The sequence below is a fragment of the Primulina eburnea genome, chromosome 14 (assembly GCF_022965805.1).
Source record: "Primulina eburnea isolate SZY01 chromosome 14, ASM2296580v1, whole genome shotgun sequence".
Classification (NCBI taxonomy): domain Eukaryota; kingdom Viridiplantae; phylum Streptophyta; class Magnoliopsida; order Lamiales; family Gesneriaceae; genus Primulina; species Primulina eburnea.
In genome coordinates this window covers 7,964,747-8,108,925 of record NC_133114.1, presented here as the reverse complement: position 1 = coordinate 8,108,925, position 144,179 = coordinate 7,964,747, and the positions used below count along the sequence as shown (strand labels likewise).

General features: G+C 39.7%; 4 protein-coding genes and 1 long non-coding RNA gene across 5 annotated transcripts; 2 read left to right on the top strand and 3 right to left on the bottom strand.

Annotated features, from left to right (window-relative positions):
* Nucleotides 1–10,463: 10,463 nt before the first annotated feature.
* LOC140811137 (uncharacterized mitochondrial protein AtMg00860-like) lies at nt 10,464–11,337 on the bottom strand. Its single transcript, XM_073169010.1, has 2 exons — nt 11,239–11,337; nt 10,464–11,012 (listed from the first exon to the last, which is right to left on the bottom strand). Exons 1-2 carry the CDS (start codon nt 11,335–11,337, stop codon nt 10,464–10,466), a joined length of 648 nt encoding a protein of 215 aa, XP_073025111.1.
* A 6,345-nt stretch (nt 11,338–17,682) lies between these two features.
* On the bottom strand, nt 17,683–23,843 carry LOC140811928 (phenylacetaldehyde reductase-like). Its single transcript, XM_073170055.1, has 6 exons — nt 23,652–23,843; nt 22,688–22,857; nt 19,428–19,619; nt 18,978–19,140; nt 18,727–18,907; nt 17,683–17,940 (listed from the first exon to the last, which is right to left on the bottom strand). The coding sequence occupies exons 1-6, from the start codon at nt 23,767–23,769 to the stop codon at nt 17,811–17,813; spliced, it is 954 nt and encodes a 317-aa protein (XP_073026156.1). The 5' UTR covers nt 23,770–23,843; the 3' UTR covers nt 17,683–17,810.
* Nucleotides 23,844–64,686: 40,843 nt separating this feature from the next.
* Nucleotides 64,687–103,604, bottom strand: LOC140812118 (phenylacetaldehyde reductase-like). The gene is made up of 6 exons (XM_073170321.1): nt 103,477–103,604; nt 66,559–66,728; nt 66,030–66,221; nt 65,604–65,766; nt 65,353–65,533; nt 64,687–65,098 (listed from the first exon to the last, which is right to left on the bottom strand). The coding sequence occupies exons 1-6, from the start codon at nt 103,592–103,594 to the stop codon at nt 64,966–64,968; spliced, it is 957 nt and encodes a 318-aa protein (XP_073026422.1). The 5' UTR covers nt 103,595–103,604; the 3' UTR covers nt 64,687–64,965.
* Nucleotides 77,275–103,751, top strand: LOC140812120 (uncharacterized). Its single transcript, XR_012113609.1, has 3 exons — nt 77,275–77,382; nt 103,314–103,686; nt 103,737–103,751. It is a non-coding gene; the product is annotated as an uncharacterized lncRNA (long non-coding RNA).
* Nucleotides 103,752–105,454: 1,703 nt separating this feature from the next.
* LOC140811136 (uncharacterized) lies at nt 105,455–106,051 on the top strand. The gene is made up of 2 exons (XM_073169008.1): nt 105,455–105,773; nt 105,861–106,051. Exons 1-2 carry the CDS (start codon nt 105,455–105,457, stop codon nt 106,049–106,051), a joined length of 510 nt encoding a protein of 169 aa, XP_073025109.1.
* The last annotated feature ends 38,128 nt before the right edge of the window (nt 106,052–144,179 follow it).

Below are 144,179 nucleotides of genomic sequence, written 5' to 3'. Positions count from 1 at the left end.
TGTCCATATCTGATCTGAAATGACAATAACCAATACACTGTATCAATGTGTAGTTCAAATCACAATCTGTTCTGAACAATACCCAATTCAATACATAATCTGATCAATATCTGAACAAAATACTATCTGATCACATCAACAATATCACGAGATAACAGAAACCAATACTGAATCTGATCAATCTGTACCAACTGATGTTTAGACGGCATAACAATACAACCTGAATAACCCCGTCAGTTCTGAACATCACAATTACACTACCAGAATTCCTAATAAATCTCAGTACAATCTATAACTTCAGTATCTGTACACTTCAACATAAATAACAGCATAATTCTGATAGCAATCTCAATCAAATCAATTCTAAAATTCATAACAATTCCATAACCAATCTGTTTCTAAATCTGACTTCGATTCTACAATATCTACGGTAGTAAAAACACCATATCTGAATCATATTCAATTCTGACAATATCATAAATTCAAATCTTGTCTAAACGTAACAAAACTTACGTCCAGTTGTAGCCTGCGTGGCTAGAAATACGATACCGAAGTCGGATTTCAATTCGGATAGACGGTTTACTCGCAAATCAATTTCGAAGAAAAAGAACAAAGCTTTCCTCCTAAACCATCGATTTCCTTTGCTTATTCTGAATAAGAGACGCTTGTTATATGTATATATATATATACTCCATGCATGAACAAAACGTGGCACATTCCTTTGTGTTGCACGTCGCTCGCTCGGGCGGACAAAAGTTGCCGCCCGGGCGAGTCATTCTCGGCCTCGCCCATTCCAGCAGCCTCGCTCGGGCGGTCAAAAACATCCGCCCGGGCGAGTAATTCTCGGCCCTCTTCTCCTAGGCACTCTCGCTCGGGCGATCAAAAACGTCCGCCCGGGCGAGTCACTTTCGCCCAAATTGTCTAATTTCATATACTTGCTCAAATCTTATCTCGAACTGGCCCGGCTATAATTACATCAATTCATAATCAGTAAATCATATCAGATTACAATAATTAAATTCTCGGGCATTACAAATTTTATTTTAAAAGCTCGCCATGTTTGATCGTATGTTTGCCGGATTCATGCAACTTTGTTATTATCATAATAATAACGCACATACTCATTATTTATAACATATCATGCATATATTATAAACAGTAAACAAACAAGGATGATCAATCGCCCCAATACTAATGGACCGTGTGAGCTAAACACGGGCCTAGGTCCAATCCTAGGGTAAATGCACGGGATGCAAATGCAACTATTACATTAGCTTCCAATATTTACATGTCTTCGATCTTCATAATCATCATGGCCACCATCTTCCAATCTTGATCATCCACTATACTAATATTTACAAATAAATATCCATGGCAAATAGGGATACATCTCATAGGGGTGGGAACGGGCCTATAAACCAAGCCCACTTTATAAATTGATAATTATTACAATCATTCAACACAAAATATCCTCGCATACACCTAGCAAATTGGGCTTGGGCTTTTGATCATCCTTCATGCATAATATCACATATCATACACCATCAATTAATTATCACAATAATTAATTGATCCAATATTATATATCTTGATCCAATCACTAACCGCCACGATTATAAACTAAATTAACAAAGTATACAAACACCTTTGTCTACTTTCAAATTAATTTATTTATAACCGAATTTCTTGTAAATCACCATTTACTATAAATATTTAAAGTCCAACTTAAAATATTTATTTCATGAGAAAACATTTGCAACTTTTGTAATTTTAAATTTAAGGGCCCAAAAACTTATTTTTCACCAAAAACATTTTGGCCCATTTAAAATCACAAATATGTTAGCCATCCAATGGCCCAACAACTCAAGGCTCATGACACTTTGATATTCCAAAACACTTTTGGAAACCCTAGCCGTCATCACCGTCGCCGGAGCTCCGTCGCCAGATTCCGGTAACAAAAAAATTTTTTTTTTATTTAAAAAGTAGGGGCTGTTCGGGCAGCCCCTCGGGCTGCCCTAGCTGCCCGAAATGGGCAGCCCCTCGGGCAGCCCGAGCTGCCCGAAATGGGCAGCAACATGCTGCCCGAAACACCCCACAAAATGCCTCGGTTTTTTGTTGCAAAAATTACATTCATGCGGTTAGAAATCGATCTCAATATAATATCTTGTAGTTGCTACACAAAATTGTAACCATAGCTCGGATACCACTTGAAAGGGGATCGGTTACGGTGACCGGAAGCGCAACGGAAGTTCAAAATTTTAGATTTTCATACAATATTTCGGCCACCCCATGATTTGTGTAGCAAATACAATAAAACACAAAAATGACATTCATAGTGTGTTTAGAAATTGTTACCTATCAATCTTAAAAGATTGATGATGGCTCCAACTTAGTTGATATACAACTAAGCTCTTCAATGGCAAGACAATTTTCAAGCTTCCTTTGAGCCCACCTTGCTCAAATATTAAGCCCATCACCAACTAGCTAGATCCACTCTAATTTTGCACTAGAAAAGTTAGAGCATTTTCTTTGAGAAGTGTTTTCTTTCCTCAACTCTTGAAGAAGAAAAATTGGAGAAAAACTTGAGAGAATAATAAGCAAGTTTCGGCCATGAGCATGCATAAAATGTGGGAAGGGAGACTTGTCTTGGATGTGGGAAAAGGTGGTGAGAATTCCAATGCCAAGCCTTGATATTTGAAAAAGTTGTCTCCAACTCTTCACCTCCCATGCACGCATATATTATATGGTTTTTAACAAATTAAAAACCATGGACTAAATTTAATTATCTCAAACATATTTGAGACTAATTAAACATTACTTGAATTTACCCAAGTCCCACTAGTTAAATAATTAATTTAAATTGAGTTCTACAAGACTCAATATGATTTAATTAATCCAACACTTGAATTAATTTAATTATTTGGACTCTACTAGGTCCACTAGTGTTTAATTAATTCAACACTTGAATTAATTTAATTTAGTCCATAATAATTTTTATGAAAATCACAATTTTCAAATACATTATTTATTTGGCCAACTTTTAATTTAAGAACATATTCATAAATTAAAAATTACATTTCTCTCATAGAAGTCATACTTCTATTTTTCCTTACACTTATAAACTCATTTATAAGTCGTTCAACACATTGAACTAGTTTCTCCTTTATAGAAGTCATACTTCTAATTTTCCTTACGCTTATAAACTCCTTTATAAGCCGTTCAACACATTGAACTATTTTTACTTCTCAACGGGATCTAGAAAGCCAGCACTTGTGTGGCCCTCAATGATTCATTGATACAACTAGCCGTGGGTTCACATCTCCATGTGATTCGGACTAAACATGTTCTTTTATGAGCATACCCCAATTGCTCCATTCTTACTTATCAACCCCTTGATAACAAGAACGTCAGAACTCAAGTCTGATAGTACCCAACCAACCATGTTAAACGCCTAGCAGCATCGCTTACATGATTCCCTAGGTATCAAATGATAGTGCCTGCAAGAACCATTCAATTATGGTTAGCGTACAGTACGGTCCCTTCAACTCATATATCCCGACCGATTCGACAACCATTGGTTTATCGAGAGTTGTCAATGAATCGATACTATGTGTCATGTCGTAGTTGCATCGATGGTGTAATCTATGAAACCCCTTTCATAATTACTACCATACTATGGCCAGAGATTTCAACCTACATACACATGATAACACATAGGATATCCATACCCGAAGGTAAGCGGTGAATCCCCGACTACAATGCATCGACTACTATGTGTTTCGACAGAACACCCAACCTTGCCACCTGATGACCCCATAAGAGTCGGTAAACAAGTCAAAGTGTAAATTCTAGCACATAGAGTCTCAATGTTGTCCCGAGTCATAAGGACTAATGGTGTACAACCATAAAATAGGACACTTCCACTCGATAAGTGAGAACAACTTGGAAAGTCCTTTAATGGAGGGTTGTTCAGTGCACTCTACCAGGAGCACCTATCTGCATGCTCGGACATCACAATGTCCCCTACCAATGAAACATGGTACTCACATCGCAGATACTAGTCTCTAACTCGAGCGGCCTATATCCTTCTTAGTGGCGGCTGAATCGACTAGGAACCGTTTAGAATATACAGTATTACAAATATGAGTTTCATGATACTCATCATATGAGCATCTCATATTCTTTCTACTATTTGTATATTCAAGGGCTTTATCTATGCAACTAGCATGGGTATACAGATAAAGATGTGCCAAAATAATAATTTCAAATATTACTAAAATAAAGATTTCTTATACATAGAGTTTCATTGTGAACACTCGGCCAACACTTGTCTCGACGGACACCTACTCCAACAGCAACTTGGGAGCTCGAGGAGAAGATGCGGTCACAATACCATCACCTATTTGAATGATCAAGCTAATGCAAGTTTCGGGGATGAAACTTTTAATAAGGAGGGAGGGATGTGAGAACCCGAGTAAGAAATATACGAGCTTAAAACTTAGCTTAATCTAAGATCAAAATACTTTCATTCTAATTATAAACTTAATTATGAACTTAGATTTTCAGCTAGTAACTCGTGGAAGTAACTTCAAAGCTCGGGAATGAGCTCAACCGGAAGCCGAGCTGCAAATAACCGCATCCATCGAGGAGTTGTCACGGGAGGAGTAAAACCTCAGCTCAAGGACTCGATCCTTCAGCTCGAAGAAGCTCAACCAAGCTTGTCCTAACAAGACCAAAAAGGGAGCTATAAGTTGAGCTAAGGTTTGGACAAATTAAGTATGAAAGAAATAATCAATAATGGATCTAAGGGATTAAGCTAAGGGTTAGGACAAACTTAATATGCATTGGAGTTTGGATTATAATAATGATTAATCTAGAACTTGAAGAATGCATGGGATTTTGGATTTTTATGCATGAAACTTTGTACCAACATGAAGATCACATTTAAAACCTTTCTTGGAGCCCAAGTGGTCGACCAAGGGGCTAGATGGAAGGTCTTTGTCTTGCCTATAAATACTACTCACTTGGTTGAGAGAAAACACACCACAAAAAGCTCTCAAATTTCGGCTCTCTCTTTCCCCCTCACTCTCCAAATTTTCGGACCTCCCTCCCCCACCACAAAAGCATTCGGCCGAACCCAAGGAAAGGAAGGGAAGATTTTGTGACGTCCATAGTTGCTAACCCGTGCCGAAGTGCTCCCCGATCGAAGACAGTAATTGTTGGAATTGCGCCGAAGTACTGCCGAAATTTTAAGAAAGAGCTTTGTATAAAAATCAAGTAAGTGAGCTTTTGTTATGTACTTCGTTTGTATTTTTAAACCTTGATATCAATAACATGACATCAAATCTGCATGTTTTATTTTAAAATTTGATCGATTATGTGTTCTCTTCTGTGCTTCGAATTTCTTGATTCCGCTATGTCAGTATGGAAACTCTGAAATCTGAATATCTGAAAAGTTCTGTCTGTGACTTCCGAATTATGTTTGCACTGTTACGATTCGAATTTGAAATGGGACGAGAATTGTGATTCTGTCTGGCCCCCCAATTTTGGGTATAAAACCATTTCTGTCTGGCCCCTATCGGTGGGTACAAAATCGTGTTCTGGCCTCACCCCTTAGAGGACTAACATATTGGGGACAATTTGACCATGTAAATGAGATGAGTAACAGTGTTCCGTCTGTTTTGATATGTTCTGTTCTGAATTGAGTAATCGGTTTCTTAATTGTTCTGAATCATCTGCTGAATTCTGTCATTTATTCAATTTGTCTCTGTTCTGATAAGTTAAGAATATTATGTTTTGAAAATCTGTTAAAAGAACGTTTTAAGAAAACTAAGTTCTATATGTATCTTTGGAATCGATCGACCCCCACTTGCTGAGTGTTTCCCAAAACACTCACCCCCTTACAATTTCAGATAAAAATGAGGAACAAATCAATGAGGAAAAGCAGGAAGCTTTCTGGGGTTGGTGATCGATGGCCAAAAGCAAGAATCAATGTATCCATTTTGTTTCAGTTTTCCGCATTTCTCAAATCTGATGTATTTTATTTCATTGTCATTGTAAGACAATACTCTATTTATGAAAAAGACCGGTTTGATTTGATACGAGGCTTTATTGTTTTCAATATAATTGTTAAAAAATGTCGGATGTCACTGATGCTTCGGACTCGGGGCGTGACAGGAGCGAACATCCGTCCTTAATTGAGTTCGATTACAATAATAGTTATCACATCTGTATTGGAATGATATCGTAAAAAGCTATGTATGGGCGAAAATGTCGATCACCCTACATTGGGATGAGGTAGGGGAAAAACCATTAACAGACCCAAACTAATCCAATAAACAATGGATAAAGTTACTATGATCAAGGAGAGACTAAAGACTGTACGAGATCGACAGAAAAGCTGGGCTGATTTAAAGAGAAGATGTGGAATTTGAAGTGGGCAAAAAAGAATATGTGAAAGTGTCACCCATGAAAAGTGTGATCCGATTCAATAAGGCTAGGAAAATGAACCCTAGATATGTTCGACCTTTTGAAATTCTAGAGAAATTGGGAACACTTGCTTATAGATTAGCACTCTCACTCGACATGTTAATAATTCCCAATGCCTCGCATGTTTTGCAACTAAGAAGATATATTCCAGATTCAAGTCATATTCTTGAAGCGGGACCATTCCTAATAGAAGGAAACCCGAATGTGGAACTAAAATATGAGAAACTTTCTATCCGAATTGTGGATAAAAATGACCCAAGTACGAAGACGACGATATTCCATATGTCAAAGTACAATGGTCCAATCACACCGAAAAAAAAGCTACCGGGGAGTTGGAAGAAAATATGTGAGAGCAATACCCTCGTCTCTTCGAAGATCGGAATAGCCAAGTTTCGAGGACGAAACTCCTCATAAAGTAGGAAGTTTCCTTTCTTTTTATTTGTAAAATATCATATCCTCCAAAAATCGTAAAATAAGCATTTTTGGAAAAATCGCTCAACTGTATTTAAAAATACCATAAATTCACCATAATTATTTTTGAAATCATTTAACATGTATTATGACCCCTCGGCACATTGCGAGGACATTCGAACTACCCGAGGACATAAAATGAACATTCTACCCTTGGAACCCGAACTTCTAGGTTTTGACTCGAGCCTGTCCCGAACCATCATAAAACCTAATTTTTAACTTAAAATAATTTTCTTAAACGTAAACTCATGCCCTTTGATTTATTTAATTTGATCGCTAAACTGTAATTCCGTTTCGTAATCCGATTTAACTCAAAACTTAATAATTTTTTCCCAAATTCGAACCACGACTTACTAGACCCTAGTCCACCCTCATTAGCCACGGTCCAGCCCATATGAGACGACAGTTCAGCCTCTTCCCTCAGCCATAGCCAAAACGAACGGTTTCCCCACAATCGCGCGTCGCGACCCTCTTTTCCCATAAGCCACCTTCGACCAGCCACTAGCTAGACCAACTCCAGCCCATTACCCACCCTCCTAGGACCCTACTGGACCGCTCATGCACCAGATCCCGTGCATAGCCCACCATGAGCCATCTTTCCGCTTTTCTTTCCCCAAAACCGAACCCAACACATGCTATACAGCCTGAGAAAGACTCGATGCTTTTCCCTCCTGTTCCATCCATTTTCTAACCTACATGGGAATCACTTTAGGACTTCTAAACATCATCGCCCATCCCCTTAGTGGCAGCGAGTCCCTAGGAATCATAATGCGACTGAAACGTGCATTAAAAACTACGAAATTTTAAAATAAATTATTCAAAACGTTAATAAAACTTGATTATCTTGTTTTTCATTCAAAACATCATAAACATGGATAATATGGTTTGAATGATCCAAAAGAAAGGTTTAGAGCATGTATTTATGTTTAAAACACTAAAAATATGAATATCAAAGCAGTGAAACAACGGTGACGAACGGATGACGATTTCTACCCTTTTTTCTCGACATAAATCCACTAAAAACCCACCTTAGGATGCAAGAGAGTCGAGTGATTGTTGTTGGAAGGAGGAATGATGAAGAAAATTGAAAAACAAAGGAGAAAAAAAATTAAAAACGATGAAGAAAATTGAAAAACGAAGGAGAAAAAACATCAAAAACTCCCTTGCCAAAGATTCCAAGTTTCGGCCGTTTCTTCACCCCTCTCGATTCACGTAACTTGGTGTGTGTGTGTGTGTCTATGGCTAGGACCTTTTTAAAAAAATAATAATAAAAGGCTTCTTAATCACTTAATTAATGGGCTTAATCAATCTTAGTTTTTAATTAATAAATTAGACCCAATACGATTAATAAAATCATTAGGTCTCAAATTTAAAAGATTTAAAAACACTTATTTCCAAAACCTCATATAAATTACATTAAATTCCTTGTTCCCACTAATTAATTTAAATTTGACATTAAAAATGCTAACATTATTAAATTATTAAAAATAAATATTTTCTTAACTAAAAATAAAAATATAAATTTTAAATCTTAACACCTTAATCGTATCCGGTTCTCCGTCCCCGGCCAACCACCGATATTCGTCTGAAAATCTTTATTTAAGAAAAATAACATAATTAATCATTTAGTCAATCAAAATATATCATTCATGTATCCAAAATCATTTAATTAAATTAATTTAGCAATTTAATAATTTTCACGCATGCGGTTTACGTAACCGGATTTTTGGACGTTACAATTCCTCCCCCTTAACTGAAATTTCATCCTCGAAATTAAGACTCACCGAACAAATTCGGATAATGACTCCTCATGTCAGTCTCGGTATCCCAAGTAGCTTATTCCTCTGAGTGATTCAGCCACTTGACCTTGACCACTTTATTACTTTATTCCGAGCCTCCTCTCTTAACTGCCTAAGATTTGAGTCGGCCTCTCCTCGTATGACAAATTTGGTGTAAGCTGAAGTGGTTAAAAATTTAGTACATGTGAGGGATTCGACATGTACTTGCGAAGCATAGACACGTGGAAAACATTGTGAACTCCAACAAGAGTAAGTGGCAACGCCACTCGATACGCTAATGCTCCCATTCTGTATAAGATCTCTAATAGTCCAATGAACCTTGGACTGAGTTTGCCTTTCTTGCTAAATCTCATAATACCCTTCATAAGTGCTATTTTCACAAACACAGTCTCTGACTGTAAACTCGAGATCCCGTCTTCTTTTGTCAGCATAACTTTTATTTCGACTCTGTGCAGTCTTCATCCTGTCCTGGATTCTGACAACTCAATTTTTTGTATGCTGAACAGTTTCTGGTCCTATCGCAGCTCTCTCTACTACCTCTTCCCAATGAATAGGGGATATGCATTTCCTTCCATTGAGTGCCTCATACGGAGCCATTCATATAGACGACTAAAAATTGTTGTTATAGGTGAACTCCACTAGATGTAGCTTCGGCTCCCAACTTCCCTAGGAATCAATCACACAAGCTCGGAGTAGATCCTTTAAAATCTGTATCACCCTCTCTGACTGACTATCTGTCTGAGGATGAAATGTTGTACTGGACAGTAGCTTCTTTCCCATAGCAGAATGCAAGCTCTTCCAGAAAGATGAAGTAAATCTCGTTTCTCTATCAGACACTATAGAAACTGGGATTCCATGTAGCCTGAAAATCTCTTAAATATATAGCTCCGCATACTGCATCATGGAGAAATTCGTCTTTACTGGCAGAAAATGTGCTGATTTGGTGAGACAGTCAACAATCACCCAAATAGCATTGAAGCCTTTCATTGTCTTCGGTAAGCCTACTACAAAATCCATGATAATGTTTTCCCACTTCCATTCAGGAATAGGAAGTGGTCTGAGCATCCTTGCCGGCCTCTTGTGTTCCGCCATTACTTTTTGAAAAGTTATGCATTCAGATAGAAAAAATGTCTTGTTTCATACACGGCCACCAATACAGTAACTACAAGTCTTTATACATCTTTGTACTCCCCGGGTGTATGGAATATGGAGTATTATGGGATTCTGTCATGATTTCAATCCTAATTGACTCTCCACTAGGAACCCAAAGTCAGCCTTGATATCTAACAAAGCCATCCTCCGCTGAATATAGCATCCGACCCTTAGATTCATCCCGCTGTCTCCATTTAAAGATTACGTGCCTTGCCCTTAGTATACATATCAAGATTGAACCTTTGAATCTCCATCTAAAGATGTTCTTGTACTGATAGTTGGGCTAAGACTATGGTTTTTCTGATCAATGCGTCTGCAACTACATTAGCTTTCCCGGGATGGTAGCTAATATCACATTCACAATCCTTCAAAAGCTTTGATCATCTTCTCTGCCTCATATTCAGCTCCTTCTGGGTGAATAAATACTTGAGACTCTTGTGATTGGTAAAGATTTTGCACTTCTCATCATACAAGTAATGTCTCCAAATCTTCAAGAAAAAACAACTACTGCTAGTTCTATATCATGAGTCTGATAGTTCTTTTCATGTACTTTCAATTTTTTAGATGCGTATGCAATAACTTGATCATGCTGCATAAGAAATGCGCCAAACCTATCGTTGAAGCATTTGTATACAGCACATAATCTCCTTGACTTGATGGCATAGCTAAAACAGGTGCCGTAGTAAGAGTTTGCTTCAACCAATCAAAGATGTCCTGACAATCAGCTCCCCATATGAACTTGACATTCTTCTTTGTCAGAGCTGTCAAGGGCACTGCAATGGAGGAAAAGACCTTGATGAATTTGCGATAATAGTTGGCTAAGCCTAAGAAACCACATATCTCGGTTGCTTTTCTAGGCACTGACCACTCCTTGACTGCCTCGACCTTAGTTGGATCGACCTCCACTCCATGATTCGAGATAATGTGGTCTAAGAACACCACCCTTTCCAACCAAAACTCGCACTTGCTGAACTTTGCATATAATTTTTGGTCTGGAAGTGTTTGTAATGCTATTTTCAGGTTCTGACTATGCTCCTCTCTGCTATTCGAATATATCAAAATATCGTCTATGAATACGATAATGAACTGATCAAAATACGGCTGAAATACGCGATTCATGAAATCCATGAAGATCGTTGGGGCATTCGTTAATTTGAAGAGCATCACTAGGAATTCATAATGTCTATAATGAGTCTTGAAAATCGTCTTTTGCACATCTGCTTCTTTTACCCTCAACTGATGGTATCTTGATCAAAGATCTATCTTCGAGAATATTGAAGCTCTTTGCAATTGGTCAAATAGATCTTCAGTTCTTCGCAAGAGATACTTGTTCTTCACTGTCACCCTGTTTAGCTCTCCATAATCGATACAGAGTCTTATATTCCCATCCTTCTTCTTCTTCACAAACAATATTGGTGAGCCCCATGGGAGAAACTAAAGTGAATAAATCCCTTGTCTAGCAGCTTCTAAATTTGATCATTCATCTCCTTCATCTCTACAGGTGCTAAACGATAATGTGCCTTAGAGATTGGCAATGTACCTCACAACAACTCGATCGAGAATTCCACATCTCTCTCGGGTGGGATGCCATCAACATCATCAGGGAATACGTCCTGAAATTCCCCGACAACCTCTACATCTTCAATCGACTTACTTACAGTATCAGGCACATAGATGACACTGGCGAGAAAACCCTGGTAGCCTCTTCGCATAAGCTTCGTTGCATAAAATTTATTTAAAAAACTAGAAACAAATTTTACGTTTGGGTTAATGTTAAAGAGTGTTTTGTTTTTATTCTTAAATAAATATAAAAGCACACAAGCCAGAAAATATAGCTTCTAAAAATACACTTAAATAAGTGACAACGATACTCTCGTTGCAAGTCAATGTAGTAGAAAAGACGACTTAGAAAAGAACTACAAATACAAGAAATGATGTACGAAATTTGTCTGTTCTTTACTACCTCGGAGATAAATGATTTCCCGTTGGGTGTTCCGATAGACACCGACCTCTGCTGGAAATCAATCGAAGCTCCATTCAGCGTTAACCAATCCATTCCCAAAATAATATCGAATTCATGCATCGCCAACACAATAAGATCTGATCGAATGGCATTCTTCTGCAATTTAAGATCCACATCCTTCACCATGCTGGTAGATATCATATGTTCCCTCAAAGGCACTGTAACTCTAAATCTCGATTCCACGTCCTCCGGTAAGATTCCCAACCATTTCACGAAAGATTCAAATACGAATGAATGTGTAGCTCCAGAATCTAGCAAATTGTAGGTGGCTACACCAACTATAAATATCCCGCCGGTAATAAGTGTCGTGTCTAGCTACGCCTTCTCAGCATGCAAAAAAAAGCTCGTCCAGCCATGGGCTGCCTCAACTTCGGGCAATCAGTAGCTTTATGCACATCTCCTCTACATTTGAAGCACTTGTCGGCACCCCCACATACACTTGCCATAGTTCTAGAGATTACATTCCTTGTAGAGCGGATTTTCATCAGTCTTCGGGGCACCTGATCTATGTGGTTTTTATCGTCCCTGGCATCTTGGTGGTCTCGGAAACGACTTCTTACTTTGTTATTGATGCTACTGTGGAGGGGGCTCTTCCTCTGCATTTCCCTCTCAATATCCTTCAGTGACTGCTCTGCTCTAAAGGCTCTCGTGATAGTATCATTATAGTTCGTCGGATATCCCAGCAGCACATCCCAACGAACAGTATGCTTGAGACCATCCAGGAAGTGTCTCAATTTCTCAAAAGCATCATTGGAGATCAAGGGCACGAAGTGACAATCCCTACTGAATTTCTTTACGAATTCAACAACAGACATGTCTCCTTGTTGGAGATTCATAAACTCTCGCTTCAGCCTCGACCTCACGTCAGCAATGAAGTACTTATCATATAATATCCTCTTAAAGTCTTCCTAAGTCAGGCTATTCAGATTCACCCATCGTTCGGCACCCTCCCACCATAACGACGCATCATCTTTCAGTGGATAAATGGTGCATCGGACACTGTCAGCATCAGCCATATTCATGTAGCGATAAATCACCTCCAGCGATCGGATCCATCCCTCATCCACGAATAGATCAGTAGTGCCAGAAAAATCCTTTGGGTCCATCCTTCTAAACTGTTTATACACATCCTCCTGTCGTCCCCGAACAACATTGCCAACATGCTACTCCAATAATCGAGCCATCCCCTCTATAACCCATGTAGTAGCATCCGGGGGTGGTCGAGGTATCTCCTCACGTCTATCCTCCTCTATATGCATGGGGACAGTACGTCTCGGAGGCATTGTTGTACACACCGTCTAGACCACGTAACTAACATGCATTTAAATTTGAAAGAACGTCTAACATCCTAATATCCATATCATAGAAGCATTTAAATCTAATATGAAAAAAATAAAGCAGTAAAAACTCGCATACTTGAGGCTTGACTTCTTGAGCTTCTCGGAATGGCAGTAAACACAACTCTTACAAGATCTTTGCCTCTGATACCAACTGCAACATCTTTTACCTCTTATTTTAAATAAATAATACTAGATTTATTTTTCAATAACTTCATAAAGATCGAACCATACCAAAAGATAAATCCATATTTAAAGAAAATTTGATTTGCGATAAAAATCCATAAATCGTCAATCATAAAAGCATACATCAATCATAAGAAATCCAGCGTCTAAACTTTTGAAAACGAAACATAATTCTCTCTTTAAAATAACCCTCAAAATCTTAATAAAAAATTTTATTATCATAATATTGCGGAAAACGTAAGGTCTTCGGAAGTGTACTGCCATGTCCGATCCACTCAAGTGTCCGAACCTCCCTAAACATCATCCTCACTTGCGACCATTCAAACCTATTGAATCTAACGACTCAGTACTTACCAACCGTGATAACAAATACTACATATACAAGCACATGCATTTAAAAGAATATTTTTAATAAAATACTTCTGAAAAAATCGTTAGCATACACATTTCATAAATCATTCAAAATCCTCAACATTATATATAGCATTTCCTCATCCTTTATCATAAATCATTTTCGGTGAAGTCTGATAATTGAAAGTGACTATCTTTTATCATTTATCATCTGTTCGATTGATCAATCTATAAACCACGGTACCTGGTGGCAGGGCGTGAGAAACTCTCGTCACTGGGCCGTGGCCTAAAATAAAGTAAGTTAACCGCCCCTTCTTAAGACGAATCCTCCACAAATCCTCTGTATCACATTCAATTCACATCCTTCAAAATTTTTTTTCTTTCTTATAAAATATAATACCCTCCGAAAATCGTGAAATAAGAATTTTCTGAAAAATCGCTCAACTGTAGCGTTTATCGTAAAAATATCTTAAATTCACCATAATCATTTTAAAAATCATTTAACATATATTATGACCTCTCAAGACACTGCCAGAAAACATACGAACTCCTCGAGATGTAAAATGACCATTTTACCCCTGGAACCCGAATTTCACGTTTTTGACTTTTTACTACGTTTCTTGACTTGAGCCTATCTCGAACCATCATATAACCTTGTTTTTTTACTTCTACTAATTTTCTTAAACATAAACTCACTCCCTTCGATTTATTCAACTTAATCGCTAAACCGTAATTCTGTTTCATAACCCGATTTAACTCAAAACTTAATAAATTTTTCCAAAATTTGAACCACGAATTACTAGACCCTAGTCCACCCTCATGAGCCACATTCTAGTCCACACAAGAACACGGTCCAGCCTCTTCCCTCAGCCCTAGCCAAAACACATGGTTTCCCCATAATTGTGCGTCGCGGCCCCCTTTTCCCGTGAACCACCTCCGACCAGCCACTAGCTAGACCAACTCCAGCCCCTTAGCCACCATTAGGACCTTACTGGATAGCTCACCCACCAGCTCCACCGCAAATCCCACCATACGCCGTCTTTCGCCAAAACCGAACCCAACACATGCAATAAACCCTGACCAAGGCTCGGTGCTTTCCCCTCCCATTCCAGCCCTTTTCTAACCTACATGGAACTCTCTTTAGGACTTCTAAACATCATATCCCTTCCCTAAGTGGCAACGGGTCCCTAGGAATCATAATGTGGCTCAAACGTGTATTAAAAACTTCGAAACTTTAAAATAAATTATTCAAAGCGTTAATAAAACTTGATTATCATATTTTTCTTTCAAAATATCATGGTTTGAATGATGCAAAAAAAAAAGTTTAAAACGTGTCTTTGCGTTTAAAATGCTCGAAATACGAATATCGAAGTGGTGTAACGTCGGTGACGAACGTGAGACGATTTCTACCTTTTTTATTGACAAAAACCCATAGAAAACCCACAATAGGATGCAAGAGAGTCGAGTGATCATTGTTGGAAGGAATAATGATAAAGAAATTCGAAAAACGAAGGAGAAAAAAATAGAAAATTTCATTGCCAAGGACCCCAAGTTTCAGCTGTTTCTTCGCCCCTTTCAATTCAAGTAACTTTGTGTGTGTGTGTTTCGGGCGGGGAGGGGGGAGTGTATTTATGGCTATGACTCTTTTTTTTTAAAAAAAAAAAAGTAATAACAAAAGGCTTTTTATTCAATTAATTAATGAGCTTACTCAACCCTAATTTTTAATTAATAAATTAGGCCCATTAAGATTGATAAATCATTAGGTCTCAAAAAAAGATTTAAAAACAATTATGTCCAAAATCTCATATAAATTACTTAAAATTATTTGCTCCCACTAATTAATTTAAATTTGACATTAAAAAATTTAAAATTCTTAAATTATTTAAAATAAATATTTTCTTAACTAAAAATAAAAATTTAGCTTTGAAATCTTTAACAACTTAATTGTCTCGAGTCCTAGATCTCTGGCCAATCACCGATATTCGTCTAAAATCTTTAAATTAAGAAAAATTGCACAATTAATCATTTATTCAATCAAAATATATCATTTATGCATCCAAAATCATTTAATTAAATTAATTTAGCAATTTAATAATTTTTATGCATGCGATTTATGTAACTGAATTTTTGGACGTACACGGTAACCGTACACTACTCATTTCACGTCCTCTGATTTCATATATGTTTCTTCCACATTATTCTTTTGTTACGCTATAAAATCTTGGAAATTCACTATTACGATTCAAATTTAAAGTGATAAGAAAATTTCTGAAACATGATAAAATAAGATAAGATAAGACCTGGTGTGTTGGGTTATAATACCGATATATGGTCCACCCCTTTGAGAAATAACATTTAGGGACTGATTATTATACCATGGATAAAAAGATGAATAACAAAGTCTTCTATAAGTTTATGCTTCATTTACGATATGTTTTGATGGCTTGTTTCGAATTTTGTTTTTCTAATGTCATGATTAATGTTGCGACATGTTCTGAGACATGTGACATTTGAACTCAGATTATATATATTCGATATTCTTGTATATGATTGATCCCCACATACTAAGTGTTTTCCCAAACACTCACTCATTTACTTCCCTCCTCAGACAAGCTCGAAAATCAATTGGAAGATGTTGAACAACACGTGTTTTGGAGTTGGTAAGCAAGTTCGAGACACCAGTTTTAAGCATCAATTTTAGTTACGTCATCGTTTCCACAATTATGTTATGTACTGTAAAAAATAGTCCTGATTTATGTAATAAACTGACTTTAGACTATTTTATGTAATATGTGGCTTGTTTCACGATTTAAATTGTCAAACAACGTCGATGACATGTCTCGGTCTCGGAGCGTGATATTTGTTTCACCTGAAGTATTCATTATAAAATTCAAGTAAACGAAATTGCTATAACCATGCATTATATAATGCTAATGATCACAATTAATATTTGAAATATAACAAATCATGTAGTATATAAATCATGTTAATCACTTATGCAGCATTACACATGTAAATATGACACAAAACCCAAACTGTAAGTAAACAAAATGATATAAAACAATACAAATTTTGAATTTGGTTTCTATTTACAAGAATGAATTTCATGTATTGCCTTTAATCTCAATCGAAAATTGATATAATAAACTATTCATTATATATCTATACTATTATATTAAGTATGAGGCCCTAATAATAACCGCTCTATGAGGACACCACCTTTTTTTTCCTGTTTTACCCTTTTTAATTTTTTATATTTACTATTTTATTATAGTTGAGTCCCTAATAATAACCGCTTTATGAGGACATCAACTTTTTTTTCCTATTTTACCTTTTCTCATTTTTATATTATATTTTTTCTTAACAAATAATATTATATTCACCGTCATAAGGAAACTGCTTACGTGAAAAGTAATATTATTTTTTCTCCAAACTAGCCACCGTGAAAAATAAACTCTTTTCCTTATGTTGTGACGTCATTATTTTGTAATATTATGAATATTTAATATATTAGCCACGTGTATTCACGACACACGCAATGCGTGTGCCACGGTTACTAGTTTACTGTTAAGCATTTAATGCATAATGCAGATATATAATTATTTTCATTTTTAGCAAACTCATTTTGACGAGATTTTATTAAATTTAGCAGACAACTCTCTTTTACCACACACATAAAAGCAAATAAAATAAGATAAAAGTCACAAAATTTTGAACTCCTAATTTACTATTATATGTTTTAATTGATATTTTCTTAATTTGTCACCACTGTGAATTTCTTAATTTCAACCTCTCGAATTTCCTACATATATATGACTATTTATTTGATATGATTTTTTTAAAATAATCCTTCAACGAGTTTTTTTTTTCCCCCATATTAAGCTTCAAGCTAATAAATTCGATATGCTCTTTTAAGAGTCTGACTAAAATGACTGGATAACTTGCTACATTCGATGGATTATGAGATACAATCGGCCCCCAAGGTGAGAGCTATTTGCAGATTCAACTAAGCAAAATTCTCTCTTTCAAGCTTTCAATCATATCCTTGAGGCTCACCTCGAAAGGCGTGAAGATGATGCCCAAATCTTGTGCTCTTTTGTTGCATACCTTGTATGTTGGATCTCCTGCAGGACTGCATGCAAAACTAGTTAGCATTTGTAGCATAAGTGCATTAAACCATTGGATAGTCAAGAGGGAAATGAACTGTATACAGAAATATCTTGTTCTTGAGTAAGAGATCCAAGCGAATAGATCTCAACATATTTTCTTGTCTCAGGTAAAGGTAAGGATAGGGTGGTACATAAATGGTTTGTATGATGTTTGAACAAGAAGCAATCCCGGAAATCATACATCTTTTATACTGTAGAATAACACAATCACCGTACGCTACACGGTTTGTAGATTTCATTGCCGGATCAAAGCTGGAAACTTATTGGCCATGAAACTAACTATACAGAAATTCATACCGATGGTTGTGTGTGTCTAACTACAATATGGATCGGCGGAGAAACAAAGGGAATTTCGTATCAAATTTTACCTGGTTGGAACCTTGATCCATGATGAAACTTAAGCATTTGGTAGCGATTCGGGATACATAGGAGGCAAATTTAAACAATAAATTGCTAGGGGAGAAAATCATATGTATCTTATTTGGAAAAAAACATGTAAGCACGGATGAAGAAGTTAGGAGAATGGATGGCGACCGTCCAGGCTGATGCGCGCTCGCTCAATTCCTTGCAAAGTGAAGGTGAGAATAGCTAAGGCCTAAGCTTTGGATAAGAAACCTGAGTTTGCATTTGGACATCCACTTTTCAAACAGTAGTTAAATAAACTTCATCTCAAGCTGCATGGCAAAGGGTATTCCCCATTTGGCAGTAATGCATTAACAGAAGTTGATTATCTTCAAAGAAAGACCTACATTTTAGGAACGTCCATGGAAGGATAAATCTTCTGTAAAATCTCCAAAGCTTCCGAACAAGTTAAAGATCTTTCAACCAAAAGGTATCTGCCACTAGCTGAAGGTTTCTCGAACCCCAAAATATGTGCTTGAGCAACATCTCTAACATCAACAAATCGATAAGATGGGAATCCTCCTTTTCCTATAATGGAACATTAGTTTTATGCTAAAAATACCGAATCACGAAAAGACATACAAACCATTTGACACACCTTTGATCAAGTTCAAGAAAGCCTCAGAAGTGTAATTAAGCGTTGGCTGAAGGAGGGGGCCGATCGTGTATCCAGGATTTATTACTACCAAGTCTATTCCATTTTCTTCAGAGAATTTCCATGCAGCTTCCTCTGCCAATGTTTTTGAGAGACAATACCACGACTGCGCGCATGAGATATGATGTTTGGATCAAAAAATTTCTCAAACTTTTCATGTTACATTAATCTCAGTTTATTTTTCAACAGACCGTCTATTGCATTCAAATTTGTGGGGTATTTTAATAGAAACAAACCTCAACAGAATCATAATCATCAACATCAGGTGCCTAGAGGATCCTTTAAATTTTCAATCTCATAGTTGGAAATAATTCTGGATCATGATGAATCCATGAAGGATAAGAATATAGAGTAGAAAAGGATAAAATCCATGGTACTCTAATGGCTACAAACCTTGATTTCTTCACAGAATACTGGATCAGAAAACCATGTCTCATCAACTATAACTTCAGGGCCTTTGGAACGGAAATTGAATGTAACTGCAGCGACAGAGGATGTTAGCACTACTCTTCTAACAGATGATTCTTTGCTGCATGATTTTAGGACATTTAGAGTTCCCTTCACTGCCGGTTCTATTAGTTCTGCCTAAACCGATAGCATAAATGAATCAAAATTAGTTTGAGAAAAGATTCGAAAAAAAAAAGATGTGTAAAGCCAAGGACAATAAGGAAATTAATCTAAACAATGTCGTGAAAACTTCCAAATGCATTCATATGTGTAAATTTTGAACTTCGGCCTTCCTCACTCCCTGCCATGAATTTACTTACAGTCAAGGTTTTAGCACTGTGTGAAAATATTTAGAGATAAAATATTGTTGGAGCTCAAGTACTAGATTTCAAATATATTTTCACCCCCTGGAATCGAGATGCGACATCGGCGTTGCTTTCAAATAAAAATTGAGAAAACAACAAGCTTCGTAGTACATAATTTAATTAAAACCATTATATTATTTCATTGCGAAATTTGTGCTTATATCCCAAAATACAAAACATAAATCAAATACCTCAGCGGAGTTAAAATTTATCGAAATAACGGCAGCGAAAATCAATTAATAACAATTTTAAATTTCTTCTTTTCACCGGACCCAAAACTAAGTATGCTCTTCCTCGTTGAGTTCTTGCTTTTATTTGAGGACGGAGTATAAGGGGCGAGTTTTTTGCGAAATATTTTGTAAGTAAGAGTCGTTCGAACACATAAACAACAGAATATACATATATATAACCGTGAAAATTAGAAAGTGACATGTTGCAATAGGATCGAAACAAGGAATAGATAGAGTGCAAAACATAGCTTATACTTGTCACAGGAATATCATAAACATCTCATATACATATCATATTCTTATTGCCTACTATTTCATGTCATTTTCGTTACAGATCAATCCTATGTAATTCCTCAATGGGGTAAGATCATATATCGGTTATTATTACCCACTGCATCAGGACTATAAACTTATTGTGTTTCATTTCTAATTCCAATCTTAACAGTGCCTTTGACATATAACAATAAAATTCATCTAATTTTTCATGGTTACTGATCAATCTAATTCTTTTAAGAGGTGAGCTCATATATCAATTATTCTTACCAACCGCATCAGGACAATAAACTTGCCAGAACTTATCATGTTTCGGAAAATTCTTTTACCATTTCTAATTCAAATCATAATAGTCTCTTTGAATTTATAAAAATTCTTGATATGAAAATGAACATACTGTGAAAGATTGATTTAGAACAAATCATATTGTGAAAGATTGATTTGAAACATATTAATTATTTTAAAACATAAGTCTACTTCCAAAAAAAAAGTATGCAAACTATTATGAAAATATATATATACATATAAAAGTCCACTTACAAAGTATTTTGGTATCCTCAAATCCATAGTGTAAAAAATAGAGGGGATCATCCTCTATCATCAACTATAGGGCAGAGCTCAAAAATTTCTAAAATATCTATAATTCAAAATATTCGATGTTTCTACTAAAAAGGCGTGTATCTTCGGTGGCCTTTGTCATTTCTGCCGCTAATTCAATTAAAAAGGAATAGCTATATACGAATATGAAAGGGAGAGTTTATGAGATGGTTGGCAATGTTGGGTTTCAACACTCGAAACAAAAACAAATATGTATATCAAGAAATATAATTTCTAGTATACAAGTGGACAAACAAAATGAAGACAAAATTGTACCGAATATGAATTGACTCTAAATCTTGAGTGTCAACCTTTTGGCTAGTGAAGGTTTTAAATTGAGTAGATCTCTTGTGAGACGGTCTCACGAATCTTTATCTGTGAGACGGGTCAACCCTAACCATATTCACAATAAAAAATAATACTCTTAGCATAAAAAGTAATACTTTATCATGGATAACCAAAATAAGAGATCTGTCTCACAAAATACGACCCATAAAACCGTCTCATACAAATTTTTGCTCTTTATATATTGATGATGAGTACACGATAAGTCACCACTTAAATAGGGGACATTATGATATTAAAAGAAATGGATGAAAATCGGTTACAACTGGTTAAACACTAGTAATTTCAAATTAAATATAGAAATTAAAACTCAATCTGAATATTAAACTAATAACCTCATTTGGAAACAAGATCATTCGGCTGAAAGGAAGAATCAAATGGTATTTTATAGACAAGGGGAGGAAACGTGTGTAGGGATTTGATAGGCTATGGTGGTTCATGACTAATAATAATTGAGTGGGTCTCTTGTCAGACCGTCTCACGGATTTAATCTGTGAGACGGGTTAACCCGACCCATATTCACAATAAAAAGTAATACTCTTAGCATAAAAAGTAATACTTTTTCATGGATGACCCAAATAAAAGACCCGTCTCACAAATACAACCCGTGAGACCGTCTCACACAAGTTTTTGTCATAATAATTAGGGTGTAAAGATTGATTTTATGACTAATCAATAAATATAATATAAATGGGTAATTGATTATCTTATCTTAATTGATAAAATAATTGACGTAAAAATTAAAATTGGAGGAATTGATATCACAATTAAAATGAATTTAAAATGCCAGTTAAAAATTTTAACTACTAATAATTGCACAATAATAAGGAAATAAAAATAATTAATTTGAAAATTATACTAGCAAAATATTAATTAATTTGAAAATAATTGTCTTTCTTTGAATATATATTGTAAAAATCCGTACTATATTTACAAGGCGTGAAGCAAAATATAGCCCAAAAATGGAAATCAAAATTCTGAATTTTGTTTCATAATATAAAAATAAATCTATAAATATTTTTTTATTTTTATATTGTAAATTTCGTCAAGGGTATCACATGTTCAACAAATCAATGACAAAAACTTGTGTGAGACGGTCTCCCGGGTTTATTTTGTGAGACAGGTCTGTTATTTGGGTCATCCATGAAAAAGTATTACTTTTTATGCTAAGATTATTATTTTTTAGTGTGAATATCGGTAGAATTGACCTGTCTCACAGATAAAGATTCGTGATACCGTCTCACAAGAGACCTATTCCAAATCAAAACATGACAAGTGAATCTGACAAGTGTTCAAGTTCATCACAATGAACAATGAGAATGATCAAAACAAGGCTCCAGAGAAATATAATAATTCACCTAGTTATTATTAAAAAAAGTAAAGGATAACAAAGAACCTGTGGGTTGGTTGTTTCAAGGAAAGCTGGCGAGGCTGTGTGAAAGACCCCTTCACAACCATGAACCGCAGAATCAAAAGATCCATCTTCTATTAAGTTGGCTTCAAACAAGTGTAATCTCTCCTCAGCTCCCTCAAATTCTTTCAAGTGGGCTACTTTATTTAGATCATCTGCGTTTCAAAGTGCTTAGACAAATGTTGCTAGCAGATATATCTTGAAGAATATCACTCACTGAAGTCATGGACACAACCCAAAACAGCAGAAACATTAATAATTTCTTACTAAAACTATATCGCACCTCAATGGTCGAGCGGAGGAGGGAGGAGGGGGTATGTACATTTTTATGTACTACAGAAAAATCTGAATATGAATTTAGTGTAGTTCCCCGATTTCTTATGTAAGAAGGGGTGAACGTCAAGACTCAAGATATCATAATTATTCATGGAACACCAACATTCATTTGATGAGAGGTCTGAAGAATTATAATTGTAAGGCCAATCAACAGAAAACTAAGTAGCTGCTCCATAGTTTCTATTCATGAGAATTTTAAAAAAATAGCCATAAAGATAGCAACAAAAGTTCCCACTAGGCCATACGCCGGATCCTTCCTCCTTAGTTCTGTTTTTGTTGCATTTTATTTTTTATTTATTTTGAGGTCAGTGATCAAGAACATCAGGACATCACATCAAAATCTTGCAAAACAAAACGACAAGATAACTTTCTGAAGGTAAAATCGTGATAAAAAAATTGTAAATATATTGTTACATTCAACAAGATAAAAACCCAGAAAGCAAAAAACAAGAACCTAACTATCCAATATGAATACACAAAATAGTAATGAAATTACCTGGTTTTATGACCAACCCATGATTTCAAACTACCAACACATAAGTTCATCAAGAAATTGATAATTCCAAACCCACAAAAAAAAATTGCAAGAAACATATAAATAGAGATTACTGACTGAGGTTTCTAACTGTGGCTTTGACAGTGTAACCCCGCTGAAGCAGAAGCTTAACCAGCCATGAGGCTATGTAGCCCGATGCTCCAGTCACGCACACAACTTTTCCCGCTCCACTCATCCTCTAATCTCGATCGAGTTTCAGCCCCAATTTTGTAGTTTTCTTTATCCTGTTTGCAGGCCTCACAAATTGGTCCAACTAAAAATATAATCTTGACATCGTTCTCAACCACAAAATCTATCTATTTTGACGTAAATTTTACATATAAATTTGGCGATTTTTACATCAAATACAACATTCATCTTCAACCTATTATTTCAAATATTACCCCAAAAAATAATATTCTCGAAATATTCCTTAATTATTAATAATTAACATAAATAAATAAGTATTAAAAAAATAAATAACTAACCATTTATTTGTAAAATTAATAAATAATTATAATTACTTTTTTATGTTATATATATAATTATTATTCATTTTCTTCAATGAAAACATCCATGGGAGTAGGTTTATTATAGTAATATTTGGATGTAGTAGGTCTATCAGCTCATTTGATTTTATTAATTTCATTATCAGAATGATTATTAATCTTATCTAATTCTTCAAACTCTTCATTAAGAGTATTTAAATTAAGATTTCTAAATTTTTCTTCTAATAATTTTTCTATATCAGAAACAGAAGATTTAAATTTAAAATCCTTAATATCAGGAGGTGATTGTATAGATGAAGTAGCAACAGAAACAATATTATTTTCTGGTTCTTCTATATGAACATCTGGTTTAATTTTATTAATAGCTAAAATAATTTTATCAATACGATCTTTAAGATAATTAATCTCTTCTCATATAATCGTGAGATATAAATTTATATAATTTTGTTTTTCAATTATCTGATTAATATGTTTAACAGTAATTTGTAACATATCATTCTCAAATAATTTTGAAAAAGCAGTAAAATTTAAAATTTTATTATTTTTTTCTATAATAAAAGATTGTTGAGGAGGATAAACAGATTTTTGAATCTGTCCTGAAGAAAGTTTATAATTTCTTTCAAGAATAGAAATATAATCTATAATAAATGTTTTAAAAAACCAAGGAACAAAATGTATTAATTTATTCTGGTTTTCACAATATTTATAAAATGTTGAAACTATATATTCAAACTCTTCTTCAGAAAAACTTTTAAAGTACCAATTTCTGAAAGATTCCCATTTGGGTAAATAAAATTCTGCATTGATCTTTGCTCTAGCAGAAGATCCTTTAGTAAAATCAATCTTTGATTTACTATCCATTAAATACTAAAATTCATTTCTGAAACTGTATCAGTTTCTCTAACTTTTTGAAAGTTACTTTTATGAACAATATTGTTTTGATTTATGATTGTTTCAAGAATTCTTGAAATTCATTGTATAACTCATTCTGCTCAGTATTACTGGCTGATGAACTTGATAAGTTTTGGGCTATTAGCCTCTGTTTTCCATGTTGTGCTATAATATTAGGGGGTTTTCCCCTACCACCTCGCCCTCTATAAGAGGACTCTCCTCTGCCTCGAGAGTACATATCTGTAGATGAAAACATTAAGATAAATATTCTCGAGTTAAGAAATCTGGTAGATGATTATCTTCACCTTTTTTATAAATGATCTCAAAATCAAAAGGAGCTAAATAAGCCTGCCATCTAGCAAACATTTGCTTAGAAACATCATGTTTAAAATCTTTATTAAACATAAATTTTGCAGATTTGCAGTCAGTTTTTATAATAAACTTTTGATTATATAAATCATCTTGAAATTTTAAAATACATCTAACAATAGCTAAGATTTCTTTTGCTACTGTGGAGTAATTTTTCTGAGCATTATTCCACTTTCCAGAATAAAATCTTATAAGATATTCTTGTTTTGTTTGAGGATCTTTTTGTTTTAAAATTCCTCCAAAACCTATATCCGAAGCATCAGTTTCTACAATTTTATCCCATAAAGGATTTGCCAGCATAAGACAAGGAAGATTTTTAACTTTATCTTTAATAATTTGAACAGCTTTAGTATGCTTATCTGTCCAAGGTAAAGGATTTTTCTTTAGTCTATCATATAAGATAGCAGAATCTTTAGTAAGATTTTGAATATAAGGAGAAATATAATTTAAACTTCCTAAAAATCTTTGCAACTGAGTTTTATCAGTAATTATATCAGGAAATTTTGAACCAAATTCAATACTTCTTTGAATAGGAATTATTTTCCCTTTTTCAATCATATGACCAAGAAATCTAATATTAGTTTGAAATAAAATCATTTTAGATTTTGAAATAACAAGACCATTTTGAATAACAATATTTTTAAACATTTCTAAATGTTTTAAATGTGTTTCAATATCATTTGAAAACACTAAGATATCATCTATATAAACAATTATAAAATTGCTATAGTTATAAAAAATATCATTCATAATTTGTTGAAATTCTGAAGGGCATTTTTAAGGCCAAATGGCATTACTGTCCATTCATAATGTCCTATAGGAACATTAAAAGCAGTTTTATACCTATCAGATTCTTTTACTTGAATCTGCCAAAATCCTGATTTTAAATCAAATTTTGAAAATATAATTACATGCACTAATCTATCTAACCTGTTCATAGAATCTTAAATGAACTACAAGAACAAATTGAAAGAAAAACCTTTCAAATAAATTCTTTAAAAGAAGAAATAAAATTTCTTACAATTGATGAAAAATTACAGAATCCTAAATTACAGGAAAAAATAAAAATTATTTATAATAAATTTTCATTAGAAATATGTAATGATTTACCAAATGCTTTTTGGAATCGTAAGAAGCATATTATTTCTCTTCCATATGAAGAGAATTTTGATGAAAAAAATATTCCAACCAAGGCTCGTCCTTGTCAATCAAATAAATTCTTTAAAAGAAGAAATAAAATTTCTTACAATTGATGAAAAATTACAGAATCCTAAATTACAGGAAAAAATAAAAATTATTTATAATAAATTTTCATTAGAAATATGTAATGATTTACCAAATGCTTTTTGGAATCGTAAGAAGCATATTATTTCTCTTCCATATGAAGAGAATTTTGATGAAAAAAATATTCCAACCAAGGCTCGTCCTTGTCAAATGAATTCTGAATATTTAGAATTATGTAAGAATGAAATTCATTCTTTGTTAGATAAAGGTTTAATAAAACCTTCTCAATCTCCTTGGTCTTGTACTGCTTTTTATGTTAATAAACATTCAGAGCAGGAAAGAGGAGTTCCTAGATTAGTTATAAATTATAAACCCCTTAATAAGGTTTTAATGGCTTCAAATTCCAGTAATAATCAATTCATACATCTAATGAAGATGCATGATGCACAGGATCCAGATGAGGATATTCCTCAATTATCTCAAATTGAGGATATATTTGAAAGTTTGAAGAAATCTCTCAAAGATAATACCAAAGATGATTAGAATCGTTGAAAGTGGAATCTCACTATTCAAGAGTTGGTGGAATAACACATCATCATGGCATATCATGACAAAAAGTGGGTGGCATATCACTATTTACTTTTTGAATTTTGTAACCATGTTACTTTTGCTTTAATAAAGCATTTACTATTTTTATGTTATATATATAATTATTAGATTAATAAAATAAGTATTAAATTATTATTTATACATTTTTAATAATTATTAAAAATAAATAATTTTATTAAAATAATGAAAATTATTGCACCAAATTTGACGCAGAGAAGCAACCCATTGGAGCAATCAACCTGACTTCAACAAGTCATTTTGGTGCAATTTTATAATTAGGTCTTTACAATTGAAAATTTGACAAATGACCTTCACTAAAAAAAATAAATAAATAAAGTGGCCTTAAATAAAACCCATTAAAAAACAAAACAAAAACGAGGAAAATCTCTACTTTTTTGTTAAATATTTTAAATCAACGCAAAAACTTGTGTGTGACGGTCTCACGGGTCATATTTGTGAGACGGATCTCCTATTTGGATTATCCATGAAAAAGTATTACATTTTATGCTAAGAGTATTACTTTTTATTGTAAATATGGGTAGGGTTGACCCGTCTCACAGATTAAAATCCGTGAGACAGGTCTCACATGAGACTCACTCTTAAATCAGGTATAATTTTTATGCTTCTCAAAATCTATTATTTTTTAATCAATCTACTGGTTTGTATTATTGTCTTTATATTGTAAATATAAAATTTCATATATCTACATCCTTAATTAATTGTTTAGTCGTCCAACATTATAAGTTAAGTCGTCCAATTCTTTTTTAGTCTCCCACCTTAGATGTTATTCATCTGATTATACATTAAGTCTTTCAACTTTTATGACACATTTCTTGTTTATTTTGTATAGGAATGACGAATATCCATATTTTGATTAAATCAAATGAAAAGTGGAAGAATGATGAACGATAAACTTATACATGGTTAAGCGAACCTAAAGAATGAACAATTATTTCCATGGATGGTGGTAATTTGACTACAAAATGTGATATTAATGAAATGTATGAGACACTTGGTTTGGCTCAATTGAAGATCGAATTAAAATTGAGCTATTTACCGGAAGTAGATATTTTCAGACCATGTCCAATCTATGTATGAAAATAACGATAATTGATAACATATCTATCATTTTGTAATTCGCGTACTATACCTGTTTTGCATGTGGAAGTCACTAAGATTTTTCATATTCGAGTTCATAAAGAAAACAATAATGACATCGATGTGCATTTTCTAGATGTGGAGGGTAGTGCTATGAATTTTGATATAAATGTAAAAGATATGATAAGAGAATGTGATCTTGATGTAAATATAAAATGTGGAAGAAAGTAAATTGATTTGTATATGAATTCTTTTAATCGTAATCTATATGATGGATATTTTGGTTGTACTTTTATCCAAGATGGTTATGAATTGACTACAACAATGAACGAAGTCATTGTTGAAGAAGATAATGTCAATAACTTGAACCAGAATGATGTCTTCGACCTACCAAGTACACAAAGTTCACATGTTGATTACTATCATTCTGATTTAGTGGAGCAAAAACACAAATGTTTTTGGCAATTAACGATGGTGATAGTGAATATTCATTCATCGATGGATCGAATTTATCAGTTGGTCAAAATTTCAACAATAAAAATGAACTTAAGAAAGATTTGACTATGATTTCTCTGAATGTTTCACTTGAAATGAATGTCAAAAGGTCGACAAAGAAACTTTATGTAGTAGGGATGTATTAAAAAAAATGCAGTTGGAGAGTGCGAGCAAAACAAAGAGAATTCAACTCAGTTTGAAATTCGAATTTATTGTAATATAGACACTTGTGAACTTTCTGATAGACGACGAAAGCACGGACAAGTAATTTCTATTGTAGTTGCAGATTTATTATTAGAATATTTTAAAAGGCAACAAATAACCCCTGTACCGAAAACAATAATGAAGATGATGAAAAATAAAGGGCTTGGTGTTAGCTATTACAAAAAACTTGCTCTTAATCATTTGAGAGGAGATCTAAAAGAGAGTTATAGAACTTTACCAGCTTATTTATTTGTTGTTAAGAAAGTGAACAAAGATATTGTAACTCACAGTCACTTGGAGACCAACTCTATTAGAAGATTTAAATATATGTTCCTAGCTTATGGAGTATGCATATCTAGGTTTCAAGAACGAGAAAAGTTATAACAATTGATGAGACTTTTTTTAAGGCAAAATATAGAGAGATGTTTTGCTTCTTGCAACAACCCAAGATGAAGATTTACATCAATACCTCCTTGCATGGGTTGTCCTTGACTCAGAAAATAAAATGTCATGGACTTGTTTTTTGCAGAAATTGCAAAAAAATATTCCATATGATCCTGATTTGGTAATAATCTCTGATAGACATGCTACCATTATTAACTCAGTCACATCATCTACATTGCACATGACATCTTTTGCAAAATATCGCTACCCATTGTGGTAAAAATGGTGCTAGGGTTGAGTTGTTCATGCAAACTATATATGCTTGCAAAATTTCTAACTTTAACATGTATGAGAAATTGAAAAATTCAATACCCAAATGTGGCTGAATATCTCGAGAAAAGTAGTTCACTAGACAAATGGTCAAGTGCTTTATACCAAGGTAACCCATACGATATTATGAAAACTACTAGGGACGAGTCAATAAATTTTGGATTGTCTGACGAAAGAAATTTTTTCCAACCATAGCGTTGTTGAATGCACTTCAAAACATGGTTCGGGTTGGTTCGACAAACACCGCACAACAACAAAGCTAGCTTCAAGCATAACGAAGTTAACTCCATCAACATAGTTGATTTTGCAAATTAGGGTTACTCAATCACAATGTGTAAAGGTAACTCATTTGAAATATTCTGAATATCATGTAGTTGGCGATAATATAGATGAAGTTGTAGATTTGTCCACCTACTCATGTAGTTGTTGTGTGTTTCAATGTGATAAGATTCCATACAAATACACATTAGCAGCTTGTCATCTAGAAAAATTTGGTATCAATGATTTGTGCTCACCTTATTACCTTGTGGATATGTGGCGTCAAGCCTACTCGGGTACCATTTACCCTTTGCCTCATTCTAGAGATTGATGATTCCCAAATATATTTCTAATCTGGAAGTGCTAAATCATAATTTCAAGACAAAGCGGGGGAGATCAAATAAATGAAGAAGGCCATTGGTGATGCCCTAGAAAAGCCCAGGTCATCCTTGGACTTGGGCAAGCAAGGAGGACCAAAGAAGGACTAGATGCCAAGTTGCTTCCGGGAAACAAATTAGAGACCAGATACAAGTTATCCAGGGGTCATTGCGTTTGACCAGGATAATCTCCCCCGACCAAGGTCATCCCGACCGACCAGGGTCCAGGTCACCAGACCAGGTTCATCTCGTCTGACCAGGTTCATCTCACCCTACCAGGGTCATTTCACTTAATCACCAGCGAATATATTTCTATATCAGGTTCTTTCTCACTTGGGCCGATTGTAAGGTAATGGGCCCACCAGTATGGGTCATCATGCCTATTGACAAAGAACATGGCATTGATAGTTGTTAGAAGACTGGGCATGGCAGTTGATAGAGGACAAGACATGGGCAGATGTCTAATCATGAACAGTGTCTAAGCACTATAATCGAGGTCATCATCTCCCCTATAAATACCCAGGGTTTCTCACTGCATTTGGAAAATGAGATATTACATTCTACAGCATATAACATTCAATAAATTATCTCTCTACTTAGTGAACCATGTCCTAACTTGAACATCAGAGTGGCCATGTCAGAAACTCAGACGCCACTGACATTTTCTCTTTGAGTGTGTGCAGATCATCTGAGCCAGGCTCATCCCATCAGGCCATGCCACCCAGACTCAACCCTTTAGACCAAGCCACCCAGGATCATCTCATCAGGCCAGGCTAGGTCAGACTCGTCCCATCAAGTCAAAAATATTTATAGGGGAAGAATGCCTCTTGCCCTGAAAGATTGTTCACCCAGGTCACATAATCTACCTGAGCATAATCATTGACACCGTCTGTGGATATCCGATAACAGACGTAGATACGGTTTTTATTCAAAAGCCTGACTAGCTCAGCACTCAGATTTTATCTATGGCTCTTTATTTGGCTCGAATTTCAGTAGTTATTTCTGGATTGGCATTAAAGGAAATTTGGCTATGCACTCAGTAGCGTACAACTATATTGGTCACTTAATTCGGCTCAAATAAGAAATCTCACTCTACTGTAAATAAATTCGGATTCAGTATTTCAAGGTTAGTGATTTGGTTTTTAAAAAAACTAACCCAGGAGGATATGTAGGAAAGTTAGAAGTCCGGGAAGCATGAGACCCCGACACCTTATCTAAAGTCCAGGAGGCACGAGGCTCCGACGCCTTATTTAAGTTCAGGGATACATGAGGCCCCCACAACTTATCTATGTCCGGGAGACACGAAGCCGTGGAACCTATTCAAAGTCCGGGAGTCATGAGGCCCTGGCACCTTATCTAAATTCCGAGATGCATGAGGCACCAGCACCTTATTCTAATCCCGGGAGAGGTGAGATCTGTAGTATCCCGATGCCTAATTTGAGTTAATTATTGGATTAATTATATTTCGGTGAGATCGGAAGGATCGAACAGGGTTCGGATCGTCCGATCAGGGTTCGGATCGTCCGATCAGGGTTCGGATCGTCCGAGACAGGTGGCTGGACACGTGGAAGACATGCAAGGTTCGGATTGTCCGATCAGGGTTCGGATCGTCCGAGACAGGTGGCTGGACACGTGGAAGACATGCAAGGTTCGGATCGTCCGATCAGGGTTCGGATCGTCCGAAGACAGGTGGCTGGACACGTGTAAGACATGCAGGGTTCGGATCGTCCGATCAGGGTTCGGAAGGTCCGAAGTGTACCGGATCGGATCGTCCGAAGTGGATCGGATCTACCGATCGTTGTCTATAAATAGAGGCGCGAGGCTTCACTTTTTACTCGCCAATTCCGAGTGTTCCAGAGCGTTTTAGTCGTTTCTGATGGGTTTCTAGTCTTTTCCCGAGGTTTAAGCACTAGCGGGGAGCTACTGGTTTTGTAGCGGAGCTGTGCTCTAGTTGGGAGCTAGCGGCATCAGTGGGCTGACTACGGATGCAGGCTTGATTCTAGGGCTGATTGCTAGGATCTACTGGTTTGAGGTACGAAAGTACTATCCGAGATAGCAGGATTGAGTATGAGTGTGCATGTTATATGTTGCATTATATCGTCTATGTGGTTTTGCGGCATTGCATATCATGTTAGCTGACTATTTTTCTGTGGGGGTGCTCAGCGTGTGACCCGTTCCAGATCACCTACTAGGCAGAACTGCATCAATTAACTATTCATATCGAGATGTCAACAAAATAATGGTTATCACCCATCGAATCTAGAAAACTCAAATAAATACCCATGACAACAGTTAATCCAAGCATTCAGTGAAACATCAAACTATCTCTTAACTGATATTGAGATAAATACTGATAATTCCAACCTTCGTCCGTGCTAGCCGCGATGCCGCTACTCCCAACAGAGAAGCTTGCTACAAGACCGCAGCTTAGTGCCCAATCTCGAGACTAGAACCTGTCAAATGACTAGATGGAATTCCTGATTGGGATCACAAATGAGAATCCGAGCACTATTTATAGGCCATGTTCGGATCCTCCGAACAACACTTCGGAACATCCGAACGCTACGTGTCCATTGGCTCTTGACAGCTCATGATCGGATCCTCCGATCATACACTTCGGACCGTCCGAACATGCACGTGTCCAGCTGCTCTTGACACCTCATGATCGGATCCACCGAACCTACACTTCGGAACGTCCGAACTCCCACGTGTCGATCAACTCTTGACACCTAATGATCGGATCCACCGAACTCACTTCGGACCTTCCGACCTCTTCGGTGCTTCCGAACCATCTTCGGTCCGTCCGATCATGACTCGGTCAAAATTACACATTAAACCTTCTTAATCACCACTACTCCGTTAATTACCCAATTTGGAATTCGGGCTACTACATTCTCCCCCCCTTAAAAAGATTTCGTCCTCGAAATCAAGCTTAGAGAATGAACAAAACGAAATAACAACATCGTTACCCTCAAAATCTAAAGGACAACCCATCACTAGACGCTTGGCTAAAACCGAATGACCCATCGGAGTAGAAATGGAAAGAATGACATCTATGATCGTCCTGGTCACCCCAACGACCTACACTTCCCTGACTACTCTCATCACCAAAGTGGTCAGCCATTGCTACAACATAGAATGGGGAAACTAGTAAATTGGTCAACGGAAATCCCAAAACAGAAATCTATATCCCAAAATCGTATGCATGCTCTGATACCATAAATGTAGTGACCCGTTCCAGAATCACCTACTAGGCAAGAACTAAGCATGCAATTAACCTAATTAACAATAATCAGAGATAACAGCGGAAAAGTCAACAAAAATAATGGTTATACAACCCAATCGAAATCTAGAATAACTCAAAATAAAATACCCAATACAACCAGACAACAGGTCTAATCCAAGCCTATTCATCAAGTGAAAACCATCACTAAACTTATCTACCAGACTTAACTAGATAATCCTGAGATAAATACTGATAAAATTCCAAACCTTCGTCCGTCGCTAGCCCGCTGATGCCGCTAGCTCCCAACTAGAGCACAGCTCTGCTACAAGACCAGCAGCTCCCCGCTAGTGCCCAAATCTCGGAACAAGACTAGAACCTGTCAGAAACGACTGAAATGCTATGGAATTCTCTGAATTGGCGAGTCAAAAATGAGAAATCCGAGCACTATTTATAGGCCATGTTCGGATCCTCCGAACAACACTTCGGAACGTCCGAACGCTACGTGTCCATTGGCTCTTGACAGCTCATGATCGGATCCTCCGATCATACACTTCGGACCGTCCGAACATGCACGTGTCCAGCTGCTCTTGACACCTCATGATCGGATCCACCGAACCTACACTTCGGAACGTCCGAACTCCCACGTGTCGATCAACTCTTGACACCTAATGATCGGATCCACCGAACTCACTTCGGACCTTCCGACCTCTTCGGTGCTTCCGAACCATCTTCGGTCCGTCCGATCATGACTCGGTCAAAATTACACATTAAACCTTCTTATAGCCCTCGTTTGTTGTGGATGGTTGGACCCCGTTGGCCGACGGTGGTCAGGTCACCGGTATATCCACAGGTTTATTTTGGTATGGGAGCCACCTCCTGATGCGACGGCGCAGAGTGCTACATACCTTGACGTCATTTACCTGAGCAGTATTTCGTTATACCCAGATCCTGGTATCCAGTACATTTTGCATACATGCATGTCATAGTCTTGTATACTCATGCTTTCGGTGCTGAGCGTTTTATGCTCACATCCTCGGTTTATCTCTGTTTTGGACACCCTATTCGATGGGGCAGGTCTCAGGTTGGACGGTCCAGGAGGGAGTGGACAGGGAGCTGGCAGAGGTTGACTTGTAGTTGTTGGTATTTATTCTTGGAATTTAGTTCGATCTGGTTGTTTAAGTATTTTGTACTTACAGATTCGATTGGGTTGTATTACTGTTTTTCCGCTGTTTACCTGATTTAGTTTTAAATGTTAATTTTGCATGCTTAAGTTCTGATTAGTAGGTGATTCTGGAACGGGTCACTACATTTATGGTATCAGAGCATGCATTAAGATTTTGGGATTTGGAACTGTTCTTTTGGGTTTAATCTCTGGTAACTTTTGTAGCTAAGAGATGTCTGGTTTTGACGACGATGCTAGTAGTCATGGCAGCATTGGACGCTGGGGAGACCGCGACGATCGAGAGCGTCGTCGAGAGCATCGAGAACGTCGTCAACACCGTCGTGATGAGCCTCGGAGTTTTAGTATGCATCGGTTCTTGCAGATGGGGCCGAAACCTCTTTCGGGCGGTGAGACTCCGGATGTTGCGGAGAACTGGCTTGAGAGGATGGAGAGCTGCTTCAAGACTTTTCAGTGCTCGGCGGAGCAGCAGATTGATACCCTTGATTTCTTGCTGGAGGGTGGTGCGCGTAAGTGGTGGAGGTCTACCTCTGCACCGATAGTTCAGCGACAGGGTCGAGTTCTTTGGGCCGATTTCCGAGCCACTTTCATGCTGCTTTACTTTCCTCCAGCTCTTCTGCAGACCAAGGCGATTGAGTTGATCAATCTGAAGCAGGGAAGTTTGTCTGTTGATGAGTATCAGCAGAAGTTCTTTGAGTTGCTTCCGTATGTTCCACATGTCAGTGACAATGCTAGGGCCAAGTATAACCATTTTCTCCAGGGCCTCAATCAGGAGATTTATGATCGGGTTGTTGTCTGTGATGATCCGACATCGTATGAGGGCCTTGTAAATCGTTGTCGCCAGGCTGAGGGCAGTTTGCTGAGAGGTCGAGCCATGCAGTCTGCTCGTCCTACTAGTTCTTTGGGTCCCCGCGCCCAAGCATTTAAGAAGGCTGGATCTACTTCTTCTTCCTCTGGATCTGGAGGAGTTCACCATTTTGGGAAGAAGAAGGGCCCGTGTCAGCATTGCGGGAAGGATCATCCGACGGAGCGTTGTCGCAAGGTTGCGGGTGCTTGTTACAAGTGCGGTGAGATGGGCCACATGAAGAGAGATTGTCCACAGACGGGCGGAGGATCAGGATCTGGTTCTCAGGCTTCAGTTCATCAGAGGCCACAGCAGGGACAGTCTACTCAGGGTTCTAACCTCCGACCGCGTACTCAAGGGCAGGTCTTTGCTCTTAACCAGGATCAGGCTGCTGAGGAGAACGAGAGAGTTATCGCAGGTGTTTTTTTATTATGTGGATTACCTGCTTACGCTCTCATTGATACTGGTGCATCACATTCATTCATATCTGCGAGATTTGCTAAGCGTCATGCATTACCTTTCACTTCTTTGGACGTTGTGGTATCTGTTTCCACACCGATGGGTCATTCGGTGCTAGCTAAACGTCTAGTTTTGGGTTGTCCTCTAGAGTTTGAGGGTAATGTTTTAACTGCTAATTTGATGATTCTTGCGATGGAGGATTTTGATTGCATTCTGGGAATAGATGTGCTGACTGTGTTTAGAGCTACTGTGGACTGTTATCAGAAGTTTGTGCAGTTTCGTCCAGTTGAGGGCGACAGTTGGTTTTTCTATGGAGAGGGAGCGCGACCCCCGATGCCTGTGGTTTCTGCTCTGAAAGCCTGTCGTGCTTTAGAGTCGGGCGGGGAAGGCTACCTTATCTATGCTATTGATTCGTCCGCAGATAGTGTCGGTATCAGTGACATTCCAGTGGTTTGCGATTTTCCGGATGTTTTTCCCGAGGAGATTCCTGGTTTTCCTCCCGTTCGGGAAGTGGATTTCGGCATTGATTTAGTGCCAGGCACGGCACCAATCTCTAGAACTCCTTATCGTTTAGCTCCATCGGAGATGCAAGAATTGAAACAGCAGTTGCAGGATCTTCTTGACAAGGGGTATATTCGACCCATTGTGTCCCCGTGGGGAGCACCAGTTCTTTTTGTCAAAAAGAAGGATGGTTCTATGCGGCTCTGCATAGATTATCGGCAGTTGAATCGTGCTACGATAAAGAATAAGTATCCGTTGCCACGGATTGATGATTTATTTGATCAACTGCAAGGTACCTCTGTGTATTCCAAGATTGATTTAAGGTCTGGTTATCATCAGCTTCGGGTTCATCAGCGAGATATATCGAAAACTGCATTCAGGACCCGGTATGGGCATTATGAGTTTCTGGTTATGCCTTTTGGGGTGACGAATGCACCAGCAGTTTTTATGGATCTGATGAATCGGGTTTTTCGGGAATTCTTGGATAAGTTTGTTGTGGTGTTCATAGATGACATCTTAATCTATTCGCATGATCAGCAAGAACACGCACAACACTTAAGGATTATTTTACAGACACTTCGTGAGAATCAGCTTTATGCGAAGTTGAGTAAATGTGATTTTTGGATTGACAGGGTTGTATTCCTTGGTCATGTCATTTCTAGCAAGGGAGTTTCAGTTGACCCGAGCAAGGTGGAAGCGGTATTGAACTGGTCGCGTCCGACGACAGTAGCCGAGATCCGCAGTTTTCTGGGATTGGCTGGGTATTATCGCCGTTTCATTGTCAACTTCTCTCAGATTGTTAAGCCACTCACTCAGCTCACTTGGAAAGATGTTTCATTTGAGTGGACATCAGAGTGCGAAGAGAGTTTCTTGGAACTTCGCAGACGTTTGACATCTGCGCCTGTTTTGGCTTTACCGTCTGGATCTGGTGGTTTCAGTGTTTACACCGATGCCTCTTTACAGGGACTAGGGTGTGTTCTGATGCAGAATGAGCATGTGATTGCTTATGCGTCGAGACAGTTGAAGCCTCATGAGGAAAACTATCCTGTTCATGATCTGGAATTAGCAGCGATCGTTTTTGCTTTGAAAATCTGGCGCCATTATCTGTATGGTGAGCGATTTGAGATTTTCACTGATCATAATAGTTTGAAGTATCTGTTCACTCAGGCTGAGTTGAACATGCGTCAGCGTCGTTGGATGGATCTACTCAAGGATTATGATTGTGAGATCAAGTATCATCCAGGATCTGCGAATCTCACGGCCGATGCTCTTAGTCGCAAGGTGAGATTGTCTGCTCTTCAGACTTGTGCTGTATCTGGGATTATTCAGGATTTCTGTTCGATGGGATTCAATTGTAAGCATCGGAAGGGAACGGAGAGTATCCGTGTGGCTACTATTTTTTCTGAGCCAGTTTTGTATTCTCGGATTAGAGATGCTCAGATGTCTGATTCTAAGGTTCAGAAATTAGCTCGGTTGGCTGATGGAGATAATACTTCTGGATTACACTATCAGTCCGAGGGTCTTTTGTGCTTATCTGGTCGTGTTGTTGTACCGGAAGATGACACTTTGAGGGAGGAGATTTTGTCCCAGGCTCATCGTAGCAAGTTGAGTGTTCATCCGGGGAGCAACAAGATGTATAAGGATTTGAGGACTCGATTTTGGTGGAAAGGTATGAAACGTAATGTTTATCAGTATGTCTCCAAGTGCCTAGTCTGTCAGCAGGTGAAGGCTGAGTATCGACGACCTGGAGGTTTGTTGCAGAATCTTCCTATTCCGGAGTGGAAGTGGGAGCATATCACGATGGACTTCGTGACTCACTTGCCTATGTCTGTGGGGAATAGAGATGCTATCTGGGTGGTAGTGGATCGGCTTACTAAGTCTGCCCATTTTCTTCCGTATAACAGAGATTTCACTTTCGATCGGATGGCACGGTTGTACATTCAGGAGATTGTACGGTTTCATGGTGTGCCCGTGAGTATCGTTAGTGACAGAGATCCTCGATTTACATCTAGATTCTGGGGCAGCTTTCAGCAAGCTTTGGGCACTACCTTGAGTTTGAGTACTGCATATCACCCAGAGACTGACGGTCAGTCAGAGAGGACTATTCGTACTCTTGAGGATATGTTGAGATCTTGTGTGATGGATTTCGGGCCAGCTTGGCAGGATCATCTGCCACTGATAGAGTTTGCATACAATAACAGTTTTCATAGGAGTATTGGTATGTCTCCGTTTGAAGCATTGTATGGTCGACGTTGTCGTACTCCTCTGTTCTGGGAGGAAGTCGGAGAACGACAGGTCGAGGGTCCAGAATTGATTCAGCAGGCCATGGACAAAGTTCTTGTGATCAAACAGCGGATTAAGACTGCTCAGGATCGACAAGCGAGTTATGCGAACACCAAGCGCAGACCTCTTCATTTTGATGCCGGCGAGAAAGTGTTTCTCAAGGTATCACCTTTTCGGAGGATTCTGAGATTTGGACTCAAGGGTAAGCTATCTCCGAGATTCATTGGTCCTTTTGAGATCATAGAATGTGTGGGAGATTTGGCCTACAGATTAGCTTTGCCACCGTATCTGTCTAGTGTTCACAATGTGTTTCATGTGTCTTTGTTGAGACGATACGTAGCAGATGAGTCTCATGTTTTGCATCCGACAGAAGTTCAGCTGAATCCGGATTTGTCTTTTGTGGAAAGATCGGTTTCGATCTTAGACCGGAAGGATAAGGTACTGCGGAATAAGACTATTCCTCTTGTCTTAGTGCAGTGGCAGCGCCGAGGTACTGAAGAAGCTACTTGGGAACTAGAGAGTCGCATGCGGTCAGAGCATCCAGAGTTATTCTAGTTCTACTATTTTCAATTATGATTGTAATTTCAGTTGTACTTTCAGTTGTAATTCATTCCTAAGTTGAATGTATTGTTGTTCAGAATTGTCATTCTTCAGACTCGATTTCGCGGACGAAATCCTTTTTAGGGGGGGAGAATGTAGTATCCCGATGCCTAATTTGAGTTAATTATTGGATTAATTATATTTCGGTGAGATCGGAAGGACCGAACAGGGTTCGGATCGTCCGATCAGGGTTCGGATCGTCCGATCAGGGTTCGGATCGTCCGAGACAGGTGGCTGGACACGTGGAAGACATGCAAGGTTCGGATCGTCCGATCAGGGTTCGGATCGTCCGAGACAGGTGGCTGGACACCTGGAAGACATGCAAGGTTCGGATCGTCCGATCAGGGTTCGGATCGTCCGAAGACAGGTGGCTGGACACGTGTAAGACATGCAGGGTTCGGATCGTCCGATCAGGGTTCGGAAGGTCCGAAGTGTACCGGATCGGATCGTCCGAAGTGGATCGGATCTACCGATCGTTGTCTATAAATAGAGGCGCGAGGCTTCACTTTTTACTCGCCAATTCCGAGTGTTCCAGAGCGTTTTAGTCGTTTCTGATGGGTTTCTAGTCTTTTCCCGAGGTTTAAGCACTACTGGGGAGCTACTGGTTTTGTAGCGGAGCTGTGCTCTAGTTGGGAGCTAGCGGCATCAGTGGGCTGACTACGGACGCAGGCTTGATTCTAGGGCTGATTGCTAGGATCTACTGGTTTGAGGTACGAAAGTACTATCCGAGATAGCAGGATTGAGTATGCTTTACTATGTGTTGCATGTTTATATGTTGCATTATTATCTGTCATATGATGCATGGTTTATTATGCGGCATTTGCATAATCATGTTGAGCCTGACTATTTTTGAGATAGCCTGTTGAGAGGGTGCTCAGCCCTCGTTTGTTGTGGATGGTTGGACCCCGTTGGCCGACGGTGGTCAGGTCACCGGTATATCCACAGGTTTATTTTGGTATGGGAGCCACCTCCTGATGCGACGGCGCAGAGTGCTACATACCTTGACGTCATTTACCTGAGCAGTATTTCGTTATACCCAGATCCTGGTATCCAGTACATTTTGCATACATGCATGTCATAGTCTTGTATACTCATGCTTTCGGTGTTGAGCGTTTTATGCTCACGTCCTCGGTTTATCTCTGTTTGGACACCCTATTCGATGGGGCAGGTCTCAGGTTGGACGGTCCAGGAGGGAGTGGACAGGGAGCTGGCAGAGGTTGACTTGTAGTTGTTGGTATTTATTCTTGGAATTTAGTTCGATCTGGTTGTTTAAGTATTTTGTACTTACAGATTCGATTGGGTTGTATTACTGTTTTTTCGCTGTTTACCTAATTCAGTTTTAAATGTTAATTTTGCATGCTTAAGTTCTGATTAGTAGGTGATTCTGGAACGGGTCACCACTTTATCTAAGCCCGGGAGATATGAGGCCTTGATATTGAATCTAAGCCTGGGAGGTATGAGGCCCCGAAAATTTATCTAAGCTCGTGAGAAATTAGGCACCGACACTTTATTCAAGTCCGGCAGACACGAGTCCTCCCTTTGTTACCTTGTCTAAACCCAGGAGACATGAGGCCCTATACCTTATTTTAAACTGGGGAGGGACGAGGTTCTGCACTTTATCTAAGCCTGGGAGACATGAGGCTCTGACACTTATTCTAAGCCTGAGAGGTATGAGGACCTGACACTTATTCTAAGCCTAGGAGGTATGAGGCCCCGACACTTTATATAAACCCGAGAGACTTGAGGCCCCGACACCTTATTCAAGTTCGAGAGACATGAAGCCCTGATACCTTATTCAAGTCCAGCATAGATGAGGCCCCGACACCTTGTCTAAGCCTCGGAGACATGGGGCCATGAAACTTTATTTATGTTTGGGAGACATGAGGCCCCGAGACCATATTCAAAGTCCGTGAGACATGAGGTCCCATAACCTTGTTTAAGCCCGACAGACATGAGGCCTTGACACCTTATCTAAGTCTGGGAGACATGAGACCCCAGCACTTTATCTATGTCCGAGAGACCTGAGGCACCAATACCTTATTCAAGCCTGAGAGACATGAGGCCCCGACTCCTTATCTAAGTCTGGGAGACTTGAGGCCCAGGCACTTTATCTAAGTCAAAGAGACATGAGGCCTCGACATCTTATGCAAGCCTGAGAGACATGAGACCCCGACACCTTATATAAGTCCGGAAGACACGAGGCCCTGGCACCTTATTCAAGTCTAGGAGACATTAGGTCCCGAAAAATTATGCAATTCTGGGAGATATGAGGCCCCGACACCTTATTCAAGTTCAGGATACATGATGCTCCGACACTTTATCTAAGTCTGGCAGACATGAGGCCCCCACACTTTATTTAAGTTCGGGAGACATGAAGCCCAAACACCTTATCTAAGCCTAGGATACTTGAGACCCCGAAACCTTATCTAAGTCCAATAGAAATGTGGCCCTGGGACTTTGTCTAAGTTCGGGAGACATGAGGCCCCATCACCCTATTCAAGTATGAGTGACATGAGGCCCAGAACCTTATCGAGGTCCGGGAGACATGAGGCACTGTACCTTATCTAAGCTGGAGAGACATTTGGCCCCGACACCTTATCTAAGTCAGAGAGACATGAGGTCCCAACATCTTATCTATGTCCGGGAGATATAAGACTTCGGTAGCTTATCTAAATTAGGGAGACATGAGGTCCCGATGTGAAAGGGATCGATTTTAGGTGACCGAAAACGCAACGGAAGCAACAAAAATTTTCGAAAAACACATGAAAAATTCGGCCACCTAGTACTAGGTGTAGCATATACAAAATTTCAACTTTGTCATACATAGGGTGTTGAGAAATAGTTACCTATCAACCTCTTGAGGTTGATGATGACTCCAACTAAGATGTAAACACCTTAGCTCTTCAATGGCAAGACAATCTTCAAGCTTCCCTTTGAGCCCACCTTGCTCAAATATTAAGCCCACCACCAACAAGCTAGAACCACTCTAATTTTGCACTAGAAAAATTAGAGCATTTTTCTTTGAGAAGTGTTTTCTTTACTCAACTATTGAAGAAGAAAAATTGGAGAATTTTGGGAGAGAATTGCCCTAGGAATTTCGGCCATTGCATGTATTAGACAAGGGAGGAAGACTTTTCTTGGTTGCGGGAAAAGTTGAGTTAAAAAGTTGTGCCAAGCCTTGGTTATACAAAAAGTTGTCTCCCAACCTTTCACCTCCCATGCATGCAATGTTATTTGATTTTTATCAATTAAAAATCCATGGACTTATTTTAATTATCTCAAACATATTTGAGACTAATTAAACATTACTTGAATTTACTCAAGTCACTAGTTGAATAATTTTTTTAATATTGCTCGACAAGACCCAATATGATTTAAATAATTCAACAATTGAATTAATTTAATTATTTGGACTCTACTAGGCCCAATAGTGTTTAATTAATTCAACACTTGAATTAATTTAATTTAGTCTATAATAATGTTTATGAAAATCACAATTTTCAAATACATTATTTATTTGGCCAACTTTTAATCTAGGAACACTTCCACAAATTAAAAGTCACATTTCTCTCATAGAAGTCATACTTCTATTTTATTTATGCTTATAAACTCATTTACAAGCCGTTCAACACATTGAACAATTTTACTTCTCAACGGGATCTAGAAAGCTAGTACTTGTGTGGCCCTCAATGGTTCATTGATACAACTAGCCGTGGGTTCACATCTCCATGTGATTCGGACTAAACATGTCCTTATATGAGCATACCCTAATTGTTCCATTCTTAATTATCAACTCCTTGATAACAAGAACGTCAGAACTCAAGTCTGATAGTACCCAACCAATCATGTTAAACGCCTAGCAGCATCGCTTACATGATTCCCTAGGTATCAAATGATAGTTCCTGCAAGAACCATTCAATTATGATTAGCGTACAGTACGGTCCCTTCAACTCATATATCCCGAACGATTCGACAACCATTGGTTTATCGAGAGTTGTCAATGAATCGATACTGTGTGTCATGTAGTAGTTGCATCGATGGTTTAATCTAAGAAACCCCTTTCTTAATTACCACCATACACTGATCAGAGATTTCAACCTACATACACATGATAACACATAGGATATCCATACCCGAAGGCTAGCGGTGAATCCACGACTACAATGCATCGACTCCTATATGTTTCGACAGAACACCTAACCTTGCCACCTGATGACCCCATGAGAGTCGGTAAACAAGTCAAAGTGTAATTCTAGCACATAGAGTCTCAATGTTGTCCCGGGTCATAAGGACTAATGGTGTACAACCATAAACTAGGACTTTTCCACTCGATAAGTGAGAACCACTTGGAAAGTCCTTTATGGAGGGTTGTTCAGTGTATTCTACCAGGAGCACCTATCTGCATGCTCGAACATCACAATGTCCCCTACGAATGAAACATGGTACTCACATCGCAGATACTAGTGTCTAACTCGAGCGGCCTATATCCTTCTTAGCGGCGGCTGAATCGACTAGGAATTGTTTAGAATATACAGTATTCCAAATATGAGTTTCATGATACTCATCATATGAGCATCTCATATTCTTTCTACTATTTGTATATTCAAGGAATTTATCTATGCAACTAGCATGGGTATACAGATAAAGAAGTGCCAAAATAGTAATTTCAAATATTATTAAAATAAAGATCGTTTATACATAGAGTTTCATTGTGAACACTCGGCCAACACTTGGCTCGACGGACACCTACTCTAACACGATGAGACTCCGGTACCTTATCTAAATTAGGGAGACATGAGGTCCCGACACCTTATCTATGTATGAGATACATGAGATCCTTGCAACTTATCTAAGAAACATGAGTCTCCGACACCTTATCTAAGTCCGAGAGACATGAGATCCTAAAACCTTATCTAAGTTTGAGAGACATGAAATCCAGGTACCTTGTCCAAGCCTGAGAGGCATCAGGCCCCAGTTACTTTTCAACACTTCAAAAAATTTAGATATATTTGGGGTTACTTAGTACTCGGTCAGTCATCAAAACCACGCAATTAGCTCGACTAACTCGCGAAAATTCAAAAAAGAAAGTATTGGACCAGAAAATGAATATTTTCATCGATAGCTGAATAAGTATAGTGGAGGGGCTGAGGCCAAGAGTCACCTCATCATCAAGAAAGAATCAATGACATTGTCCAAATTGAAGAAGTCTTCCATGTCTGTAAGGAGAATGTCATCCTCTTCAAATTGCTCGTTTTTATTTCAACATGCTTAATTGATTCACTTTGGTGTTATTTTTTTGTAGGAAGAAATTTTATGGTCTTGGAGCAAATTTGAGATAAAGAGGTGATTTATTATGACATTAAAATATGTCAAGATAATGCTGTTAAAGAAAGACAAAAACCGAAGAAGTCCTGGATCAAGGCATGACCATGCCTTGTGACTGTTCTTCTGATGCATATGAAACTGAAGCTAGCAGAATTTCAAGGAGTAAAGATTATTCCAAAATTTAGAGTCTTAATTGTTGTATTTGACTTAAAATGATTTCTCGGAGAGAGAAGTTGTTTTTGTTTCTGATTCAAGGAATATTTCTACTATTTCAATTTTATCACTGTGAGGGTTTTTGAGCTTTAATTTAATATTCTTGTTTTGTTCAAGTATTAGTCGGTTTATGATTTATTTATATAAAAGTTATATGTTGATTAACAATTTAATTCGACAATAAATTTATACTGCTTCCATGAATTCAGTGATCCATAATTGTCATTGTTGAAATATATAGAGTTAGGTCCTTAGAATTCTTGGATGCTACGTAACCAGAGTTTTTTGTAATTAGTTGTTGTATTCTTTCCTATTCTTATGGTCTTTCCCTGTTATTAGGAATCAGTTGTGATTCTTCCTAGTTTTGTGGTCTATTACGTTTTTTAGCCATGTATATGTATGGTTTCACAATGAATGAATAACACAGATTATTATTTACAAAATAAGTGTTCTTCTACATGGTATCAGAGCCATGGAGACCTAAAATTCTGATACACCCATCTCAGACGCTGACATATCACCTTCCCCAACCTCGAAACACTTTGCACATCAAATCACAAACCACAAACTCACATACCACAATTCAATGGTCACAATCCATGCTCATGTACTTGTGGAAGAAGCAAGGAAGACTTTCTTAAAGTATTAACAAGGCGCCAAAACCCGAGGAATCAGCGGCCAAAGCTTGGAAGGCAATTGAAAGCATAATCAAATCGTGGCTCATTGGATCAATGACTAAAGAGACGGGTATCAACTTCCTTCTCTGTCATACAGCTGCAGATATCTGGGAAACAACCCTGCTAACCTACTCCAGCTCAGAAAACACCCTAGAGCTCTTCGAAACCGAAACCCAGGTGTATGAAATGCGCCTAGGAGACCTAAGTGCTACACAGTACTACAACAATTTAACAAGACAATGGCAGAAAATTTACTTGTACGACACACACAACTGGACGTGCCCAGACGACAAATCACTCTTTAGCAAGATTTTTGAAACAAAGAGGGTTTTCAAATTCCTGCCAGGTCTTAACAAAGAGCTCGATGATAAGAGGACGAGTTATCAGCATCAAGCCACTGCCATCTCTTAGGGCAGTCTTCTCTATGATTCTTCATGAAGAAAGCCGTCAAAAGGTAATGATAGTAGGATCACCAGTGTAAGGTCTAGAAATTCGAACAACGTAATCTGATTGCATGAAAATCTAGGGTTTTGTTAAAATGTTTTTTTAATTATTTTTAATGCATGATCGTGAAATAAATATGTATTTCATTTTATGAATTACCATATTTCATTTATTAGGCCTTTTAGCAGTACTTCACGATCAAATGAGGAATGGAAATCGGAGACAATTAAGGAAAAAATGTTTTTATTAATAATTAATTCTAGTTATTTAATATATGGTGTAAATAAATGTGATTTTCGAAAATGGCTTTGTTGAGGTATTTTTACCCATCGAGACGTATTTTAAACCAGTAGGCAATTTTTAGCATATCGGAGGACTTTTTGAGAGTTTGGGCAATATTTTCAAAAGCTTACCTGAACAAAATATTTTGCGAGGGTGTTTTTAGGCTTAACGGGACTATTTTAATATATAATGGTCCTAAAATCCTTCAAAACCTCATTATTTTTAATTTAGGCCCATTATATACTAAACATTATATCTAACCCTACCTCCCAAAACCCTAATCACCATACCTCATTATCGACCGTCCCTCTCCACCTCCAGCAGCAGATTTTTGAAAGTTTCAACAGCTCCATACTAGAACTTTTCTCATGGCTTTTCAAAGGAACTATTCCCCGTCTCTCCTGTGTCTGTTCTACGCGATTGTATCAAGGTTTTGGAGCGTAAATACGAGAAGGCACGCCCTAAACCATTATTTTCGCATCTTTCACATCATAGTACACATTTTATTTGATCTTGCATGTCACACATTTGACCTACTGTTATGAAATGGTTTACACGAGCTTCGACATGAAAATATTGGTTTTATATACATGTAACTCACGTTTATGTGTACTGTTGGAAGGGGTAGGGATTCATTCACAGCAGGTTTTTCATTGTGTCAAGTGGAAAAATTCAGATCGGGGACACCTTTGAAAGGGGACCTATCGGATCAATAGTTTTATGGTGGGTCACGTTTAGGAGGAAAGGCTAACGTGTAAGTGTCGAACCATGCCATGGTGCAGACCCAAGAGAGTCTGAGTCATGGTTCATTAAGGCCCAAGCATGGCTAGCCATGGCTAGGGACAGATCGGGTGTCTGAGATTTGCTTGAGGGGTGCACGAGTTTGGGGTTTTGAGTGTCCTGCTCATGTCCATTTGCTTGAGGCGACATGCCATGGTTAGATAGGTCCAATAGGGTCCAATCATGTCCTATAGTGGGTTGGTTTTGTAGTGACCCGTTCCAGAATCACCTACTAATCAAGAATTAAGCATGCAATTAACTTAATTAATAACAATCAGAGATAATTGCGGAAAATGGTCAACAAACGATAGTTATACAACCCAAATGAAGTCCAGAATAACTCAGAATAAAAAATATGCGGTACAACCATATCGAATCAAACAGTACTGAAGAACTAAATCAACCAGCTACTCAACGTCCTCCTCATCCTCCTCCTGAGCCATCCAACCTGAGGCCTGCCCCGTGGGAATGGGGTGTCCAAGATAAACAAAACCGAGGACTGTGAGCGATAAGAACGCCCAGTACAAAAGCATGAGTATACAAATCTATATGAAATGCATATGCTATGATATGATACCAGGGATATTCAAGGAACAAGAATCACAAAAGATCTCAACATGCTCAGTCTAGAGGCGCCAAGTGGATAGTGCCGCGCGGTACTCCTCTGGGTCACTACATCCACTACAAGATCAGACGTGGACCTAAAATGTCCCGGATCACCGAAGCCCTCCCGACCCGTCGGTCACTGTGTACTCTCGGTGTCCATGCGTCCACAAAACAGGGCTGAGCGGCCCCATAAGATATAGCTTATCTCGAAAGAGATACAGATCAACAGTAAAGGCTATCTCGAAGGAGATACGGCTCAACATGAAATGCAACATGCATCATAAAGCGTGACATAATAGCATGCATCATATGACATATAACAATGCAGCAAATAATCATGCAACACATATATGAATGTATACTCAACCAGGATATCTCGGATAGTACTTTCGTACCTCTATCACTGCAATCCTAATCCACTGGGAAAACCAGAACAAATAGGTCTAGTCCAAGCCTAAACATCAAGTGAAAACCATCACTAAAACTTATACACCAGACTTAACTAGATAATCCTAAAATAATAATGATACAATTCCAAAACTTCGTCCGTCGCTAGCCCGCTGATGACGATGCTCCGAGTTCAACCTGTCCAAGTTCAAACAGTTCGTTCCCTAACTGCCCTGTCCGAACTGCTCTGCTCGGGTCGGACTGCTCGGGTCGGACTGCTCTGCTCGGGCTGCTCTGCTCGGTCGGACTGCTCGGCTCGGACTGCTCTGCTCGGTCGGACTGCTCGGCTCTGTCCGGACCGCTCTGTCAGTCCGGACCACTCTGCTCCGTCCCAACTCACTAGGGTGGCTCGGACTTGCACTAAAACACACAATACCCCTATCACAATGAGAAATCTCACGGCCTATTTATAGACCTCAGTTCGGGACTCCCGAGCCCTTGCATGCATTACGTGTCAACCCAATGCCATGCACTTTGACACCTGTCCGGACACATGTCACTCGGCCACATGCACAAAGACACCTGTCCCGACTTGACACATTACTAGACACCTCAGGACATGTTCCCTAGCACCAGCTCCGTTCGGACATTCCCTAGCACTGCACTGGTTCGGACTTCCCTAGCACTGCACTGGTTCGGACATTCCCTAGCACTGCACTGGTTCGGACTTCCCTAGCACTGCATTGGTTCTGCTCAGCCATTTCCGCTCAGCCACTACCTAGGCTGCCATGACTTCTGAACTCAGGTATGGCTTCTGAAATCCGCTATGGCAGTTCCAATGTCAATTAACACATGATTTACTTAATTAAAGATACTTAATCATGTTTAGTTAACTTAGTAGAATTCGGGCTACTACATTCTCCCCCACTTAAAAAGATTTTGTCCTCGAAATCAGGCTTAGAAGATGAACAAAACGGAATAACAACATTGTTATTACATCTCAATTGTTGTTAAATACAACTGATATTTAGATTACAACTGAAAACACAAATATATCCAAAGTACAACTACAGTACAACTTAAAAGAGCTCTGGATGCTCTGAACGCATACGGCTCTCTAACTCCCAAGTGGCTTCTTCAGTGCCTCTGCGCTGCCACTGAATTAAGACAAGAGGAATGATCTTATTCCGCAACACCTTGTCTTTGCGATCGAGAATCCGAATTGGTCGTTCCACGTAAGACAAATCCGAATCAAGTTGAACTTCAGAGGGATGTAAGATGTGAGACTCATCTGCTACATATCGTCTCAACAAAGATACGTGGAACACATCATGAATACTTGATAAGTACGGCGGCAATGCAAGTCTGTAAGCCAAATCTCCCACGCTTTCCAATATTTCAAATGGACCAATAAATCTCGGAGATAGCTTACCCTTGAGACCAAATCTCAAAATCCTGCGAAAAGGCGAAACTCGGAGAAACACTTTCTCACCTGGCTGAAATTGAAGAGGTCGACGCTTGGTGTTCGCATAACTAGCCTGTCGATCCTGAGCAGTCTTAATCCGCTTCTTGATTACTGCAACCTTATCAATAGCCTGCTGGACTAACTCCGGTCCCTCAACATGTCGTTCCCCAACTTCGTCCCAGAATAATGGAGTACGACAACGTCGCCCATACAACGCCTCAAATGGTGCCATACCAATACTACGATGATAGCTGTTGTTGTACGCGAACTCAATCAAAGGCAAATGATCCTGCCAAGCGGTTCCGAAATCCATAACACAAGCTCGCAACATATCCTCAAGCGTACGGATAGTCCTCTCCGACTGACCGTCGGTCTCTGGATGATAAGCAGTACTCAAACTTAGTGAAGTACCCAATGCTGACTGGAAACTACCCCAAAATCGTGAGGTAAAACGAGGATCTCTGTCACTAACAATACTGACTGGCACTCCATGCAAACGTACAATCTCTTGAATATACAATCGAGCCATACGATCGAAAGTGAAATCACGGTTATATGGCAGAAAATGAGCAGACTTGGTGAGTCGATCCACCACTACCCAAATAGCATCACTGTTCCTCGAAGACAATGGCAAGTGAGTAATGAAGTCCATCGTGATATGCTCCCACTTCCATTCAGGAATAGGTAAATTCAACAATAATCCTCCAGGTCGACGATGCTCTGCCTTAACCTGCTGACAAACTAGACACTTGGAGACAAACTGATAAATGCTGCGCTTCATCCCTTTCCACCAAAATCGTGTCCTCAAATCTTTATACATCTTATTGCTTCCCGGATGAACACTCAACTTGCTTCGATGAGCCTGAGACAAGATCTCTTCCCTCAAAGTGTCATCCTCTGGTACTACAACCCGATTAGACAAACACAGAAGACCATTAGACTGATAATGGAAATTGCTATCTCCACTAACTAACCGAGCTAATCTCTGAGTCTTGAGATCAGACGTCTGAGCATCTCGAATCCGAGTGAACAAAGTTGGCTCAGATAAAATGGTAGCAACACGAATGCTCTCCATACCTTTCCGATGTTTGAATTTAAACCCCAACGAACAACAATCTCTGGACAGCACTAGACTTAGCACTGGTCTGAAGTGCAGAGGATCTCACCTTGCGACTAAGAGCATCGGCTGTGAGATTCGCAGAACCTGGATGGTACTTGATCACACAGTCATAATCCTTAAGTAGATCCATCCAACGACGTTGTCTCATGTTCAACTCAGCCTGAGTGAACAGATACTTCAGACTCTTATGATCAGTAAAGATTTCAAACTGAACACCGTACAAATAATGACGCCAGATCTTCAGCGCAAACACAATAGCTGCCAACTCTAGATCATGAATAGGATACTTTTCCTCGTGAGATTTTAACTGTCTGGAAGCATAAGCGATCACATGACCATTCTGCGTCAACACACACCCTAAGCCTTGAAATGAGGCATCGGTGTAAACACTGAAACCATCAGATCCTGACGGTAACGCCAAAACAGGTGCAGAAGTCAGAAGTCGACGAAGCTCTCTGAAACTATCTTCGCACTCAGATGACCACTCAAATGGAACATCCTTCCGAGTAAGTTGCGTCAATGGTCTAGCTACCTGAGAGAAATTCACGATGAAGCGACGATAATACCCTGCCAGACCTAGAAAACTACGGATCTCGGCCACTGTCGTCGGACGTGACCAATTCAGCACTGCCTCAATCTTGCTAGGATCCACAGAAACTCCTTCCTTGGAAATCACATGACCAAGGAATACTACACGATTAATCCAGAACTCGCACTTACTCAGCTTAGCATACAATTGCTTCTCGCGAAGAATCTGCAACACAATCCTCAAGTGCTGGGTATGCTCTTCCACACTGTGAGAATAAATCAAGATATCGTCGATGAAAACCACAACAAACTGATCTAGAAAATCCCGAAAGACTCGGTTCATCAGATCCATGAACACCGCTGGCGCATTCGTCAATCCGAATGGCATAACTAGAAACTCGTAATGCCCATATCGAGTACGAAATGCGGTCTTGGAAATATCATCATCTCTGACTCTCATCTGATGATAACCTGATCGCAAGTCAATCTTGGAGTAAACAGAGGTACCCTGAAGCTGATCGAACAAGTCATCAATACGAGGTAATGGATACTTGTTTTTGATCGTCACACGATTCAGCTGGCGATAATCAATACACAATCGCATCGATCCATCCTTTTTCTTGACAAACAAGACTGGAGCTCCCCAAGGTGAAACACTCGGGCGAATATAACCTTTATCAAGAAGATCCTGCAATTGCTGCTTCAGTTCCCTCATCTCTGACGGAGCCAGACGATAGGGGGCACGAGAAATCGGTGTAGTCCCTGGCATTAACTCGATGCCAAATTCCACTTCTCTAATCGGAGGAAAACCAGGAATCTCATCTGGGAAAACATCAGGAAACTAACAAACCACTGGAATATCATCTGTACCAACACTACTTGTGGATGAATCAATTGCATAGATGAGGTAGCCTTCCCCGCCCGACTCTAAAGCACGACAGGCTTTCAGAGCAGATACCACTGGCATCGGAGGTCGCGCTCCCTCACCATAGAAAAACCAACTAGAGCTCTCAGTCGTACGAAACTGAACAAGCTTCTGGTAACAATCCACAGTAGCTCGGTAGGTAGTCAACAGGTCTATACCCAGAATACAATCAAAATCTTCCATCTCTAAGATCATAAGATTCGCAGTCAACTCGTTACCCTCAAAATCTAAAGGACAACCCATCACTAGACGCTTTGCTAACACCGAATGACCCATCGGAGTAAAAACGGAAAGAATGACGTCTAGAGAAACATACGGTAACTTATGACGCTTAACAAATCGTGCAGAAATGAATGAATGTGATGCTCCGGTATCAATAAGAACAAAAGCAGGAATACCGCATAAACAAAAAGTACCTGCTATGACTCTCCCTGTCTCATCTGCAGCCTGATCCTAGTTCAGCGCAAATACCTGACCTTGGGCACGAGGTCGAAGATTTGAACTGCCCATTGCCTGACCCTGCATCCTCTGCTGAACAGTCGTCTGAGATCCGGAACCAGATCCTGCTCCACCTCGCAACTGAGGACAATTCTTCTTAAGATGACCCATCTCTCCGCACTGAAAACAAGCTCCCGCGGCTGATCGGCACTGCTCCGATGGATGGTTCTTCCCACAATGCACACAAGAAACCTTCTTCTTACCAAAGCGAAAAACACCGCTAGATCGAGATCCAGATCCAGAAGAAGAAGAACCAGACTTCTTGAAAGACTGAGATCGAGGGCTCAAAGTATTCGGAGGTCGAGAAGACAGAATAGACCTACCACGCTGCAGACTGATCTCTGCCTGGCGACACCGGTTCACTAACCCATCATAAGAAGTAGGATCATCGCAGACAGTGACTCGATCAAAGATCTCTTGGTTAAGACCCTGAAGGAAATGGTCATACTTGGCCTCAGAACTGCCACTAATATGAGGAGCAAAGGGTAACAACTCGAAGAACTTCTGCTGATATGCATCAACAGACATACTACCCTACTTAAGACTCAGAAGTTCAATCGTCTTTGCCTGGCGAAGGGCTGGAGGAAAATATAACTGCATGAAAGCTGCACGGAATTCGACCCAAGTCACCCTACCCTGAGACTGGACTATCGGCGCAGAAGTCGATTGCCACCACTTGCGCGCACGGCCCTCGAGAAGAAAACCAAGGGTCTCCATCTGCTGCTCTTCGGTGCACTGGAATGCACGGAAACAACTCTCCATGCGCTCTAACCAATCCTCAGCAACATCGGGAGTCTCACCACCGACTAAAGGCTTAGGCCCCATCTGAATGAAACGGTGCATCTCAAAACGCCTAGGGCCATCACGACGATGACGATGTTCACGATGACGCCTACGATCGTCCTGGTCACCCCAACGACCTACACTCCCCTGACTACTCTCATCACCAAGGTGGTCAGCCATCGCTACAAGATAGAATGGGGAAAAATGGTAAAATGGTCAACGGAAATCCCAAAACAGAATCTATATCCCAAAATCATATGCATGCTCTGATACCATAAATGTAGTGACCCGTTCCAGAATCACCTACTAATCAAGAATTAAGCATGCAATTAACTTAATTAATAACAATCAGAGATAATTGCGGAAAATGGTCAACAAACGATAGTTATACAACCCAAATGAAGTCCAGAATAACTCAGAATAAAAAATATGCGGTACAACCATATCGAATCAAACAGTACTGAAGAACTAAATCAACCAGCTACTCAACGTCCTCCTCATCCTCCTCCTGAGCCATCCAACCTGAGGCCTGCCCCGTGGGAATGGGGTGTCCAAGATAAACAAAACCGAGGACGTGAGCGATAAGAACGCCCAGTACAAAAGCATGAGTATACAAACCTATATGAAATGCATATGCTATGATATGATACCAGGGTATTCAAGGAACAAGAATCACAAAAGATCTCAACATGCTCAGTCTAGAGGCGCCAAGTGGATAGTGCCGCGCGGTACTCCTCTGGGTCACTACATCCACTACAAGATCAGACGTGGACCTAAAATGTCCCGGATCACCGAAGCCCTCCCGACCCGTCGGCCACTGTGTACTCTCGGTGTCCATGCGTCCACAAAACAGGGCTGAGCGGCCCCATAAGATATAGCTTATCTCGAAAGAGATACAGATCAACAGTAAAGGCTATCTCGAAGGAGATACGACTCAACATGAAATGCAACATGCATCATAAAGCGTGACATAATAGCATGCATCATATGACATATAACAATGCAGCAAATAATCATGCAACACATATATGAATGTATACTCAACCAGGATATCTCGGATAGTACTTTCGTACCTCTATCACTGCAATCCTAATCCACTGGGAAAACCAGAACAAATAGGTCTAGTCCAAGCCTAAACATCAAGTGAAAACCATCACTAAAACTTATACACCAGACTTAACTAGATAATCCTAAAATAATAATGATACAATTCCAAACCTTCGTCCGTCGCTAGCCCGCTGATGACGATGCTCCGAGTTCAACCTGTCCAAGTTCAAACAGTTCGTTCCCTAACTGCCCTGTCCGAACTGCTCTGCTCGGCTCGGACTGCTCGGGTCGGACTGCTCTGCTCGGTCGGACTGCTCGGCTCGGACTGCTCTGCTCGGTCGGACTGCTCGGTTCGGACTGCTATGCTCGGACTGCTCTGCTCGGTCGGACTGCTCGGCTCGGACTGCTCTGCTCGGTCGGACTGCTCGGCTCTGTCCGGACCGCTCTGTCAGTCCGGACCACTCTGCTCCGTCCCAACTCACTAGGGTGGCTCGGACTTGCACTAAAACACACAATACCCCTATCACAATGAGAAATCTCACGGCCTATTTATAGACCTCAGTTCGGGACTCCCGAGCCCTTGCATGCATTACGTGTCAACCCAATGCCATGCACTTCGACACCTGTCCGGACACATGTCACTCGGCCACATGCACAAAGACACCTGTCCCGACTTGACACATTACTAGACACCTCAGGACATGTTCCCTAGCACCAGCTCCGTTCGGACATTCCCTAGCACTGCACTGGTTCGGACTTCCCTAGCACTGCACTGGTTCGGACATTCCCTAGCACTGCACTGGTTCGGACTTCCCTAGCACTGCATTGGTTCTGCTCAGCCATTTCCGCTCAGCCACTACCTAGGCTGCCATGACTTCTGAACTCAGGTATGGCTTCTGAAATCCGCTATGGCAGTTCCAATGTCAATTAACACATGATTTACTTAATTAAAGATACTTAATCATGTTTAGTTAACTTAGTAGAATTCGGGCTACTACAGTTTGGGTCTGGTCCGGGCTGATTCGATGTAGGGTCGAGTTTTTAGCTTGATATGGTAACTAGGGTTCGATCCTCTAGGGTGCAGATTTTTTCAGCAGCTGGTCGAGGAATTTTGAGGGTCTTAGGTGGTCTGAAATAAGTGGTTTAAGGGCTGATCATGCAGGTTTGAGTCATGGTTTATGTTTAGAAATGTTTGGTTGAGTTTCGGGTTAATTTGGATTAAAACCGAGACCCCAGTCCAAGTTTTAAAACGAATTGTAGAAATTAATGCATGTGCTCAAGTTTACGTCTAGGAAATTGTTATAAATAAGTTTTGAGGTATTTTAATAAGTTTGGTTGGCTTCGGGTCAAAATTTTGAGGTCCCGAGGGTAAAACAGTCAATTAGGGTTTTCAGGGGCAAAATGATCATTTTGCACCATGGTCAAGATACTCGTCCTCGTAGCGCCCTGAAACTGAAATTTCATGTTTAAAATATTTATGTTTATTATGAATATTATATGAAAATACTGAAAAACATTGCATGCTTGATTTTAAGAAAATGTACGTATATGCATGAATTTTATAAGTGATGAATACGATGACATGTTTTGAAGGAGGTGAGTTGGTTGTGACTAACACGAACACGAAAGGCCAAGGCTCAGTGGATGGGTAAAACTGTCGTCGATGTCCTCGCCGCGTTTACTGCAGTTATACGTAGATGGATCCATCGACTTAGAGCTGATACGAAAGTCACAACTAATTATTTGAATTCAATAAAGGAAAATGAACACGTATATGATTACATGATGAGATGCGATTTGGATATGTTTATGTTACGATATGTTTAAGTTCATTTTTTTAAGATCATGAAGTCTATTTTAATTATAGTACTTTCCACTGTTGCATGTTATGTATATGTACCTGTTATAGCGGTTCAGGTGTGTTGAGTCTTTAGACTCACTATGTGTGAATGATGTAGGTAAGCATGATGAGATAGAAACCAGAGACTCCTAAGACTGAGTAGGCGGAGTTGGGAGTACGCACGATAACCCGAGGACTTTATGTTTTTCCGTATTTTTTGTTTTTGAGTTAGGGTTGAAAAATAATGTTTTATACAATTTGCATACTTTTATACGTTGTGATTTTTGACAGATGTTGAGTTATCCTAAAACAGTAGTATTGGAATTTGATGATGTTTAGATTTATTTAACTGCATTTGTTTTTATTCAGTAATTGAATGACTTTTTAAAACGTACGGTTGACTGCTTATATTGCATGCATGCGTTTGGGCAATTTCTAAAATAGCTTACAAAAAAAAATCTCTAGTAGTATTTTTAGCAGTACATGTCACATAATAATAATGTTTTTATTTAAAAAGGAAATGCTACACTTTTTTCTTTTCACAACATATTTTTGTTACAACCTTAATACAAGTCTAGCCTACTCTGTAAAGTCTTCATCATCACTGCCTTCTTCAACTAAATCTATAGGTGCTTCTTCTTCTTCTTTCACATTTTCGATGATGAGGTGCATATAGTTATTTTTTTATTGCAGCCTATCCATAGAGCCATGAAGCTTGGTGATGTAATGCTCTTGCTTGCTACCAAGGTCTTCGTGCTGGAGACGAGAGCGGGTGGAGAAGTCCTTCTCAGTTTCAATCCTTTCTATAACTCTAGTTTAAATGCAATTATTCGTACCACGTGAGATGGGTTACGCAGGGTTAGGGCGAGCTACATTTTTTCTCGATCAAGGCGATGGGTGAGAAGTTGTACATTAGTCTAAAGCAGGTCTTTGGTTTGCATGAGCTCTTGTTTATCTTGTTTTTCTCTTGCGAGTTGAGCTTTTAGGGTTGCAATATCTCGGGTTTGGTTGTCAAGGTAAGCTGAAGAATGCAAAGTTTAACGTACCGTACTTTTAAACATACTTAAAATTCGCAGAAAATAAAAAAAAATCTTTTAAATAAGTAATCATCTTTCAAAATGAAATACAAATAAAATGTTCAACAAAATATTTGGATTGTAAACGAACTTGAAACAAGTACTTGTAAAAAAAACATAAAGTAATTCGTTAAAAATCAGAGTAAATGAAATAACATGCATAAAAATCCTTGAAAATTAAGGCAGTCCTCGAGTTAGTCCACCGCACAGTCCGAGAAAGCTCACTGATCCCTGCCTCTCGTCTCCTCAAGCTTGTCCTCACCTGCATCGATCAAGTCTAGTGAGTCTAAAGACTCAACATGTATAAACTGAGAATAACAAATAATATGTAATATAACCACATGCATTCTAAAGTAGAGCGTACATACTTAAACTCAAACGTACTTACATAAACATAGACGTGCCATCATATCGTACAAATTTTCATAAACGTACTTGCATCATACATATATTAACATACATAATCATCATCATTTTACATAAAGCTATGTTTCAAAGCAAGTGACTCATACATAAATACGCCTGATCAGACTAAACCATAGTACTGGGCTGGCAGGGATGTCCACTACCACATACATGAGATCTCCGGTCATGCTTTACCGGGTAGATGGGTCTCTGGTCATGCTTTACAGCTTTCCAATCCTGATCTAAACCCGGTCATGCTTTACCGGGGTGTAGAGGTCACCGGCCACTTTCATCGGCTTCCAAACCCGCTCATATTTGGTCACAAGACATTTAGCATACCTCAAAAATAAAACATTTTCTTTTTGCACATCGAACACACTTAAAAATGTCTAGGGCTTCGTTGGAATGCTCTGGAAATGCAGCCCTAACCACAACAGCAAAGATTCAGGAGATCTCAACGAAGCCTGCAACAAATACTGTTGGTGAATTACACCGAGGCGATGCCGACCACGATGATAATAGTACCCAAACTTGCGGAATAAAATAATCAACAAGAACACAAAGATTTACGTTGTTCACCCAATATAGGCTACGTCCACGGAGCACTGCAACTTTTATAACCGGAAGAAATATTACAACAAGTGTATACACAAATACACCCAATATCTCACGATCCCAACCCCGAGTATACCGAGAAAATATTTTCTCTAACTCACAAAAGAGAATTCCCACACTCAAGAAAAAAATACACTCTTTTTTTCTATGCACTCTCTTTTTATCAAAGCTGAAAAAGCTTTTGATTTTGGGATACAATAACTGAAAGAATTGAGCTCTATTTATAATTGATTAATTCGTTCAGTTTTGTAAATTATTTCGATGTGGGATACGTTTTTTTATTATTTAATTTAATGTGGGTCCCACCCCATTAAATTCTTACCCAACAATTCTCCCACTTGAAGACTTGATTCCAATAATGTCTTCACACCATCAGTGCAGCAGCTCATACCTCCTTTGTTAGTCCAGGAGACCAACTGAAGTCAAACACAACTTCAGTTTTTCAATGATAACAGCCTTCGTGAGCATATCTGCTGGATTCTTGCTTTTAGGAATCTTCTCAAACTTCAAGACTCCATTCACCCGATCTCTAAGGATCCCCATTCCAAAGATTTGTTTTGCAGCATCCAAATCCTTCAAAGCAAATTCCTTTGATAACTCTTTCTCGAGTTTATCAATCTCCTCCAGACAAGCTCCTGCTATCAACATATCATCTACATATATCAGTAGTATGATATAATAACCATCAAGCTTCACATGACAACATTGATCAGCCTGATACCTCAGAAAACCATCATTATTCATTACACCATCAAACTTATTGTACCACTGTCTTGGAGCTTGTTTGAGACCATACAAGCTCTTCTGAAGTTTGCACACCATTTTCTCTTTCCCTCGTAATTCAAATCCCTGTGATTGATTCACTTCTTCATCTAGTTCACCATGAAGAAACATCGTCTTTACATCTAACTGTTCCAGATGTAAATCTTCTTTTACCATCGATCCAAGTACAGTCTTGATAGTAGTTAACTTTACCACCACAGAGAAAATAGCAGTGTAACCAATGACTTTCTTTTCACCTTTTACAACAAGTATTTCTTTGTACCGCTTGCTACCGTCATGTTCTAACCGGTACTCCCACTTGCTATGTAAAACCTTTTTACCTTCAGGAAGTTCTGACAACTCCCACATGTGATTGGATGACAGTGAATCCATCACATCTTCCATGGCTAACTCCCACTGTTTAAAGGTCTCATACACATCCAATTTATTTTTCACAAAATAAACCCAAAATTTCCTGCTCGAATCGTCAACAGTAGTGCCATAATATCTTGAGTGATCTCCAAGGGATGTCACATGATATGATCCACATACATCAGTATGTATCAGCTCCAAATCCGTCGATTTCGGTTCTCTAACCTCTTTTGAAAAGCTCACCTTTTTCTGCTTTCCAAAAAATACAGCTTCACACAGCTTGTGTTCAACGATCTTTAATTCCGGTAGCTTTCTGTTTGAAACAAGCATTTTCATTCCCTTCTCACTCGTATCCCCAAGCCTACTATGCCATAGACTTGAATTAGCTCCAGTATCCACAGCCGCTAATTGATTTCTCAAACTGGAAGTCATATAAAGTGTTCCAGTTTTCTTTCCTCGAGTAACAATCATGGCTCCCTTTTTCACTTTCCAGGAACCATCTCCAAAGGTCACCTTATGACCTTCGTCGTCAAGCTGTCCCACTGAAATTAGATTGTGTGTCAACTTTGGTACATGCCTTACTTTGTTGATTTTCCAGACAGATCCATTTGTCATCTTCATCCGGATATCACCCATACCAATTATTTCCAAAGGTTTTCCATCAGCCAGGAAAACTTTTCCGTAATCTCCCGCAATGTAATTATCGAATACATCACGATTACCAGTGGTATGAAACAAAGCTCCCGAGTCCATAACCCAAGAATCAACCGGGCTTTCCATGGATAGTAATAGAGCATCATGTACCTCCTCAGTAACAACATTAGCGTTGTTCTTTGTTGATTTGCAATTCCTTTTCAAGTGACTAGTCTCACCACAGCTCCAACACTTCCACATTCTTTTCAAATGTGTTATTGTCTTTTCCATTTCTTGACTTGGATCTACCATGCCATTGGTTAAAACTTTTTTGCCACTCCTGCCCATTCCTCTATTCTCGAGATTTAGAGCAGAACTTGATGATGTTCCTTCACCAGAATCCATCTTGCGAACTTCTTCAGCAAGAATTTGATCTCTGACATCATTGAATTGTAGCTTTCTTTTTCCAACAGAGTTGCTAACTGCTGCCCGCATTGGTTCCCAAATGTCTGGTAAATACGCCAAAAGAATAAGTGCCCGAATCTCATCATCAAATTTAATTTCAACCGATGTTAGCTGAGAAACAATCGTGTTGAACTCATTGATGTGTTTAGCCACCGATGCATCTTCTCTCATCTTCAAGTTAAATAACTTCTTCATGAGATGTACTTTATTATTTGCCGATGGCTTTTCGTACATGTCCGACAAAATGGACATCATCTCCTCCGTTTTTTTTGCCTCCGCCACGTTATGTGCCACGTTCTTCGTTAAGGTCAATCGTATTACACCTAACACTTGTCGGTCAAGAAGCTTCCAGTCATCACCCTCTATCTTTTCCGGCTTCTTTCCTGATAGAGGTTGATGCAACTTCTTGCTATACAAATAATCAATTATCTGTAACCTCCAGAACGAAAAATCTGTTCCGTCGAACTTGTTGATTCTCGGTCCCGATCCATCATCTCCGGCCATCACTTCTCTAGCCTTAGCAAAAAATCTAAAAAATCTTTTATGATGTGGAATATCAGACAACGCTGCAACCATAGAGCATACTCAGAATTCTTAAGAATTTTCACAAAAAGGCTCTGATACCAGTTGTTGGGGAATTACACCGAGGCGATGCCGTCCACGATGATAATAGTACCAAAACTTGCGGAATAAAATAATCAACAAGAACACAAAGATTTACGTTGTTCACCCAATATAGGCTACGTCCACGGAGCACTGCAACTTTTATAACCGGAAGAAATATTACAACAAGTGTATACACCAATACACCCAATATCTCACGATCCCAACCCCGAGTATACCGAGAAAATATTTTCTCTAACTCACAAAAGAGAAATCCCGCACTCAAGAAAAAAATACACTCTTTTTTTCTATGCACTCTCTTTTTATGATTTTGGGATACAATAACTGAAGGAATTGAACTCTATTTATAATTTATTAATTCGTTCAGTTTTGTAAATTCTTTCGATGTGGGATACGTTTTTTTATTATTTAATTAAATGTGGGTCCCACCCCATTAAATTCTTACCTAACAAATACTTGAGAAAACGTGAAGAACATGCACAAATTTTCATAGCTTGAGCGGTTTTACGATAAAAATCAATCCCTTTCATTTCTTATCAGATAATTACGAATTTACTATCAAATCGAATATAACACGGAGTACTACAAATCATACGTTGAAAACATTTCCAGAAAATCAACCTATAAGTCGCAGAATTAAAAATAATAGAGGGTGACAGGTTTTGTGACACAGAAATTTCACAGCTTGTACGATTTTACGATAAAACTTATATCTCCTTCGTTTCATATCAAAAAATTAATTTACTATCGAGTCAAAGATAACACAAAGTACTACAAATCATGTGTTGAAACCATTTCCAAAAAACCAACCTATAAGTCGTAGAATTCAAAATAATAGAGGATGACGGGTTTTGTGACACAGAAATTTCACAGCTTGAGCAGTCCCACAAAAATGATCATAACTCACTCGTTGCTTGTCAAATAATTACGAATTTACTATCAAATCGAAGTTATTGAAGAGTAGTACGTTTCCCGAAAATTCACAGTATTAGAAATGACAGCAGACACGGTTTTGAGATCTAAAATTTTGATCCAAAATCGTTTTAAATATTTTTGCTCAAATTTTTGCATAACATACACAGATTTTTCATACAATATACATCAAAATACTTACTAATCGATGCAAAAATAAAATAATATACACGCCTTTCCAGTCTAAACGCTCGAATATAACGAATACCGACGCGGTGGATTGCGGGAGATGATTGGGAGAAGCTTGCTACATGATTCTTGCTCAAAAGAGTGACGTAAATCTCCAGAAATTTGCATGGGGAAGGGGTGGCTGCTACTGAATATTAAGAACCCTAGTTTCCTCTCAAAAACAAAGAAATTAAAAAGGCTTTGTGTGTGAAAAACATGTAGGTAAGTGTAGTGATTAAGGAGGTAATTAGAGGTTAATTAGGGACTATAAATGTTTAGTTAAATAATTAGTGATAAAATAATGCTAATATAATTATTTAATCTCACTCAAAGATTAAATAAAATAATTAAGTACCAAACTTTCAAAATTATATTAGGGTGGAACGTCTGTCTTAGGGTGGAACGTCGTACTGAATAGAAACTTCGTCCCCATATCTGAATGTAAACTCTTCCAAAAGGACGATGTGAATCTCGGGTCCGATTCAGACATAATAGAAACTGGAATCCCATGCAATCGGACTATCTCTCGGATATATAGCTCTGCATACTGAGTCATGGAGAATGTCGTCTTCACCGGTAAGAAATGTGCCGATTCAGTAAGTCGATCCACTATATCCCAAATGGCATTAGATCCCCTGACTGACCTCGGCAAACAAACAACGAAATCCATGGTGATATTCTCCCAATTCCAATCGGGAATAGGGAGTGGCTTAAGCATCCGTACTGGCCTCTGATACTCTGCTTTCACTTGCTGACAAGTGAAGCATTCAGATACAAAGCGTCGAATATCTCGCTTCATCCCTGGCCACCAATACAACATCTGTAGGTCATTGTACATCTTGGTAACCCCTGGATGGATGAATACAGAGATGTATGTGTCTCTGTCAAAATATCATCTCATATCGAATCAACACTAGACACCCACATCTTTCCTCCGTACCTCACAATACCATCAGACTACTGCGTAGAGTACACTGTTCTTGGTTTCATCCTTCAGTCTCAATTTTTGCAAATGTTCATCTGAAGACTGATCTCTACGGATTCGGTCTAGCAAAGAAGACTGGACTGTCAGATTAGACAACTTGGGAGCTCTGCCCTTAGGATAAACTTCTAGTCCAAACCTGTGAATCTCTGACTGAAGATATCTATGTGCTGACAGCTGCGGTACGACTGCTACGTACCTTCCAGCTCAAAGCATCTGCCACAACATTAGATTTTCCTGGGTGGTAGCTAATTTCATAATCGTAGTCTTTTACTAACTCCAACCACCGTCTTTGTCTCATGTTCAGTTCTTTCTGCGTGAAGAAGTACTTGAAACTCTTGTGATCAGTGAATATTTGACATTTCTATCTGTGCAAGTACAGATGGACTTTGGCCTTATGCAGATCGTCTAGACAAAGGAAGTAATTGCCCACTGTGAAGCTCAGGTAGCAGAAAACCGTATACTCCTGGATTTGGATATCCATTTTGGTCAAAAAAGGAGAGAAGATGGTGCAAGGGAAGCAAAAATGTCCGTTGAAGAATTTCCAGACCTTGGTATAGGAGCAAAAGCGGGACCTTCAAGCTCTGGTCATGATTTTGACATTTAATGAATGATAGATGTTCTCAACTCCTGTAACAACACCTCTAACAATATCGCACTTAACATGTTTGAATTCTGGCAGAGATATGCCTTTAACTCAAGGAGAGTTGTGTGAATTAATATTTTGTGTGTGTTTTGTCCATAAAGATAAAAAAAAGGGAGATGAAAAGAAAACATGTCTTGGAATGAGTGACAGAATTTATTCTTAAATTTTCTTTTATTTTTTACGTGAATTTTGATTTTCTAGACTAATGTTATTTATGATAAGATTTATATTAAAACTCTAGATATGATATTTTTATTTAAAAAGAGTTTATTTTATAATAAACTCTAGTTTTCTTGTTTTATATGTATTTATCTATTCAAAGAATCATCTCTAGGTCAAAGAAAACTCTAGTTTTCTTGTTTTATATGTATTTATCTATTCAAAGAATCATCTCTAGGTTAAAGAAACCTTATATGTATATATATATACTAGTGAATAACAAAAGCTAATTCTCTTAACACATTAGGGGAGCAAATCGACTATATTTTAATGAATCTTTTGCACTGAGACACCACAAAAGTGTATTAACTTTTGCATAATTATTTGTATCTTGATTTATTTATGTAAAGTTTTATGCGTTAAATTATTCCGCTGCATATTGCCTAAAATATTACAATACCACATTCAATACCAAAATCTAAAACACTCAATTCTCCAATTAAATAGTATTTTTATGCTAAACAATTTTTTCAGAGGTGTATGTCGCTACACTCTCATTATTTGATGTATGAAATAAGAGTACAACACTAAATATTTTGGAACAAAGTGATGGCAGGGATTTTCGGAAACCAAACCAAAAAAACCTATTATTAATACAACTATTATCTCAATAGTAGAATTCAAATTGCTTATTTGCTACATGTGAAGGATTATGAGACAGAACGACTCCCAAGGTACTGTTGTTGGCAAGTTCAGATGAGGAAAATTTTCTCTTTCAAGTTTTCAACCATATCCTTCAGGGTCACCTCCAAAGGCGTGAAAACGACGCCCAAATCTTGTGCTCTCTTATTGCATAGCTGGAATGTTGGATTACTTTGAGTGTTGCTGCAATAAGTAAAAATGTGTAAAGCTGGTTAAAATCTGTAGAATGTGAGATACTCGAATAGTGCTTGCCATGAAACCATTGTACGCTAAAGAGGGAAAAATGAAGAGGACCAATCAGGAGAGTGGGAACTTTAAGAAAGGATTGTGACCTCCCAGCCTCACGTTTATCAGGCTCGCGAGATTTTCCTGAGGAATGAAGAGGACCAATCGGGAGAGTGGGAACTTTAAATTTTTTGAACAGATAAAAAACTTACATTTTAGGAAGGTCTAGAGAAGGATAAAGCTTATGTAAAATCTCCAGAACTTCCTCCGGAAGTCGCGCTGTTCCGGTCAAAAGGTATCTGCCACTAGCTGAAGGATTTTCAAATGCCAAAATATGTGCTTGAGCAACATCTCTCACATCGTCGAACACATAGTATGGGTATATTGCCTTTCCTGTAACAGAAACAGTTTTAATGCTCAAGAAATCTGAATTGGTAAAAAGACATACAAATTGTTTGATCACCTTTGATCAAGTCCAAAAATTCCTTAGAAGTGGAATTGAGTGTTGGCTGAAGGAGAGGACCGATGACATATCCAGGATTGATTACTACCAAGTTGATACCATTTTCCTTAGAGAATTTCCATGCAGCTTCCTCTGCCAATGTTTTTGAGAGGCAATACCATTGCTGATAGCATGATCAAAATTTTGTTCAAATTTTTTATGTTGGACCCATATCCTAGTATTTTTGAAGAAACTGTTCCATTCAAATTTCTGGGGTATTTTAATAGAAACAACCATAACAGGATTAGATTATCAACAGACACCTACAAGGATCGTCTAAAGATTGGATCCCATATGTTGAAACTCTTCTGGATCTTGATGAGTCTTCAAAGGATAAAAACATCAGGTAGAAAAGGATAAAAGTGTAGTATTCCTACGAGCACAAACCTTGATTTCTTCACAGAATACTGGATCTGAAAACCATGTTTCGTCAACTACAGCATCGGGGCCTTGGGGACGGCGATTGAACATAACTGCAACAATAGAGGATGTTACCAGGACTCTTTTCACAGATGGTTCTTTGCTGCATGATTTTAGTACATTTAGAGTTCCCTTCACCGTCGGTTCTATCAGTTCTACCTAAACCAAGCTCATAAATATATCAAAAGTTTATTTTACACAATATTCAAAATAAACACAGATATGTACAAACAAGAATTTAGTTTTGTATAATTTTGAATATTGGTATCCCCCATGTTCTGCCATGAATTAGCAGTCAAATGTTTAGCACTGTGTGAAAATAATCAGTAATAAAAATATAGTTGTAATTTGAGATTCAATATTTCAGACAAACAACAAATTAAAACATAATATCATAACAAGCCAGACCAAATAAAAATTGTTTACCAAGTATGAGGTATACAAAAGAAGAATTGAACATCGCGAGAATCACGCACAAGCAAGAAAGATAACAAACCTTGGGGTCGGTTGCTGCAGCGACAGCAGGTGAGGCTGTGTGAAAGACCCCTTCACAACCATGAACCGCAGAATCAAAAGATCCATCTTCAATTAAGTTGGCTTCAAACAATTGTAATCTCTCCTCAGCTCCCTCAAGTCCTTTCAGGTGGGCTACTTTGTTTGGATCACCTGCATTTCAAAGTGCTTAAACAAATGTTGAGAGTAGATATATCTCAAAGAATCATACTCGCAAATACAACCCATTATTTCCTCGTATGGATATATATGTTAGTATCCACTTCTGTCACTTGATTCCATATCTAGAATACACCAGCCCAACCACGTCTACAATCAGAAGAACATATGATTTTCTGCCGCCATTCCACGTTAATAAAAGGAAAAACGTCAATTTTCTTACTAAAACTACATCTCACCTCAATGGCTGAAGCAGGGAGCGGCATGGGACACATATACATTTTCAACAATAAACATGAGAAAAATGTGATTTCGCTTCATATATCAGAAAGTTTCCTATTTTTAGCTGAGACTCTCGGATTCATTAGATTTCTGGCTCTGCTTAAAATCGAATGGAGAAACACCAAGAGATCATCATTATTCATAGAACACCTCACAGTCATGTGACAGTAGGGACGCAGAAATATAAGTACAATCAGCCCGAAAACTAAAGTAGTTGCTCCATAGAATCAATAAAAGAATTCAGAATTATAGCTCTAAAAAGTTCCCATTGAACTTTCCAAATTTGAGACAGAGATCATTTTCAGTTCTTTTACTTTATGATAAAGATGTAACACCTCTGACCTCTTTAAATAAAATATACAGCGGAAATTAATTTTTTTTTAAAATATGGAAGGAGTTTCAAAATACATTTCATAAAATGTTTAAAATGTAATACATGATCATTCAAATGATATACAAAATACAAAACAATCATTTCTATGATCATGTCCCAAAATACTTGTAAAACATCATCCTTCCAATCTTCGTATGCATATGACCTCTGACCACAGTCAACGTCCTGGTCCGTCGCTCTTATCTGCATCACATGAAAATAACTGAAATGAGAATAAATCTCAGCAAGTGGAACTCTACATAGCAATGATACATAGCATACTCTGTAAAACATGACTTTGAAATCATAAATACCATCAACTCTGAAACATGAATACTGTAGTAATAACTGTAGAAATAACATAGCAATACGATGGTATTTCTCTTTACTCTGGTTGGATTGATATCAATAGTATCTCTGACTGTGGTGCTCGTATCCCAAATCGATATAAACCGATAACTCTGAGGGATATAAGCCTATGGGCGTTGATCAACTAATTGCATGCAATTCTCTGACTATGTTTCTATCAATCCAATAAAACATTTGAACTCTCAATAGCATTTAAACCATCACTTTGTAAACTCTTTCTTTTCTTTTGTATTCTCTTTTCAATAAATGAGACATACAATGCCTCCAATAGATATACAATCGAATCAATACATAACTATGAATCAAATGAAGGGAATAACAATTTGAAATCATTAAAACACCATACATATATCATCATGTGAGCAAAGAGATGAAATTCCACTTACATACCACAATAACACCTCAATCAAAGCTCTTGAACACCACCTACAACAATAATCCATAAATAACACCAACATCAACTCTATATCCAAAAATACAATTCAAATAATCCATTAAACCATCAAAAACATCAACCTATAGCATCACATCTCCAAAACCATGATAGAACTCAACCAAAAACTTACCTTAGCTTCCTAGCACCACGGATAACCTCGATCTCAAGTCGAAAATCGAACTAGATCCACGAATCAAAGATAGGAAGCAAATGAAATGGAAGAAAACCCTTGGAAATGGAGACAAAATCGGAAATGAGAAGGAAGGAAAGGGGAAAGTATGGCCAACCACTCCCAAAAAGTAACTTAAAATCTCGCCCATACCTAGACCGCGGGTGCGCTGCTACAAGCACCGCGGGTGCGCCTAGCTCACGGCACAACACAATAATTCTGGAACACAAACACCGCGGGTGCGGCGCTGCAACCACCGCGGGTGCGGTCATCACCGCGGGTGCGGTCCTGCCACAGCTACCCAACTCCAAAATCATGAATAGTACACCGCGGGGGCACTCCTCTAAGAGCGCGGGTGCACTCTGGTCACGGCAATGAACAACTTCCAAGCAACTAAAATCGATCCGAAACGCTGAAACGAACAATCAATACCAACTAACACCTCAAGATAATAATACCAAGCATACTATAGCCCATAAACACCACTCTAAACATCTACTCACAAACCCAAATAAATATACGAAACTTAAATCGTACCGTAAACCTGGCTCGGCTACTACAATCTCCCCTCCTTAGAGGAATTTCGTCCGCGAAATTGACGTCACTGCACGAACAACTCAGGATACTTCTCTCTCATCTCATCCTCTGGTTCCCACGTAGCCTCCTCGATCAAATGGTTCCTCCAAAGGACTTTAAAAATGCCGATCTCTTTGTTTCTCAAAACTCTAACTCTGCGATCCAGAATCTGAATCGGAATCTCTTGGTACGTCAAATTCGGCGTCAAGTCCAATGGCTCATGGTGAAGAACATGGGAAGGATTCGCAATATACTTCCTGAGCATCGAAACATGAAACACATTGTGAACTCTGTCAAGATCTGGCGGTAGGGCTAATCTGTAGGCTCGATCACCAACTCGGTCCAATATCTCAAATGGACCAATGAATCTCGAACTCAGCTTACCCTTCTTGCCAAACCTCATCACACCCTTCAGAGGTGCTATCTTCAGAAATACATGATCGCCAACCTCGAACTGCAAAGGTCTACGACGAACATCTGCATAACTCTTCTGTCTCGACTGCGCTGTCTTCATTCTCTCTCGGATCACCGCAACAACATCAGCAGTCTGCTGGACCAACTCTGGTCCTAACATCTTCCTCTCACCTACCTCATCCCAATACAAGAGCGATCTGCACTTCCTGCCATAAAGTGCCTCATACGGTGCCATGCCAATCGTCGCCTGGTAACTGTTATTGTACGTGAACTCAACCAAAGGCAACTTAGAATCCCAGCTACCTAGATAATCGATAGTACAAGCTCTGAGCATATCTTCTAGAATCTGAATGACTCTCTCTGACTGACCGTCGCTCTGAGGGTGATAAGCTGTACTAAATGCTAACCGCGAACCCATAGCTCTGTGCAAACTCTTCCAAAATTCTGAAGTAAACCTGGGGTCACGATCAGACACAATCGACACAGGCACACCATGAAGTCTAACAATCTCTGTAATGTAATCCTCGGCATACTGGTTCATGGAGTACGTCTTCTTGACTGGGAGAAAATGCGCTGACTTGGTCAATCGATCAATGATAACCCAAATAGAATTGAAACCTCTCTGCACTCTGGGAAGACCAGTCACGAAATCCATCGTAATATGCTCCCACTTCCACTGAGGAATCGGCAATGATAGCAATGTCTCAGCAGGTCTCTGGTGCTCAATCTTCACCTGCTGACAAGTAAGGCACTGAGAAATGAACAAAGCAATATCTTTCTTCATACCTGGCCACCAATAGAGTCTACGAAGATCCTGATACATCTTGGTACTGCCTGGATGAATCGAATATGACGCGGTATGAGCCTCTGTCAAAATGTCTCGCCGAATATCATCGCCAATAGGAACACAGGTACGACCTCTGAAAGTCACCAAACCATCACCATTAATTGCAAACTCTGAATTACCTCTCTCCTCTACTCTAGCTCTCAACTCTGTCAACTGAACATCGTCAGTCTGCTCTCTACGGATCCTGTCCGTCAATGTAGCCCGAATGACCAACGCTGAAAGGCGAGCAATAGTCCCCGGAACTACTAAAGCAATCTCCTCTCTCTGCAAATCCATCAACAAGGGCCTCTGAATCAAAGAACTCAAGGAAGAACTCGACTTACGACTCAAAGCATCTACCACAACATTCTCCTTCCTTGGGTGGTAACTGATAGTCACATCATAATCTTTGACAAGCTCTAACCACCTCCTCTGTCGCATATTGAGCTCTCTCTGAGAAAACAAATACTTCAAACTCTTGTGGTCCGTGAAGATCTCACACTTTTCGCCATACAAGTAATGTCTCCAGATTTTCAAGGCGAAAACCACAGCTGCTAGCTCCAAATCATGCGTCGGATAATTCCTCTCGTAATCCTTCAACTGGCAAGAAGCATAAGCAATGACCTTACCTCGCTGCATCAGCACTGCACCAAGGCCTTTCTTCGACGCATCGGTATAGACAACAAAATCCTCTGAACCACTAGGCAATGAAAGAACAGGAGCTGTCGTCAATCTATCCTTCAACTCTTGAAATGCACTCTGGCAATCAATGGACCACTCGAACTTCACAGTCTTCCTCGTCAGATTGGACAATGGCAGGGCAATCTTGGAGAAATCTGAAATGAAACGACGATAATAACCCGCCAAACCAAGGAAACTGCGTATCTCAAGAGGCAGTGGTAGGAATAGGCCACTTCTGAATCGCCTCTATCTTCACTGAATCAACTGCTATACCATCCTTCGAAACGACATGGCCTAGAAAAGAAATCTGCTCCAACCAAAACTCGCACTTCTTTAACTTGGCAAACTGTTAGAGTAGGTGCCCGTCGAGCCAAGTGTTGGCCGAGTGTTCACAATGAAACTCTATGTATAAGCAATCTTTATTTTAGTAATATTTGATATTATTATTTTGGCACATCTTTATCTGTATACCTATGCTAGTTGCATAGATAAAGCCCTTGAATATACAAATAGTAGAAAGAATATGAGATGCTTATATGATGAGTATCATGAAACTCATATTTGTAATACTGTATATTCTAAACGGTTCCTAGTCGATTCAGCCGCCACTAAGAAGGATATAGGCCGCTCGAGTTCGAGACTAGTATCTGCGATGTGAGTACCATGTTTCATTGGTAGGGGACATTGTAATGTCCGAACATGCAGATAGGTGCTCCTTGTTAAGTGCACTGAACAACCCTCCATAAAAAGACTTTCCAAGTGGTTCTCACTTATCGAGTGGAAACGTCCTAGTTTATGGTTGTACACCATTAGTCCTTATGACCCGGGACAACATTGAGACTCTATGTGCTAGAATTACAATTTGACTTGTTTACCGACTCTCATGGGTCATCAGGTGGCAAGGTTGGGTGTTCTGTCGAAACACATAGGAGTCGATGCATTGTAGTCGGGGATTCACCGCTTACCTTCGGGTATGGATATCCTATGTGTTATCATGTGTATGTAGGTAGAAATCTCTGGCCAGAGTATGGTGGTAATTATGAAAGGGGTTTCATAGATTACACCATCGATGCAACTACGACATGACACATAGTATCGATTCATTGACAACTCTCGATATACCAATGGTTGTCGAATCGGTAGGGATATATGAGTTGAAGGGACCGTACTGTACGCTAACCATAATTGAATGGTTCTTGCAGGCACTATCATTTGATACCTAGGGAATCATGTAAGCGATGCTGCTAGGCGTTTAACATGATTGGTTGGGTACTATCAGACTTGAGTTCTGACGTTCTTATTATCAAGGAGTTGATAAGTAAGAATGGAGCAATTAGGGTATGCTCATATAAGGACATGTTTAGTCCGAATCACATAGAGATGTGAACCCACAGCTAGTTGTATCAATGAACCATTGAGGGCCACACAAGTACTAGCTTTCTAGATCCCGTTGAGAAGTAAAAATAGTTCAATATCTTGAACGGCTTATAAAGGAGTTTATAAGCGTAAGGAAAATTAGAAGTATGACTTCTATAAAGGAGAAACTAGTTCAATGTGTTGAACGACTTATAAATGAGTTTATAAGTGTAAGAAAAATAGAAGTATGACTTCTATGAGAGAAATGTAAATTTTAATTTGTGGAAGTGTTCCTAAATTAAAATTTGGCCAAGTGAATAATGTATTTGAAAATTGTGATTTTCATAGACATTATTATGGACTAAATTAAATTAATTCAAGTGTTGAATTAATTAAACACTAGTGGACCTAGTAGAGTCCAAATAATTAAATTAATTCAAGTGTTGAATTAATTAAATCATATTGAGTCTTGTAGAGCTCAATTTAAATTAATTATTTAACTAGTGGGACTTGGGTAAATTCATGTAATGTTTAATTAGTCTCATATATGTTTGAGATAATTAAATTTAGTCAATGGTTTTTATTTTGATAAAAACCATATAATATGCATGCATGGAGGTGAAAGGTTGGGAGACTACTTTTTGAGTTTTCAAGGCATGACATGCAACTTTATGCCTCAACTTTTTCACAAACCAAGACAAGTCTTCCCACTTCACTCCCAAGACACACAATGGCCGAAATTTATCATCTTTTCTCTCCAAGTTTTCTCTCCATTTTTTTGTCCTTCAATTGTTGAAGAATACACACACTTCTCTTTGAAAAATCCTCATATTTTTCTAGTGCAAAATATGAGGGGATCTACCTAGTTGGTGGTGGGCTTAATTTGAAGGAAAGATTCAAGAAGAAAGGAGGAGAGCTTGTAGATTTATCTTCCATTCAAGAGCCAAGTTGTTTACAACTTGGTTGGTGCCATCATCAACCTCAAGAGGTTGATAGGTAACGATTTTCTTACACCCTATGTATGACATAGTTGTGTTTATTGTATTTGTTGCACAAACTTAGAGGGTGGCCGAAAATTTTCCCTAAAAATTTGATTTTTAAACTTCCGTTGCGCTTCCGGTCACCGTAACCGATCCCCTTTCACAAACAACCTCCTCTCTCTCAACAACTGAAGAACAACTCTGAGATGCTCTGAATGAAGCTCTCTGGTCTTGGAATAGATCAAGATGTCGTCGATGAAGACAATGACAAAGCTATCCAAGAACGGCTTGAACACACGGTTCATCAGATCCATGAAGACTGAAGGGGCATTGGTCAGACCAAAAGACATCACGAGAAACTCATAGTGACCATACCTAGTCCTGAATGCCGTCTTAGGGATATCAGACTCCCTAACCTTCAACTGATAGTAGCCAGACCGAAGATCAATCTTCGAAAATACAGTAGCACCATGAAGTTGATCAAACAAATCATCAATACGTGGCAACGGATACTTATTCTTGACAGTCACTTTGTTGAGCTCTCTGTAGTCGATACACAACCGCAACGACCCATCTTTCTTCTTAACAAACAGAACCGGAGCTCCCCAAGGCGAAGAACTCGGACGAATGAAACCCTTGTCTAGAAGATCCTGCAACTGCGTCTTCAACTCCTTCATCTCAGTAGGAGCCATCCTATACGGAGCCTTAGAAATAAGAACCGTACCTGGAGCTAAATCAATAACGAACTCAACATCTCTGTCCGGCGGCAAACCCGGAACATCATCCTCAAACACATCGGCAAACTCCCTCACAACATCAATATCATCAATATTCAACGTAACCATACCATCCAAATCCACAATAGAAGCAAGAAACCCATCGCAACCTCTACACAGCAATCTCTCAGCCTCAAGACAAGAAATAAAAGGAAGGACCTAGCGAAGTACCTGTACTGGCGAGCGAACCTCCCTTATTGCTATCATTTGCAAAGGTCACCGTCTTAGCAACGCAATCAATAACAGCACGGTAGGTTGATAGCCAATCCATGCCAAGAATAACATCAAAGGCAACCATCGGGATCACAATCAAATCAGCAAAGACCTCTCTATCATCAATACGAACAGGGCATTCATACACAATAGATGCGGGCACAAGACATCTCCCGAAGGCAAAACAACATTGAACTGGAGGGAAAAACAGAAGGAACTATACCCAAAGATCTCAAAAACAATTCAGACATAAAAGAATGAGTAGCACCAGTATCAATCAAAGTCGTAGCTACTCTGCCTGAAATTAAAATAGCACTAGAGATCACAGAAGAATCATGATTAATACCTTCCTTCGTCATCGAAAAGATACGACCCTGCACCTTCCCTTGGCTAGCTCCCTTAGGACAATCTCTGGCAATGTGGCCTGCAGTGCCACAACGGTAACAAGAATGAGTGCTAAATCTACACTCTCCTCGATGATGCTTGCCACACTTCGGACACAGCGGCTTCTCGGGATCAACTGGAACTGGCGGTGGTCTAGGACTCGACTCTAACTTGCCTTTCCCTTTGAAACGATCCCTGCCCCTCTGATTCGAGCCCTGGCCTCTCTGAACAACAGATTGGTGCCTCTCCTGCCTCTCTCTGGTGATGTCCTTCTCATCCTGCTCGGCCAACAATGCCTTGGACACAATCTCCTTGAAAGTCACAGCCTTGGACATGTTGATATCCCGTCTAATCTCCGCTCTAAGGCCTCGAATGAAATGAGCGCCTTTATCCTTGTCGTTAGAAGCAACATACGGAGCAAAGAGACAACCCTCCTCGAACTTCAGGATATACTCATCAACGTTCATGCTCCCCTGACGAAGCTCCAAGAACTCCGTAACCTTCCTAGCTCGAAATGCATCGGGAAAATACTTGTCGTAGAACAAATCTGTAAACTCTGACCACTTCAGTGTCGAGACATCAACGCCAACCTTGGTCGCATTCCACCAAATGCGAGCAACTTTAACCAACATGAATACAGCATAGCTGATACGGTCTCTGTCCTCGTAATGGAGATGATCGAAGATCGCCTCTAAAGCCTTGATCCACTCTACAACAACTAAAGGATCAGTGCTCCCTGAAAACTCTGGTGGATCCATCCTCTTAAAAGCAGAAAATATGGCATCTGTGCCAACAGTCCTGAGCAACTTGCCCTATCACTTGACCTCTGCCCTGACCTGCTCCTTGCAATTGGAGCAACTGCTGGATCTGCTCACTATGGACTTTGGCCTGCTCTTTAAGCAACTTGCCGAACTCGTCGACAACTCTAGAGGAAGAACTATCCTCACCCTCTACTGCTTTCCTCTTAGGTGGCATCCTCTACTCTACAATGGGCTCACAAAAGACATATCAATATATAACAATGGATAGATGCAAGAAAACATACCCGGACAGTTGAAAGTAGACGAAGTCATATGCATTGGTCCGAAGAACACCGCTCTGATACCACTAAATGTGACACCTCTGACCTCTTTAAATAAAATACACAGCGGAAATTAAAATTTTCTTTAAAATATGGAAGGAGTTTCAAAATACATTTCATAAAATATTTAAAATGTAATACATGATCATTCAAATGATATACAAAATACAAAACAATCATTTCTATGATCATGTCCCAAAATACTTGTAAAACATCATCCTTCCAATCTTCGTATGCATATGACCTCTGACCACAGTCAACGTCCTGGTCCGTCGCTCTTATCTGCATCACATGAAAATAACTGAAATGAGAATAAATCTCAGCAAGTGGAACTCTACATAGCAATGATACATAGCATACTCTGTAAAACATGACTTTGAAATCATAAATACCATCAACTCTGAAACATGAATACTGTAGTAATAACTGTAGCAATAACATAGCAATACGATGATATTTCTCTTTACTCTGGTTGGATTGATATCAATAGTATCTCTGACTGTGATGCTCGTATCCCAAATCGATATAAACCGATAACTCTGAGGGATATAAGCCTATGGGCGTTGATCAACTAATTGCATGCAATTCTCTGACTATGTTTCTATCAATCCAATAAAACATTTGAACTCTCAATAGCATTTAAACCATCACTTTGTAAACTCTTTCTTTTCTTTTGTATTCTCTTTTCAATAAATGAGACATACAATGCCTCCAATAGATATACAATCGAATCAATACATAACTATGAATCAAATGAAGGGAATAACACTTTGAAATCATTAAAACACCATACATATATCATCATGTGAGCAAAGGGATGAAATTCCACTTACAAACCACAATAACACCTCAATCAAAGCTCTTGAACACCACCTACAACAATAATCCATAAATAACACCAACATCAACTCTATATCCAAAAATACAATTCAAATAATCCATTAAACCATCAAAAACATCAACCTATAGCATCACATCTCCAAAACCATGATAGAACTCAACCAAAAACTTACCTTAGCTTCCTAGCACCACGGATAACCTCGATCTCAAGTCGAAAATCGAACTAGATCCACGAATCAAAGATAGGAAGCAAATGAAATGGAAGAAAACCCTTGGAAATGGAGAGAAAATCGGAAATGAGAAGGAAGGAAAGGGGAAAGTATGGCCAACCACTCCCAAAAAGTAACTTAAAATCTCGCCCATACCTAGACCGCGGGTGCGCTGCTACAAGCACCGCGGGTGCGCCTAGCTCACGGCACAACACAATAATTCTGGAACAAAAACACCGCGGGTGCGGCGCTGCAACCACCGCGGGTGCGGTCCTTGCACTACCGCGGGTGCGGTCCTGCCACGGCTACCCAACTCCAAAATCATGAATAGTACACCGCGGGGGCACTCCTCTAAGAGCGCGGGTGCACTCTGGTCACGGCAATGAACAACTTCCAAGCAACTAAAATCGATCCGAAACGCTGAAACGAACAATCAATACCAACTAACACCTCAAGATAATAATACCAAGCATACTATAGCCCATAAACACCACTCTAAACATCTACTCACAAACCCAAATAAATATACGAAACTTAAATCGTACCGTACACCGGGCTCGTCTATTACAAAAGATGATCAAGAATATCACAAAACAAAACAATAAGATATGTTTCTGAAAAAGAACCCATAAAGCAAATACAAGAACATCCCCAGGAAGTGAAAACAAGAACATAACTTTTCAGTCTTGTAATGCCCGAGAATTATAGAATTGTTAAACCAAGATTATTAATCTTCATTAATGAGAGACTCGGAAGATATGAGAATGCATGACATGCAATGAGGGAAGGAAAGACTTGAGAAATCAGGTGTGGCATGATCAGAAAACTAGAATTTAGAAGTTTGCACAACCGCACCCGCGGTGCTAGCATGACCGCCCCCGCGGTGCATGTGCAGAAAATGGAGTGCAAATCCCGTAGCCACACCGCACCCGCGGTATTAGCGAGAGCGCACCCGCGGTGCAGACACCGCACCCGCGGTAAGGTTAACACCGCACCCGCGGTCTTTGCTTCGAACACTTTGGATGTAGATCACCGCTTGAGCGCACCCGCGCTCCTAGCACTACCGCACCCGCGGTCATGCGTGTAGCATGAAAAATGATGCCACGTTTCAGACTTCGCATGCAATATATATATAGATGGTTGACACGTTTTCCCTCAGAATTTCAGAAAAGGAGGTCGAGATTTTGATAGAAAATCCTTACGCCTTTTTGATTTGCGATTGTGGAAGATCCGTCTATCAGAATTCGAATCCAAAAATAGTATCGTTCCCCTCGTGACACGAGCTATACAAGGACGTAAGTTGTAACGAACCGTACTTAACTACTTGGAATTTGCGGAAAAATTAAAAATTTTATTCAAATAAAACGTTTGTACGGACGTCACCCAACATTCACATAAATATCGTTAAAATATTCCATCATCCAATAAACGTTTGCTAAAAGAATGCTGTCTCAAAACGTCTCACATAAAAAAAACAAAACATCAGAGTAGTTTAAAAGTTTGCATAAACATAAGCTCACGGTCCTCGGGTTTAGCCTGCCACTCAGCCCAAGCCTGCCCCTTGGTCGCCACCTCCTGTCTCCTGCGCATCGTACTCACCTGCATCGATCAAGTCTAGTGAGTCTAAAGACTCAACACGTATAAACTGGAAGTAACGAGTACTACATAATAAAAATCGCATGCTTCTTTAAAATAGGACATACATAACTTTAAATTAGACTTGCATAAACTTCAACTTGAAATAAGCTTGAACTTGAACATACATACTACGACGTGCCATGAACATAAACTTTTCTTAAACATGCTTTCATACTTCAACATACTTAACTGCATAATTTTACGTGAAGGATGTTTCAAAGCAAGTGACCCTTAACATGATAAACGCCTGATCAGACTCACCACAGTACTGGGCTGACAGGGACGTATCCACTGTCGCATACATAAGATCCCTGTTCATGATTTAACAGGCCAGTTGATCCACGTTCATAATTTAACGCTTCACAACCACGATCTAACCCGTTCATAATTTAACGGGCGGATTGGTCCCCGTTCATGATTTAACGCTTTCCAATCCTTAACTTTCGTTGGTCACAAGACAATTAGCATACCTCAAAGCTTAAAATACTTTCTTGCACGTCATACATACTTACTTGGCGCTGTGGGATTCGTTGGACTTCGACTGGGGCCGTCGCTGCGACATACTAACATGAATTTCAATCTTAACTTGCATAACTTAAACGTAGAGAAATGATGCTTACTCTCGAGCTCCATCATATCTTAGGACCTTCTATAATCTCCCATGACATGACCTTAACAATCCTTGCACTAACCCATGACATCAAACCTTGGAACCAAAAATAATATTCTCCCCAAACAGTGTGTACACGGACCCCTAGCCCGGGTCCGTGTACTGGTCCGTCTACCTACTGTATCATACGTGCCGTGAACAAGAAGGGGCACGGACCCCGTGCTTGGGTCCGGATGGGGGTCCGTGTAGGCTCTGGAAGAAGGCATCGACTGAAACATGAAGACACGGACCCCGTGAGAGGGTCCCGGTGGGGGTCCGTGTACGTACTGCCTAGACGCACTAAGTGAAAAGTAACGGCACGGACCCCGTGCTCAGGTCCGTGTCCGGGTCCGTGTGGCCACTGTACGTCGAAACCTGCGAGAAATCTTATACACTGTCTACACACCCAAGTTGACAGTTGAATATAATGGTTCAACACTTTAAGACCCTTCTTAGGACACTATAACATTGCATCAAACTTATACAAACACCTCAAAAATACGACGCCCACTATACAACACAATGCAACACCAATTATGCAATTGACATCAATCGATTTCCTACGACTTTAAACCGATTCAAACGCCTAACGACGTCCAACGAAAACCATGAAAAATACAACAAACCTCAATACTAACATACTTATACGCAGCAACGATCGCCCGTCGATTTCCAACGAAGCCTGCAACATAAAACTTCAAAAATACAATGATACCAAACTTTTCTTAAAATTACAGTTTGAGCAGTCACACGAAAAATATCATAACTCTCTCATTTTTCGTCCAAAAATCTCGTACTTTATATCAAATCGAAGGTATCAAAAAGTTCTACGTTTTTGCCGTTGAAAGTTTTCCCAAAATATGAACAGAAAATTCGCAGTATTTGAAAAGACAGCAAAAACGAGTTTTAGATCTAAAATTTTACCCTCGAAATTGATCCGATCTATAATCCGCTCAAACTACTAACATGATACATAACTTTTACGCATAAAAATCAACGCAACACATAATATGACTTGATCGATACAGCAAGAATAGAATATACGTGCCTTATGATATCAAACGTTACCGAAACGGCGTCACCGAAGCGGAGATAGAGAGGGGCTTGATCCGGGACGAACGTGGCACCGTTTTCTTGCAATAATATTGACCGAAATCTGCTGGAATTTGAGGGGGAAGGGGGCGGCTGCTCTAGGCTAAGAACCCTAGGTTTTCTTTCTCTCAAAATAATGAAACTTGAATTGAGACTTGTGTGTGTGTTTTGTGCGCTACAGGTGTGTGTAAAAGTGTGTAATTTGTGTGTGTAGCGTGTGTTTTAAAATATTAGGAGACTAACTTTTGTTTAATTAAAATAATAGTCTACTAATCCAAAACACTAACTCACACTTAACTTTTAAATAAAGCTCTTTAGTTAAAATTTCACACACCATACTAGACTTTAAAAGTTTAAAAATCACTAATTAAATGTTTAGGCTCAAAATACTAAAACTCACTAAATTATTTAAAATACCCCAAACTCAACTAAAAATAAAATACCACTTTTAAAATTGCCAAAAATCGTCCCCGGGTCTTTTCCTCAATCCCGCCTCGAATAATTGCCTGAAACATGAAACTCGAAAAATATATTTTAACGTGCATTGCATAAACGTAATTAAATTAAAAATAATGCATTTAAATAATATGCATGACTAAACTTCTTTAAAATTAATTAAATGCTTTAATAATTTAAATAAATGCATGGGTTATACGTGTACTGAAATCGGGTTCTACAGTTCCTCCCCCACTTATATAAATTTCGTCCTCGAAATTAAGTCTTACCGAACAACTCCGGGTAGCGAAGTCTCATATCTGCCTCTGACTCCCAAGTGGCCTCTTCCACTGATTGGTTCAGCCACTGAACTTTGACTAGCTTAGTCACTTTGTTCCGGAGCCTGCGCTCCTGACTGTCGAGAATTTGAGTCGGTCTCTCCTCATAAGACAAATCTGGAGCAAGCTGCAAAGGCTCATAACTCAGAATGTGCGAAGGGTTAGCCAAATATTTCCTTAGCATCGAGACGTGGAACACATTGTGTACCCCGGCCAGATTCGGCGGAAGGGCTACACGATAGGCTAATGTCCCAACTCTGTCAAGAATCTCGAACGGTCCAATAAACCTCGGACTCAACTTGCCTCTTTTCCCAAATCTCATAACACCCTTCATGGGTGCTATCTTGACGAAAACGTGGTCCCCAACGGCAAACTCGAGATCTCTCCTCCTCTTATCGGCGTAGCTCTTCTGACGGCTTTGGGCGGTCTTCATTCTGTCACGAATCTTGACCACCACTTCTGCAGTCTGCTGAACTATCTCTGGGCCTAGATCTGTTCTCTCACCAACTTCGTCCCAATGAACTGGCGATCTGCACTTCCGACCATACAACGCTTCATAGGGAGCCATACCAATAGATGCTTGGAAGCTGTTGTTGTATGTGAACTCCACTAGAGGTAGTCTAGACTCCCAAGTTCCTTGAAAATCAATCATACAGGCTCTTAGCAAATCCTCCAGAATCTGGATCACTCGCTCAGACTGACCGTCTGTCTGCGGGTGAAAAGCCGTACTAAACAGTAGCTTCGTCCCCATGGCAGCATGCAAGCTCTTCCAGAAGGACGATGTAAACCTTGGGTCCCTGTCGGACACAATCGAAACTGGAAAACCATGCAAAAGGACTATCTCCTTAATATAAAGCTCCGCATACTGCGTTATGGAGAAAGTCGTCTTCACTGGCAGAAAGTGCGCTGACTTAGTGAGTCGGTCCACTATAACCCAAATAGAATTAAAACCTCTGACTGACTTAGGTAACCCAACGACGAAATCCATAGTGATGTTCTCCCATTTCCACTCTGGGATAGGGAGGGGCTTAAGCAAACCTGCTGGCCTCTGATGCTCTGCCTTTACCTGCTGACATGTGAGGCACTCAGATACAAATCTGCGGATGTCTCTCTTCATCCCTGGCCACCAATACAGAATCTGCAGGTCTTTGTACATCTTGGTACCTCCTGGGTGAATAGAATACGGAGATGCGTGCGCCTCTGTCAGAATATCCTGTCTGATCGAATCAACACTAGGCACCCACATCCTGCCTCTGTATCTCACGATACCATCTGACACTGTGTACAAAACACTGCCCTTAGCTTCGTCCTTCAGTCTCCATTTCTGTAGTTGTTCATCTGAAGACTGTCCTGCTCGGATGTGGTCTAGTAAGTCAGATTTGACTGTCAGATTAGACAGTCTAGGAGCTCTGCCCTTATGATAAACCTCTAGACCAAACCGCTGAATCTCAGACTGAAGAGGTCTCTGAACTGACAATTGTGCTATGACTGCCACTTTTCTGCTCAAAGCGTCTGCTACGACGTTAGCTTTTCCCGGATGGTAGCTAATCTCGCAATCATAGTCTTTCACAAGTTCTAACCACCGTCTCTGTCTCATATTCAGCTCTTTCTGCGTGAAGAAATATTTGAGACTTTTGTGATCGGTGAAAATCTGACACTTCTCGCCGTATAAGTAATGTCTCCAAATCTTCAATGCAAAGACAACTGCGGCTAATTCCAAATCGTGAGTCGGGTAGTTCTTCTCATGCACCTTTAACTGTCTGGAAGCATAAGCTATAACTCTACCCTGCTGCATCAACACTGCTCCTAAACCGAGTTTAGATGCATCGGTGTATAACACATAGTCCCCTTGCCCTGATGGCATGGCTAACACCGGTGCTGAAATGAGAGCTTGCTTCAAGGTGTCGAAGCTCTTCTGACATTCATCACTCCACACAAATTTAGCATTTTTCTTGGTTAGTGAAGTGAGTGGCACTGCTATAGACGAAAATCCCCGAATAAACTTACGGTAGTAACCCGCTAAACCCAAAAAGCTGCGGATCTCTGATGCATTCTTTGGCTCTACCCATTCCTTGACAGCTGCCACTTTGGCTGGATCCACTTCAATCCCTCTACTAAACAATATATGCCCCAAAAACGCGACTTTCTGCAACCAGAACTCGCACTTACTGAATTTTTCATACAACTTACGGCTCTGCAAAGTCTGCAAAACTGTCCTCAAGTGCTGGTCGTGCTCCTCATGGCTCTTCGAGTATATGAGGATATCGTCAATGAACACTATGACGAACTGATCGAGGAACGGCTGGAATACTCGGTTCATGAGATCCATGAAAATAGCTAGAGCATTGGTCAATCCAAACGGCATCACTAAGAACTCGTAATGCCCGTATCTGGTCCTGAAAGCTGTCTTATGCACATCTGCATCCTTTACTCTCAGTTGGTGATACCCTGATCGAAGATCGATTTTGGAGAACACGACAGCTCCCTGCAACTGATCGAACAAATCTTCGATCCTAGGCAACGGGTACTTATTCTTGATCGTTACCTTGTTCAACTCACGGTAATCGATGCACAGTCTCATGCTCCCATCCTTCTTTTTCACAAAGAGTACTGGTGCGCCCCACGGTGAGAAGCTCGGGCGGATAAACTCCTTGTCTAAGAGTTCTTGAATCTGCTGTTTGAGTTCTAGCATCTCTGCTGGAGCTAATCTGTACGGTGCCTTAGAGATGGGCACTGTACCTGGCATGAGGTCAATGGCAAACTCCACCTCTCGATCTGTTGGAAGGCCTGCGACGTCGTCTGGGAAGACGCCTGGAAATTCACTGACTACTGGCACTTCCGAAATAGAAGGAGTGGGCACGTCAGGCGCTGCTATAACACTGGCCAAGAAAGCCTGACATCCCTTTGAAAGTAATTTCCTCGCCTGCATGCACGAAATCATACGAGGAAAACTTCTCCATCTAACCGGCTCGAATAAAAACTGCTCCATACCGAGCGGTCTGACCAACACTGACCTCTTCTGAAAATCGATTAGAACTCTGTTCTTAGTCAGCTAGTCCATACCCAAAATGATATCGAACTCTGGCATCGGCAAAACGATCAAATCTGCATACACTAGGTGGCCCTGTAGTTCTAGATCGATATCCCTGATCACACTGGTAGCTAACAACTCTTCCCCTGATGGGACTGTCACTGAGAAGTTCAAGTCTAGACCGATGGACTTGATGTCCAGGTGATTAGCAAAGGTCTCTGATATAAAGGAGTGAGTGGCTCCTGAATCTATCAGTGCAGTGGTAGCTAATCTCTTTATAAAAATGTTCCCTGAGATACGTTAGCACAACACGACTTATATCCAAAATACTAACGTTAACCTTACGCATAATAAAATTCAATGTCCTATGTCATTCCCAAAATGCTAACAAGATAATGACCCCAATATATCCTAACAACACTAGCATCCTAATAATCCCAAGTAAAATTCCACATGCAAGGCAAAATACTACTGAGCTTAGGTAGAAAAGTTTACCGGTCAGTAAAGTCGTGTCTGGATCTGCCTCCTGAGCATGCATGGCAAAAACCCTCCCTTGGGTTGGTTGCTTCCACTGCGGACACTCCTTAAGCATGTGGTCGGTTGCACCACACTTGAAGCACTTGCCTGATCCATACAAGCATGGTCCTGGATGTTGGCGGTTGCATTTAGGACACACTGGGTAAGCGGCGGGCTTCTGAGGCGCCCCCTGCTGTTGCATCGGACCCTTGCCCTTCTGTGGGCCATGGTGAGGTTTCTTTCCAGGCTGCCCCTGGTAAGGTTTCTTAAATGGTGGCCGCTGCTGATACTGTTGCTGCTGTTGTGGTGCCTGAAAGGGCCTCTTGCCCAGGCGGTCCATCTCAATCTCCCTCATGTCCTGCTCTGCCTCCAACGCCCTCGCTACTGCGACCTCATAGGTCATAGGCCCTACCACCTTCACGTCACGGCGCAAGATCGGCCGCATCCCAAGGAGAAAGTGTCTCACCTTGGCCTGAGCATCATTGGCGATCAAGGGCATAAATTGGCAACCCTTCTCAAACTTCTGCACATAATCAGCTACGCTGCTATCTCCCTGTCGTAGTGTCATGAACTCTCCAATCAGTTTTGTACGCACTTCCTCAGTGAAGTACTTGGAGTAGAACACCTCCTTGAACCCATTCCACGTGAGAGTCTGTAGGTTAACTATCACGGATGCGCTCTCCCACCAAACTCTTGCACTCCCATGAAGTAGAAAGATAGCGCACCTCACTCGATCAGTATCCTGCAACTCCATGAAATCGAAGATTACTTCGATGGATTTAACCCATCCCTCTGCTATCAATGGGTCCGTCGTCCCTGAGAATTTGTCTGGGTGCATCCTGCTGAATCTCTCATAGACAGCCTCAGCTCTGGGTCTCGCCCCTGCATCAGCCACTGTCTGGTTACCCATAAACTGGGCAAAGAACTGAGTCATTCCGGCCATCATCTGGGCCTGCATGTCGGGTGGTGGAGGTGGTGGAGGATTGGCTCTCTCCTCGCCTCGAGGCTCTCTGTCCTCCTCCCTATCTTCCCGGTTAATCTCACGTCTAGGAGGCATACTGTTTAACATAATTTACCCAACACGTAAACCCAACATGCATGATTATAATACCAATGACAAAAGATGCACGTAATTTGAACTTAAAACATATACATGCTGAAATCATGACTTAATGCATAGTACATAGCATAACTCAAAACTTTTAAAACTTACAGACTTGAGGTGTGACTTCGAGAGCTTCTTGCGACTGGCAGTAGGCGTAACCCTTTACAAGAACACCGCTCTGATACCAACTGTAACGAACCGTACTTAACTACTTGGAATTTGCGGAAAAATTAAAAATTTTATTCAAATAAAACGTTTGTACGGACGTCACCCAACATTCACATAAATATCGTTAAAATATTCCATCATCCAATAAACGTTTGCTAAAAGAATGCTGTCTCAAAACGTCTCACATAAAAAAAACAAAACATCAGAGTAGTTTAAAAGTTTGCATAAACATAAGCTCGCGGTGTAGTAGCCCGAATTCCAAATTGGGTAATTAACGGAGTAATGGTGATTAAGAAGGTTTAAGGTATAATTTTGGCTATGGTCATGATCGGACGGACCGAAGAGGGTTCGGAAGCACCGAAGAGTTCGGACGATCCGAAGTGTAGTTCGGTGAATCCGATCATAGGTGTCAAGTGTTGATCGACACGTCATTTTTCCATGCATGTTCGGACGGTCCGAAGTGTATGATCGGAGGATCCGATCATGAGCTGTCAAGAGCCAATGGACACGTAGCGTTCGGACGTTCCGAAGTGTTGTTCTGAGGATCCGAACATGGCCTATAAATAGTGCTCGGATTTCTCATTTGTGACTTGCCAATTCATGATTTTGCCTCATAGTTGAGAGGATTTGGAAGGTTTCTAGGGTTAGTTGTTGGTCGAGCGATAGCCAAGAGCTGCCAGGAGTAGTAGCGTAGCGGCGCCTGAGTTTCAAGGCAATCGACATCAAAGGGCTGTCGACGGACGAAGGTAAACCCTAAACCTTTGGTAGTACTAGGGAGTACTGGTTTTGCTAGTCGAGCATGGTAGTATTGATTGAGTATGCTTTTGATGCGTAGGCTTGTGCTAGACCTGATTAGCGGTGTTGCGTAAGGCTAGGCTTGCTGTGATAGAGGTACGAAAGTACTATCCGAGATATCCTGGTTGAGTATACATTCATATATGTGTTGCATGAGTATTTGCTGCATTGTTATATGTCATATGATGCATGCTATTATGTCACGAGTTATGATGCATATTGCATATCATGTTGAGCCGTATCTCCTTCGAGATAGCCTTTACTGTTGAGCTGTATCTCTTTCGAGATAAGCTATATCTTGGGGCCGCTCAGCCCTGTCTTGTGGACGCATGGACACCGAGAGTACACAGTGGCCGACGGGTCGGGAGGGCTTCGGTGGTCCGGGACATTTTAGGTCCACGTCTGTCTTGTAGTGGATGCAGTGACCCAGAGGTTGGACCGCGCGGCACTATCCACTTGGCGCCTCTAGACTGAGCATTTTGAGATCCTTTGTGATTCCTGTTTCTTGACTACCCTGGTATCATATCATAGCATGTGCATTTCATATAGGTTTGTATACTCATACTTTTGTACTGGGCGTTCTTATCGCTCACGTCCTCGGTTTTGTTTATTCTTGGACACCCCATTCCCACGGGGCAGGCCTCAGGTTGGATGGCTCAGGAGGAGCAGGAGGAGGACGTTGAGTAGCTGGTTGGTTTAGTTTTTAGTGTTTTCCATTTGATTCGATATGGTTGTACTGGATATTTCATTTTGAGTTAGTCTAGACTTCGATTTCGATTGGGTTGTATAACTATTGTTGTTGGCCATATTTCCGCTGTTATCTCTGATTATAATTAATTAGGTTAATTGCATGCTTAGTTTTTGATTAGTAGGTGATTCTGGAACGGGTCACTACATTTATGGTATCAGAGCATGCGTATGATTTTGGGATATAGATTCTGTTTTGGGATTTCCGTTGACCATTTTACCATTTTCCCTATTCTATCTTGTAGCGATGGCTGACCATTTTGATGACGGGAGTAGTCAGGGGAGTGTAGGTCGATGGGGTGATCAGGACGATCGTAGGCGTTACCGTGAACATCGTCATCGTCGGGATGGTCCTAGGCGTTTTGATTTGCATCGTTTTATTCAGATGGGGCCTAAGCCTTTAGTTGGTGGTGAGACTCCCGATGATGCTGAGGACTGGTTAGAGCGCATGGAGAGTTGTTTCCGTGCATTTCAGTGCACCGAGGAGCAGAAGATAGAGACCCTTAGCTTTCTTCTCGAGGGCCGTGCGCGCAAGTGGTGGCGATCGACTTCTGCGCCGATAGTTCAGTCCCAGGGTAGGGTGATTTGGGTCGATTTCCGTGCAGCTTTCATGCAGCTGTACTTTCCTCCAGCCCTTCGCCAGGCCAAGACGATTGAGCTCCTGAACCTTAAGCAGGGGAGTATGTCTGTTGATGAGTATCAGCAGAAATTCTTTGAGTTGTTACCCTTCGCTCCTCATATCAGTGGCAGTTCTGAGGCCAAGTATGATCATTTCCTCCAGGGCCTTAATCAGGAGATCTTTGATCGAGTCACTGTCTGTGATAATCCTACTTCTTATGATGGGTTAGTGAACCGGTGTCGCCAGGCAGAGATCAGTCTCCAGCGTGGTAGGGCTATTCTTTCTTCTTCTAGACCTCCGAGTACTTTGAGGCCTCGATCTCAGTCATTCAAGAAATCTGGTTCATCTTCTTCTGGATCTGGATCTGGATCTAGTGGTGTTTTCCGCTTTGGTAAGAAGAAGGAGTCTTGTGCGCATTGTGGGAAGAACCATCCATCGGAGCAATGCCGAGTAGCCGCAGGAGCTTGTTATCAGTGCGGAGAGATGGGGCATATTAAGAAGAATTGTCCTCAGTTGCGAGGTGGAGCAGGATTCAGTTCTGGATCTCAGACGACTGTTCAGCAGAGGAGGCAGGGTCAGGCAGTGGGTAGTTCGAATCTTCGACCTCGTGCCCAAGGTCAGGTTTTTGCGCTGAACCAGGATCAGGCTGCAGATGAGACGGAGAGAGTCATAGCAGGTACTTTTCATTTATGCGGTATTCCTGCTTTTGTTCTTATTGATACAGGAGCCTCTCATTCCTTCATTTCTGCACGATTTGTTAAGCGTCATAGGTTACCCTATGTTTCTCTAGACGTCATTCTTTCTGTTTCTACTCCGATGGGTCATTCGGTGTTAGCGAAGCGTCTAGTGATGGGTTGTCCCTTAGATTTTCAGGGTAACGAGTTGACTGCGAATCTTATGATCCTAGAGATGGAAGATTTTGATTGTATCTTGGGTATAGACTTATTGACTACCTACCGAGCTACTGTGGATTGTTACCAGAAGCTTGTTCAGTTTCGTACGACTGAAAGCTCTAGTTGGTTTTTCTATGGTGAGGGAGCGCGACCTCCGATGCCAGTGGTATCTGCTCTGAAAGCCTGTCGTGCTTTAGAGTCGGGCGGGGAAGGCTACCTCATCTATGCGATTGATTCATCCACAGGTAGTGTTGGTCTAGAGGATATTCCAGTAGTTTGTGAATTTCCTGATGTTTTCCCAGATGAGATTCCTGGTTTTCCTCCGGTTAGAGAGGTGGAATTTGGCATAGATTTAATGCCAGGGACTGCACCGATTTCTCGTGCCCCCTATCGTCTTGCTCCGTCAGAGATGAGAGAGCTGAAGCAGCAATTGCAGGATCTCCTTGATAAGGGTTATATTCGCCCGAGTGTTTCGCCTTGGGGAGCTCCAGTCTTGTTTGTCAAGAAGAAGGATGGATCGATGCGGTTGTGCATTGATTATCGCCAGCTGAATCGGGTGACGATCAAAAACAAGTACCCTTTACCCCGTATTGATGACTTGTTCGATCAGCTTCAGGGTACTTCTGTTTACTCCAAGATCGACTTGCGATCGGGTTATCATCAAATGAGAGTCAGAGATGATGATATTTCCAAGACTGCATTTCGTACTCGTTATGGGCATTACGAGTTTCTAGTTATGCCATTCGGATTGACGAATGCGCCAGCGGTGTTCATGGATCTGATGAACCGAGTCTTCCGAGATTTTCTGGATCAGTTTGTGGTGGTTTTCATTGACGATATCTTGATCTATTCCCACAGTGTGGAAGAGCATGCCCAACACTTGAGGATTGTGTTGCAGATTCTTCGCGAGAAGCAATTGTATGCTAAGCTGAGTAAGTGCGAGTTCTGGATTGATCGTGTGGTATTCCTTGGTCATGTGATTTCCAAGGAAGGAGTTTCTGTGGATCCCAGCAAGATTGAAGCAGTGCTGAATTGGTCACGTCCGACGACGGTGGCTGAGATCCGTAGTTTTCTAGGTCTGGCAGGGTATTATCGTCGCTTCATCGTGAATTTCTCTCAGATAGCCAGACCATTGACGCAACTTACTCGGAGGGATGTTCCATTTGAGTGGTCATCCGAGTGCGAAGATAGTTTCAGAGAGCTTCGTCGACTTCTGACTTCTGCACCTGTTTTGGCGTTACCGTCAGGATCTGATGGTTTCAGTGTTTACACCGATGCCTCCACTCAAGGCTTAGGGTGTGTGTTGACGCAAAACGGTTATGTGATTGCTTATGCTTCCAGACAGCTGAAATCTCACGAGGAGAAGTATCCCACTCATGATCTGGAATTGGCAGCTATTGTGTTTGCGCTGAAGATTTGGCGTCATTATTTGTACGGTGTTCAGTTTGAAATCTTTACTGATCATAAGAGTCTGAAATATCTGTTCACTCAGGCTGAGTTGAACATGAGGCAACGTCGTTGGATGGATTTGCTGAAGGATTATGATTGCGAGATCAAGTACCATCCAGGTTCTGCGAATCTCACAGCTGATGCGCTTAGTCGCAAGGTGAGAGCCTCTGCACTTCAGATTTGTGCTATGACTAGTGCCATCCAGGATAGTTGCTCGTTGGGGTTTAACTTCAAGCATCGGAAAGGTATGGAGAGCATTCGTGTTGCTACCATTTTATCTGAGCCCAATTTGTTCACTCGGATTCGAGAAGCTCAGATGTCTGATCTCAAGACTCAGAGATTAGCTCGGTTAGTTGGTGGTGATAGCAATTTCCATTATCAGTCCAATGGTCTTCTGTGCTTATCTAATCGGGTTGTAGTACCAGAGGATGACACTTTGAGGGACGAGATATTGTCTCAGGCGCATCGAAGCAAGTTAAGTGTTCATCCAGGAAGCAACAAGATGTATAGAGACTTGAGGATGCGGTTTTGGTGGAAAGGGATGAAGCGCAGCGTGTATCAGTTTGTCTCCAAGTGTCTAGTTTGCCAGCAGGTTAAGGCAGAGCACCGTCGACCGGGAGGATTGTTGTTGAACTTACCTATTCCAGAATGGAAGTGGGAGCATATTACGATGGATTTCATTACTCACTTGCCATTATCTTCGAGGAACAGCGATGCTATCTGGGTAGTGGTGGATCGACTCACCAAGTCTGCTCATTTTCTGCCGTATAATCGTGATTTCACTTTCGATCGTATGGCTCGATTGTACATTCAGGAGATTGTACGTTTGCATGGAGTGCCTGTCAGTATTGTTAGTGACAGAGATCCTCGTTTTACCTCACGGTTTTGGGGTAGTTTCCAGTCAGCTTTGGGTACTACACTGAGTCTGAGTACTGCTTATCATCCGGAGACTGACGGTCAATCAGAGAGGACTATCCGTACGCTTGAGGATATGTTGCGAGCCTGTGTTATGGATTTCGGACCCGCTTGGCAGGATCATTTGCCTTTGATTGAGTTCGCGTACAACAACAGCTATCATCGTAGTATTGGTATGGCACCATTTGAGGCGTTGTACGGGCGACGTTGTCGTACTCCATTATTCTGGGATGAAGTCGGGGAACGACAGGTAGAGGGACCGGAGTTAGTCCAGCAGGCTATAGATAAGGTTGCAGTAATCAAGAAGCGGATTAAGACTGCTCAGGATCGACAGGCTAGTTATGCGAACACAAAGCGTCGACCTCTTCATTTTCAGCCAGGTGAGAAGGTGTTTCTCCGAGTTTCGCCTTTTCGCAGGATTTTGAGATTTGGTCTCAAGGGTAAGCTGTCTCCGAGATTTATTGGTCCATTCGAGATACTGGAATGTGTGGGAGATTTAGCTTACAGACTTGCGTTGCCGCCGTACCTATCAAGTATTCATGATGTGTTCCACGTATCCTTGTTGAGACGTTATGTAGCAGATGAGTCGCACATCTTACATCCATCTGAAGTTCAACTTGATACGGATTTGTCTTACGTGGAGCGACCAGTTCAGATTCTAGATCGCAAAGATAAGGTGTTGCGGAATAAGATCATTCCTCTTGTCTTAGTGCAGTGGCAGCGTCGAGGCACTGAAGAAGCTACTTGGGAGTTAGAGAGTCGTATGCGTTCGGAGCATCCAGAGCTCTTTTGAGTTGTGCTTTGTATAAGTTTGTGTTTTCAGTTGTAATCATAGTATCAGTTGTATTCAACAACAATTGAGATGTATTAATGATGTTGTTATTTCGTTTTGTTCATTCTCTAAGCCTGATTTCGAGGACGAAATCTTTTAAGGGGGGGAGAATGTAGTAGCCCGAATTCCAAATTGGGTAATTAACGGAGTAATGGTGATTAAGAAGGTTTAAGGTATAATTTTGGCTATGGTCATGATCGGACGGACCGAAGAGGGTTCGGAAGCACCGAAGAGTTCGGACGATCCGAAGTGTAGTTCGGTGAATCCGATCATAGGTGTCAAGTGTTGATCGACACGTCATTTTTCCATGCATGTTCGGACGGTCCGAAGTGTATGATCGGATGATCCGATCATGAGCTGTCAAGAGCCAATGGACACGTAGCGTTCGGACGTTCCGAAGTGTTGTTCGGAGGATCCGAACATGGCCTATAAATAGTGCTCGGATTTCTCATTTGTGACTTGCCAATTCATGATTTTGCCTCATAGTTGAGAGGATTTGGAAGGTTTCTAGGGTTAGTTGTTGGTCGAGCGATAGCCAAGAGCTGCCAGGAGTAGTAGCGTAGCGGCGCCTGAGTTTCAAGGCAATCGACATCAAAGGGCTGTCGACGGACGAAGGTAAACCCTAAACCTTTGGTAGTACTAGGGAGTACTGGTTTTGCTAGTCGAGCATGGTAGTATTGATTGAGTATGCTTTTGATGCGTAGGCTTGTGCTAGACCTGATTAGCGGTGTTGCGTAAGGCTAGGCTTGCTGTGATAGAGGTACGAAAGTACTATCCGAGATATCCTGGTTGAGTATACATTCATATATGTGTTGCATGAGTATTTGCTGCATTGTTATATGTCATATGATGCATGCTATTATGTCACGAGTTATGATGCATATTGCATATCATGTTGAGCCGTATCTCCTTCGAGATAGCCTTTACTGTTGAGCTGTATCTCTTTCGAGATAAGCTATATCTTGGGGCCGCTCAGCCCTGTCTTGTGGACGCATGGACACCGAGAGTACACAGTGGCCGACGGGTCGGGAGGGCTTCGGTGGTCCGGGACATTTTAGGTCCACGTCTGTCTTGTAGTGGATGCAGTGACCCAGAGGTTGGACCGCGCGGCACTATCCACTTGGCGCCTCTAGACTGAGCATTTTGAGATCCTTTGTGATTCCTGTTTCTTGACTACCCTGGTATCATATCATAGCATGTGCATTTCATATAGGTTTGTATACTCATACTTTTGTACTGGGCGTTCTTATCGCTCACGTCCTCGGTTTTGTTTATTCTTGGACACCCCATTCCCACGGGGCAGGCCTCAGGTTGGATGGCTCAGGAGGAGCAGGAGGAGGACGTTGAGTAGCTGGTTGGTTTAGTTTTCAGTGTTTTCCATTTGATTCGATATGGTTGTACTGGATATTTCATTTTGAGTTAGTCTAGACTTCGATTTCGATTGGGTTGTATAACTATTGTTGTTGGCCATATTTCCGCTGTTATCTCTGATTATAATTAATTAGGTTAATTGCATGCTTAGTTTTTGATTAGTAGGTGATTCTGGAACGGGTCACTACACGCGGTCCTCGGGTTTAGCCTGCCACTCAGCCCAAGCCTGCCCCTTGGTCGCCACCTCCTGTCTCCTGCGCATCGTACTCACCTGCATCGATCAAGTCTAGTGAGTCTAAAGACTCAACACGTATAAACTGGAAGTAACGAGTACTACATAATAAAAATCGCATGCTTCTTTAAAATAGGACATACATAACTTTAAATTAGACTTGCATAAACTTCAACTTGAAATAAGCTTGAACTTGAACATACATACTACGACGTGCCATGAACATAAACTTTTCTTAAACATGCTTTCATACTTCAACATACTTAACTGCATAATTTTACGTGGAGGATGTTTCAAAGCAAGTGACCCTTAACATGATAAACGCCTGATCAGACTCACCACAGTACTGGGCTGACAGGGACGTATCCACTGTCGCATACGTAAGATCCCTGTTCATGATTTAACAGGCCAGTTGATCCACGTTCATAATTTAACGCTTCACAACCACGATCTAACCCGTTCATAATTTAACGGGCGGATTGGTCCCCGTTCATGATTTAACGCTTTCCAATCCTTAACTTTCGTTGGTCACAAGACAATTAGCATACCTCAAAGCTTAAAATACTTTCTTGCACGTCATACATACTTACTTGGCGCTGTGGGATTCGTTGGACTTCGACTGGGGCCGTCGCTGCGACATACTAACATGAATTTCAATCTTAACTTGCATAACTTAAACGTAGAGAAATGATGCTTACTCTCGAGCTCCATCATATCTTAGGACCTTCTATAATCTCCCATGACATGACCTTAACAATCCTTGCACTAACCCATGACATCAAACCTTGGAACCAAAAATAATATTCTCCCCAAACAGTGTGTACACGGACCCCTAGCCCGGGTCCGTGTACTGGTCCGTCTACCTACTGTATCATACGTGCCGTGAACAAGAAGGGGCACGGACCCCGTGCTTGGGTCCGGATGGGGGTCCGTGTAGGCTCTGGAAGAAGGCATCGACTGAAACATGAAGACACGGACCCCGTGAGAGGGTCCGGGTGGGGGTCCGTGTACGTACTGCCTAGACGCACTAAGTGAAAAGTAACGGCACGGACCCCGTGCTCAGGTCCGTGTCCGGGTCCGTGTGGCCACTGTACGTCGAAACCTGCGAGAAATCTTATACACTGTCTACACACCCAAGTTGACACTTGAATATAATGGTTCAACACTTTAAGACCCTTCTTAGGACACTATAACATTGCATCAAACTTATACAAACACCTCAAAAATACGACGCCCACTATACAACACAATGCAACACCAATTATGCAATTGACATCAATCGATTTCCTACGACTTTAAACCGATTCAAACGCCTAACGACGTCCAACGAAAACCATGAAAAATACAACAAACCTCAATACTAACATACTTATACGCAGCAACGATCGCCCGTCGATTTCCAACGAAGCCTGCAACATAAAACTTCAAAAATACAATGATACAAAACTTTTCTTAAAATTACAGTTTGAGCAGTCACACGAAAAATATCATAACTCTCTCATTTTTCGTCCAAAAATCTCGTACTTTATATCAAATCGAAGGTATCGAAAAGTTCTACGTTTTTGCCGTTGAAAGTTTTCCCAAAACATGAACAGAAAATTCGCAGTATTTGAAAAGACAGCAAAAACGAGTTTTAGATCTAAAATTTTACCCTCGAAATTGATCCGATCTATAATCCGCTCAAACTACTAACATGATACATAACTTTTACGCATAAAAATCAACGCAACACATAATATGACTTGATCGATACAGCAAGAACAGAATATACGTGCCTTATGATATCAAACGTTACCGAAACGGCGTCACCGAAGCGGAGATAGAGAGGGGCTTGATCCGGGACGAACGTGGCACCGTTTTATTGCAATAATATTGACCGAAATCTGCTGGAATTTGAGGGGGAAGGGGGCGGCTGCTCTAGGCTAAGAACCCTAGGTTTTCTTTCTCTCAAAATAATGAAACTTGAATTGAGACTTGTGTGTGTGTTTTGTGCGCTACAGGTGTGTGTAAAAGTGTGTAATTTGTGTGTGTAGCGTGTGTTTTAAAATATTAGGAGACTAACTTTTGTTTAATTAAAATAATAGTCTACTAATCCAAAACACTAACTCACACTTAACTTTTAAATAAAGCTCTTTAGTTAAAATTTCACACACCATACTAGACTTTAAAAGTTTAAAAATCACTAATTAAATGTTTAGGCTCAAAATACTAAAACTCACTAAATTATTTAAAATACCCCCAAACTCAACTAAAAATAAAATACCACTTTTAAAATTGCCAAAAATCGTCCCCAGGTCTTTTCCTCAATCCCGCCTCGAATAATCGCCTGAAACATGAAACTCGAAAAATATATTTTAACGTGCATTGCATAAACGTAATTAAATTAAAAATAATGCATTTAAATAATATGCATGACTAAACTTCTTTAAAATTAATTAAATGCTTTAATAATTTAAATAAATGCATGGGTTATACGTGTACTGAAATCGGGTTCTACATAAGTTTTGTTACGTTTTGAGATGTTTTGAAAATATGATGTTGCTAGAATTGCATGTGATCCAGATATAGTGTTTCTACTACCGTAGATATCGTATAATTGAAGTCAGATTAAAGAACAGATTGTTTCTGTAATTGTTATGATTTTTGAAAGATATTGACTGAGATTCTATATCAGAATTGTGTTAGTATTCAGAGTATGATTGTATTGATACTGATTATGAGTTCAGTATTATATTTGCGATGTTCAGATTGACGGGATTATTCAGATTGTATTATTATGTCGTCGAAACATCAGTTGAGTTAGATTGATCAGATTCAGATATGATTTTGATTAGATTGTGATATTATTGATATGACTCAGATTGTATCTTGTTCAGACATTGATCAGATTGTATACTGATTTGAGTATTGATCAGAACAGATTGTGAATTGAGTTATTTACTGATACAGCGTATTCGATATTGTCTTTTCAGATTGATATGGACAGAGTTGAATACAGATCATCATCTTCGTCAGACCGGGACGACAAAGGTATAATTCATGTGATATTCGGGAAGAAACAACTCAATCGAGATCATCCTTGAGTTGCCCAATAAATCACATACTATATTCTTGTTTATGTTTTATCTTATTATGCTTGGTTTACAGATTTTGTATTCATGCATTAAGATAGGAAAGTCTGCGAGATCATCCAGACTTCTAGATGTTCGGCGATATCACAGCTTAGGGGAAGATCACCGCCCCTATTGTAGACGTGGATACAGATCAGGCCGAAGTCTAGGAATAAGACGGACAGCACCTCGATTGGGAGGGTAGGTGACAGACAGTGCCGTCTTATTCACAACGGGATCCCTAGAGTTATAGTCGAGTCGAGTCTAGACATGATTTGACTAGAACTGCATGTGTTCAGAAATGTGGTTTCATAGATTATGAAACCCATGGTTATTGCTTTCAGTCATGATAGCATGTTTATATGAATTGATTTAAATTGCATGTTTATCTGAATTGAGTTGCATGCTTATTCTGATTTGATTTCATAGATTATGAAATCTATTACTTTTGCATGATAGCATGCTTTATGATTTAGATTGTTTCTATACATGCTTACCATGTTTTATACTGGGAGTTATTCTCACCGGAGTTATCCGGCTGTTGTCTTGTTTTGTATGTGTGCATGACAACAGGTGGGGCTGGATCAGGGTCGAGATGACGATGAGAGAAGACGAGTTAGCGTGGTGATTCCGGACTTACTGTAGATTTGGTTTATTACTTGAATTTAGTAATTGAACCTTAGACTTAGGTTGTACAGTATTGTATTTTTCTACTGAACTGTAGTTGTATACAGAGATGTATATTGTTTAGATTCCATTACCTTCCGCAGTTATATTTTAAAAAGAAAAATTTTTAGACCCTGTTTTATCTTAATTGAAAATTAAATCCCCGAGATGATTAAGAAGATGATTAGCGTCCGGGTCCCCACAACAGGTGGTATCAGAGCTGATAGTTCCTTTAGCGATAGATCTTTTAGAGATAGATCCTTTAGATTGAGATAGTAAGAACTGATAGATCTTTTAGACTGACTTAGATTGAGATAGAAGAGATGAACGGGGTAGATTGAATTTTCTTTCCTTGCATGTGTGCTAGCATGAGATTGATTATAATGTTGATTGACATTGTGTGCTAGCATGATTTATTGCTTTCCCTATTACATGTTGTTTGTTATCTGAGTTGATTATAGCATGTAATTACTAAGCCTGAATCAGAACCGAGTCTGAATCAGAGGTATATGATCAGAGGAGGGCTGAGACAGATTATACAGACTGTATATTGAATTGTTTGATATTCAGATATACCGCCTCGGAGATTTCCAGAAAGGGGTAGTACTTCGTCAGAAGAGAGAGATGCATCAGAAGCTCAGCTAGAAGAAAAGATGAAAGAATTTGAATTATTACAGCCGCCGACTTTGAGTGGTACCGAGACATCTGAAGATTGTCAGAACTGGTTTGATGATATAGAAATCTTGTTTGATTTACTTGATTGTACAGATGAACAGAGGGTTAAAATGGTGCCTTACCAGTTACGAGAAGTCGCCAGGAGTTGGTGGATTTCAAGTAGAAGAATGTGGGCAGAGAGAGGTACAATGATTTCGTGGGAAATATTCAGAACTGAATTCTATCGACGATTCTTCTCAGCCTCGTACCGAGAGGACAAAAAAGCAGAGTTTGAGAATTTGAGCCAAGGGCAGTTGAATATTGATGAATATACCGCCAAATTCTCTACTCTACTGCACTTTGCTCCTCAGATAGCTGGAAATGATGAAGCTATAGTGAATCAGTTCATCAGAGGGTTGAACTCGGAGGTAGTTGCATTTATGAATTTGCAGCGACCTTACCATTTTGCTGACATCCTAAGTAGAGCAAAGAGAGCTGAGGCAAGTCTGATTAGACAATTGACAAGGTTGTGTGTGAAGCAACCCCAGACACAGCAATCCCCTCTCCGATATGATCACGGCAGTACGGTTGGGAAGCAAGATTTGCTGAAAGCCCGCAAGAAGCCATTCAAGAAGTTAGGGGGTGATTCCTCGAGTTCCAGTAGCTCTAGTCCGAGCTATACTGGAGTGTATTGCAGGAGTTGCGGAGGGAGACATTCCACCGAACAGTGCCAGGGAGTGACTGGTAGATGCAATAATTGTGGACAGCCGGGACACTTTGCTAAAGTCTGTCCCCAGAAGCGTTCCCGAAGATTGTAGGGAACAAAGTTCAAAAGAAAACACAGATCTAGAATTCACAACAGGTACTATTCTTTATAATTAAATTGCATATGTATTGATATATACTACTGCATTCCTTAAGATTATCCTTGAATGAGTTGCATGGAGATATGCATTATCCGTTGGGTCTGTATGATTGTAATGTTTATGTACTTGTGTTGCTGATTGGATTGCATTATTGATAATAGTATGCTAAACAAGTACAAAACTCGAGTATAAGATTCAGACCAGATATGGTTGATGAGTAGAGATTTCACAGTAAGGATTCTAGATCTCAAATTCCTTTGATATCTGTGTTGTCTATGACTCGATTGATACAGAAAGGAACAGATAGTATCCTTATGTATTCAGTAGATCTACTGAAATCGAGCCTAACATTGACAGATATGTCAATGATGTATGAGTTGACTGATGTTATTAGATAAGATTTCAGAGTTACTTAATATCAGAAAGATAGATTTCAGAATTGAATTCAGATCAGATATTTAGTGTTGTATTAGAATTCAGTACAGAATGATATTGAATGTACGGAATGATACAGAATGACTTAAAAGATCAGTAGAAGAGTACCGACCAGGAGTTACATCTGATTTAGTTTTTCTCTTTGGTATGTGTCAGTATCTTCAGATATGTTCTGATGATTTTATGCTCATTGTCTCTATGAGATTTGATATAATTGCAGTATTCGATTGATCAAATCGAATACCTGAAGATTTTGTTGAATATTCAGAGAACCGTGATTATTATATACAGAAATTAGTCAGGTATGAATCATAATTGAAACAGATTGTATTCAGAATATGTGATATCTGCAGTTTGTATACCGATTTATTTGCACAGTTGAGACAGAAATCAGCGACTGTAAACGACACAGGTAACAGATATATCAGAATTAGCAGAAATGTCAGAAAGTCAGAATTGCTGAGTTTTACAGATTTTCTTATTCTCTTATTCTTTTATTATGTTATATCTGCTTGCGTATCGTGATTGCTCTAAATCAGTATTTGAGACATCTTATATTGTTTGGGAGCATATTCTATTGCAGATGAGATATGGCAGATGATTTGGGCACTGTGAAGATTGATCAGTAGTCAGAATTATCAGTATTGCCAGCAATCGTTGTTCTATGAGTTTTCTTAAACTCACTAGATCTGTATAGGCTGTTTTATCTCGAATCTGATTGATATTACTGTGGTTTACATGTATGTTTGATACAGAATATTGTAAACAGTTGAGAGTTGCAACAGTTCAGAAATGTGATCAGAATGCTCAGAATTGTATTTCGATAATCAGAACAGAGTTTCGATGAGGGCAACCGATATGTGATTTGTGTTTGTATAAGATTGATTATCTTATGATATCAGAATGTTTCAGAATTGTATAACAGATTTGATATTTATAATCAGAGCCGAATACCAGGTAGGTATTTCTTCTTTATTTTATATTATTAACTGATTGTTTATACCGAATAGTTCGAATCAGATATCACAAATGGTGTCAGATATGCACAGTGATGGATTCAGTTTTCATTCGGATAACAGATAGTTGTAATATAAACAGATTAGATCATTTATGACAGAAATTGTACAGAAATATTGGCAGAAATTGTACTGATAGGTCTGAATTGCTAACAGAAGAAAACAGAAAGATAGAAATCAGAAGATTTGTTACAGAATATGTATATTTCTGAATAGAAATGGGAGTACATTTCTATGGTTTTCGTAATGACATTACAGCCATTTTCTTTAGATTTTGATATGATATGATTATGATTGACAGATTTCTCAATCTATATCTATCAGTTTGTACCAGATTACGTACAAACAGAACTAGATGACATAGATCGATGTCAAATAAATAATCAGATGGATTAGAATATTGAATTAGATGATATCAGATTGTGGTTTTGATGGAGTTGTACTTGTGATAGACTCTATCATAAGCTCTCTTGTGCAGATTTATTACAGATTGGCAGGTAGTCAGAGACATTGACAGATAGTCAGGGTGTAATAATCAGATATTGGCAAATATTGGTAGAACTTTAGTGCTGGATGTTAGCACTAGTTATCCAGATAGTTTAGCATGAATAGATGTTATAAACCAACATCGGATGATGATGATTGGTATTTGGGGTCGAAGATTGTATATGTCTTTGTTTGAAATAAACAGAGGTGATAACAGCTGAAGATACGGATATGTGATAAGCTGTAGATTGGTTTATACAGATGTTGTATAACCAGCATGGCAAGATTGATTCTGTCAGAGTTAGTTTAAGAAGTATTATGATAGGATACTTCATGAATTCTTATTCCAGACTGGAATCAGAGAGTTGAGTTCGAATTGAACTCTAGTATACATTTCTTCTCGTACAGCTAAATTGATTACTTGAGAGTTCGGGGACGAACTCAGATCTAAGAGGGGGAGAAATGTAATGCCCGAGAATTATAGAATTGTTAAACCAAGATTATTAATCTTCATTAATGAGAGACTCGGAAGATATGAGAATGCATGACATGCAATGAGGGAAGGAAAGACTTGAGAAATCAGGTGTGGCATGATCAGAAAACTAGAATTTAGAAGTTTGCACAACCGCACCCGCGGTGCTAGCATGACCGCCCCCGCGGTGCATGTGCAGAAAATGGAGTGCAAATCCCGTAGCCACACCGCACCCGCGGTATTAGCGAGAGCGCACCCGCGGTGCAGACACCGCACCCGCGGTAAGGTTAACACCGCACCCGCGGTCTTTGCTTCGAACACTTTGGATGTAGATCACCGCTTGAGCGCACCCGCGCTCCTAGCACTACCGCACCCGCGGTCATGCGTGTAGCATGAAAAATGATGCCACGTTTCAGACTTCGCATGCAATATATATATAGATGGTTGACACGTTTTCCCTCAGAATTTCAGAAAAGGAGGTCGAGATTTTGATAGAAAATCCTTACGCCTTTTTGATTTGCGATTGTGGAAGATCCGTCTATCAGAATTCGAATCCGAAAGTAGTATCGTTCCCCTCGTGACACGAGCTATACAAGGACGTAAGTTTTGTTACGTTTTGAGATGTTTTGAAAATATGATGTTGCTAGAATTGCATGTGATCCAGATATAGTGTTTCTACTACCGTAGATATCGTATAATTGAAGTCAGATTAAAGAACAGATTGTTTCTGTAATTGTTATGATTTTTGAAAGATATTGACTGAGATTCTATATCAGAATTGTGTTAGTATTCAGAGTATGATTGTATTGATACTGATTATGAGTTCAGTATTATATTTGCGATGTTCAGATTGACGGGATTATTCAGATTGTATTATTATGTCGTCGAAACATCAGTTGAGTTAGATTGATCAGATTCAGATATGATTTTGATTAGATTGTGATATTATTGATATGACTCAGATTGTATCTTGTTCAGACATTGATCAGATTGTATACTGATTTGAGTATTGATCAGAACAGATTGTGAATTGAGTTATTTACTGATACAGCGTATTCGATATTGTCTTTTCAGATTGATATGGACAGAGTTGAATACAGATCATCATCTTCGTCAGACCGGGACGACAAAGGTATAATTCATGTGATATTCGGGAAGAAACAACTCAATCGAGATCATCCTTGAGTTGCCCAATAAATCACATACTATATTCTTGTTTATGTTTTATCTTATTATGCTTGGTTTACAGATTTTGTATTCATGCATTAAGATAGGAAAGTCTGCGAGATCATCCAGACTTCTAGATGTTCGGCGATATCACAGCTTAGGGGAAGATCACCGCCCCTATTGTAGACGTGGATACAGATCAGGCCGAAGTCTAGGAATAAGACGGACAGCACCTCGATTGGGAGGGTAGGTGACAGACAGTGCCGTCTTATTCACAACGGGATCCCTAGAGTTATAGTCGAGTCGAGTCTAGACATGATTTGACTAGAACTGCATGTGTTCAGAAATGTGGTTTCATAGATTATGAAACCCATGGTTATTGCTTTCAGTCATGATAGCATGTTTATATGAATTGATTTAAATTGCATGTTTATCTGAATTGAGTTGCATGCTTATTCTGATTTGATTTCATAGATTATGAAATCTATTACTTTTGCATGATAGCATGCTTTATGATTTAGATTGTTTCTATACATGCTTACCATGTTTTATACTGGGAGTTATTCTCACCGGAGTTATCCGGCTGTTGTCTTGTTTTGTATGTGTGCATGACAACAGGTGGGGCTGGATCAGGGTCGAGATGACGATGAGAGAAGACGAGTTAGCGTGGTGATTCCGGACTTACTGTAGATTTGGTTTATTACTTGAATTTAGTAATTGAACCTTAGACTTAGGTTGTACAGTATTGTATTTTTCTACTGAACTGTAGTTGTATACAGAGATGTATATTGTTTAGATTCCATTACCTTCCGCAGTTATATTTTAAAAAGAAAAATTTTTAGACCCTGTTTTATCTTAATTGAAAATTAAATCCCCGAGATGATTAAGAAGATGATTAGCGTCCGGATCCCCACAAGTCTTAACATATAAAACAGTAAATAAATTTCTTGATTCTGTGGCCCACCATGGTTTCGAAGCATCAATGTTGGATCCAACAACCAACAACTCTAAGATTATCAAGAAATCAATCAATCCAAACCCACAAAAGTAATCACACGAACATAAATAGAGATTACTGATTGAGGTTTCTAACTGTGGCTTTGAAAGTGTAACCCCGCAGAAGCAGAAGCTTAACCAGCCATGAGGCTATGTAGCTCGATGCTCCAGTCACGCACACAACTTTTCCTGCTCCACTCATCCTATCTTTCTCTCGATCTCCATTCCAAACTTTGTGTATGCGTGCTTTTATCCTGTTTCGAAAACCACGAAATCGACCATTCCAAACTTTGTGTATGCATGCTTTTATCCTGTTTCGAAAACCACGAAATCGAGAGTATGAGTCCAAATTGTCGTCGTGCTTCTAGAGGAAGAAAACTTGATCCTTACCTTATTAAATTAAACTATTTATGATAAGCAAATGATGCAGACAAAAAAAAAAATAGAGGAATTATTTCACCTTTAAAAACCGATGACCGAAAATTCTGTTCAATTAGTTTGTTGAAAGGAATAATTTATTCCATTATTATATTTTTTTATTTATATTTTTTTAATAATATTGTTTATAAAAATATAGATATTTGTATTTTTAGATTATTTATATTTATATTAAGATCTATATTAAGTTTGAGATACAAAATTTTTATTTAAAAGAGTTTAATTTCTAGAAATGAAACTCTTGTTCTCATATTTTACAGATATCTATTTAAGGAAAAAGATCCAGGGCAATTCTTGTGATGTCCTTTTCTCTCTCTAATGAGATCTTTTCTTCCCCTTGTTGATGGTGGATTAGTTTAAGCTCTTTGTTTATTGTCTTCCTCTCACTTGTACGTATCTATCTTTTGTTAAATATCCATCTTGTTTCTCACTGAAACACTATGGCGGGTATCGATGAGTGAGGACCAATTACATGAATTATCACACTCTTTAGAAGCAAAGGAATTGTTTGACTGTGAAACCGAATCAAATGCAAGTGTGGAGACCTGTGGAGTTAGCCCTAGTAGGGAGATTTCTGATGGATCGATTGGTAAATTTTGGAGCAGTGAAAGCCCATATGGAGACCTAGCAAAGGTTTGTCTGTTAAAGACCTTGGATCAAATCTATTTTTGTTCCAATTCTACCATGAAGCTCATTTACAAAGGATTATTGAGGGTGGGCCGTGGTCGTTTGATAATAATTTTTTAATTCTCGGAAAACTTGCAACGGGTGACATACCATTTACTGTGCCACTGTTCCATGTTCCATTTTGGGTGTGGATACATGATCTCCCGATTTGTCTTATGATTGAAAGAGTCGGCAAAATGATGGGTGACTTTGTCAGAAGTTTCATGGAATTTGATGCTAGAAATGCCTCCATTTAGAATTCTTACTTGTGAATCCGTGTCTTACCTGATGTGCGTCTTCCCCTCAAACGTGCAAAGAAAATAAAGAAACCAGGAGGTGACACTGGTCTGGCCCAATTCAGGTATGAGAGAATTACTACTTTTTGTTTTGAATGTGGAATTCTTGGCCATTCAGAAAGCTTCTGTAATAAACCGGGTGCGTGGGTAGGAACGGATACAAGAAAAGAGTGGGGTGCTTGGTTGAGGGCTCCCTTGCGCCGAACAGGAGTTCATGAGGATAGCCGATGGCTCCGTGATGATCCAAATGTGTTTACAAGTATGGATGAACATGCTGAACAGGTGCATGATCGTGTAAATGTTGGGGCTCCGGTGGAGACTGGTCTTTTTACGGCTGAGCAAAATTCTCAAGGCGCATCGGGATCATTTTCAATTTCCATGATTTCCACTGATGATTGGATGATCACGTAGAGAAATAAGAAAAATATGGCTCCTAAAATCCAGCACTTCCCTAATCTGATCCTTAAAGATATGGACACTGAGTTGGCAGAAATATCCGGCAACAGAAAACGTGGAAAAGTAGGGACAAATGGTTCTGAGCTGTCTTTGGAGGTGGGCCAATTTCCAAAAGGTAATGAGGCCCAACAAGATATTGATAGGGGTGTTGATCCAAAAAACTTGTATGCCTTGGCAAGCCCTGGTCTTCAGGCCTTCCAAGAACAATGATCGTCCTAAGTTGGAATTGCCGAGGGTTGGGCCACCCTCGAGCAATTCCCTCAGTGTTTGAGCTTGTACGTGCTCACAAGCCTGATGCGATATTCCTTTTTGAAACTCTTGCTCAAACAAACAAAGTTGAACAAATACGTATCAAACTAAAATTTGATGGTGCTTTTGTGGTCGATCAGGAAGGAAGAAGTGGCAGAATCAATATTTTGTGGCGTAATACCAAATTTTGCCATGTAACCGATTACTCCCGTATTCATATTGATGCTACTATAACTGACAACTTGAATCATGTGTGGAGATTTACTGGATTCTATGGTTTTCCAGAGACTAGTAGAAGGCAAGACTCATGGGCTTTACTGAGACAACTAAACTATGCTTCTGACCTCCCGTAGTGTTGTGTAGGAGACTTTAATGATCTCCTCTCACCCCTGGACAAGAGGGGAAGATTAGATCGCCCAAACTGGATGATCCAGGGTTTTCGTGAGACAATAATGGAATGCAATCTGCAAGATCTCCCTATAATTGGGCACCAATTAACCTGTGAGCATGGTCGTGGAAAAGCGAATATGGTTGAAGATCGAACGCCTGGATAGAGCATTGGTGTCTTTTAGCTATGTTCTCTAAAGGTCTACTAAGTACACTTGTGGCACCTATATCAGACCATGCAGCGATACTACTGGAAACAAGAATTCAATTTTCTCCCTTATACTGGGATGTATTTCTCACCGGAGCTATCCGGCTGTTATCTTGTTTTGTATGTGTGCATGACAACAGGTGGGGCAGGATCAGGATCAGGAACAGAATGAGAGATTCAGGATTAGCGTGGAGATCCGGACTTAGAGTAGAGTGATTTTCAGTACTTGACATAGCGACTAAACTTTAATTAAGTTAATTAAATGTTGTGCAAGATTTGTACTATTACACTGACACGTGTATCAGAATTATTATCTTACGTTTCCGCACTTGTATATTAAAAAAAAATTTATGTCCCACTATTACTTAGTTGTTAACTTTGATCTTAATAACAATTAAGTGTTGAATTAGGTTCGGGTCCCCACAATTGAATTCAAGTAAGTATCTTGTTATTCAATTTTCAGATCTGTTTATGATACGAATCTGGCCGGGCATGGCGTTCAATGGATTGGGAGGATGTTCAAGGAGGCATTGCATGAATGCATGAGCGATCGAGGAGAGCTTGCAAGCAAGGTTCCAAGCCTGGAAGGAGTCGTGATGCATGGGAGTGAGCATGAAGGCCATAAGATCATTGTGGAAGTGTTAAATGAGCATGAAGGTTAAACGCTTCGCGCCCGAGCGGTAAAACATTATCGCCCGAGCGCCAAACCTACTGTGCGAGAAGTGAACTCCAGAACCATCCGCGCCCGAGCGGTAAAACATTATCGCCCGAGCGCGAACAGTCCAGAAGGCACCGCGCCCGAGCGGTAGAAAACTCGCGCCCGAGCGCGCCGCCTGCGAAAAAAATTCCTACTTACCTAATTTAGTGTTTTAATTAGTTTGGTAACTAGATTTATCATATCCTTTTGATTTGTAGTCAATATATGGACGAATTTATTGATGGAAGAGATACAACTTTTTGAATTATTGATTGAGTTTATAAAAAACTTTCTTGGAGAATTCTCTAAAAAACAAGCTTAAGTTTCCGTTACAACTTTTGCGTCGTATCAAATCAAACTTATCAAAAGATTTATCTTTTGTGGCGTTTGTTAATCGAATATCACGAGGGTTGCCAAGGACGAGTTCTTTGGTGGTTCTCTTGAACGCGATTGTTTCTACCGTTGATTAGTTGTTGCTAGACCGCATGATCTAGAGGCGATTATCACACCTATCAATTACTTGTTTCAAAGATCGGGACAAATCAAAGATCTCGTGGGCGGGATCGCGTCAGTTTATTTCTTCGCTCGTTTCCAGATCTGTTTTCGTTTATCGTTCTTCGTCCTTCGTGAATCTGTGATTCTCGGAGAACAGTTTGATTTTTATTTTTTTTGGTGATTTTCGAGATATACTCAGCCAAAAAAAAAAGAGTACAAAAATTCCGAAAATTCACCATTATTTCTTTTTGGTATCTTGTTCAATTTCTTTTAGAGAGTCATATTCAATTGCCTCTCACGGTCAAAAAAAAATATATACCTTCGAATTTCTTGTCTACGCAGTCCAAGTGAGTCGGTCACAATTGTTCACAAGTTGAAACTTGATTGTTTGATATACAAATAGAAAGCTTGAGCACCTTGAGAGAACTCTCGAATTTGAGTGACATTACTTGAGTGCGAGTGAATTTCTTTAAAGTGAACGATGAGTATTTATTGTGAGCGAAAAATTGAGAGAAAAGACGAGTGAATTTCTTTGGAGTGACCGTGAGCATTTGGGTGAGGATCATTTTTATTTTCTACTAACGTTTTCTTGCATGTACAAATTTGAAATTAAATAGAGAGGGAGGTAGGAGATAGTTCTAACCCGGGGTTGTCTAAGGTTCAAATGGAGGCTTTGTTTGGGCATTTTAGTAGGATGATGAGGAATGAATTAGAGCCCTTACATGAGAGGTTGGATAAGCTTGAAGTTAGTACTAGTGGGAGTAAATCCAAACCTAAGGATTTGGGTAGAGAGGATGAGGAGTATGATTTGGGAGGAGACGAGGAGAGTCAAAATGAAAATTGGGGTAGGAATGGAAGAGGTAGTGGATTCGGTAGAGGAAAAAGAGAAGCCGTACGGGGTAGATATGATGGGAATAGGGAAGATGTTAACATGGGTAGTATTAAGATGAAAACTCCATCATTCCATGGGAAATCTGACCCGGAGGCGTACGTAGAATGGGAAAAGAGGGTAGAGTTCGTATTTGAATGTCACCACTACTCCGAACAAAAGAAGGTGAGGTTGGCGGTGGTTGAATTCTTAGACTATGCTCTCATTTGGTGGGATCAACTAGTGACCACTAGAAGGAGGTATAATGAGAGACCTATTGAATCTTGGGATGAGATGAAGAGGGTAATGAGGAAGAGGTTTGTGCCCAATCACTATTATAGGAAGATGTTTAAGAGGCTACAAACCTTTAGGCAAGGGTTGAAAAGTTTGGAGGACTACTATAAGGAGATGGAAGTAGTCATGATTAGGGCAAATATTGTGGAGGATAGTGAGGCGACCATGGCACGTTTTCTTTGAGGTTTGAACAGGGAGATACAAGATCAAGTGGAGCTTAGGCACTACTTGGATCTAGACGAGATGGTGCAAATGGCCGTAAAAGTGGAGCAACAACTCAAGAGACAAGGAGTTGGCCGCACCAATCAAAGTGGCAGTTCGTCAACTTCTTGGCGACCAAATGGGGCAAAACGTGATGAAAGTAAGCTGGTGACCAAGCCCAAGGTTGAGACCAAACAAGAGGTGCCTAAACAAGGAGTGCAAGGTAAATCTGAAACTCCTCTTACTCGAGCTAGAGATACTAGATGTTTTAGGTGTCAAGGGTTGGGTTATATTGCTAGTGAATGTCCTAATAAAAGGGTAATGATTTTAAATGACTATGGCGAGTATGAGTCACATAGTGAGGGTGATGATGATGATGAGATGCCTGCATTAGAGGATCCTGATGAGGGATATGAGGCGGTTGTAGGTGAAGCATTAGTGACTAGGCAAATCATGAGTGCCCAAGTCAAGGCGGAGGATACTAACCAAAGGAAGAACTTGTTCCACACTAGGTGTTTTGTAAATCAAAGTTTACAATCTAATTATAGATGGGAGGTGTTGTACCAATGTGGCTAGTAGTGAGATGGTCGAAAAATTGGGTTTACCTACATTAAAGCATCCTCAACCATATAGACTTCAATGGTTGAATGATTGTGCGGAGGTGAAGGTGAACAAACAAGTTTTGGTGTCATTTTCTATTGAGAAGTATGTGGATGAGGTCTTGTGTGATGTGGTACCCATGCATGCATGTCATATCTTGTTGGGTAGACCTTGGCAATATGATAGGCGGGTAACACATGATGGGTTCAAGAATAAGTACTCATTTGTATTGAAGAAGGAATCCATTGTGTTGCTTCTTTTGTCCCCAAAGAAAGTGTTGAAGGACCAATTAAAAAAGAAAAAGAGAGATGAGGCCGGAAAAAAGAGTGACAAAAAAGTGAGGTGGCCTTTGAAAATAAAAATGAAATGGCAGAAAAAAGAGTGATAAAAAGAGTGAGATAACCATACAAAGGAAAAATGAGAGGAAAGAAATTGAGGGAAAAGAAATTGAGAGGAAAGAGGCCAAAAAGAAATCATATATGACCCAAAAAGGTGAGTAGAAACAATTGTTGCACACACATGAACCACTTGTGTTAATTGTTTATAAGGAGATCCTCCTAAACACAAGTGATATAGCCGGGTCCCTTCCGGGCATTGTTGTTTCACTTGTGCAGGAATTTGATGATATATTTCCGGAGGATCTACCTCAAGGGCTACCACCATTGAGGGGGATTGAACACCAAATTGATTTGGTACCCGGGAGTGCACTGCCAAATCGTCCAGCTTATAGAAGCAATCCGGAGGAGACTAAGGAGCTTCAACGGTAGGTAAGTGAGTTTTTAGATAGGGGTTTTGTGCGTGAGTCCATGTCACCTTGTGCCGTACCTGTTTTATTAGTTCCTAAGAAAGATGGCTCATGGCGTATGTGTGTAGATTGTAGGGAAATTAATAATATAACCATCAAGTATAGGCATCCCATACCTAGACTAGATGATATGTTAGATGAATTGCATGGTGCTTGTATATTTAGCAAAATTGATTTGAAGAGTGGTTATCACCAAATTAGGATGAGGGAAGGTGATGAGTGGAAAACGACTTTTAAAACCAAGTACGGGTTATATGAGTGGATGGTCATGCCTTTTGGCTTAACTAACGCTACTAGCACCTTTATGAGGTTAATGAACCATTTCTTGCGTGCATACATAGGAAAATTTGTTGTTGTTTACTTTGATGATATCCTAGTATATAGCAAAGACTTGGATGAGCATGATGATCACTTGAAACTTGTGCTAATCACACTAAGGACTGAAAATCTATATGCTAACTTAAAGAAATGTGATTTTTGTACAAGAAAACTTGTCTTTCTTGGTTTTGTGGTAAGCTCACAGGGGATACAAGTGGATGAAGACCAGGTAAGTGCTATTCGAGATTGGCCATCACCTACTACTGTTGGTCAAGTCCGAAGTTTCCATGGACTTGCAAGCTTCTATAGGAGGTTTGTAAAGGATTTTAGCACATTGGTAGCACCGATGACGACGTTAATCAAGAAGAACGTTCCATTCCATTGGGGCGTGGAGCAAGAGAAGTCCTTTAATATTATCAAGCAAAAATTAATTAATGCTCCTTTACTTGTTTTACCTGATTTTTCTAACACCTTGAAATTGAATGTGATGCGTCAGGTGTAGGTATTGGCGGAGTTTTGATACAAGGAGGACGGCCAGTGGCGTACTTTAGCGAGAAGCTCAAAGGAGCCGCCCTAAACTATCCCACGTATGATAAGGAGTTCTACGCACTTGTGAGGACTCTAGAGACGTGGCAGCACTACTTGAGGCCTAAGGAGTTTGTGATTCACACGGATCATGAGTCTCTTAAGAACCTTAAGGGGCAGCAGAAGTTGAACAAGCGGCATGCCAAGTAGGTGGCATTCATTGAAATATTCCCCTACATCATCAAGTAAAAACAAGGTAAGGAAAATTGATGCGAACACGGGTGGTCAAGCTTCAAGAAAGGCATGAGATCCTTTGCAGTTACCGGAGGGACCAGTCACGAGAGGACGCCTAAAGAAGTTAAAGGAGGCACTACAGGGAGTCATGAGCAAGCATGAAGGGCTCGTGATGCATGGGAGTACGTCAGGAAGCCAAAGGAATATCATTCAAGCATTGTTGGAGATGGCCAAGACTCCACGGACGTGTACGCAGAACTGCACACGGGGTCCGTGCCCTTTACAGCCGAGGATGAAGAATTCCAGTGTCTACACGGACCCGAGCACGGATGTGGGGACCCGGACGCTAATCAAGTTCTTAATCATTATTGGGACTAATTAATCAATTATAAAACAGGGTCTAATTTTTTTTAAAAATGCAGAACGTAGTGAAATCGAACTAATATACATATCAGTATAAAATACAATACAAGTCCTGTACTGCATGCATTCAAACTAAACTAAGGTTTAACAACTAATGTCAAGTGTTCAAACCCTATTATACATCATAATCAAAGTCCGTAGTCTCCACTCTAATCACGATCTCTCCTCATCTCCTGGACCCTGATCCTGTCCCACCTGTTGTCATGTACACATACAGACAAGCCAACAGCCGGATAACTCCGGTGAGAATAAATCCCAGTATAAATCAACGAAACATGCAATCATATAAACAAATATAAAGCATGTAATCAGGTAACAGATATATGTATCAAAATCTGAAACATAATCAATCATAGACTGTCGACATGATCATAACTCTATCATTCAGACTAGACTCAATCCTAGTCTAGGGATCCCGGTTTCCAGATGTGGTATTCCTATATCGAATTCCGTAATAGAAGGAACAATCATTCCATTACTCGATATAACCAAATATGGTGTTCCTATATCGAATTCCGTAATAGGAGAATTCCAATCCTATTTACTCGATATAACCAAACATCCGGTGTCCTGACCTAACCGTCATGGACTGTAGCTCTATCGCTAATATCCTATCTTGAGACACCGTGCAATGTGCCCGTGGCGATCCCGCCACTGTCAGGCACTTCCGTCCCAAGATTTCTACACTATCTTGTGACATCGTGCAATGTGCCCGTGGAGATCCCACCACTATCAGGCACTTCTGTCACAAGATTACTCGTTTAATACCTGCTATCTATAATTCAAGAGAATAAGTACATCAGTCAAATCAATGCAAATATCAATGCAATAAAGTAAAGTATGTGATTTAGGGAAACTCAAGTCTAAACCGACTCAAGTCGATCTCCCAATACCACATTGACTTATACCTTCCTTTCGTCAAAGTCCTGAATTCACAGTCTGTCTGGCAATGACAATATCAATAATCTCATGTCAATATACCTTTCAAATCAATAACAATCTGATCAATCTGGATTTAATTCAAAATCAACGGCATAATGGTACAATTTCAATATCCCCGTCAATACAATATCCTCAGATCACAGTTATAATCCATAACCCATATTCAATACAATCCGTAATCCAATCACAATTCAAATCTGTCTGGTATAAAGCAATATACTCTAAAAATTCATAACAATTCCATAATCAGTCCGTTTCTCAATCTGATTTCGATTCTACGATGTCTAACATGTCAAGAACATCATATATGAATTCCATTCAATTCCGACAATAGCATAATTTCAAAGCATGTCAAAACTTAGTAAAACTTACGTCCAGTTGTAGCCTACGTTGCTAGGAACTCAATACCGAAGTCGGATTCAAAATCAGACGGACGGATTTTCCACAAAAGGCGTAAGGATTTTTAACAAAGTTTCTCCAACTTTTCTAATATTCTGAGGGATTATACGGTTATACATACGTATATATATATATACACCCGCATGCATCCGGCAACGTGGCTCGCATCTTTCGTTGGCACGTCTCGCGCATATGCGCGACATCTATCGGCGCATATGCGCGAGACATTAAGTCTCGGCGCGTGACTGGCACCTCGCCTCGCGCATATGCGCGCCCCTGATCGGCGCATATGCGCGAGTAATTCATCACAACTAAAAGGTTGTGTCGCGCATGTGCGCGAATCCAAGTGGCGCATGTGCGCCAACCTTTCTGGATTGCTCGCGCATGTGTGCGCATAAAGTCGCGCATGTGCGCCGATGCTACTGTCTTGCATCATGGGCTACTGTCTTACTCGCGCATATGCGCGCCTACTCTTCGCGCATATGCGCGAGACCTTCGGCTCTCGCACATACATTTTCACACGTATTCTTATTTCGCGTCCCTATTAATCCTCTCATAATTATATCAAATTATAATTCAATAATTACAGATTATTAGGATTAAATTTCCGGGCATTACATTTCTCCCTCCCTAAGATATGATTTCGTCCTCGAAATCACAGGCATCTCATTCGTATCAATAAGGAGTATATATATACAAAACTGTATAAGAAATTTACATCAGTGAAATAATGCTGGGAATTCTTGTCTCATATCAGATTCAGTCTCCCACGTAGCTTCTTCAACGCCATGACGAGTCCATTGCACTTTCACCAACGGAATCATCTTCGTTCTGAGCTGTTTTTCTTTACGATCGATAATCCGAATCGGTTTCTCGACATAACTCAATGTCTCATCCAGCTCGGTCTCATCTGGCTGAATCACGTGAGAATCATCAGGGAGATACTTCCGCAGCATTGATACATGAAAGACATCATGTATTCCTGATAATGAAGGCGGCAAGGCGAGTCGATAGGCACGATCTCCTATCTTTTCAAGGATCTCATATGGACCGACGTATCGTGGAGACAACTTCCCTTTCTTGCCAAATCTGACAACACCTCTGAAAGGAGAAATCTTCAGGAACACTCGGTCTCCCACCTCAAATACCAACGGTCGTCGTCTGAGGTTGGCATATTTGGCTTGTCGGTCTTGAGCTGCCATCATTTTCTTTGAATAAGTTTCACTTTTTCAGTCATATCTCTGATCATGTCAGGTCCAGTTTCAGGAACTTCAGAGATATCATCCCAATAAAGCGGGGATCTGCATTTCTTTCCGTACAACGCTTCAAAAGGCGCAATCTCAATACTCGTTTGATAGCTGTTGTTGTACGAAAACTCACAAAGTGGCAACACATCTTGCCAGCTAGTGCTAAAATCAAGTACTATGGCTCTCATCATATCCTCCAATATCTGAATTGTCCGCTCTGACTGTCCGTCAGTCTGTGGATGATATGCGGTACTCAGATGTAATTTTGTACCGAGAGCTTGCTGCAAACTCTGCCAGAAGTGCGAAGTAAACCGAGGATCACGGTCAGAAACAATCGACTTCGGCACTCCGTGCAATCTCACTACTTCCCGGACATAGATATCGACCATCTGATCGTATCTGTACGTCATTTTGTATGGAATAAAGCATGCTGATTTGGTCAATTGATCAATCACGACCCAAATCGCATCACAACCTCGGGAGGATCTTGGTAATTGTGTCACAAAATCCATGGAAATGTGATCCCATTTCCATTCAGGAATGGACAAACTCTGCAACAATCCTCCTGGTTTCTTTCTTTCAGCCTTCACCTGTTGGCAATTCAGACACTTGGCTACAAATTTAGTAACATCAGATTTCATTTGTTTCCACCAATACTGTGCCTTTAAATCATTGTACATTTTCCTGCCACCAGGATGAATGCTAAAACGACTGTTGTGCGCTTCTGACAGTATTCGCTGTCTGAAATCTGAAACATTGGGCACAACAATACGATTATTCACATACAAAACACTATTCCGAACCTGATATTCCGATTGATGACCAGCTCTGACCATTGCAATCGAATTTTGTATGTTCTGATCAACCTTCTGTGCCTCTTTTATTTTCACTATCAATTCTGGTTCAGCTCGAATCGTACGTAATCTCAGAGGCTGACAATCTGTTTCAAAAGCTAATCCAGACAAACAGCAGTCTTCTATCAAATTCGAAACACCTATCGTCGATAAGGATAGTGCACATACCTTTCGACTCAGCGCATCTGTTGCTGCGTTGGATTTCCCTGGATAATATTTGATTTCACAAACAAAGTCTTTCAGTAAATCCAGCCATCACCGCTGTCTCATATTCAGCTCTGATTGCGAAAACAGATATTTCAAGCTTTTATGATCAGAATATATATCAAATTTCTCACCGTACAAATAATGCCGCCATATCTTTAATGCAAAGACTATGGCTGCCAATTCAAGATCATGAATTGGATATCGAGATTCATGGGGCTTCAGCTGTCTTGAGGCATAAGCAATCACATGCCCCCGCTGCATAAAAACACAACCCAATCCTTGGTGAGATGCATCACAATAAACAACAAAGTCACCAAAACCTGAAGGAATCGTTAACACAGGCGCACTGGTCAATCTCTTTTTCAATTCCAGAAAACTGGATTCACAGTCTTCTGACCAAACAAACGGAGCATTCTTCTGAGTTAACTACGTAATCGGTTTGGCAATACTCGAAAAATCTTTAATGAATCGGCGATAATATCCTGCCAAACCCATGAAACTGCGAATTTCGGGTACAAATGTCGGTCTTGGCCAAGAAATCACGGCCTCAACCTTACTGGGATCCACTGATATACCGTCTCCGGATATAATATGACCCAGAAATATCACCTGTTTCAACCAGAACTCGCATTTTGACAATTTAGCATACAGTTTCTCCGTCCTCAAAATTCCCAACACAGTCCTTAGATGATTAGCATGCTCAATCATATTCTTTGAATAAATCAATATATCATCAATGAATATGATAACAAATCATCCAAATATTTCTGAAAGACGCGGTTCATCAATCCCATAAATACCGCCGGTGCATTCGTCAAACCAAATGGCATGACAATAAATTCATAGTGTCCATACCTGGTTCTGAATGCTGTCTTTGAGATATCAGAGTCCCTGACTCTCAATTGATGGTATCCAGATCTCAAGTCGATCTTGGAATATACAGATGAACCCTGGAACTGATCAAACAAATCATCAATACGAGGCAATGGATATTTATTCTTTACCGTTGCCTTGTTTAGCTGTCGATAATCGATACAAAGTCTCATCGACCCGTCTTTCTTCCTCACGAACAGTACTGGAACACCCCAAGGCGATACACTCGGTCTGATATACCCCTTGGCCAGTAAATCCTCCAACTGTTCCTTCAACTCTTTCAATTCGTTAGGTGCCATCCGGTATGGAGCTCTCGAAATCGGAACTGTTCCTGGCATCAACTCAATGCTGAAGTCTATCTCTCGAATCGGAGTCAATCCAGGAATCTCATCCGGAAAGACATCAGCAAATTCACACACCACTGGCAACTCCACCAATGATGGGCTCGAATTCAGTAAATCAACTGAATATACCTAGGAATCCATCCGCTCCTTTCTGCAATAGTCGAGTCATATTCATTGCAGATATCAAAGGAATTCTAGCACGAGAACCCTTACCATAAAATTTCCACTCCTCAGCCATCTCAGGTCTGAATCGAACAATCTTGTGGAAACAATCAACTGTAGCTCGGTACTTGGTTAACATATCGATACCGATAATACAATCAAAATCAGATAAACCAAGCACAATTGTAATGCCCAAGAATTTGAGAATTGATAAGCCAAGATTATTAATCGTCATTAACGTGAGACTCGGAAGATATGAGAATGCATGACATGCAATGAGGGCAGAGAAGACATGAGAAAATAGGGTTTGCAAGACCGCACCCGCGCCCAGAACAGGAGTGCACCCGCGGTCATGCAATTATGAAATTTTGAAGGTGAGGCCGAAGCATCACCGCACCCGCGGTGCAACCAAGACCGCACCCGCGGTGCATGGACATAAAGTTGGCAAATTTATGCGAAGCAGGACCGCACCCGCGGTATTGGAAGGACCGCACCCGCGGTCTGAGCTTTCGGGAAATGCCAGGATAGGCATTGCACGACCGCACCCGCGGTGCATGTCATGAATGCACCCGCGGTCATGCGTTTTGCTTGAAAAATAATGCCACGTTTCAGAATTTGCATGCAGTATATATAGGTTCGAATGACGCGTCTGTTCCTCAGAAAAATCAGAATAAGGTCGAGGTTTGGGAGAGAAAATCCTTACGCCTTTTAAAGTTGCGATTGTGAGAAATCCATCTATCAGAATTCAAATCCGACTTCAGTTTTGAGCTCCTCTCGACACGAGCTACACAAGGACGTAAGTTTTGTTACGTTTTGAGATGTTTTGAACATATGATGTTGCTAGAACCGCATATGATTCAGATATGGCGTTTCTACTATCGTAGACATTATAGAATTGAAGTCAGATTAAATAACAGACCGTTTCTGTAATTGTTATGATTTTCGAAAGATATTGACTGAGATTCTATATCAGAATTGTATTAGTATTCAGAGTGTGAATTGTATTGACACAGATTATGTGTTCCAGTATTATATTTGTCATGTTCAGATTGACGGGGTTATTCAGATTGTAGTGACATACCGTCGAAACATCAGTTGATTTAGATTGTTCAGATTCAGATATGATTTCGATTATATTGTGATATCGATGATATGAATCAGATTGTATCTTGTTCAGATATTGATCAGATTATATACTGAATTGAGTATTGATCAGAACAGATTGCATATTGAGTTATTCATTGATACTATGTATTCGATATTGTCATTTCAGATTTGATATGGACAGAGTTGAATACAGATCATCGTCTTCGTTAGACAGGGACGAAAAAGGTATAATTCATGTGATATTCGGGAAGACACAACTCAAATAAGATCCTATTTGAGTTTCCCAACTAAATCACATACTAGACTTATTGTTATCTTTTGATATGATTATGATTTGTTTATAGAATTGTATTCGAATATTTTGAGATAATTATGCATTGTTTACAGATGGTTATGCATTGCATTTGAGATAGGAAAGTTTGACAGAAACAGTCAGACTTCTAGACGTTTGGTGTATCGTTACATAGGAGCAGACATCGTCCTATTGTAGATTATTCGATACAGATATGACCGAAGTCTAGGAATAAGACGTACGTCACCCCGATTGGGAGGGTAGGTGACAGACAGTGACGTCTTATTCACCCCGGGATCCATAGAGTTATAGTTGAGTCGAGTCTAGACATGATTTGACTAGAATTGCATGCGTTTATGGATGTGGTTTCATAGACTATGAAACCCATTGCTATTGCCTTCAGTCATGATAGCATGTTTTTATGATTTGATTTGAGTAGCATGTTTATCTGATTTGAGTTGCATGCTTATTTGATTTGATTTCATAGATTATGAAACATATTGCTTTTAGTTTTATGCATGATAGAATAATTCATGATTTACTTTGTGTATATGCATGTTTACCATGTCTTATACTGGGATTTATTCTCACCGGAGTTATCCGGCTGTTGTCTTGTTTTGTATGTGTGCATGACAACATATGGGACAAGATCGGGGTCATAAGATGATGAGAGAAGACGAGTTTAGCGTGGTGATTCCGGACTTATTGTAGAGTTGGTTAATACTTGAAATTTAGTATTTAAACCTTAGACCAGTTTGAACTAGAAGAATGTTGTACAAGACTTGTATTATTATTATACTGATTTGTATAATAGATTAATTCCATTACCTTCCGCACTTACATTTTAAAAGAAAAAAATTTTAGACCCTGTTTTATTTTAATTGATAATTAAATCCCAAAGATGATTAAGAAAATGATTAGCGTCCGGGTCCTCACAACAGGTGGTATCAGAGCGATAGATCCTTTAGGTTGAGATAATCAGAGCTGATAGATCCTTTAGATTGAGATAGTCAGAATTGATAGATCTTTTAGAATGAGGTAGTAGAGAATGAGCGGGGTAGATTGAATTGTCTTCCTTGCATGTGATTGCTAGCATGAGAATTATTTCAATGTTGATTTACATTGTGTGTGCTAGCATGATTTATTGCTTTCCCTATTACATGTTGTTTGTTTTCTGAGTTGACTACAACATGTAATTACCAAGACTGAATCAGAACCGAGTCTGAATCAGAGATATATGATCAGAGAAGGGCTGAGACAGATTATATAGATTGTGTATTGATTTGTTTGATATTCAGATATACCGCCTCGGAGATTTCCAGAAAGGGGTAGTACTTCGTCTGAACAGATAGATGCATCAGAAACTCAGCTAGAAGAAAAGATGAAAGAGTTTCAGTTATTACAGCCGCCGGTTCTGAGTGGTACCGAGACATCTGAAGATTGTCAGAACTGGTTTGATGATATAGAAATATTGTTCGATTTACTTGCTTGTACAGATGAACAGAGAGTTAAAATGGTACCTTATCAGTTACGAGAAGCCGCCAGGAGTTGGTGGATTAGCAGTAGAAGAATGTGGGAATAGAGAGGTACAGTGATTTCGTGGGAAATATTCAGAACTGAATTTTATCGACGATTTTTCTCAGTCTCGTATCGAGAGGACAAGAAAGCAGAGTTTGAGAATTTGAACCAAGGGCAGTTGAATATTGATGAATATACCGCCAAATTCTCTACTTTACTGCATTTTGCTCCTCAGATAGCTGGGAATGATGAAGCTATAGTAAATCAGTTCATCAGAGGGTTGAATTCGGAGGTAGTTGCATTTATGAATTTGCAGCGACCTTACCATTTTGCTGACATCTTGAGTAGAGCGAAGAGAGCTGAGGCGAGTCTGATTAGACAGTAAGGGAGGTTGTGTGTGAAACAACCCCAGACACAGCAATCCCCTCTCCGATTTGATCGAGGCAGTACGAGTGGAAAGCAAGATTTGCTGAAAGCTCGGAAGAAACCCTTCAAGAAATTAGGAAGCGATTCATCTAGCTCCAGCGTTTCTGGTCCAAGCAATACTGGAGTGTATTGCAGGAGTTGCGGAGGGAGACATCCCACCGAGCAATGCCAGGGAGTGACTGGTAGATGCAACATTTGTGGACAGCCGGGACACTTTGCTAAAGTCTGTCCCCTGAAGCGTTCCCGAAGATTGTAAGGAACAGAGTTCAAATGAAAACACAGATCCAGAATTCACAACAGGTACTATTCTTTATGATTCTATTGCATAGGTATTGATATATACTAATGCATTTGTTAAGAATATCTTTGACTGAGTTGCATGGAAATATGCTGTATCTGTTGGGTTTGTATGTACTGTAGTATTGATGTCCTTGCTTGTGGAGGAAATGTTGATATCGGAGATTTCTGTATATAGTGTATACTACAGTAAGATGAGAATGAGATTGAGCTAGATTTTGATGTACTTGTGTTCTGATTTGACTGCATTAGTGATATTAATATGCTGAACAAGTACAGAAATATTGTAGAATTTTGCCAGAAATAGTAAGAGTCAGAACAGAGATGACTGATCAGTGGAGATACCATGATAAGGATCCTAGACTTAGAATTCCTTTGATATCTGTATTGTATATGACTCGATTAATACAGAAAGGAGCAGATTGCATCCCTATGTATTCAGTAGATCTACTGAAATCGAGCCTAGCATTGGCAGATTTGCCAATGATATACGAGTTGGCTGATATTTGCCTAGATAAGATTTTAGATTTGTTGTGATCTCAGAAATATAGAGTTCAGAATTGAATTGAGATCAGACATTGATTGTATGTTAGACTCAGTACAGAATGATACAGAATGACCTAAAAGACTTAAAAGATCAGTAGAAGAGTACCGACCAGGAGTACATCTGATTTAGTGTTTCTCTTTGGCATGTGTCCGTATATTCAGAGATGTTATGATGATTCTATACTTGTTATATCTATGAAATTGTGATATATTTGCAGTATTTGATTGATCGAATCGAATATTTGAAGATTGTATGGAATATTTTAAGAACTGTGATGATTGTATACATAAATTGTTCAGATAAGAATCTTACTTGAAACAGATTGTATTCAGAGTATGTGTTATCTGAAGTTAGTATACAGATTGACTTTGACACTGTAATAGCCGAGCCCAGTGTACGGTACGATTTAAGTTTCGTTTGTTATTTGGGGTTATGTGATTAGATGTTAGAGTTGTGTTTTGGGCCATAGTATTATTGGTTATTATTGTTTTGAGGTATTAGATGTTGTTGATTGTTCGTTTCAGTGTTTCGGATCGATTTTAGTTGATTGAGTACTGTTCATTGCCGAAGCTTGAGTGCACCCGCGCTCTTAAGGGAGTGCCCCCGCGGTGTACTGTTCATCATTTTGGAATTTGAAGGCCGTGGCATCACCGCACCCGCGGCAGTGTAAGCACTGCACCCGCGGTGGGACCGCACCCGCGGTAATTGTAGCACCGCACCCGCGGTGATCGTGCATGGGAATTTTGTTGGAATGCCGTGAGCTTAGCGCACCCGCGGTGCTTGTGTGACCGCACCCGCGGTGTAAGTATGGGCGAGTTTTTAAGTTGCTTTTTGGAGTTGTTGGCCATATCTTATCCTATCCTATCTACCTTTTTCGAGATTTCCTCTCATCTACCAAGGGTTTTCATCCATTTCATTTGCTTCCTATCTTTGATTCTTGGATTGGTTTGGATTTCCGACTTGAGATCAACGTTCTCTGTGGTATAAGGAAGCTTAGGTAAGTTTTTGGTGCGATTCTATCATGGTTTTTGGAGATGAGTTGTTATAGGGTGTTGTTATTGTTGGTTTAATGGGATACTTGACTTGTATTCTTGGATTTAGAGTTGATTTTGGTGTTGTTTATAGGATTATTGTTGTAGGTGGTGTACCAAGAGCTAAGTTTGAGGTGTTCTATTGGTTTGTAAGTGGAATTTCATCCTTTTTGCTCACATGATGATATATGTATTGTGTTTTAAAGGTTTCAAAGTGTTATTCCCTTTAATTGATTCATTGTTATGTATTGATCCCATTGATTATCTATTGGAGGCATTGATGTCTCACTATTGTTAAAAGGGAATACAAGAGAAAATATGAGATTGTGAAACGACGGCTTTAAATGCTATTCAGAGTTCAAATGTTTTATTGGATTGATTAATCATAGTTAGAGCATTGCATGCAATTAGATGATCATCGACCATAGGCTTTTATCCCTCAGAGTTATCGGTTTATATCGATAGGGATATTAGCACCAGAGCAGAGATACTATTGATATCAATCCAACCAGAGAAAAGAGAATACCATCTTATCGCTATCTTATTGATATGCTATTTCTACAGTTATTGCTACAGTTATTGCTACAGTATTCATGTTTCAGAGTTGATGGTATTTATGATTTCAAAGCCATGTTTTACAGAGTATACTATGTATCATTGTTATGTTAGAGTTCCACTTGCTGAGTTTTTATACTCATTTCAGTTATTTTCATGTGATGCAGATAAGAGTGACCGACCAGGACAGTGATCGTGGATGGGGGTCATATGCATACACCGTTGGAAGGAAGATTATTTTGTATCATTTTGGGGACATGATCATAAGAATGGTTATTTTGTATTTTGTATGTTATTTGAATGATCATGTGATTATTTTGTAAACATTTTTATGAAATGTATTTTGAAACTCCTTCCATTTGAAAGAAAATTTTAAATTTCCGCTGTGTATTTTATCGTTACGGGTTAGGGTGTCACATTTAGTGGTATCAGAGCGGTGTTCTTCGGACCAATGCATATGACTTCGTCTACTGTCAACTGTCCGGGTATGTTTTCTTGCATCTATCTATTCATTGTTATCTATTGATTGGTGTCTCGTGAGCAATTGTAGAGTATGCCACCTAAGAGGAAATCAGTAGAGGGTGAGGATAGTTCTTCCTCTAGAGTTGTCGACGAGTTCGGCAAGTTGCTTAAGGAGCAGGCTAAGGTGCATAGCGATCAGATTCAGCAGTTGCTCCGATTGCAAGGAGCAGGACAGGGTAGAGGCCAAGTGAGAGGTCAGGTTACTCAGGCTGTTGGCACTGATGCCGTCTTTTCTGCTTTCAAGAGGATGGATCCACCAGAGTTTTCAGGGAGCACTGATCCTTTAGTTGCTGTCGAGTGGGTCAAGGCCTTAGAGGCGATCTTCGATCATCTCCAGTACGAGGACAAAGACAGGATCAGTTGTGCTGTTTTCATGTTGGTCAAGGCCGCCCGCATTTGGTGGAATGCGACGAAGGTCAGTGTTACTGTTGCGACACTGAAGTGGTCTGAGTTCACAGATTTGTTCTACGACAAGTATTTCCCCGACGCACTTAGAGCGAGGAAGGTTACGGAGTTCTTGGAGCTTCGACAGGGGAGCATGGATGTTGGTCAGTATATTCTGAAGTTTGAGGAGGGTTGCCTATTTGCTCCGTACATTGATTCGAAAGACAAAGACAAAGGCGCTCATTTCATTCGAGGCCTTAGAGCGGAGATTCGATGGGATATCAACATGTCCAAGGCCGTGACTTTCAAGGAGATCGTGTCCAAGGCTTTGTTAGCCGAGCAGGATGAGAAGGACATCGCCAGGGAGAGGCAAGAGAGGCACCAAGCTCTTGTTCAGAGAGGCCAGGGTTCGAATCAGAGGGGCAGGGATCGTTTCAAAGGCAAGGGCAAGATGGAGTCGAGTCCTAGACCTCCGCCAGTTCCAGTTGTTCCATTTGATCCCGAGAAGCCACTTTGTCCTAAGTGTGGCAAGCATCATCGAGGAGAGTGCAGATATGGCACTCATACTTGTTACCGTTGTGGCACGGCAGGCCACGTTTCCAGAGATTGTCCGAGAGGAGCTAGCCAAGGGAAGGTGTAGGGTCGTATCTTTTCGATGACCAAGGAAGGTATTAATCATGATTCTTCATTGATCTCTAGTACTATTTTGATTTCAGGCAGAGTAGCTGCGACTTTGGTAGATACTGGTGCTACTCATTCTTTTATGTCTGATTTGTTTTTGAGATCGTTGGGTATAGTTCCTTCTGTTCTTCCCCTTCAGCTTAGTGTTATTTTGCCTTCGGGGGATGTGTTGTGCCCGACATCGATTGTGTATGCGTGCCCTGTTAGTATTGAGGAGCGAGTTGTCTTCGCTGATTTGATTGTTATCCCTATGGTTGCCTTTGATGTTATTCTTGGCATGGATTGGCTTTCGACTTACCGTGCAGTTATCGATTGTGTTGCTAAGAAGGTGACTTTTGCAGATGATGGCCAGGGAGGAGTTCTCGCCAGCTCAGGTACTTCGCTGGTCCTTCCTTTTATTTCTTGTCTTGAGGATGAGAGATTGCTGTGTAGAGGTTGCGATGGGTTTCTTGCTTCTATTGTGGATGTTGATAGACTGATTAAGTTGAATTTAGATGATATTGATGTCGTGAGGGAGTTTTCTGATGTGTTTGAGGATGATGTTCCGGGTTTGCCACCGGACAGAGATGTTGAGTTCGTTATCGATCTAGCTCCTGGTACGGTTCCTATCTCTAAGGCTCCGTACCGGATGGCTCCTACTGAGATGAAGGAGTTGAAGGCGCAGTTGCAGGATCTTCTAGATAAGGGTTTCATTCGTCCGAGTTCTTCGCCTTGGGGAGCTCCGGTTCTTTTTGTTAAGAAGAAGGATGGATCTTTGCGGCTGTGTATCGACTACAGAGAGCTCAACAAAGTGACTGTCAAGAACAAGTATCCGTTGCCACGGATAGATTATTTGTTTGATCAGCTCCATGGTGCCACTGTGTTCTCGAAGATTGATCTTCGGTCTGGCTACTATCAGTTGAAGGTTAGGGAGTCTGATGTCCCTAAGACGGCTTTCAGGACCAGGTATGGTCATTTTGAGTTTCTTGTGACGTCGTTTGGTTTGACCAATGCCCCTTCAGTCTTTATGGACCTGATGAACCAAGTGTTCAAGCCGTTCTTGGATAGCTTCGTCATTGTCTTCATCGATGATATCTTGATCTATTCCAAGACCAGAGAGCTTCATGCAGAGCATCTCAGAGTGGTGCTTCAGTTGTTGCGAGAAAAGAGGCTGTTTGCCAAGTTGAAGAAGTGTGAGTTTTGGCTGGATCAGATTTCTTTCCTAGGCCATGTGGTTTCAAAGGATGGCATTGCTGTTGATCCGTTGAAGATAGAGGCGATTCAGAATTGGCCTATTCCTACTACTGTCTCTGAGGTACGCAGTTTCCTTGGTTTGGCGGGTTACTATCGTCGTTTCATTTCAGATTTCTCCAAGATTGCCCTGCCATTGTCCAATCTGACGAGGAAGACTGTGAAGTTCGAGTGGTCTATCGATTGCCAGCATGCATTTCAGGAGTTTAAGGACAGGTTGACGACAGCTCCTGTTCTTTCTTTGCCTAGTGGTTCCGAGGATTTTGTGGTCTATACCGATGCGTCGAAGAGAGGCCTTGGTGCAGTGCTGATGCAGCGAGGTAAGGTCATTGCCTATGCTTCTCGCCAGTTGAAAGATTATGAGAAGAATTATCCGACGCATGATTTAGAGCTGGCAGCTGTGGTTTTCGCCCTGAAGATTTGGAGACATTATCTGTATGGAGAAAAGTGTGAGGTCTTCACAGACCACAAGAGTTTGAAGTATCTGTTTTCTCAGAAAGAGCTCAACATGAGACAGAGGAGGTGGTTAGAGCTGGTCAAAGATTATGATGTGTCGATCAGTTATCACCCAGGGAAGGCGAACGTTGTGGCTGATGCTTTGAGCCGCAAGTCGAGTGCTTCTTTGAGTTCTTTGATTCAGAGGCCATTGCAGATGGATTTGCAGAGAGAGGAGATTGATCTGGTGATTCCAGGTACCATTGCTCGCTTTTCAGCATTGGTTATTCGATCTACTTTGACGGACAGGATCCGTAGAGAGCAGTCGGCTGATGTGCAGTTGCTAGAGTTGAGAGCTAGAGCTGAGGAGAGGGGTAATTCAGAGTTTGGTTCGAATGGTGATGGATTGGTGACTTTCAGAGGCCGTATTTGTGTTCCTATTGGCGACGATATTCGTAGAGACGTCTTGACAGAGGCTCATACCGCACCTTATTCGATTCATCCAGGCAGCACGAAGATGTATCAGGATCTTCGTCGGCTCTATTGGTGGCCAGGTATGAAGAGAGATATTGCTTTGTTCATTTCTCAGTGCCTTACTTGTCAGCAGGTGAAGATTGAGCATCAGAGACCTGCCGGGACATTGCTATCTTTGCCGATTCCTCAGTGGAAGTGGGAGCACATTACGATGGATTTCGTGACTGGTCTTCCCAGAGTGTCGAAAGGTTATAATTCTATTTGGGTCATTGTTGATAGATTGACCAAGTCAGCGCACTTTCTCCCAGTCAAGACGACGTACTCCATGAATCAGTATGCCGAGGATTACATTGCAGAGATTGTTAGACTTCACGGTGTCCCTGTGTCGATCGTGTCTGATCGTGACCCTAGATTTACATCAGAGTTCTGGAAGAGTTTGCATAGAGCTATGGGTTCTCGATTAGCTTTCAGTACAGCTTATCACCCTCAGAGCGACGGTCAGTCAGAGAGAGTCATTCAGATTCTTGAGGATATGCTCAGAGCTTGTACTATTGATTATTCTGGTAGCTGGGATTCAAAATTACCACTTGTGGAGTTCACGTACAACAATAGCTACCAGGCGTCGATTGGGATGGCACCGTATGAGGCACTTTATGGCAGGAAGTGCAGATCGCCTTTGTATTGGGATGAGGTTGGTGAGAGAAAGATGTTGGGACCAGAGTTGGTCCAGCAGACGGCCGATGTTGTTGCTGTGATCCGTGAGAGGATGAAGACAGCGCAGTCGAGACAGAAGAGCTATGCGGATGTTCGTCGTAGACCTTTGCAGTTCGAGGTTGGCGATCACGTGTTCTTGAAGATTGCACCTCTCAAGGGTGTGATGAGGTTTGGCAAGAAGGGTAAACTGAGTCCGAGGTTTATTGGCCCTTTTGAGATCTTGGACAGAGTTGGTGACCGAGCCTACAGATTAGCCCTACCGCCAGATCTTGACAAAGTTCACAATGTGTTTCACGTATCGATGCTCAGGAAGTATATTGCGAATCCTTCCCATGTTCTTCGCCACGAGCCATTGGACTTGACGCCGAATTTGACTTACCAAGAGATTCCGATTCAGATTCTGGATCGCACAGTTAGAGTTTTGAGGAACAAAGAGATCGGCATCGTTAAAGTCCTTTGGAGGAACCATTTGATCGAGGAGGCTACGTGGGAACCAGAGATTGAGATGAGAGAAAAGTATCCTGAGTTGTTCGTGCAGTGACGTCAATTTCGCGGACGAAATTCCTCTAAGAAGGGGAGATTGTAATAGCCGAGCCCGGTGTACGGTACGATTTAAGTTTCGTTTGTTATTTGGGGTTATGTGATTAGATGTTAGAGTTGTGTTTTGGGCCATAGTATTATTGGTTATTATTAGATTGTTCGTTTCAGTGTTTCGGATCGATTTTAGTTGATTGAGTACTGTTCATTGCCGAAGCTTGAGTGCACCCGCGCTCTTAGAGGAGTGCCCCCGTGGTGTACTGTTCATCATTTTGGAATTTGAAGGCCGTGGCATCACCGCACCCGCGGCAGTGTAAGCACCGCACCCGCGGTGGGACCGCACCCGCGGTAATTGTAGCACCGCACCAGCGGTGATCGTGCATGGGAATTTTGTTGGAATGCCGTGAGCTTAGCGCACCCGCGGTGCTTGTGTGACCGCACCCGCGGTGTAAGTATGGGCGAGTTTTTAAGTTGCTTTTTGGAGTTGTTGGCCATATCTTATCCTATCCTATCTACCTTTTTCGAGATTTCCTCTCATCTACCAAGGGTTTTCATCCATTTCATTTGCTTCCTATCTTTGATTCTTGGATTGGTTTGGATTTCCGACTTGAGATCAATGTTCTCTGTGGTATAAGGAAGCTTAGGTAAGTTTTTGGTGCGATTCTATCATGGGTTTTGGAGATGAGTTGTTATAGGGTGTTGTTATTGTTGGTTTAATGGGATATTTGACTTGTATTCTTGGATTTAGAGTTGATTTTGGTGTTGTTTATGGATTATTGTTGTAGGTGGTGTACCAAGAGCTAAGTTTGAGGTGTTCTATTGGTTTGTAAGTGGAATTTCATCCTTTTTGCTCACATGATGATATATGTATTGTGTTTTAAAGGTTTCAAAGTGTTATTCCCTTTAATTGATTCATTGTTATGTATTGATCCCATTGATTATCTATTGGAGGCATTGATGTCTCACTATTGTTAAAAGGGAATACAAGAGAAAATATGAGATTGTGAAATGACGGCTTTAAATGCTATTCAGAGTTCAAATGTTTTATTGGATTGATTAATCATAGTTAGAGCATTGCATGCAATTAGATGATCATCGACCATAGGCTTTTATCCCTCAGAGTTATCGGTTTATATCGATAGGGATATTAGCACCAGAGCAGAGATACTATTGATATCAATCCAACCAGAGAAAAGAGAATATCATCTTGTCGCTATCTTATTGATATGCTATTGCTACAGTTATTGCTACAGTTATTGCTACAGTATTCATGTTTCAGAGTTGATGGTAATTATGATTTCAAAGCCATGTTTTACAGAGTATACTATGTATCATTGTTATGTTAGAGTTCCACTTGCTGAGTTTTTATACTCATTTCAGTTATTTTCATGTGATGCAGATAAGAGTGACCGACCAGGACAGTGATCGTGGATGGGGGTCATATGCATACACCGTTGGAAGGAAGATTATTTTGTATCATTTTGGGGACATGATCATAAGAATGATTATTTTGTATTTCGTATGTCATTTGAATGATCATGTGATTATTTTGTAAACATTTTTATGAAATGTATTTTGAAACTCCTTCCATTTGAAAGAAAATTTTAAATTTCCGCTGTGTATTTTATCGTTACGGGTCAGGGTGTCACAGACACCGTTGAGATTGTGATCAGTGACTGATAAGATATTGATATCAGAAAGACCAGAAATTTCAGAAATGTCATAATTGTCAGAGATATATTTTATCTGATTTGGTCGATTATTTTATTTGACTGTTGCTTTATATCTGCTGAGGATTGTTATTGCTCTAAATCAGTATTTGAGACATCTTATATTGTTTTGGGGAGCATATTTTATTTGCAGATGAGATATACCAGTTGATCAGAATGACATGAAGATATTTATCAGAAATCCTTGTTTTATGAGTTCACTGAACTCACTAGATCTGTGTAGGATATTGATATTTCGTTTCTGATTTGATATTACTGTGTTTTGAATCCGTATATGCTACAGATTAGTGTGAACTAGAGGGAGTATATACAGTTTCAACCGAATCAGAGTTGAATTCAAGAGCTACAGTAATTCAAGAATGTGATCAGAATGTTTAGAACTAGATTTCAGTAATCAGAACAGAGTAACAGATATGTGATTTCGTGTTTTGTATGAGATTGATTATCTTGTGATATCAGAATGTGTCAGAATTGTACAGCAAAGCTTGATGTTGATAGTCAGAGCCGAATACCAGGTAGGTATTTCCTCTTTAATTTATGTTATTAACTGATTTGTGTATATCAAATAGTTCGAATCAGAAAGAACAGATATTGTCAGAAGCTTACAGTCATGGATTCAGTGTTCAGTCTGATGACTGAAAATGTATTGTATTCGAACAAATAGTTGTGATATAGACCAATGAGATCAGTTATAACAGAATTGTATTGAAATGTTGGCAGAAATTGTACTGATATGTCTGAATTGCTAACAGAAAAGACAGAAAGATAGAAATCAGAAGACTTATTACAAAATTGTACAGATCTAAATAGAAATGGGAGTACATTTCTATGACTTTTATAATGACATTACTGCCATTTTCTACAGATTGTGATATGATATAATTAAGATTGACAGATTGTTCAATCTATATCTATCAGTTTGTACCAGATCATGTACAAACACGACCCAATGACACAGATTGATGTCAGAAAAGTGGTCAGATCAGAATGCCACAGTAGATTATGTCAGATTATGATTTTGCTTGAGTTGTATTCGTGATAGAGTATATCATGAACTCTCTCTTAGATTGCTTCACAGATTGACAGGCAGTCAGAATGTATTATCCAGATGTTAGATGATTTTGGCATTATACAGCTTTAGTGCTGGATGTTAGCACTAATTGATATGACTTATTATCATGACGTGACAATAGCTATCAGCTTATCAGATGGTAATGAGATAGTTATAGCCAAGACAGTATACGATGAGTACTACAGATTTCTTTTGAAGAAAGTTCGAAGGCAGATAAAGATAGTTAAGAATGAACAGATTTAAGAACCCAACGTCGGATGATGACGATTGGTATTTGAAGTTGAAGATGGTATACGTGCTTGATTGAGATAAACAGATTTGATAACAGCCGATGGTAATGTTTTGTTATGAACTGTGATTGGTTTATACGGATGTTGTATAACCTACAAGGTAAGATCGACTCTGTCAGAGTTAGTTTAATAAGTATTATGATAGTATACTTCATGAAGTCTTATTCCAGATTTGAAATTAGAGGTTGATATAAGAAAGATATGTCAGAATGGATACATTGAGATGAGAGTTTGATTTAAACTCTGTTATACATTTCTTCTGATATCTCTGAATTGATTGTTATGAGTTCGAGGACGAACTCAGATCTAAGAGGGGGAGAAATGTAATGCCCAAGAATTTGAGAATTGATAAGCCAAGATTATTAATCGTCATTAACGTGAGACTCGGAAGATATGAGAATGCATGACATGCAATGTGGGCAGAGAAGACATGAGAAAATAGGGTTTGCAAGACCGCACCCGCGCCCAGAACAGGAGTGCACCCGCGGTCATGCAATTATGAAATTTTGAAGGTGAGGCCGAAGCATCACCGCACCCGCGGTGCAACCAAGACCGCACCCGCGGTGCATGGACAGAAAGTTGGCAAATTTATGCGAAGCAGGACCGCACCCGCGGTCTGAGCTTTCGGGAAATGCCAGGATAGGCATTGCACGACCGCACCCGCGGTGCATGTCATGACCGCACCCGCGGTCATGCGTGTTGCTTGAAAAATAATGCCACGTTTCAGAATTTGCATGCAGTATATATAGGTTCGAATGACGCGTCTGTTCTTCAGAAAAATCAGAATAAGGTCGAGGTTTGGGAGAGAAAATCCTTACGTCTTTAAAAGTTGCGATTGTGAGAAATCCATCTATCAGAATTCAAATCCGACTTCAGTTTTGAGCTCCTCTCGACACGAGCTACACAAGGACGTAAGTTTTGTTACGTTTTGAGATGTTTTGAACATATAATGTTGCTAGAACCGCATATGATTCAGATATGGCGTTTCTACTATCGTAGACATTATAGAATTGAAGTCAGATTAAAGAACAGACCGTTTCTGTAATTGTTATGATTTTCGAAAGATATTGACTGAGATTCTATATCAAAATTGTATTAGTATTCAGAGTGTGAATTGTATTGACACAGATTATGTGTTCCAGTATTATATTTGTGATGTTCAGATTGACGGGGTTATTCAGATTGTAGTGACATACCATCGAAACATCAGTTGATTTAGATTGTTCAGATTTAGATATGATTTCGATTATATTGTGATATCGATGATATGAATCAGATTGTATCTTATTCAGATATTGATCAGATTATATACTGAATTGAGTATTGATCAGAACAGATTGCATATTGAGTTATTCATTGATACTATGTATTTGATATTGTCATTTCAGATTTGATATGGGCAGAGTTGAATACAGATCATCGTCTTCGTCAGACAGGGATGACAAAGGTATAACTCATGTGATATTCGGGAAGACACAACTCAAATAAGATCCTATTTGAGTTTCCCAACTAAATCACATACTAGACTTATTGTTATCTTTTGATATGATTATGATTTGTTTATAGAATTGTATTCGAATATTTTGAGATAATTATGCATTGTTTACAGATGGTTATGCATTGCATTTGAGATAGGAAAGTTTGACAGAAACAGTCAGACTTCTAGACGTTCGGTGTATCGTTACATAGGAGCAGACATCGTCCTATTGTAGATTATTCGATACAGATATGACCGAAGTCTAGGAATAAGACGTACGTCACCCCGATTGGGAGGGTAGGTGACAGACAGTGACGTCTTATTCACCCCGGGATCCCTAGAGTTATAGTTGAGTCGAGTCTAGACATGATTTGACTAGAATTGCATGTGTTTATGGATGTGGTTTAATAGACTATGAAACCCATTGCTATTGCCTTCAGTCATGATAGCATGTTTTTATGATTTGATTTGAGTATCATGTTTATCTGATTTGAGTTGCATGCTTATTTGATTTGATTTCATAGATTATGAAACCTATTGCTTTTAGTTTTATGCATGATAGAATAATTCATGATTTACTTTGTGTATATGCATGTTTACCATGTTTTATACTGGGATTTATTCTCACCGGAGTTATCCGGCTGTTGTCTTGTTTTGTATGTGTGCATGACAACAGGTGGGACAAGATCGGGGTCAGAAGATGATGAGAGAAGACGAGTTTAGCATGGTGATTCCGGACTTATTGTAGAGTTGGTTAATACTTGAAATTTAGTATTTAAACCTTAGACCAGTTTGAACTAGAAGCATGTTGTACAAGACTTGTATTATTATTATACTGATTTGTATAATAGATTAATTCCATTACCTTCCGCACTTACATTTTAAAAGAAAAAAATTTTAGACCCTGTTTTATTTTAATTGATAATTAAATCCCAAAGATGATTAAGAAAATGATTAGCGTCCGGGTCCCCACAACAATACAGTCTAACTCAATCATATGCCCATCGTACTGCAGTATACAAGGTTTCACAGATTTCACTGATATAAAACCTGTTCCTAACGGGGAAGAAACAGACACTACCGCAGACTGCAATGCACCAGTATCAATCAATACATATGCAGGATAACGAGAAATAAAACAGTTACCTGCAACTACATCGTCAGGTGCATCCTGTGCCTGCTCCTCGGTCAAAGCAAAAACTCTGGCCTGCTGTCTCGGAGGCTGGCTCACTGTCTGGCCCCCTCCTGGCCTCTGCTGTGACTGAGTAGACAGTGCTGGCTGAAAAGTATGAACAGCAGATGGTCGTCTACCTGCCTGAGCCACTGATCCCGATGACTCAGCTTCCTGTGATCCCTGGACACTCCTCTGGGGACACACTCGGGCAAAGTGTCCCTGCTGTCTACAGATACGACAGCTGCCAACTACTCCTCGGCACTGATCTGTGGAATGGCTCCCTCCACAAGTACCACAGTACGGCCCTGTATAACTCTGGCCCTGACCGGTCTGTCTAGAGCCACTCGAACTGGACGAGCTAGTTCCTGATTTCTTGAATTGCTTTCCTCTAGCCCTCAAGAAATCATTCTTCCTGCTACTGCTGCTGCCACCTTCAAATCGAGGAGGTGGTTGTTGCTGTCCCGGTACTGGACGCACAAACGAAGCCTCTCTCTGTCTCATCAGTCCTGCTTCGGCTCCATTGGCTCTGTTCAAGGCATCGGTGAAATTGTTTGTCCTCCCGGTATTCACCAAGGTAAAGATTTCAGGATTTAGGCCATTTATGAACTGGTCCGCAACGGCCTCATCATGTTCAGCTACATGGGGAGCAAATCGGAGCAATGTAGAGAACTTAGCCACATAGTCCTCAATGTTTAACTGGCCTTGTCTCAAGTTTTCAAACTCGGCTCCCTTGTCTGTGGGGACCCGGACGCTAATCATCTTCTTAATCACCGTTGGGATTTAATTATCAGTTCTGATAAACAGGGTCTAAAAATTTTTCTTTTTAAAATAAAGTGCGGAAGGTAATGGCATCTACATGATATACATATCTGTATAAAACTACATTTCAGTATAAAGATACAATAATGTACAACAGTCTTTTTAATTAATCTAAGGTTCAACTACTGCAGTTCAAGTAGTAAAATCCAATCTACTGTAAGTCCGGAATCGCCACGCTAAACTCGTCTTCTCTCGTCATCTTCTCGACCCTGATCCAGCCCCACCTGTTGTCATGCACACATACAAAACACGACAACAGCCGGATAACTCCGGTGAGAATAAATCCCAGTATAAAACATGGTAAGCATGTATATAAACAAACTAATTCATTAAACATGCGATTATGTATAAACATAATATCTTTCATAGTCTATGAAATTAAGCATGCAGCTCAAATCAGATAAACAAGCATATAAACAATCTAAATCATAAAACATGCTAGCACAACTGAAAGCAATAACGATGGGTCCCATGGTCTAGGAGCCACATCCATATAAGCATGAAGTCCTAATCAAATCATGTCTAGACTCGACTCGATCTGGAACTCTAGGGATCCCGGGGTGAATAAGACGGCACTGTCTGTCACCTACCCTGCCAATCGAGGTGCTGTCCGTCTTATTCCTAGACTTCGGCCTGATCTGTATCCACGTCTACAAAGGGGCGGTGATCTTCCCCTAAGCTGAGATATCGCCGAACATCTAGAAGTCTGGATGATCTCGCAGACTTTCCTATCTTAATGCATGAATACACAATCTGTAAACAAGCACAATCATCTTAATGCAATGTAACATGATCTGTAACAAAGCATAGCAAGATTTGAATACAAGTTCTATAAACAAATATATAAACAAGAACATAGTATGTGATTTATTGGGCAACTCAAATGGCGATCTCAATTGAGTTGTTTCTTCCCGAATATCACATGAATTATACCTTTGTCGTCCCCGTCTGACGAAGACGAAGTCTCGAAGTCCAGTTTGTCCATATCAAATCTGAAATGACAATATCAAATACACTGTATCAATGTGTAACTCAATTAACAATCTGTTCTGATCAATACTCAACTCAGTACAAAATCTGATCAATATCTGAACAAAATACAATCTGATTCATATCAACAATATCACGATATAATCGAAATCATTTCTGAATCTAATCAATCTGAATCAGCTGATGTTTCAACGGTACAACAATACAGTCTTGATAAACCCGTCGATGTCAACATCACAAATATCATATCAGAACTCGTAATCAATATCATATTATCATTCTTCTAATTTCAGCATATCACTATCTATCAAATTCAATTCAAGAAACACTGAAATTCATCACACAGATATACGGTATTATTTCTTCGATCTGACTTCACATATATACTGAATAATTTATCCAGAATACGTAAACATAATTATTTCTCTATTCTTGAATCAAGAACAATCAAATTCTCGAGTTCCATCTCAAATAACATCTTCTGAAAATCATAACAATTGTATAAACAGTCTATTCTTCAATCTGTCTTCGATTATACAATGTCTACGGTAGTAGAAACACCATATCTGAATCATATTCAATTCTGACAACATCATATTTTCAAAACATCTCAAAACGTAACAATACTTACGTCTTTGTGTAGCTCGAGTCGAGAGGAGCTCGATACTGCGTTCAGATTTAAATTCTGATAGCCGGATCTTGAACAATCAAATTTTTAAGGTAAAATGAAGCTTGAGGAATTTTCATTCATGGAAGTCTCGATTCTTTCTTCAAGATTTAAAGGGAAATGCAAATGTATATAACAAGTTGTATGGTGGTGACAAGTGTCCCACTCAACTTGCCATATTTGCACTTTAGTCCCTCAACTTTTCACTATTTGCAAATTGGCCCCCCAATAATTACGAAATTGCCATCAAATTTAAATCAAGTATTTTTCCACTTAATTACAAAATTGCCATCAAATTTAAATCAAGTATTTTTCCACTTAATTACAAAAATGCCATCAAATTTATTTTCTTTTCGGGATCTCATAAAATTGATAACATCTCGGGCCTTACAATTCTCCCCCTCTGAGACATGATTTCGTCCTCGAAATCTCAGTAAATCAACTCAGATATCCAAACGAAACGTATAATAGAGGTTAATCAGAAACCTCATCTCAATGAAATCATTCTGAAATCTTAATCTCATATCAGATTCTAGCGTTCACAATAACTCTGACAAAATCAACCTCGTAATACTGGCTATACAACATCCGTATATACCACACTCTAGCTCATAACAAATCAATACCATCTTTTGTTATGAAATCTGATTATCCCATTCAAGGATATATTAAATCTTCGACTTCAAATACCAATCATCATCATCCGATGTTGGTTTATGACATCTATTCTTTCTGAACCATCTTCATCTTCTTTCGAATCTTCTTCAAAAGAAATCTGTAGTATTCAATGTATAATGTCTTGTCTATAGCTATCTCAATATTCCTTTGATAGCTATCATCACACAATAACTCATACAGTGACAATATATCATGTCAATTAGTGTTAACATCCAGCACTACAACTCCACAAATATCCTCTAATATCTGGATAATACACTCTAACTGTCTGTCAATCTGTGAAAATATGTGAAAGAGCTTATGATATATTCGATCACAAGTACAACCTCAATCAAAATCACAATCTGATCTAATCTACTTCACTTTTCTTATTCAATCTGAACATTTCTTGACATCGATCATGTCATTTTGTCATGTTTGTACGTCATCTTGTACAAACTAATAAATATAGATTGAGTACTCTGTCAATCATAATCATATTATATCTCAATCTGGATAAAATGACGGTACTTTCATGACGAAAGCCATAGAAATGCACTCCCATTTCTATTCATAGATATACAAAATCTGTAATGATCTTCTGATTTCTATCTTTCGGTCTATTCTGTTAGCGAATCAGACATATCAGTACAATTTCTGCCAACGTTTCGGTATAATTTCTGCCACAACTGATTTAATCTGTCTATATCAATACTATCTGTTCAAATATCATACATTCTCGACCAGAAGAATGAAAACTGAATCCACAATTGTGTATTTCTGACACTATCTGCGATTTCAGATTCGAACGATTCTACATAAACAATCAGTAAATAACATAAATTAAAGAAGAAATACCTACCTGGTATTCGGCTCTGACTATAGATATCAATTCTGTTATACCATTCTGAAACATTCTGATATCATGAGATAAGCAATTTCATACAAACATAAAATCATATACCTGGTACTCTGATCGAGACTCTGTTCTGATTATCGAAATCAAGTTCTGAACATTCTGATTACATTCTTGAATTACTGTAACTCTTGAATTCAACTCTGACTCGGTTGAAACTGCATATACTCCCTCTAGTTCACACTAATCTGTAGCATATGCGTATTCAAAACACAGTAATATCAAATCAGAAACGAAATATCAATATCCTATACAGATCTAGTGAGTTCAATGAACTCATAAAACAAGGATTTCTGGTAAATATCTTCATGTCATTCTGCTCAACTGTTATATCTCATCTGCAAATGAAATAGGCTCCCAAAAACAATATAAGATATCTCAAATACTGATTTAGAACAATAATACTCAGCAGATATAAAGCAACAGTCGAAAATAATCTGCCAAATCAGACAAACTACATTTCTGACATTTCTGAAATTTCTGATCTCTCTCTGATATCGATATCTTATCAATCACTGATTGCAATCTCAACTGTAACAAAAAAATCAATCTGTATACAATTTCAGATAACACATATTCTGAGTACAATCTGTTTCAAGCAAGATTCTTATCTGAACAATTTCTGTATACAATCATCACAGTTCTCAGAATATTCAATACAATCTTCAGATATTCTATTCAATCAATCAGATGTTGCAAATATATCAAAATCTTATAGATATAACAAGTATAAAATCATCAGAACATCTCTGAATATACTGACCCATGCCAAAGAGAAACACTAAATCAGATGTAACTCCTGGTTGGTACATTTCTACTGATCTTTCAATTCATTCTGTATCATTCTGTTCATTCAATATCATTCTGTACTGAATTCAATGTCTAATCACAATTCAATTCTGAACTCTATCTTTCTGATATCACAAATCTAAAATCTTATCTGACCACATCAGTCAACTCATACATCATTGACATATCTGCCAATGTTAGGCTCGATTTCAGTAGATCTACTGAATACATAAGGATACTATCTGTTCCTTTCTGTATCAATCGAGTCATATGCAATACGAATATCAAAGGAATTCTAAATCTAGAATCCTTATCGTGGTATCTCCACTGATCAGTCATCTCTGATCTAACTCTTACCATTTCTGGAAAATTTCTACAGTATGTCTGTACTTGTTCAGCATATATATATCAATAATGCGTTCAAATCAGAAACACAAGTACATCATAATATATTTCTATTTCATTCTCATCTTACTGTAGTATACAATCTATACAGAAATCTCTGATATTAACATTTCCTCAACAAGCAAGGACATCCATACTACAGTTCATACAAACCCAACAGATACAACATATCTCCATGCAACTCAGTCAAAGATATTCTTAACAAATGCATTAGTATATATCAATACATATGCAATAGAATCATAAAGAATAGTACCTGTAGTGTATTCTGGGTCTGTTTTTCGATTCTGTTCCCTAAAATCTTCGGGAACCTTTCTGGGGACAGACTCTAGCAAAGTGCCCCGGTTGTTTACAAATATTGCATCTACCAAGCACTCCTTGGCATTTCTCTGTGGAATGCCTCCCTCCACAATTTCTGCAATATACTCCTGTATAACTCGGGCTGGAACCACTGGAACTAGAGGAACCACTTCCTAATTTCTTGAACGGGTTCTCTTGAGCTTTCAGTGGTTCTTTCTTTTATCACTGCTGCTGCCAACCTCAACTCTAGAAGGCAGTTGCTGTGGATTTGATGTTGGAAGATCATACGAGACTCCCTGTTGTCCTATCAGAACCGTTTCTGCTCTTTTGGCCCTGTTCAAGGTATCAGCAAAACTACTCGATTGCTTCACATTCACCAATGTACGTATTTCTGGATTTAATCCCTGAAGGAACTGACTAGATATAGCACGATCAGTTCTAGCTATAAGAGGGGAAAAACGTAACAAGGTGAAGAACTGTGCTAAGTATTCATCAATACTCATCTGACCCTGTTGTAGGTTTGCAAATTCTGCACTTCTGTCCTCCCTATATGACACGGGGAAGGATCTTTGGTAGAACTCAACCTTAAAAATCTTCCATGAAATCATTGAACGACTCTGCTCTAAAGCTCCTTTGGTGAGTAACCACCATCTTCTGGCAGCTTCGTGCAACTGGTTCTCAATAAGCCTACTTCTACACTCATCTGTGAAATCTAGTAATTCAAATAACATTTCTATTTCTTCAAGCCACTTTTCACAATCTGCTGACGTCTCATTTCCCTTCAGAACCGGCGGCTGAAACGACTGGAACCTCTGTAACTGTGTTTCCATCTGAATTTCTGACACGTCTATCTGAGGTTCTGACCTACCTGTCTGATCATATGAAGTACTGCCTCTTTCTGGAATTCTCCGAGGCGGTATATCTGAATATCAAACAAATCAATACACAATCTGTATAATCTATCTCAGCCCTCCTCTGATCATATACTTCTGATTCAGACTCGGTTCTGATTCAGGCTTATTAATTACATGTTGCAATCACTCAGATAACAAGCAACATGTAATAGGGAAAGCAATAAATCATGCTAGCACACACAATGTAAATCAACATTGAATTAATTCTCATGCTAGCAATCACATGCCAGGAAAGAAAATTCAATCTACCCCGCTCATTCTCTTCTATCCCAGTCTAAAAGATCTATCAAATCTGACTATCTCAATCTAAATGATCTATCGCTCTGATACCACCTATTGTGGGGACCCGGACGCTAATCATCTTCTTAATCACCGTTGGGATTTAATTATCAGTTCTGATAAACAGGGTCTAAAAATTTTTCTTTTTAAAATAAAGTGCGGAAGGTAATGGCATCTACATGATATACATATCTGTATAAAACTACATTTCAGTATAAAGATACAATAATGTACAACAGTCTTTTTAATTAATCTAAGGTTCAACTACTGCAGTTCAAGTAGTAAAATCCAATCTACTGTAAGTCCGGAATCGCCACGCTAAACTCGTCTTCTCTCGTCATCTTCTCGACCCTGATCCAGCCCCACCTGTTGTCATGCACACATACAAAACACGACAACAGCCGGATAACTCCGGTGAGAATAAATCCCAGTATAAAACATGGTAAGCATGTATATAAACAAACTAATTCATTAAACATGCGATTATGTATAAACATAATATCTTTCATAGTCTATGAAATTAAGCATGCAGCTCAAATCAGATAAACAAGCATATAAACAATCTAAATCATAAAACATGCTAGCACAACTGAAAGCAATAACGATGGGTCCCATGGTCTAGGAGCCACATCCATATAAGCATGAAGTCCTAATCAAATCATGTCTAGACTCGACTCGATCTGGAACTCTAGGGATCCCGGGGTGAATAAGACGGCACTGTCTGTCACCTACCCTGCCAATCGAGGTGCTGTCCGTCTTATTCCTAGACTTCGGCCTGATCTGTATCCACGTCTACAAAGGGGCGGTGATCTTCCCCTAAGCTGAGATATCGCCGAACATCTAGAAGTCTGGATGATCTCGCAGACTTTCCTATCTTAATGCATGAATACACAATCTGTAAACAAGCACAATCATCTTAATGCAATGTAACATGATCTGTAACAAAGCATAGCAAGATTTGAATACAAGTTCTATAAACAAATATATAAACAAGAACATAGTATGTGATTTATTGGGCAACTCAAATGGCGATCTCAATTGAGTTGTTTCTTCCCGAATATCACATGAATTATACCTTTGTCGTCCCCGTCTGACGAAGACGAAGTCTCGAAGTCCAGTTTGTCCATATCAAATCTGAAATGACAATATCAAATACACTGTATCAATGTGTAACTCAATTAACAATCTGTTCTGATCAATACTCAACTCAGTACAAAATCTGATCAATATCTGAACAAAATACAATCTGATTCATATCAACAATATCACGATATAATCGAAATCATTTCTGAATCTAATCAATCTGAATCAGCTGATGTTTCAACGGTACAACAATACAGTCTTGATAAACCCGTCGATGTCAACATCACAAATATCATATCAGAACTCGTAATCAATATCATATTATCATTCTTCTAATTTCAGCATATCACTATCTATCAAATTCAATTCAAGAAACACTGAAATTCATCACACAGATATACGGTATTATTTCTTCGATCTGACTTCACATATATACTGAATAATTTATCCAGAATACGTAAACATAATTATTTCTCTATTCTTGAATCAAGAACAATCAAATTCTCGAGTTCCATCTCAAATAACATCTTCTGAAAATCATAACAATTGTATAAACAGTCTATTCTTCAATCTGTCTTCGATTATACAATGTCTACGGTAGTAGAAACACCATATCTGAATCATATTCAATTCTGACAACATCATATTTTCAAAACATCTCAAAACGTAACAATACTTACGTCTTTGTGTAGCTCGAGTCGAGAGGAGCTCGATACTGCGTTCAGATTTAAATTCTGATAGCCGGATCTTGAACAATCAAATTTTTAAGGTAAAATGAAGCTTGAGGAATTTTCATTCATGGAAGTCTCGATTCTTTCTTCAAGATTTAAAGGGAAATGCAAATGTATATAACAAGTTGTATGGTGGTGACAAGTGTCCCACTCAACTTGCCATATTTGCACTTTAGTCCCTCAACTTTTCACTATTTGCAAATTGGCCCCCCAATAATTACGAAATTGCCATCAAATTTAAATCAAGTATTTTTCCACTTAATTACAAAATTGCCATCAAATTTAAATCAAGTATTTTTCCACTTAATTACAAAAATGCCATCAAATTTATTTTCTTTTCGGGATCTCATAAAATTGATAACATCTCGGGCCTTATAGATATGCTCCCACTTCCACTGAGGAATCGGCAAAGAAAGCAATGTCCCAGCAGGTCTCTGATGTTCAATCTTCACCTGCTGACAAGTAAGGCACTGAGAAATGAACAAAGCAATATCTCTCTTCATACCTGGCCACCAATAGAGCCGACGAAGATCCTGATACATCTTCGTGCTGCCTGGATGAATAGAATATGGCACGGTATGAGCCTCTGTCAAGACGTCTCTACGAATATCTTCGCCAGTAGGATCACAAATACGGCCTCTGAAGTCACCAAACCATCACCATTCAAACCAAACTCTGAATTTCCTCTAACCTCAGCTCTAGCTCTCAACTCTGTCAACTGAACATCAGTCGACTGCTCTCTACGGATCCTGTCCGTCAAAGTAGATCGAATGACCAACGCTGAAAGACGAGCAATGGTACCTGGAATCACCAGATCAATCTCTTCTCTCTGCAAATCCATCAACAATGGCCTCTGAATCAAAGAACTCAATGAAGCTCTCGACTTGCGGCTCAAAGCATCAGCCACAACATTCGCTTTCCCTGGGTAGTAGCCAGACCGAAGATCAATCTTCGAGAATACAGTAGCACCATGGAGCTGATCAAACAGATCATCTATCCGAGGCAACGGATACTTGTTCTTGACAGTCACTTTGTTAAGCTCCCTGTAGTCGATACACAGTCGCAAAGAACCATCCTTCTTCTTGACAAACAGAACCGGAGCTCCCCAAGGCGAAGAACTCGGACGAATAAAGCCCTTGTCTAAAAGATCCTGCAACTGAGTCTTCAACTCTTTCATCTCGGTAGGAGCCATCCTGTACGGAGCCTTAGAAATAGGAACCGTACCTGGAGCTAAATCGATCACAAACTCAACATCTCTATCCGACGGCAAACCCGGAACATCATCCTCAAACACATCAGCAAACTCCCTCACGACATCAATATCATCTATATTGAACTTAATCAGTCTATCAACATCCACAATAGAAGCCAGAAATACATCACAACCTCTACACATCAACCTCTCAGCCTCAATACAAGAAATAAAAGGAAGGACCAGCGAAGTACCTGAGCTAGCGAGAACTCCTCCCCGGCCATCATCTGCAAAAGCTACTGTCTTAGCAACACAATCGATAACTGCACGGTAAGTCGAAAGCCAATCCATGCCAAGAATAACATCGAAAGCAACCAAAGGAATAACAATCAAATCAGCGAAGACAACTCGCTCCTCAATACGAACAGGGCACGCATACACAATCGATGTCGGGTACAACACGTCCCCCGAAGGCAAAATAACACTAAGCTGAAGGGGAAGAACAGAAGGAACTATATCCAACGATCTCAAAAACAAATCAGACATAAACGAATGAGTAGCACCAGTATCTACCAAAGTCGTAGCTACTCTGCCTGAAATCAAAATAGTACTAGAGATCAATGAAGAATCACGATTAATACCTTCCTTGGTCATCGAAAAGATACGACCCTGCACCTTTTCTTGGCTCGCTCCTCTCGGACAATCTCTGGAAACGTGGCCTGCCGTGCCACAACGGTAACAAGTATGAGTGCCATATCTGCACTCTCCTCGATGATGCTTGCCACACTTAGGACAAAGTGGCTTCTCGGGATCAAATAGAACAACTGGAACTGGCGGAGGTCTAGGACTCGACTCCATCTTGCCCTTGCCCTTGAAACGATCCCTGCCCCTCTGATTAGAGCCCTGGCCTCTCTGAACAACAGCTTGGTGCCTCTCCTGCCTCTCTCTGGTGATGTCCTTCTCGTCCTACTCGGCCAACAAAGCTTTGGACACAATCTCCTTGAAAGTCACGGCCTTGGACATGTTGATATCCCGTCGAATCTCCGCCCTAAGGCCTCGAATGAAATGAGCGCCTTTGTCTTTGTCGTTCGAAGCAATATACGGAGCAAATAGGCAACCCTCCTCAAACTTGAGAATATACTGACCGACGTCCAAGCTCCCCTGTCGAAGCTCCAAGAACTCCGTAACCTTCCTCGCTCTAAGGGCATCTGGAAAATACTTGTCGTAGAACAAATCTGTAAACTCAGACCACTTCAGAGTCGCAACAGTAACACCAACCTTCGTCGCATTCCACCAAATGCGGGCAGCCTTAACCAACATGAAAACAGCACAACTGATCCTGTCTTTGTCCTCGTACTGTAGAT

Excerpts from the sequence above, each read along its gene's own strand:
- LOC140811137 (XM_073169010.1), bottom strand. The coding sequence starts at position 11,337 with ATGGGGCTCACCAATATTGTTTGTGAAGAAGAAGAAGGATGGGAATAT. Across the intron at positions 11,013-11,238 it reads AGGGTGACAGTGAAGAACAA|CCGTATTTTGATCAGTTCAT; the intron begins GTATCTCTTGCG and ends CGCGTATTTCAG.
- LOC140811928 (XM_073170055.1), bottom strand. The coding sequence starts at position 23,769 with ATGAGTGGAGCGGGAAAAGTTGTGTGCGTGACTGGAGCATCGGGCTAC. Across the intron at positions 19,620-22,687 it reads TTGAAACAACCAACCCACAG|GCAGAACTAATAGAACCGGC; the intron begins GTTCTTTGTTAT and ends CTATCGGTTTAG. Across the intron at positions 19,141-19,427 it reads TATTCTGTGAAGAAATCAAG|TCGTGGTATTGTCTCTCAAA; the intron begins GTTTGTAGCCAT and ends TCATGCGCGCAG.
- LOC140812118 (XM_073170321.1), bottom strand. The coding sequence starts at position 103,594 with ATGAGTGGAGCAGGAAAAGTTGTGTGCGTGACTGGAGCATCGAGCTAC. Across the intron at positions 66,222-66,558 it reads CTGCAGCAACCGACCCCAAG|GTAGAACTGATAGAACCGAC; the intron begins GTTTGTTATCTT and ends AGCTTGGTTTAG. Across the intron at positions 65,099-65,352 it reads TCTCTAGACCTTCCTAAAAT|CAACACTCAAAGTAATCCAA; the intron begins GTAAGTTTTTTA and ends TACTTATTGCAG.
- LOC140811136 (XM_073169008.1), top strand. The coding sequence starts at position 105,455 with ATGATCGTCCTAAGTTGGAATTGCCGAGGGTTGGGCCACCCTCGAGCA. Across the intron at positions 105,774-105,860 it reads GAGATTTACTGGATTCTATG|GAGACTTTAATGATCTCCTC; the intron begins GTTTTCCAGAGA and ends AGTGTTGTGTAG.